The sequence below is a fragment of the Stenella coeruleoalba genome, assembly GCF_951394435.1.
Source record: "Stenella coeruleoalba genome assembly, chromosome: 13".
Lineage (NCBI taxonomy): Eukaryota > Metazoa > Chordata > Mammalia > Artiodactyla > Delphinidae > Stenella > Stenella coeruleoalba.
Window position 1 is genome coordinate 39,545,747 of NC_137159.1, and position 143,726 is coordinate 39,689,472.

General features: G+C 45.9%; 1 protein-coding gene and 1 long non-coding RNA gene across 10 annotated transcripts in view; both read left to right on the forward strand.

Moving 5' to 3' along the window:
* Positions 1–4,636: 4,636 nt before the first annotated feature.
* BCL11A (BCL11 transcription factor A) lies at positions 4,637–102,598 on the forward strand (the record flags this gene model as incomplete). 8 transcript variants are annotated; one of them, XM_079941570.1, is made up of 6 exons in its annotated part: positions 4,637–5,049; positions 11,973–12,302; positions 86,831–86,932; positions 92,170–92,312; positions 92,850–93,912; positions 101,935–102,598. In XM_079941570.1, exons 1-6 carry the CDS (start codon positions 4,995–4,997, stop codon positions 102,024–102,026), a joined length of 1,785 nt encoding a protein of 594 aa, XP_079797696.1. In that variant the 5' UTR covers positions 4,637–4,994. The 8 variants fall into 8 exon arrangements, with proteins under 8 accessions (XP_079797696.1, XP_079797691.1, XP_079797694.1 ...); XM_079941565.1 differs by having other exon boundaries at positions 92,170–94,064; XM_079941568.1 differs by having other exon boundaries at positions 92,170–93,912.
* Positions 102,599–119,975: 17,377 nt separating this feature from the next.
* The window catches only part of LOC307196579, a 596,584-nt gene continuing 572,833 nt past the window's right edge, over positions 119,976–143,726 (forward strand). For both annotated transcript variants that reach the window (XR_013831170.1, XR_013831171.1), the window contains exon 1: positions 119,976–120,237. This is a non-coding gene — a long non-coding RNA (uncharacterized lncRNA). The remainder of the gene's footprint in view (positions 120,238–143,726) is intronic.

The window sequence follows — 143,726 nt, forward strand, 5'->3', positions numbered from 1 at the left end:
CCCAGGCTCTGGATCACACTGTGAGCAGAGGAGGAAGAAATGTTATAGGGGGGTCAGGGCTGAGGAAGGCTGGGGAGAAGAGGGGACTGTGGCCCTCATGCTCACCTTTCAATTTGGGGCCCCCACACAAAGCCCACCCCCTTCCTCAAGCACAACCTCCCTTCCTTTTTAAAATTAATTTTCCTTTGTCTTAACAACACCCTAGCACTCCCACCCTTAAGAACCCCAAAACCTATGCCAAGTGATGAACCCAAACCTAAGTTTTATTTTTATCAAGATGACTGCCCATTCTTTATTTTCTGAAATTACATTAGGAAGAAAAAAAAGAATGAAGTAAAAGCAAGGTGGGAGCGATTGTATTAACCATTCATTCAGTCATTCATTTATTTATCTTTAAGGCTATAAAGGTGTTTCCTGCTAAAGGCAGACAGTGAATATTTTATTTGAATCTTGTAGTTTCCATCAGACCTTTTAACCCTTCATTCTCCAGCTCAGCCCGAGTCCCCCGTGCCAGGCGATCCTCCACACGAGGGCTGGGACTGTATTAAGTCTCCCTCTTGGAGCTGTTTGTTGACCACATTCACGTTCAGAGCCCTGGAGCTAAAAGCACTTTACACCATAAAATAAAAGCACTGTCTTTTTTTCTAAAAGGTTACGTCTGGAGGCCACGCGGCTCATACTTCATACCGAAAACTACTGAAAGGACTATGAAATCCTCTATGATTTACAGTCTCTCACTGCATTAGGGTATAGATCTACTCGACTCTAAAAATACGGTGGGTTTCTAACCGACGTGAATATATGTGCATTATTTCAGAAAGTCTGTTAGAAAACTTGTCAACACATTATAAAGCATAAAACAGGACTTGGCTATTAAGTACGAGATCAGAGGCAGAATATATACTGCAGGAAGTCCTGGGGAGTCTCCTCCGCGGGCAAGATAGAAAGGGGGAGGAGGGGAGGGGAGGGGTCGTCTGTTGGCCTGGAGTTTACACGCAGTGTCGTCACCAAAGGTTTGGGAAAGAGCCCACAGAGCGTATTAGCTCCTCAGTGGAATCAGCAAAGGTTCTACAGCTCCAAATGAAGTTAACCGAACGGCCATAAAATAATTTTAACGTTGTCATAATTTATTATTTTCTGAAAGCTACTTTTGGAAAGTAAATATACTTATTGTGTATCCAAGTGTGCGCGTTTAAAGTGACCTTTCACCCCTCTACAAACCCACCTGCATCATTAATCAATACTTACGTAATATTTTCAAAGCTCTTAAAACAACACATTTTTATTTCTTTAAACACACATACAAACGTTCCCCCTCCCCCAGTTTTGGGCGCTTTAGCGAGCATCCAGTAGCAATGAGGGAGGGGGCGTCACTCGTAGGGGCGAGCAGGAGGGACCTCGAGTGGGGGTCCGCGACGAGGAGGGAATCAAATGCCGATACACAGCCCTGGTTTTCTGGACTGGGTGAAATCAGGCTGGGGGAGGGGCGGGAGTGGAGGGCAGTTCCTATTTCACTCTGGGCATTTTATGATGGTGAAATTAAATATATGTTAATGGTGGAAACGTCGCTACTTACCTCTCCATGGGTACCCAGGGAAAGCAGCTGCAAAACTGGGTTTTAAATGTTATGTTTTAACATGTGGTTTCGGAAGGAACCCCCTGGAATCTGAAACAAGTGCAGGAACATAGCAGACCTACTTGTAACTAAGTGCCTAATTTGCTATGATTTTTTTAAAAAAGAAAATCAATAAAATGTTGCCAGTTATTTATTGGAAATAACCACAGATAGCGGCCCTGATAGGGTGCCGGTTTTAGAGAGCACACAATTGTGTAATGAATTGTAATTCAGAAGACTGTTAAATGTGAACCACAGAACCTTTCAGAGGTAATAAAGTCATTACTTTTTACACTACAGCCAACCCTGAAAAGCTTTATACACACCATTATATATAAATCATACATATATATTTCCAGAACACACATTCACCCATTTATATACCTTTTCTATATATGGACTTTTATGGAGGGATGGGAAAAATATTTAAATTTGAAAAGCTCGGTTCCGAAAGAATCTGACTGACTATTGTTACCTGAAGGGGCTTTTATTTTATTTATTTTTCAAAGGCCTCCAGTTGTACTTTTTTTCTCCCTCTCCTCACCTTCCCTCCAACCATTCTCCACGTCCCGCTCCCCCCACCCCTGCCCTGCAATAACATTCTTTTGGTCGCTCCAAGGCTAGTGGAACAAGACAAAAAAATAGACAGTAGTGGAAAAGAGATGCTGACCTGCTCTGAAGAACTCGTGAAAAAGGGGAAATGGTGTAACGCACACGCTACCGTGCTTTACTGCAAGTGACTCTTCCTGCTTCTTAAACAGGGTTTTAGTTTCTCCCCCCTTAAACTGGAGGAAAACAATAACAACAAACCATATTTACACAAACCCAGTCCAGCCCACATCTCTCCTAATGCTGAGCATCAAAACCTCCTTTTCTTCCTTAGAGGGGCCCGAAGCTTCGCCGAGCTAGGCAAATCAGTTATTTTCTAATGGGTTTGAAACTTTATGAAGGCAACATATGAATAAACAGCCGCTGGCCGGCGCGGCTCGGAGATGGGTGCGCGCATGCAAGCCCGGGGCCCTAGCTTAAAACAATAAAGCCCCGCGCCGGGTAGGTGAATTTACGAAAACGACGTCCCTTAGACTGAGGAGGGGGAAGAGAAGACACAAGGGGTTGTGGAGCCGCTTGGAGGAGAGCGAAGGAAGGCTCCTCGCTCTGCAGACACACACTCACACACGTCCACCTGCAGCTCGGAGTGTCGCGGGCCGCGGCTCTCCGCCTCCACCCTGCACCCTCCGCGCCTCCCTTGGACCTGAGTCCATTTTCCTCTCCCCCAGTGCCCTTCCGGATCTGGAATCGCAGCGCGGTCTCGGCGTCGGCGTCGGCTGAGGCTACAGGGTGGCGCAGGCAGGCGGGGAGGCTGGGAGGCGGGGGACGCCGGGGGACTTTGCGGGCACGTTTCTGAATAAACTTTCCAATCGCAGGGGGTGCTGTTGCTGTACATTTTACGTAAAACTGAAAGTATCCCACGCCAGAGTGAAGCCCGCTTTTTGACAGCAGTAGCGCGCGCGCGCGCGCATTAAAGAGACAGGGGTTTATTTCCAACAGGTCTTCCCTAATTTCCTGGGAACGTCTGCAGAAAGGCCAGAAGGGGGGCTGTGGGCTCCGGGGTGTGCGGCTCCGCCCGGGGCGTCCGGGGAGCGTGGCGCTGACCCGGGGCTGTCACCCCATCACTGTGGCTTCCCCGCTGCTCCCGCGAGCCAGTCGCTCTTTCTTCATTCCCCATTTTCTTTCCCCGGGTAACAGCACTGGACTAGTTGTGCTCTGCCTGTAAGAAACACTTTCTTGCCATTCCTCGGTGCTTTTGCAGTAGCTCTGGAGTGGGAGGGGGTGTGTCTTTCCTTGGGACCTGGCTTGGGGACCTCCCGCGGCCCCGGGAGCAAGTTCCCAGGGACTGGCACTCCCGGGACTGCCCGGGCTTTGTCCTCTGGCCGGCAGCAGCTCCGTTGAGGTGGACGCCTCGGCGCCTCCCTCGCCCTGGGTCCGGGCACTCCACTCCCGGGGCGGGAACCTGCCCCGAGTCCGGCTCCCTGTTTTTTATTCCTCGGCCTTTCTCTCCCTTTCCGCGACCGTTGAGAGCCTCGACTCCCTGCTCCCAGTTGCATTCAGACCCTATCGTTTGTCGGGACGTTCAGATCCCCGGCCCCCCTGCTTGGCCTGGGGGGCGCCCTCCCGGCCCTTCGGCCCTGGTCTGCACCGCTTCCCTCGCCCTTGCCCCCTCTCTCCAGGCCGCTCGGGCTCCCGGAGGCCCCGGCGCTGCCCTTCCGGACCCGCAACCCTCCAAACTTGAGCTGGACTCTGCTTCGCCGCGCGCTCCTTCCCGCCTCCCCTTGCCTGCCGCGTAGCTGTAAGTTGGAGGCTCAGCTCTCAACTTCGGGTGATTTTTCTTTGCCATTCTCTCCTCGGGCAAAGTTTCCCGAGCGCAGCCGCGGCCTCAAGGCTTTTGCTTCGGCCCCTGGCGTCCGCACGCGGGGTGCGAGCGCGGCGGCGGCGGAGAGGGGAAGTGGGTGTGCGCACGCAGGAGGGTGTCCGGGAGCAACTCTACCTGGCTTCCCTCCGCCCGCGCTTCCCCGGCCCCTGCAGCCTCCCCGTACACTCTGTTTTTGTTTGTTTGTTTGTTTTGTTTTTTAAATTTTAAATAATCTTTCATTTTAGGGTCCGCATGCGGGGGTGGGGAGCAGGGCGCACGTCTTGCTCCCCACCCCCTCCGCCCCCGCCACCCCTTTCTTCTCTCCCGGCCACGCCGCTGCCTCGGCGCTTGCTGCGGCCACTGGTGAGCCCGCGGCCCCAGCGCCCCCTCCCCTCGGCCCGCCCCTCCCACGGGGACCGCGTCTGGCGTCTGCGGAGCCCCCCGCCCCGCACCTCCCCCGCCCCGCACTGGCCATTGGCTTGTCCTGGTCTCTTTTTCATGTCCAGCCCCTGATGTGTGTCCATTGGTGTGAGCTTCCCCTTCCCTCCTCCCCTTCTCTCCTGCTCGCCCTGCCCATGTTTTGTGTGTCTCTGTCCATCCAGACTCCTGACGTTCAAGTTCGCAGGGACGTCACGTCCGCACTTGAACTTGCAGCTCAGGGGGGCTTTTGCCATTTTTTTCATCTCTCTCTCTTTCTCTCTCTCTCCCCCTCTATCTCTCCTCTCTCTCTCTCTCTCTCTTTTTTTTTTTTTTTGCTTAAAAAAAAAAAGCCATGACGGCTCTCCCACAATTCATCTTCCCTGCGCCATCTTTGTATTATTTCTAATTTATTTTGGATGTCAAAAGGCACTGATGAAGATATTTTCTCTGGAGTCTCCTTCTTTCTAACCCGGCTCTCCCGATGTGAACCGAGCCGTCGTCCGCCCGCCGCCGCCGCCGCCGCCGCCGCCGCCCGCCCCGCAGTCCACCATGTCTCGCCGCAAGCAAGGCAAACCCCAGCACTTAAGCAAACGGGAATTCTCGCGTAAGTAACCCAATAATAGTAATAATAATTATTAATAATCACAAGAGCGCGCAGGACGAGAAGCAAGAGAGGGGGGAGAGAGGGGTGTGTGCATGCATTTAAAATTTTTTTCACGAGAAAAAACCTCCGAGCGTCGGGATAAAAGAGATTAAAGGGAGAGGGGGAAAAAAAAACCCAGTCTCATCCCATCCCGAACCATAGCCGTATGTACACTTTTGGGATAGCACGAACCTTTTAATTTTATTTAATTTTACAACAATTTGACTGCTCCTCTTTCCTGCTTTCCTCTGCTTTATTTCGCTTTTCGAAAAGGAATGCAATGATTTCCCCTCCAGTTTTGCAAAATAATGGACAATGCTGTGGATGCTAACAACTCTCGTGCAAACCTAGGGGAGGGAACTGAAGGGGAAAGGGGGGTTGCTCCCACTCGCCGAAGGAAGAAAAACGGGGGGGTGGGGAGCCCAAGTCTAAAAAAAACAATTCCCAGGGAGAAAAGAGGTGAGACTGGCCCTCGGACATCAGCGCGCTCACGGTCAAGTGTGCACCGGGAGGAAAGTAGTCATCTCCACAATAGTGAGAAAGTGGGATTCTGGGAGGGGGCCCCCGGCGTTCTGGAGTCTCCCGAGTCTGGAGAGGGGCCGCGGCGGCAGGGAGAGCTTGGGCAACCGGGAAGGATGGGAGCAGCGGCCGGCGCTGCCGCCTTTTGTTCCGGCCCGAGGTGGGTGTTTGTCCCGCTGCCTTTTGTGCCGGCTCCTCGCGCTTGCCCTCCCGCGCCGCCGCCGCCGCCGCCGCCGCCGCCGAAGGGCAGGAGCAAGGGACGGGGGCGAGCGGGAGAGGGAGGGAGGGCGCTCTGGCCGCTGCCGCCCGGGTTGCCGCTGCCCGCCCCTCCCGGCCGAACCTCAGTGGCGGCGAGAAAACGTGAAAAATAAATAAAATAAAACAGGGCAAAATTTCTTGCCCCACAACAGAAGCCTAACGCTCCGCCGGCCGTTTTCTGCCACGCTCTCCTCTTTGGCTCCCCCATCGCCCCCCTCCCCGCAAAAATCTCACAGTCTCTAATAGAGGGGATAAAATACAATTATCCCCTTCACCAAAACCTCTTTAGTTGCAAACTTAGAGCGCCGGCGGCACAGAGAGGGAGCGAGGAACTCCCTCCTCTTACTATTTTTTGGAAGATTTTCAAAAAAAGTGGAAGTGGATTTTGATTGGGAAAAATCTCGTGTCTGAATGTTTACAAGCACCGCGTGTGCGGGAGCCTCCTGCCAACAAACAGACAGAGGACCGAGCGCGGCGCGGCAGCCCGGGAGCGGGCGGCGGCTGCGGCCGGGCCTCGCCGGGGCCTCGCCGGGCCTCGCCGCGCCCCCGCCCCGCCCGGGATCGCCCACCCGGCGCCCGCCGCCCGCCCGCTGGCACAGCGGCAGGCCGTGCAGCGACTCAGCGCCAGCCGGGTCGAGGGTCCTCTCTGACCCCCCAGCATAATGCCCAGACCTCCTCCCTGCCATCCCTACTGCGAAATCGGCTGGGGAGAAACTCGGCTTTGCAAAGCATTTTTATTTTGCAGAGCAGCCGTAAAAGCGAGTTCTGTCCGCCCCCTACCCCCGACGCCTCTAGCCCCCAGCTCGGGGAGGCGGAGAGGTCACCACGTGCTTTCCTTGCCCCCCTCCCACCGGGACAGGCCACCAGCCCCCAGCTCCTGAGCGCGGCCAAGCCAGGTGGGGGTGGGTGGTAGGTGGTACGGGAGTAGTATGTTCGAGTATGCTTTTGGGGAGTGTTCGACCCTGGGACTCCACGCACCCCTCCCTTGAGTTCTTGTCCTCTACCACGGGCCTGTGTCGGTCAGGGGACCCTTGTGAGTCTATATTGGGGGTGGGGGTGGGTGGGTAAGTGGGTTGCTGTCTCCTGGCTAACAGAATGCGCCTGGAAAGGCAGGCGGTGGGCACTTAGGAAAGTTTGGCTGCAAGGGAAAGAAAGGAATGAGAGGGCCCACCTCCTTCCCCCTCCTCATTCATGACCCTTATTTTAATTTTTGCTGCAATTTTAAAGGACCACCCTATACCTAGTTCTGTATTTTTTTAAAGGGGTGTGTGTGTTTGAGGGGGGTGCGCAGAGGGAATTGAATTTTTCACTGGGCCCTGGAACTTGTCACACACTTCGAAAGCTCCCCCGCCCGGGCACGTTGCGGGGCCCTCCCTCTCCCCACCCCCGCGCATCCCTCCCTCGCCGCTCTCCCCCGCCCCCAACTCCCCCGGCCGCGCCGGATGCGGAGCAGACGCGGCGCGCGGCGGTGTGAAGTTACAGCCCGGCAGGTACCGGCGGGAAGGAAGGGCAGTGTTCGCAGCACTCGGGAAAGCTGGGCCCTTCTTCGGAAGGATGCACTGGGGGCTCAAAGGACGGACTAAGGCGTGCAGTCCGGGCTGCTCCCCCGTCCCCCACCCACCCTGGGCCCATCCGGAGATATCCCAGGCTGGGTGGGTCATCCCCCTCTCGCCGTGTCTCAGGGCTGGCTTTGCGTTGAGGAACCAGTTTGAAGGGCGTGCGGTCGTCTGTCCTTTCTAATTTTCTGGGTGCGCAGGGGGGAGCGGGAGCCATTCCGGTCTTCAGGACCCCCTTCCCCTCCCCGCCCCCATCCTCCGCTTCTTGGGCTGGCTGAGCCATTCGGTCGCTAGGAGGCAGAACAAGATCAAGAAAGCTCAGCGAACTTGAACCTGTACCAGAGCCTCCCCCACCCCCGCTCTGCATTTCTCGGCCGGGAGGGAAGAGCTTTGCGAGGGTGGGGGTGGGGGAAACGGACGGTTAGGCAGAATTCCCTTTCTCCCCCCTCCCTCCCATCACCCCTTATGTCTTTGTTCTTCATTTTGACTTTAAAAATGCTTCTTGCCAGGGCTGCAGAGAAGCGCGCGGCCGATACCCCCGGGCTCCGGGAGTGGAGCGGGGTGCAGTTTTCGTTCTCTTTCGGGCGGGCATTTTTGGTAGGGAGGAAAGGGGAGTGCGCGCTCTCCAGCTTCGGGGCAAGGCCAAAGGGCGGGATCCGGCAAGTTTGCACTTAGTCTCCAGGTTCACTTCTTCCACCCCCTCACCCCCATGCAAAGCACGGACCGAGGCGGCCACTGCGGGCTTGCAGGGCTGCTCTGCAGCCCGACCCCCCCCCCCCCCCCACCGGCTCCTCCGCCTCCTGCAGCTCTCGCCTTGAAGCCCGAAATCACAACAATAGTAATAGTTATCATCATAATGATGCGGGCAAGCGGCGTCATTAATAATGAATAACCGCAGCAGCCGCCGCCGCGCTGCGCACACCGGTGCCGGGAATTGCGGGAGAAAGACATTTGCAGAGATCCCTCAAAGTAAAAAGTGTGAGCCTCTGGACACAGAATGAATTTCAGGACCCGCGCTTTTGGTGTGTGCGTTGATACCGAGACAGCACCCGGTTAACCTGCCGAGTTTTCCAAGCCTCACTTCCCAGTTCTCCAACTGGTGGTCCTGGGGAACCGTCGTCACCCCGCGGCCACGCAGGACCGCCGTGGAGGCAGCAATCGGGTCCCCAGGCTGCCCGCCGCCTCCCGCCCCGGGTTCCCGGCCCCACGGCCCCGCGGCAGCCGCTGCACGTGTTCCCAGCGAGCGCGGCCGGAGCCTGCGGCCAGCACGCTGCTCGCTTTGTGCCTCAGAGTCCCAGCGCCCAACTTCACTTTCCGCACTGCCCACCCCCGCCGGCCCCCCTGCCCCCGGCCTGTCGCCCCTGCCTTCGCTTTTGTTTCTTTGCTTTTTTCTCTCTGCATTTCAGCCTCGGTTTGCTTCCTTACCCTGTTAAGACAATCAAAGGGAAGGACTTGGAAAGCAAACTTGAAGGCAGAGCTCTCTTTCCCCCTCCCCCTCCCCCTCCCCAGCAGCCCTCGTTTCGCTAGCTCCTTCCTCCTTCCCTACATTTCTTCTAAGGCTTTTTTTTTTTTTTTTTTTAAATTTATTCCTTTGCAACTGCAGAGAGAGGAAGGAGATCTCAGTCAGCCGCTGGGGCATTGAGACGTTTCAGTCAGTCTTGCTGTTTGAACGCAGAAGCATTTTATTTTCAATTTCTTTTTCCCCTTGTAGAGAATTCGCGGCTAATTATTATGATTATTTGCCCACTCCTTTCCACTTCAATCCTGGACTCCCCGCTTTGTAGCCAGAGCTTAGGCCGGAGCTTAGAAACGGTGGTTGTGTGGGAGTGAAGGAGGATGGAATTGAATTGAGGGAGGGGGTAAAATGGCTGAGGTTAGGAATGTTTTTAGGGAAAGGGGAATTTGCATTAAAATACAGAGAAATTATCAGAGCCCAGAAAGGAAATGTTGATTGCCACTGAGAAAAGATGTCAATGCAAATCAGTAGACTACAGCAAGAGAATTGTATTTTCATATTTTCTTTGTGCCCCACTTCGTCTGATTTTTAATAATATAGTAGCAATGATAAAACATTTTGGTATTTCTCTGAACATCACTAGCCAAATGTTTAGCAGGGAGCCTGATGTTAACCGTATTTCATACATTAGGATATAATTCTTGTTAATTAGCAATAATTTATGTTAAGAGCATAGAAAATGTTGAGGTTATAGGTTTTATATCTGTACATTTGATCATCTTGTTATTTTCAAGAACTTTGCCTCCTATAAAATTAATTAGGTGAAATGTGGAGGTGTAATCAGCAACCTCTGAATTACCACTTCATTTCCTGGTTTTGATTGTAAATCAGTTCAGTCACTACATTTAGAAGACTTTAACCAAGTCTGTTTTGTACCACATTACCTTTAACTGTTTGATAACTAGGGGAATATCTCCTTTTGCTCCCAAATAATATTTCCATTTTCAGAAATGTGTCAGGGCTTGGGAATAAAAAACAAATCTTAACGGTGGAGTTTAAAAACATGTTTTTGTGCAAAGGTTCTATGTACTACTAACTTTAATAAAATGAAGTATTTTTCCGGAGTCTTTCTTCAATCTGTAAACCTCAGAACTTGTAGTTAATGCTGAACAACAACAACAAAAGCCACATTCGTTAATGTGTACTTAAAATTCTTAATTCACATAGGAGGGATCTTGGAGAATGACTTCCTTATTCAGTTCCTCACTTGGTCACAATGAAAGCAAATAGGAGAAAAATGATATAGAAGCACAATGCAAAAGCTTTCTGTTTGTCTCCTTTTATTTGAAAAGTATGCATGTGTATTTATCTTTTGGTCAGTATGTTGGGCACAGAAATGTAAGTGCTTACTTTGCTGTCTTTATTAGTAGGAATATAACCTTCATATTCCTGTGGTGACCTTATGTTAAATTAGGAGGAGTACCAGAGGCTAGAAATTATGACATGTCCTACTTGAGCACAGGTGCAGCTAGGCAGGGCTCTCTCAATATTATTTCACCCAGCACATCTGGGAGTTACTCCAGATCTTCCCCCTCAATATTCAGTCTGGATAGGGTTGAAATAAATTTAACCTGAGTTCACTGGATTTTTGCACTTTATCAAAATCTGTTCCAATATTCTACACTCAAATTAAAATCTATTTTTTGATTCTCTGTGGCTTTAAGTTCATTAAATGTGAAATTGGCAGCTTGCTAAAGAAGGTCAGACTGATTAACTGTTTAAGACTTGCACATTATCTGCTTCAGTTTTATTAACTGGCAGCATCCTGGATATGTTTCATATTTTGTAATTTTGTGTGTGTGTGATAGAGTAAGCATAAGGTTTCAGGAGCAGAGACTTACCAACTCTCTTTTCCCCTTTGGAAGTTTAAAAAAATGATAGAAGCTGTTCAAATAGATGCTGGAGTATTTTGGTGCACGGTTAAAAAAAAAAAAAAAAGGAAACAGGAATGAAAGACATATCTACCTTGTTATACCATCCGCTGGTGATTATGTGTGCAGAAATAGTCCCATAATGAAGCGTTCTGGAGCTCATTCAGAAAATTAGACAACTTTGACAACATTAGGCAAAGTATTTCAAGTCTAAAGAAAGGACTTCTCAGCCTTGATCTGAAATGTGGCGTTTGCTTGACCATTCTGATTTTTACGTGATGGGGGCCACCAACTGCAAACATGTTTAGAATATTTTAGACATTCCTTTCTTCAGAATGAAAAAATGACTAATTGGCTTATTTTCTTAAGTACTCAAAAGTATCCCATTTAGCTAATGTGTCTGAGAAGAATTGCCAGTGAATTTGGTATTTCTTTGATTTTGTGGCACTGCTGAGAGTGAGATCAGAAAGGTTTTTGGCACTGTGAATTACGCTGCGTTATGATTATTATTTAGATCTGTTTCACAGGTGAATGCAGTCTTTTTCTTATTACGGCAGTGTAAATGTGGCACATTTTCTGTGTGATGTAGTAGCTTTCTAATTTATGAAGCCATGTCTCTGTATATTTAGAGTATATATGTTCACACACAAAGGGTGTGTGTGTGTGTGTGTGTGTGTGTGTGTGTGTGTGTGTGTGTGTTTATTCACCTCTCCTTTTATTCTTGGGCACAATAGACAACTTACTCTATATGAAAAAGAAACAAATTTGGTTTCAATCCATGTTTTTACCAGGTTTTTTGGGGGGTAGTTATTATTTAAGCTTACTTTATGTTGCCGCATTAACTATTTATTTAACAGTCACATTCTTTCTAAACTTACAAACCAGAAACATTTGGGGTGTGTGTGTGTTTTCTCTGGAAGTATGCAAGTCAGGCAGTTTTCTTTAAATATATGATGATTTGCCTCATTGATAAATTTGCTTTCTTGTTGACAGTTTCCACATCCGTGTACATTTTATACGCTCACATTTTTCTGGGCATTAAATGGAGGAGGCTAGAAACCCTTTACATAATGTGCTGGGATGGAATGGGGTTGAGAATGTATTTCCCCGTATTCTTTCCTTTCTGGCACTCTAATAATTGTGCTTTTGTTTCTTCAACCACAGCCGAACCTCTTGAAGCCATTCTTACAGATGATGAACCAGACCACGGCCCTTTGGGAGCTCCAGAAGGGGACCATGACCTCCTCACGTGTGGGCAGTGCCAGATGAACTTCCCATTGGGGGACATTCTTATTTTTATCGAGCACAAACGGAAACAATGCAATGGCAGCCTCTGCTTAGAAAAAGCTGTGGATAAGCCACCTTCCCCTTCACCAATCGAGATGAAAAAAGCATCCAATCCCGTGGAGGTTGGCATCCAGGTCACGCCAGAGGATGACGATTGTTTATCAACGTCATCTAGAGGAATTTGCCCCAAACAGGAACACATAGCAGGTAAATGAGAAGCAAGGAGAAAAGCTGTTTGCATGTTTTCTTTTCATTTTCAGAGGCGCTGTAGCCAAGCACTAAGGAGTGGTGAAGTGCTTTCTGTATTTCTCCATGTGACTGTCCATGACAGCCCTGTAATGTTAAAATAAGCATTCTTATTGCTTATGTCCAGAACACATAAAAATAAATATTTTCCACTTCACCGAATCAAATGTAGGCAGAATAGGTTACACACACCTGATACCCTCTCTCTGGATCTGCTGATTCTGAATTTCTTTCCTTTTCTCTCCCCTTCTCATTTTTAAGTGTTGAACCTTACTACACCTAGCCCAGTTTCCAAGGTCCATTTCCAGCCTTGGTGACAAGTCAGAGGCAAAGTGGCTGTATAGGCATTTGTAGTTCAGCCAGTGACCTGTTTGAGTCAGAATACTTGATCAGACGTCCCTAGGGGTGCAGTTTGTTCTCGATGTTTCCATGAAGTTGGGTGGGCTGGAAGGGCATTTTGGAGGGGCTGGAAAGAGTTAACTGAGTTTCAGGGCTAGCCTTGGATCCATATTGGCTGTCAGCCCGTATGGGGCTGTAATTAAACACAGCCCCGTGGTGGGATGACACCGTGACCTTGACTTTAAGATGCCATTTTCGACTGGCCAGGCCAGAGTAGAGAGGGCAGTTGCTGAAGCGCACAGACATGCTTACTCGAAAAGTTTAAGGGCATGTTGGAAATTTCAAAAGGTTGGTTTGACAGGAACGGCTGCTCCCTGCAGCCTGCCTCCTCAGCTAAATGATAAATGCTTCTCTGTGCTCTCTCTTGTCTCTGATGTGGTTTTGACAGATGTATCTTGATTTTGTTTGTGGTTTACACAACCACATGTCACCCTTACAAATGTCCAGTGCAGACTTCCACTGTTTCTGCTATAACATAATGTAAAAATTCTCTTGGAAAAATATATACACACGTTGAACAGCTCTGCTTCCTTTGGTTAATTTTAGCAGAAAGGTAGCTAGGGGTGTGGGTTTCTCAACAGCTCAAGGGAAAAGGAATTAATGGCTAACAGAGGGACTTAAATCCCCACTCTAAGTGATAAACAGCAACATTATACAGCGACCCTTAAAACATTTTTAAAAATGAAACAACGGTGATTTAATGTCCAAGATGAAGTGAATGCAGATTCTGTGGTAACAAAACCGGCATGCCTGTCGGTTGGTCACTCCCCTCTATTTCCCCTGCTGCTGCCCCCAAAAGGCAGAGGGTTTGTTCAGTTTTAGGAAGGGTAGTGCATAGAATCAATTGATTCATTGGAACTTGTCCCTTCAACCTAGTTTGACCACAGAGTTGAACTGTAGTGGGTCAGTAGTCCAGAGGGGATTAAATGTCGTATTATTTCTCCTCCCCCCCTCTGGAATTTGATCATTAAAATCAAACGTGGCATTTTTTCTTTCTCTTTTTTTTTTTTTTTTTAATGCTGCCTGCAACAACACTCAGATACTTTTCCTTTAGTGAAATGAGAAATCTGCTGCCAGGGAAGGTGCATTCACAAAATATTTTTCTCGAATCCACCACATGTAGCTTATATGACATGCAGGTTAAGATTTTATCCACCCCTCCCTGCCCCCCAGCAGGATATGGCAATGACCATTTCCATGTGCTGTCTTGTGACTGGAAGGAAAATGAACAGAAGTGTAAGGCATGATTAATGAAGCAAGAGCAAGCGGAAGGGGATTTGTCGTCTTAGGAGATCCAAAGCCTTTCTAAATCACCAAATATGGAGTAACACTTGCGTGATGTAACATCGTATTTACATATCGAGCTGCTCGTTTAAAAGACAAAACACAGTGTCTGTCAAGCAAGAATTAAAACCACACTCCTTACTGAGGTCCCAAGTAGGTTACTCAGTCTCAGATTAACCAGCTTGAAAATTCTGTGCCTCTGTACTTAGAGGAGAAATCTAAAAGCTGGGGGGAAGGCTCTCTAGTGAAGGCTTTTTGCTGTCCCAGTTGTAAATCTACGTAGGGAAGAAGAAGAGATATTTTCCTTAACTCTCTGGTTGTCATAAAGGTTCTTTTTTTTTTAAGGACTAGTGCAGTAAGAGAGCTCAAAGAAGCCCCCCAAAAAGCACATTTAAAATATGTTTTATAGGGCTAATGCTAAGTAATTACACTGAGGTGAAGAGCTACTTAAGCTATCTGAGATATTCAGTGGGTGCACCAGTGCTGCGACCCAGGTGAGGTAAACCTTTCATTCACGAATAATTACAAAGTCTTGATTCCTTTCATTGTGTGTAATCACCTGTTCCCACCCTGGAATTGGCTGAACGTAAATAGCGTGGTCGCATCGCAAAGCGAGATGTCAGTAACTAGAGTCACGACTTTTCATAATTCACGGTAATGAATTAAGGAGTTTACTATGGTGAAATTAACGTTCTGCCATCGCACGTAAATTAAGATGCCCTGGCCCTTAGGTGCCTCTGAAGCGAAGTTCTGGAAGACGGCTGTGTATTCCCAGCCCATTTCTCTAGAGCACGTCTTCACAACTCCCAAGTCTGCTTTTCTTTTTACGGTGAGGAGGGAAACAATAAGAGTAATCATTCAGTAGATATTTGAATTGTGTCACAAGAAGAAAGGAGGAGCAATGCTCTGTATTAGGAAAGAGGTATATTGATGAATCTCTAGAAGAATATGTTTGGCAGCCATATAAGAGGTAGTTATTTAAATACGCTGTGTAGGAAAGGCCTTATTAAAGTGCTGTAAGTTGGATGTGAGCTTACTGTGTGCTCTGTGCTGTTTTATAGGCAGGAAGCTGGAATCAAACAGTGACAGATCTTCTTCCTGAGATAAATAAAGCTTAGAATTTGGGGCTTTCACACAGGAGATTGAGTGTCCTTTAAAACTTCAGTAAGATGGTGTGGGTTTTGGCTGTACATAGGCCTCTCAAAGCCGAGTATTTTTTAGAAAGGATGATTTTTACCTGATTGAATGCACACGTATATGTTGATCAGGTTTTTTTTTTTTTTCATTTCATTCAAAATATTGTGTGACTGTGATCCACTGAGACCACTGAAGTCGTACTAATTTCACTGGAAATGGGCAGGTTATATTGTGCAGGGCCCAGTTCATCAATGCTATGTGTCAGATATCCACCGTCAGATATCAGCAGCCTTTGACTGGCAGTCAGGGCTTTTAATTAGGGTTTTGTTTTGTTTTCTAGACTCCTGTTTTATGAGGGGGAAATATTCATTGAAATTAGTGACTGTGGAGCTGCTGTTCACTTATAGAAAAGGCCAAAAAATATTATCCCACAGTGTCAGCTTTGAGGTTTTGGCTGTTGCACATAGAAATCTTTAAATTAGGGTTGGGCTGTCATAAAGTTAGCTTTTTGAGAGAACGGGAGAAAATATTAGTCCTGTAAAGTGTAGTGAAGTCTCTTGCTATTGATATATAACATTTTTTCTCTTTAAAATCATGAACATAGACATTGATGTCAGGGCATTGAAAAATTATTTGCCTAGACAATACACCTCATACCCAGATAATAATATGTAAGCCAGAAGCTCTGTGAGAGGAGAAATACTAATTCAATCCAGAAATATATAAGCATGTTACTTAAAGGTAAATCAAGTATAACATACTCATGCTTTTTAGAATTTAGAAACTCAACTTGCCTTTTCTTTTTGTACCCATTTGAATTCTTTCTTATCTCAGACTGAACTGGAAGATGTACTTTATGGTATAATTGTAAATGAGACTATAAATTATAGTATCCTATTATAACCTCTTATTTTTCATTTCTCTTTATTTGTGTGATTCTGAATAAAAACCACTGACTTCTGAAGTGAATTTTTAGCATGGCAGCTAAAACAAACAAACAAACAAACAAAACCCTAGTTTACTGGTGAACATTTTATTTAACCTTCACATCCAGAGACTAAAGAATATTGTTTCCTAATAAATACCTAGGATTTTCATTGGGAGCCTGTGTTTGTGGGACCATTACCCAAAGGCTCATGTTCATGAGACTGGGAGTCCTATATACAAGATGTATTTGTAAATAAGACAGAGAAAGGTTGTGAACTGGCAGCTTGGATGTTTTGTCAAAGTACAATGTGAGAGAAACTCTTTCTAAGACAAATTGTAAATAGAACTGTCACAGCGATTGCATGATTGAGCCGCAGAAGTGTCTTACAATTGTTGGCATTGTCAGAGGACTTTTGAAAGCTTAATTAAACACAGTGGCCCGCATGGCTGCTAAATTTACTTCGGCAAGCCAAAAAGAAAAAAAAAATCTACAATGTGGAAGATCCCAAAGATCCCAAAGTTCTTCCGACGTTACCCTTTCCGTGACACAGAAAAGATGCATTGTGCATTTTCCTAGTTGTCTTTTATAAATAGTTTTGAGAATAGGGCCACGTGATATGAAGATCATCCTGTGTGTGATGTGGAGATTGTGTTAGTTTTTCTGTCTCCTGCTGTTACAGACAGTTAATGTAAAAATGGCCTTCTATTGGAAACACAAATATGTATTCACTTCAAGAACAGGAGCAGAGGGGGAAAGTTTCCCTCCCATTCTCTGTGTTTATTCTAGGAAAGCTTAAAAAACAGTGCTGTAATTTCTCAAATCACCCAGTTCCTCGTTGTATTGCAAGTTGTGCCTTTTACTTTTAAAGGATCTGAAATCTGTTTTGCACACCTTTCTCCTGGTGAATGTGGCATTTAATTGTGGAGCTGCCCATGGGCTGGAAAATGCAAGTGAGTATAGACACGTGCAGGCAGCGTCAGGACAGCAAACTTCAAGCTCAGGGAAGAGGTGAATTGGATGCATATTAATGGCACATTTTAGAATCCTGGAAAATCATTGTTGTCACACTGCAGCCTTAGTGCAGTTTGGCTAATGTGTGTGTGGGGGGGTACTAAATTGAAGTATGTAACAAACGTGCAAATCCTAGGGAAGCATTTTTCAGAATTTTGTGATTTCTTAGTGAAAGTATTTCAAAAAGGAGAATAGGTGAATGGTGGCCTTGTACACTAGTCAGTGAAAAAAAGAAGATAGTTCGGCTTTCGTTTGGGGGGAAAATATGAAATTTTAACTGAAGTAGCACAGCTAGGGAGATGCACCGAGATTGCGTCACTTGATGTTAATTTAATCTACTCCGGTTGCTCTGTTCACACCCTTATTGCACAAAGAAATCATTTGACAAAATTTACCCGAAGCCCAAATCTGTTTTTACATACAGTAGTACCAGCTTTGTGCAATAAAAGTCACTTAGCATCAAACTGGACCCAGCCTGGCACCTTGCCACTTTTTTAGCAAGAGATTTAATCACCAAGGATCTTTAGTACCTTTCTGCTTGTTCAGATTTCATTTGGGTCATGGTTATGTCAGCAGTGTTGTTATTACAAGGATTAAAAAAAAAAAGATTTAAACGTAGGGCCCATTTTTAACACTATCTCAAATCGAACAGGTTTTAATTTTATGTGTCAATTTGGAGGATATTAATAAAGTTCATAAAATATATTCAGGCTATATAATTTAATGGATAATGACTAGTATTTTTATTTGTAATACCAATAGAAAATTGGCATCGTATCCCTCCCTCCTCTGTTCTGTCCTCCTACCCAGGTAAATAAGCATCCTTAAACTGCTTCTCCCCTTTACTCCCAGGGGTTAGAGCTCTGGCCAATATCAGTAAATTTACCATTGTAATTTGCCATGTAGTTTTTACAACAATGACCTAATTAATTTGAGCACGGACCATATTATTGCTAGTAGAGTCATTTTCTGTCACAAACTTAATTTCTAGGAAATGTAACCTGATGAATAAGAATGCTTGAGCTCTCCACATGTGCTCCTAAAGACCAAAGGCAGATTTAAAATAATAATTAAAAAAATGCCAGCATTATTAAAGCTAGTATGCTTGATGCCAAACTCAATTTGAAGCCAGTAAACATCAGACTGTATTTCTAATCAGTTTTAGAATGTAACGTATTCCATATTGGGTTCACTGGAATTTGTCTCTCTGCTTTTTACTGGCCAGCTGCACTCCCTATGCATTTTTAAAACATTTCAGCAAAGGCTTTTGCTGTTCTTAGCAGGGTTAGTAACTTAGGGTCTATTTCTGAGCTCATTCGTCATTCTGCGATGGCATTGAGTTAGGTTGGCAAGGGAAGGATTGGAGGCATGGGGGGGTGGTGAGGTCACTTGTGACCCCAGCAGGGAATAGGTGAGCTTCATTTGCCTTTACAATAGGCGCACAGCTACTGCACCTTGGAAGATCTCTCAGGTGCCGCTCAGATGGGCGCATGTAAATGCCCTGTCAGATGCGGAGCTGGAATATTAATGCTTCTTCCACCAGCGCACCATAATAAAGCTGTACACAGCCAGCTTAGTATGCAGCTAGTCTGGGGAATTGTGTAAACTTAGATAGCCCAGTGTGAAAGACAGCAATGTAAAAATGCTGGGTATGCCACAGTTTCCATTCTTGTTCTCCTTTGATCTATAGCAAAATGAAAACATCATCCTTTCCTCCTCTTGGAGTTGTCTCCCCGACTCTGCCACCTCCCAATCCCCCACCCGAATTTTTTTGCATGTTCTGGTATGGAGAAATGCGACATAATTTGTTTCATATGGTTAATTACAGGCATTTGAATATTTAAAATTTTAAATAGCCACAGTTCCAGGTTTTCCTGTTAAAAGTATGTGATTTGAACAAAGGGAGTACAGTGTAAATATTTGTGGTGATTTGCAACACCCCTCTTTCCCCATTAAACACACACACGCACACGCGCACACACAGACATTCAGTTTAAATCTAGCGCTGACTTAAAGGACTTCTGTACCTTCATTTGTACTTTTTTTTTTTTTTAACCAACTCTCAACTGGAACTCCATTAAAATATTTTACCATTATTTTTGAGTCCACTGTTGCTTGAGGTTTTAAAGAGGATTTTTATAATGTGTTCATTTAAGAGTATCAACAGCTGTCAGAACCAGTTGTGGTAAATCCACAAAACATACAAAGAAAAATACACACGTTTCCTGAAACAAAACACTCTGGAAAAATAAGCCGCCAAGAACTGGCGAATGAGAAGTTTGCAGACAGGGCACCGGAGCGTTTCACCTCTCGGTTCACCCTGGAGACTGATGTGATCGGATCTGATGCAATGCCGCTGGAAGTCTTACCTGCACAGGTTGCTGCTCTGAGCTAGCACCCTGCACAGGGGCTAGGCCAGGCCACAGCTTGCTCCCACTCTGCCCTCCTTTTTTCTTTTTGATCTCTTTAGATAGATAAAATACCAAGTTCTTGGTGTGCTAAACAGCAAATTATACCCACTGAAGGTGAGATGATTAGGTTTAAACTTCCTCTAAAAGAGGCGAGAAGACGCCGTGCACACCCTTTTCCAGATAGGGTTGTCAGCCTGTTATTCAGAATTTAATCGGCCCCGCCAGGGAATTCCCAGTGGGGACCTGGAGCAGGCATGTTGGTGAAGGGGATACCTGGGGACCTGTGGTCACTCACAATGAGTTTCTGTGTGTATCTTTGCTGTTGTTAGCATTGGCAATGAACAATTACACCTATCATTTGATTTTAGTTTTAGATAGAGCTGAGTCCACTGATTAAAAACTACCATTAAAATGAAGAATGGAATTATTGTGAAACCTGCAAAGGTGCTTTCAAAAAGAACACAGGTGCTGTGGTGTCCCCCCTTTCTCCACTTTCTATTTTATTTTGGAACTTTCTAAAACACACAGGGAAGCCTTTTGCCGAGCATGGGGGCATTTACATTTATATTCATCAGTTCATCTTCTTGATATGTAATGATGCATAAAAAGCTGCAGAAAAAAAAATCACATCTGTCAATTTTTAGGGAAATAAGGTGTAGCTTGGATTCTTACCTTAACTGGAGCACAGGGTACTACATGCCACGTCTGCTTTTTAGGTTTTAAATATGGAGTTTCTCTTTGGGTCAAAAAAAAAAAAAAATATCTGAAGCATTTCCTTTCACCGACTCAGGGGATACCACGATTTCGTGATTTATTTACATTTCGGGGCCGCTTACAATGAGCCATTTACTGCTCATTTCAGCCCCCTCTCCCAAGTCTTTGAGTTCATAGTTAAAACAATGCATTCACCAATGTTAAATTTTAAATTTCATGAGTGTCTCTCTCCTACTCCATCCCATTCTAAGATTTAAAAAAATTATTCTTTTACATTTAAAAGTGAACACTGGCTACTGAAGAACGATTTAAAGGCTGAGAAAAATTTTAATAATAAATCGTAACCTTCTCACGTTATGTTTTTGTTATGTTAAGGGGGAAAAAATCAATAAGGAAAAATTTAATTCTGATAAAGATACTCTTGGATCTTTGAAAACAACTGCTGTCCTTTTAACTAAAACATTTGAGCAGCTTCAAAGACTATGTATTTCTTCTGATCTTAGAGCTGTGTGACTGGTAGCAAGAAAGAAAAAAAAAATCTTATTCTACATACAAGTGGATTGCTTAACAAGTCTGCACAGACACGTACTTGTTTGTACAATAGAGATAAAAATTCCTGTATAAAAATAATTCAGCTGCTGACAGCAGGCATTGTTGTTGGACCTGTCTTTTGTGCTTGTCCCAGCTCCGGGCCCCCTCCTCCACTATCTGCTTGGGGCAACTTGCTGCCTGCAGACTCCTGACCAGAAGTTAATTGCTATATATTAAATATATGGGTATTGTATCTAAAGAGGAACGTCTCAAGCCTTCCTATATGCATTCCACTCTACTTTCTGCTGTGACTGCGGCACTGCCAGTAGAGGGGTGGCAGGCAAACGCTCTAATAGGGAAAATGACTTGAAGGCAGTTAGGGGAAATTTGGCCTTCAAGTCCCATTTGCTCTGCAGTGTAGCATCGGTTTCTAAACTTTTGTTTTTAATCTAATTCTGATTTACTCTGTCACATCCCATATCAACCCTCATTGAACTCTACTCATGTAGAGTAACATTAGTGTCAGATGGAATTGGTCAGGACTGCAGACCTGTGGTTCATACAGATGGTCGTGAATGTGGGTTCTGTGCAGCTTTGCATCCTGTTCTTTCTAACAAACGTTAAAATGTGGCACATTTCTGAGCAGGTCCCATGGGTAAGACAGTCAAGGAATCGGGGATAGTACCTGAGGTTTTCTCCCTTCCCTCTCCTCCTCTTTCCCACTTCCTTGATATACGTACATTTTGGGTAAGATCAACTCCAGGAAAACATCTGAGGCTGGGGCGGTGGAGAAAGGGGGAGAAGGGTGGCAGAGAGAAGCTACTGGAATATTTTCAGTGGGGGTTCAAACACAGGCACCAAAGCAGAGAGCCCTTTGGGTCCAGCTTTGGAGCAATAAGCACGGGCACGTGGTCCTTTCAAAGCTGTTGTTCTCAGTCTGACTTGTCCACCATCTGAGAAAGGGTTTACATATAACCTCTGTGCTTTGACCTGGATTGAGTGTTTGGGATGGCAGTGGGGGAGACTTTCACTGGGAATGCTGTCACTAGAATTTCTTGAATGTCCTGAGGGTAGTAAGGTATGTGTTAGCATTCAAGGTGTGAGTTAGTTAGGTTCTTCTCCAGACTGGTAACTGGGAAGCGTGAAAATCCAAATTCCCACGATGCTCTCTAACGACTGGGGTTGGGGGGTGGGGTGGACACCCTAACTTTCTGAATGTCAGCTGATGTCTGTCTGACCTGTTCCTCTTGGGTTAAATGCTGCCAGTGCAGGAGGGGGGAACCCCCAGGAAGACACATACCCAACGACAAGATTTTCACTCCTCAGAAGTAAACCAGATCTCGTTCCTCTGCCTCATACCCTCTCCCTTGCTCTTTTCTCTTTGGAAGCAGAAACTTCTAAAATGAATGCCACTCCAAGCCGATGAAAAAGCTGTTTTTATACCATAGTGGATGTTTACACAGGAGACTCAACTTGAGGGGAAAAAGGCTTTTTGGGAGGGTGGTGGGACTTGCGTTAATCTGTTTTGTTGGAGGACTGTGCAGTATTGCCTAGGAGCAACTCTGGGCTGTTTTTGATAAATTACCATGTTTAGAGATAGGTTTGGCTCTTAAGGGCTTAGTTTTATGAACAAAGTCCGTAACGATGTTTGCAGCCTCTGTTTGTCTCTTAGCCCCTTGGCTTCACTAGAAGCTCAATGTTTAGTTTAAGCTCAGTCTGGAAGATATAACAATTTTGCATTTAAAAAATGAGGAAATCATAGGAAGAAAAACCCTTTGCTTTTTGGATGAATCTTACTGATAATTTGCTAAAGCTCATTTGAATTTTAAGCACTTCTTTAATCTTCAAAGGCTAAATTGCTTTATGAATATGCATGGTGTGGGCAGACTTCAGTTCATTACCTAGTTGTAAATTCTAATGACCATTAGGTCCTTCCAGTAATTGCGAATTGTTTTGCATTTTTGATTGGCCTATTAACATGTACATTCGGTGCACATCAGGCTGGCCTGTCAGCCTGCTGAAGGAGAAAAAAAAGGTGAAAATTGTTTATAGCACCAAGATTCTTAGATTTTCAATCTTGCAAAATTGATGATGTAAAAAAATTAAAGCCGTGTTTTTTCTTCTCAAGATTGAAAGTTCACCAAGAGATTTGACATATTTAATTTACATGATGACTTTGCACTCCTTCATTAATGCAATTTGCATATGAAGCTGTTGTTAATCACTTTTGATCATGTTTTGTGTATTAGCTGCCTCAGTGGCTCTCCTCCTCAGATGCCCCAGTAGAAAGGAGCAAAATGATGCATCTTCTTGCCAAGTTTCCTTTAGTGAATTGAGGAATTAGATGTCTAACCTTGAGTAATTACATATGTTTTATCCGTTTTCTTTTAACGTTAAGTACAGTTTGTGGAAGTGTTGGCTGGAAGTCGTTCTCATTTGGGGAGAAGACTATAAAATTTAGGTGTATGATTGAGGCACATCCAGATACGTACAGAAATATGTATGTCCCCGTTCCCTCATGCAAGTTGTCGGGCAGTTTCACTGTTAGCAGTTTGATGGCGGAGAGACTTGACTATTCCAGTGTGTATTAAGACATCAGGCTCTTTTGGAAGAGAGACGCCTACAAACTACAGACCTTTCTAACAATGCTTTGGGTCTCTGCTTTGAATAGATGGCTTTGCACCTCCACGTCTTGGGCCTGGGTTTGGCTGACTTCTTTATCTCTTAGCTCAAGTAAGTTTTCCTGGGGCCTTCTGCTCTCAGCTGCTCTCTCTGTGTCCTCCCCTCGTCACTAAAGTAAATCGTGGTCTCTGGGCTACCGGGTACCTCCCTCAAGGTACACAAGTGCCCTGGCTGTGAAAACAAGGTGCTAACGAACGGTTTCCGATTTTTGAGAGCCTGTGATTTTGGTGTTTGCCTTTGCTGTTGAATAGCCTGTGCTGTATTATTGATGTTCGTCTTTGGTTTAGCAGTTTATCACTGGTTAACAAGCAGAATCAGAACATTGAAACTGATATTCTGATTAAAAGGAATGTTTAATGAAAGAAAATAAATTGTGATGGAAAATGAACAGTGTGTAAGAAACATAACTACAGTTTTAACCTCCGAGGGACCCTAGCACTGCCCTACCGTGACTTCTAGCCATACCATGCTAAAAGCATGCTTCAGTTCAAAGTTGTTAATATTCAGCTGGGAAACAGTATCCAGAACACAAATAAATTATTAAGTGCATGAACTTTTTAGGCAGTAAGATGAACTGATGGGGTCCATCTGTGAGATCCAGGGGCTTTTTATTTGTGTGTGTCGAGCGATTCTGCCCTCTCCGACTTCACAGCCTTTGGTCTCCGGCCAACTGCATGCATAATTGATTCCACACGCACTATCATTTTCTTGATGTAATTGCTTTACTAAGATATGATGAAATCTAATGGATAATTTGCTATTTGAAAATGGGCAAAAAAATGTTCATATTTTTTATTGGAGGGAAGGTAGTAGACAAGGGGGTATTCAAATGACCCGGTATTCAAGAAAACAAAACAAATCGAAAAAGGCAAAGCTAACTTAGGCAGGCTGCTTCGTTCTCGTTGGTTGTGGGTAGGAAGGTCTTTGTGACATATGGAAGCCAGTGTGTAAATCTCTCTCTTTCTATCATATCACAACCCCACCCCCATTCCTCCTCTCTCTGTCTCTCCCCCAAACTTTACAAGAAAGGGATCCTAACAAGGTAAAAAGTAAACAATTTAGTCATCACAAGCCTTATTATTCAGTCTATCCAGGAGTTTTGCCATGTCGGTTTATTTAACTTCCAGGAATGTAAACACTGACACAGCCCTAGAAGCAGCAAGAAAGATTACAGTATTAGAGTTAAAAACCCTGAGCATGGAGTAGCTGTGCTTTATACTCAGCTATAATAACACTTTACATTGAAACATAATGGTAAGTCAAAACCGACTGGAAACTTCTGCTTATATGGAGTACAAATTTCATTCTAGTAGATTGGCATCATCTAGTGTACCCAGAGTAGATTGTTATATGATGGAGAGACTGTATAAATGTCAAGTACACAAATAACCCTAGAGGAAGTCAATGAAAAGTATTAGAATTTCTTAAATCACCATTAAATTTTGTTGGTGGGACAATCTCATTAGCGTCTTCAAAATCATGTGTGGCTTTGTGTAAGTCTTTTAAAAATGTATTTTGAGGGAATTTACAGACATTGAAACATTGTTTTAATCCAAACCAGTTCAGGCTTTAGAGGTACCTTAAAAAAAGTAGACTGGTTTTCAAAGTACTTAAAGGGAGTGGAGGGGTAGAGAGCATATAAAGGGAATCCATCTCACTGTGGTAAACTGTTTTTCAAGCAAAGTCATAATAATGAACAACACATGATCTGAAATTTGATCAGCAAACATACACTTATGCCAAGGAATTTTCTTTCTTTTTTTCCTTTTCTTTTCTTTCTTTCTTTTTTTTTTTTTTTTTTGCCGTTCACATACCAAGGTTCTGTAAATCAGTAAACCAGGCAAAGAGTAACTATTGTAAGGGGGTGACCAAATCGTAATATACAGAATGGCACAGCTAAGCTGTCTTTTTTGGAAGAAACATGAACATCATCACCACTAACAACAATGACAAAAAAAACAAAAAAAACAACCCTTTTTACCAAACTGGAAATGACAGAATTGTTTTAAAAGGAAAAAATTTAAAAAACCCACCCTACCTTCTGATGCTCAAAACTTCAAACTATTAATAGACCACCAGTGAGATAGACTGTCTTTGTGCCTTGAAATGCAAAATGAGGGAAATAATTAGCAGAGGAACAAAATTCTCAAAATTTGAAGAACTTCTGTGATTACTGGGGGTACAGTGAAAAGAAAATGCAAATTTTCTCCTGATCTTAATTAGATTCGATTGTGTGGTGGGTGTGTTGGATTTGGGGGGAAGGGAGGGGGCAGGGAGTGCTGGGGGTGAAGCGAGGGGCTTCGGGATGTGGAGATAGGTTAGCAGGGGCCTGGTGGTGTGGCAGCAAGGCAGCTAACAGCGCTGGTGCAGTAAATGGTGCTGATGGGGGCACGAATCCTAAGCCCTTAATTTAGCAGGGCTCATTTCTCTCTGGGTCTAGAGGATTTCGTTTGTCCTTCCAGGGGAGGAGTGGGCATTGAAGTAACAGCTTGGGCTGCCTTAGGAAGGGGAAGCAGCCTGTGGGTAACTTTTCCCAGCCACACGGGAAAGCTGTGTGAGATGTCATGGGCCGTGCTTTGTGCACCGTGGCCATCAGTCGGCCTCTCAAGGTGGCATCTGCACAAAACCCCCAGCACCAGGGCACTGCTGTAATCCCCCCCACCCCGCCCTGCAGCCAAACATGCTCTTTAGAGTTCAGTGGTGATGGTTGGCCAGAGTCCTGCCAAAGTATGTGTAGCAAGTTTCACTGGCTGGATTTCCCCTTGTGTGAAATAATAAAAGCCCTGGCTAAGGCTTCTGAATCTATTTTTGTTTCATTAATATTATTTATTATGTATTTTATTAATATTTTTAGGAGGGACTGTGCTCTCATTTGACCATTTGTAGTTGTAATTAATACATTCAGTACCGGTTGTAAAAAGTGTACTTGCATTTAATTGCGAGTCAGGATAAATTAATGGATATGATTTGAAACAAAATTCACTTAAAACGTTCTTGCAGGGAGCAAAAGAAGGGGCAGTCCCTGAATTTCATTTATTTTCTGGGTGTCTGTGCTGAGAGGGTCCAAAGGATTGTGTGGGTCTAATGGGATGCATGTATGTGTCCAAGGGAAGAGGGGGCCACAGGGGGAGCAGGAAAACCTGGGCAGGAGGAGGGGCAGCCAGGAGCTCCATTCTTTTCTTTAATTTCTGAGGTTACCGGGACGGCCTTAAGCAAAGTGGTCAAGTCCATATGCTCCCGAGAAGGTGGTAAAAAAAGAGGTTAGTAGCAAGAGGGAAGGAGCACAAAGGGAAAATTGTACATTGGGAGCATTGCTCTCCTGGCTGTGGTGTAGCCAGACTGGTTTAGCAGACAGAATGATAGATTGTTTTGTCAAGGGTCCCAGGGTGTGCCCTGAACTTGAAGCACTTTGTTTATCTTGAATAGAAAGGGAAAAGTGCAGACATAATCGATGTCTAGTTTTTAGGAGCTCGAAAGAGGTAGGAGAACAGAGAAGAGTCGGGGAGGTGGGGGAGGTGCAGGCCTTGGTTGTGGCTGTCCATTAACAGATGAACTTGGCCGAGGGCCAAGCTTTAGATGAGAGCGTGTCAGGGCCCCAGTGCAGCCAGGCCTTTTCAGCGGTGGGTTTGTTTTTTTTTTTTTCCCTTTTCTTTCTTTCTTTCTTTTTTTTAAATACCTGCCGACTGTACATCAAATGCTCCCAGGTCTTTGGCTAAAGGCAAGAAAAAAAAAACATACACAGCTCAATTTTTTTTCCCTCTGAACCAGTTGAGGCTAGTCTTTTGGCTACATACACAGTTTCTATCATCTTTCCTGGCTTGCCGTTGGGAAAAAAAGAGTTGTGATAACGCCAGTAACCCAAGGGCCGGGGATCGGAAGGGTTGGTGTGTTCAGGAGACCAGAGTGTGTGAGTGCATGTGCCGGAGTATCTGTGTGCCGAGCCAGAGAGGGGCATGGCAGGTGGGCCTGCGTGTGCAGGTAGGAAATCAGTGGGAACCCATTTTTTTAAATGGCTGCAGTTAAACTCCTCGTTGGAAAGGACCTGTGAACTGATCTGTTGGTGGCTGAGCGATATCATATACAAGCAAGGCCCAGGAAAGGCCAGGAGTGGGGGAAAAAAATGCCCTGTTGGAAGTACAGCATTTCCCAAGCAGGGCTGATGGCAAACCCATGTGTCTGGGCTTGTTTTGTTCTCGATCATCTTATCTTCTTTGGTGTGTTTCTGTGTTTTTTAGTTTATTGTGACACTATGTATTCACTTATGAGTGTTGGCAAGCAAGAGTCATCAGCCCAATAACTTCCTGACATTTTTGGCTCTTTTAATGTGCATCTTTGCCCTCCTGCCGCAAGTGGTGAGGTAATTGAATTTCCCTGTTACTCACTGGCAGGAGGCATGTTCTGGCTCCCAGCAGAGGGGCTGCTGGGGCTAACGCTGGGTCCAGAGAATTCCACGAAGGGGACACTGGGGTTTTCAAGTGGTCTGGAGGCCTGTCCAAAGTGCAGTTCACACAATAAAAAATATTTTTTCCCATCATGGACTTGAAAAGGCACCATCGTGAACATCCACGTAAAATATGATAAAATCATGTTTACTTCCCCAGGCTGAAGCCTCACAAGGGAGGTGAATTTTCTTCCCCGTCTTCATCTGGGAACCTATAGAAACCTATAGAAACTGGGAAAATTTGGAGGTCCCTGGGCTCATCCCACAGATAACCCCCAAAACTCAGCCCAGCCCTTAGATGCTGTCTTCTCTCTCACCGAGGTTGTCTTTGTAACCTGCGTGGTAAGAAAAGGAAGAGGGCCTGAGTGAGGGGAAATAAACTCTTAAAAATACGTGTATGTCCTTTTTTTTTTTTTTCCCTTTTTAGCCTCTGTGAGTACATAGAATAAAGTGGCAAAAAAGTGCTGCCGTTTCTGGTTGTGTGAGCTTGGGCACATTTCTTCATCTTTCCAAGCTCCGGTTTCCTCATCTGTAAATGGAGGCGGGGGTGGGGGTGCGTGTCACAGGACCCACCTCATGGGACGTTGTGAGCATTATATGAGGATGCTTGCCTGTTTCCCCAAGTGAACACTTGAGGAAAGCTAGTTACTATTATGATTATGACTCATGGCTTACAACTTTTTTCTCCTTTAAGGACTGGGATCTCGATGTAGTTTCTCCCTGTGTGGGGAGAGCAGGTTGGGATGAGAGAACAGGGCAGGGGAGTTTCTAAAGCGCTCACAGCCTCTTTCTGCCTCAAGGTGGGCTCCTGTGGGAAAGGGCCCTTGGGTGGAGAAAGCTCAGGAACCCTTGAAGATCTGGTGTGGTGGGGTGATTGGTGTGGGGGGGGCTTCTCTCCATCGGCAGGTCCCTCAATGCTTGGCCTCTCTCTCTGCAGACATGCGCTGCCTCACCAGCAGAATGTGCCTGGGTGTCTGACATAGTTGCTGTGGGTTCAGTGTCCTGCTTCACCACTGACTGGTCAGGAGGGTGTGGGTGAACCACTTAACCTCCGTGAAATGAAGACCACTCAGAGAACCTCCCTGCCAGGGTCTGTGCAAGGGGTAAAAGAGAGAAAGCATAAATACACAGGATGCACACCGAGAGTTGCCAGTGCCACACTGTGGATCCAACACATTGTTACTCTACGCCGTAGCAACCCCAGAAGGGAAGTCCTGTTAGCCCCATTTGATGGAGGAGGAAATCGAGGCTCACCAAGGGTTAAGTAACTTCCCTCCTTAAGGGCTCACGGTATTAAGGGTTCTGTCCTTTAGCCTCTAGTCATTACCGTCTGCCACCTCCTCACGAGGTCTGCCGCTTTCTGCAGTGGTGCTGGGGCACCAACTGGGCGGGAAGCTCTGGTGCTGGACGGTTCTCGCCCTCATGTGGGTTCTGTGGTTGAGTTTTTCAGTCTTTTGGGAAGGAGAAGAATGTTCCCATCCAGTCCCTGGGCGGCTGTCCTGGGCGTATTGGAGGAGTCTTCGAGCTAGCTGTTGGAAAGAGCAGTAATGTAAGGAATTCTGCTTTGCAAGTAGCCACTTCTCCATCTGTCCAGAGTGATGCGCAAGTGGGGCGAGGGTCCTGAGAAGATGAGGGAGGGGGTTTTACTATGTGTGTGTGACTTGGTTAGGAGACACTAGAAGGCTGACCAAGAAACCCAGCTAGCGCTCTTAAGGAAGGGCTGGCGGAGTCTGGCTTTCAGCAGTTCTGTTCTGTTGTCTCTTTGGCATTCTCTTCACTCACTGCACCTTTAAAGGGTCCGGAGAATCAGAATTACACTGTGAGGGAGAGAGTGCGTGTGCGTGTGCGTGTGCGTGTGCGTGTGCGTGTGCGTGTAGGAGGTCCTGAGCGGTAATAATCTGCTTCAAGGCGGTTTTCATTTCTGGCCAAACAAGCGCTGTGGTAAGGCGAGTCCGGAAAGCAGGCAAGGAGACTTGAGGGAATTTTTGAATGGAAACTGCAGTCAACAACTCCATATGATCCACATGTGGCTTTCCCCGAGGCAAGTTTTCAGCTGCATGGTGGCCTCCCCCAGTCACTCCGCAGGCTGCTCTGACACCATTAATATTTGCTGAAGCAAGACCTGAGGTTCGTTGCAGAGGGATTACATAATGTATTCCAAAGCCAAATGGCAGGGGTTTCCTTTTATTACCCATCCTTTCAGATTGGCTGGGCCACCAGAGACCACCATTTATATAATTTTAGAGTCGTGGGGTAGTCAGGAGGTGCCTACTGTGTGCGGAGGCCCCATGGGGGAGCTGACGTGTTGGCCTCGGCACCGAGCAGTGTCACCTGGGACCTCTGCTCACTCGGTAACCGTTCTCTTGGAGCCGAGGCAGGCTGTTTAGGTAGACCCACCACCAAGAGGTTGCCGTTGGCATGGATGCAGGCGGTCTTCTGAGTGGGCAGTGGGGACGGAGGTGGCTGCTGAGAATACACGTGGGTGGAGAGCTGCAAGCCTTACATTTCAGTTCTTACTCAGCCCTGGGACTAGATCCGTGCTTCCTTCCTTCCCCCTCACCTCTTCTTCGCCTGGCTCCCCACATCTCTACATGCCCCAGGTTGAGGACTGAGCACCCCAGAAGAGAAGCTCTGAGTTTTGTTGACTGGGACCCCTAGGCTGAAAAGCTGAAGTAATAAAGAAAATACCATTGCTTTAGAGCCCCTAATTCCCCCCCACCCCAGTTTTCTCTCCATTCTCTTGAAAATCAGGCCAGCTCTCTGATGGTGGCCTTTTGTTTCTTTTTCTGTTTTGGCTCTGCCTCCGTTAAGGTAAGCACGAATTTAATGTCCCAAGAGGCAGGCCGGTGACCTTTCAGGCCAAGTGCCTGGATGTGGCAACGCTATAATAAATATTGAATGGTGAGAGCAATGGAAATTTAACAAAGCCATAACTGAGGAGACCGCAGAGGGGCAGCGGACTGGTTAAGAGGCTGTTGGATGAGCTGGGTAGTATTTCTACTACAACCTGATTGAAATGTCGACTAAAAATCAATGCTGTTGACTAGTGATAATTTACTGCGTTCCCGGTGCTAAGTAGTTCCCCGCTTAAGAATGTGTTGTCTGGGCAGAGATTAGTGCAGGGAGTTGTGTGTGTCACAATGAATCAGACGCATTATAGGTCAGCCCTTTATTTGTTTCATCATGACTTTTACACAGTTGTCATGTAATTTATGGCTGCTTTCACATTGTCAAACATTCTCATTGCATCTTCTTCCTTAACACGCTCCTGACACAGACGCGCTGTCTTGGAAGGCTTGGTGTTATTTCCTAATCTGAGAGGAGGCCTATGAACCATCAAATTACACTATCTTTGGGCTAATCTAAATGCGCTGCAGATTAAAATCAGAGCTCATTTGTCCCTGATGCAAATTATTAAGTTCTAATTATAAATATCCATTTAATTACCCCATACATTTTTATTTTGCGGACCCTTTTGAGCACTGCTGTCTGCAACGGAGGGGGAGATGCATAGGAGACAGTCTGCGATAATTAATGTACACTCCCCAAATGGTAAAGGATAAACATATGCTGCTTTGTTTGTCTTATTTATTGATTGATTAGATGTATAGAGATTTTGGCATCGGCACAATTCGAAGTTGAAATCCTTTTAAAAATCTTTGGGGAAAGAAAAAACACAATATAGCCAACCCAGAGCTTTCAGTTAGAACACGTTGTCCTAAAATATGGGATTTTAACCAGATTCTAAATTTGATCCAGTCTAGATTTTGCAGGAGTTAAGAGTGAGAGAAACCATACCTGTTTTGCACCTAGAATGTGAAATCACTGTTATAGAAAAAACTGTAATCTTAAAAGGAAAAAACCCAAAAACAATATTCTGGTTTCCAGCCCTGCCACTATTTGCTCCTAGGAAACTCCAGTATCTGCCTGTAAGAGGAAGACAGTTCAGTTGAGAGCGTTGTGATGAACCGTTTTCGATTACCAAACAAGAAAGTAAAAACAAAAAGAGAGTGATAAAATAAAAGTTTGTACTAGACATTTACTCTTCCATGAAGGCAATGGAAAAATGACCAAGACTGGTTTGGGGGACGGTGAGGATTCAGGTCTTTTGGGATTTTTCTAGAACCAAACTTGGACTTTTAATGATAGTAGAAAGACACTGGTCTGGCAACCAGTATGCCTGGCTTCTGACCCTGAGCTGTGAGACCTTGGGTTCCCTTCATTTCTTGGTGTTTTAGTTTCCTCATCTGTAAAATGGGTAGTCTGGACCAGCTGGGTCTTTAAGCCCCCGTCATATACTAGCGTATACTCTGAACACCACAGGCAGATTCCCAACTGCCTCTCCTTCCTGCTCTTTTTGGAATCTGGCTGCTGAATGGGGCTCACCTGCAAAGAGGCCAGAATATTTTCTTGATTTGCCTCAAAGTTGGAAGCGACATTGGAGATGAAGGCTTGGGTTCATGATCCCTCGGCAGAAAGCTTAAGAGCAACTTTGCAATTGCTGGAAGCAAAATGGAAGCATGGTATAATGGAATGGTGATAATTCACAGAAGTTTCCAGCCTTACAAGATTTCTCCATCTTTTAATTATAGCAAGCTGTTTTTTTTGATAAACTCTAAAGAGTGTAATGTGTATTTTCTCCAAGTTTGCTTTTTTGGGCAACTGTAGCTGTGTCAAAATAGAAATACGTTTGACAAAGAAATCAGTTGAATTCAAACAACCAGGTATTTTAAATTCAATTAACTGACTGAATTCAGGGATCTTTTCCTCCTTCCTCCCCGCAGAGCTGATTTCTCTGTACGGACATAGCCTACATATGCTGAGTTCTTGGAGTTACAAATTCTTGCTTGTTAAAGGCATCCGATGCAACATGTTTAGAAGAACTCTCCCTCTGTTAGTGTTGAAGACAGCATAAATTGAAGGAAAAATGTTCTTTTTTTATTCATCATGTAGGTAAAAGCATATGGCTGCTTCTGGGACATGTGATCTTTGCAATCCATTTTCTAAACTTGGTGTTTACCATTGACTTTAGCATGGTTGTTTCCGTTTTCCAGGCTGTCCAGCAAATACCATTGATACGTGGCATTAAATTAGATGTAAAAGGATGTTTTCAGAGGCATGCTGAAAGCCAACATTCAAAGTTAACCCTTGGATAATGATTATCTGACACTTTCTTTTATTATCCCACGTGCTAAGAATAAGGGGGAAATGAACCAGTTATGAAATACGTGTTTTTGGTAGGACACAGGCACTCTTGAGATCTATAGCTTCAATAGAAAAGTGGTTTATTTAAATTACTGCCTCTTTAATTTATAATCTTTTAGGGATTTTTTTTATTAGGAGTGCTCTATTAGGGTGCTGATAATCAGCTATTTCAGATTTTGTATGCTCTTCTGTCTCTGGTAAAAAAAAAAAAAAAATGTTGGGGAAAAAATCCCCAACAGTGAAAAGGAAAAAAATTTAGCTCTAACTTAAGCCAAATGAATATAACGGACGGATCGAATGAATGGCAGCCACCTAGAGGCACTATTTTCCCCTTCGGTTATTACCTGAAGAGAAAGCACGATAACGTTCATGCCAAAGAGATAGGCGACAAAATATGTATTCAGATATGAAGTTTAGGATTTCATAGCCCGATAGTCTCTCTCTCTCTCTCCCCTCCAATTGTATTGTGCAAATGTATCAGCTGTTGTATTGTTAATGTCTGATAGGATGCTGCTGCTAGGACAGTCTTGGCTTACTAATGGGGTCAGCTGTGTCACAACGTGATATATGGATTATGTTTACCGTGGCATATTTTGTTTGCGAGCTGGGCTGTGAGATGGGAGCAGATGATAAATGAAGATACCCTCCAGTTTTCACACTAGTTCCTGTGGTCCCGAGTCTCCAAGACAATCACAAGCAGTGCTGACAATGGAGAAGTATTTATGGGGGCATAATTGACTTCAGAGTTTCACATCTCTGGCTGAAGTTTAAGATGTGATAGTCCATTATGTTAATGTCTTTATTTAAAGGTCCTATTTGACTTCAGGGTTTTGTTGCTAAAACCTTGGTAAATTCGTGAATCTTTGGGCTATAGTTAAATGACTTTCCAGTGGCTTTCTGTGCCTGGATGATTCATTTGCTTTGGCTCCTGTGTGTATGTATGATTTCTAAGTTTATTTCTCAAGTTTCACTGGCAATGAATGATTTTTCTTACTGGAGTCTTGGGTGGTACACCTATAAAAGACTTGTGATGCCTTTTGAAAAAAAATTCCCCAATACAGCAACACTATCGTCATGAGACATAGCATATATATACACATACACACATTTATACATACATACAAGCTACATGAATACACATATACATACATTACATGTATATACTGTGTGTATATATAGTGTGTGTATATACAGTGTGCGTGTATATATATATATATATATATATATACACATGCACACATACTCTATATATACATATAGAGAGAGAAACATTGAGAAAGTAGGAAGATCTTTAGATTTACCATGATTCCATTAAGTTAGTATAAAAGTTTTAAAAAATCGTTCATGTGAATACCTCTTTTCATCGAATTCTGATTTAGGCAAATGGCATCCTCATACTATTTGTCTTTGAGGGTCTGTTATTCACATAGCCCTGGATTGAAGGGCATAGTTGCAAATTTAGGGACAATAATCTCAAGCTGAACTCACGTATGGCCGCCTGTACCTTTTGCCTTCGCTGAGTTGAGAAGGCTGGTTTTTCTCTTGCTCGGTGTCTGTAACACTTGTTGCCTGAAAGTCCCTTCTTCAGAGTTCTGCCAGGAGTATATCTCCCCTGACCTGCCTCTGCATCTGGTTAAATGGACTTCAGTAATCTGTACAGTTACTTCTTACTTATTTTATATCCTGAAAGATATTAAGTCCAACAAGCTTTTACTCACCGAGTCTATAGAGAAAACGGCCAGGCAATTTTTGTTTCAATCTCCGTGTCTCTCTGGAGCAGTAGTTCCAGAGGCTGATCAATAGGTTTTATTGTAGACCTTACTGTCTTTAAAAGCACTGTGACCTTATCCTGTCTAAAAATAGTATTTGCTCTTGCCTGTGGAACCTTGACCTGTGAAAACCCATTTGGAACATAAGTGACATATCTAGTCAGCTGTATATCCAAGACATGCTCTGTGAATGAATTCTGTGCAGAGCTGTCCAAGAGAACACTTTCTTCAACGAAAAATAAATACCGGTTCTGAACACTGGGAGTGCACCTGCCTGCCCGATGCGGTGATGAGCCACCTGGTGGGGAGTAAGGGAGACTCGGGGGCTGGTGGGCAGTGAGAGGGGTGAGGACCCTCACAGAGGACTTTCGGAGCGTGCGTTTGACCCCCAGTAGGGCAAGGAACTGCAAGGGGCAGGAGTTTGGGCTAAAGTGCAAGATAGCTTTAAACAAAGTCTGTCACCCTTTTTAGAGAGTGTGATTCTCCCAATGCTTTCCTTGTCAGCTTCAGTCTCGAACCCTGGTGAAAGGGATTCTCCCAAGCATAACCTAGATGGAAAGAAGTATTTCAGAGTCTAAAGTAACTTCCCTATTTAATGATAAGAAATTACTTTCACTTTATTTATTTTTTGGTGTGATAATGGTTTTGTGGGTTTTTTTTTTAAAAAAAGAACCTTTATCTTTTAAGAATACATACTGACGTATTTACTGATGAATGATAGGATGTCTGGAATCAATGTAAATAATCAGTGGGCAGGGTTGGCGATAGTTAAAACAACACTGGCCGCGAGGTGCTAGTGGTTGAAGTTGGATGATGCGTACCCGCGAGCTGATTTATCGTTCTGTCTGCTTCGGTATATATGTGAGATGTTCCCGAAAATAAAGGCGCTGCCTGAGTGGTAAAGAGCAAAATGGCCTTGTTCGGTGGGTATTGTTTCTTCACCAAGGGTTTGGCTCAGAGGCAGTGAAGAGGCAGGGGTCCTGTGGTGAAGAAATCACCTGGGAGCCCAAATCTTGCATCTGGAAGGTTTGCTGTTAAGGGGGTCGTCTTAGCATCTGCACTGTGCTCCACGCTCCTGGAAGAAAAGAGAGCCCATGTTTTTTGGTGCACGAAGAAGAGTTGGAGGTGGAGTTTGACCAAGTTTCAGCACCGGTGCCTCTTCTCATCCTGGTGGGTGTTAGGAAGAAGGAGGTGGGCAGTGGCCACTCCCCTGATAGTGTTGAGGAAGACAAGGCTCTTGGGCCTTCCTGTGGCCGTTGGAGCCCTGGCTGTTAGAGAAGCGTGGTTTGCCTGACAGGAGGCTGACCACACTCTAAGGAAGAAGGGGACAAAAAGTGCTAGTCAAGGGAGGACTGGGGCACAGCCCCCGACAGATGAAAGGCAGGGGTGCAGTGATTGCACAGTCATAAAGGGGCCTCGCATTCTCCTGTGTAGCAACAGCCGGGACGGTCACCTGCCTCCTGGAAGCTGAGACCAGCCTCTCTGAGCCATCCCCAGGCCCGGGTTCCCCTGGTTTCACAAGATGTCTGCTCCTGCTTGCTTCATGTGGAGGCTATTATTAGCAAGTGTCACTCAGTTATCTTGAGAGTGGCGCTTTTAGCTGCCATCTAAGTGGCAGCTTGGGTTTATAGCAGATTAAATTAAATTTTAGGCTGGTTTGGCTTCACTGGCAGTAGACAATAGGAGCAGCTGTTGTAGAAATGTATCCTGGCACCCTCCAGGACCGGTGTGTGCGTGTGCACGTGCGCACGTGCTCAGAGGCGCACTTGTGGGAGTTCCGAGCATGCAGGTGACTCTTGGGTGATTCGGGACCTGATAGGCCATCGTTGAGGGAATGGGGAAGGTGCCATTGTCTGGGGCTGACTGCTGGGCTACACCTCCTTTTTCTCTTCTCCCCATTTCATTCCTTCTTCAAAAAAATGTTCAAACAGATAGTTTCTCCAACTTGGTTTGATTGTGCCTGGTTAGCAAAGGAAGTGCACAAAGCTGGAATAATCTTTCTACTGTTTGCACATCCATGTCAGTGTTTTTCTGCAAAGAAGGGGCTAAGCTTGCATAAAAACACCAGTGGAAACAAGCAGAGAAGGGTGTGGATGACTTCTGGCTTACTGCAGCGTGGGGACCAAGTTGATCTGATGGGTGATGTAGGCAGAATGTCTGGCTGCCCCCTGTCCTGCTTTATGTCTCGGATTCCTGTAGGTCCAGCAGGCAGACCCGCATGGGAGTGGGAGGAAGGTTTTGGCTCTTTTAGACGCAAAGATCTTCTCCTTGGTGCTTGTGCCTGGTGTGGCTGTGCCTGTGAATTGAGGACCTTTATGCCTTGTACTGTTGAGTCAGAGCGAAGCAGTGCACATCAACATCACTTTTAAAAAGTGCTTCCGAAAACTCTGTGGGGATAATTTCTCTTTCTTAGAAGCAGAATGCAAATGTGTACGTTATTCCACAGAAGGGCAATGCTCTTTACTTTTATCATCTCGATTTAAAAAATTCTGTGGCACTTGAGTTCAGTTCCTCAGACTCCAGAATTTATACTCACTGATTAGTAATACATTATGCAAATAACTCAGTTTACATATCCAAATACTGTTTGCATCATTCACACCTCATGTCTTGGGAAAAAAAAAGTGAAATGTTTCCTCAAAATAAACAAAACCTGCAGAAGAGTTTATTGTAAGGGTGAAAATTAAAGAGGCACCCATTTGCCTGGGAACTTTTGAGGAAAATTTTAATGATACTCCTGCATAAATCATTTTGCAAGGGTTTTTTATTTATTTATTTTTGGCTTTTGCCCATAGGCCATGCCTTTCAAGGTATAGTACGTTATCTTTGGCTTTCTGCAGTTTTCAATTTTTGGAAAAAAGAAGCCATAACACCATTACGCATTTGTGCATAAATACATCAGCTGTAAGTGAAAATTCAAGCTGAATTATTTGAAGGAGGTACAATAATTGCTTACCAGTGACATGAGTTTTCTGCCAGAGAGAGGGGAGAGTAAGTAGATGCAAACTTTTATGCTCTTTGTCAAGAGAGAGTTAAGTAAGCATGGCCATGAGTGCTTAAGTTATAGGTTGGCAAATGGCAGTGCCAAACGAAAGTGTCTTTTAGCAGCCAGTGGGTTTCTTGTCACTAGAGTAATTCAGGAGAACACTGGATGTGACCTGGAGCCCCTGTCTGAATAAGCACATTCCCGTGGCCACGTGAATGTCTAAACCAGTGGCTTTGACCTCACGTGTCAGAACAGAATTGGCCTCAGCCATCTGCCCAGGATTTCAGCGGTTCCAACCTCACCCTCTGGAGTAGTTCCCTTAATGCTGTTGCAAAGTATGTCAGATTTTGGGAGAAATTTCCTTGAGAAGGCAGGAAGGATGGCAGGAAGGGAAGAAAGCAAGGGGGGACCTTACTTTCTCTCTGTGGCGTGAATGCTGTCATCTTTCTCGGACGATGCTCCGCACCCATCCCTCCTAAAAGGGTATAGACACGTTTTGGGCACCACGTGAAGTCAGCGTTCCAACATGTTTTTAATCTTTAACTTGCACATCGCTAGAAGTCTGATGTACTGACTTTCAGCTGCCTGGAGATAGTTCAGGGCACAGCACCTGACAGGTGTAATGTTTTGTGTTTTATGTCTGAAAAATGCCTTAAAGATGTTGATACCCACATTCTGAACATGCATGATCCTCCTTGCTCCACTTTTACACCTACTTTTTTTGGCAGCCTGTGTCTGATAGGGCCCTTGGTGTATTTGGGAGACAAGAATCTTCTTGGCCTGGCATTACCTACCAGAGTGTCAGGATTGGGAAATCCCAGGACTCTTCATTTTCTCTCCCGGGTTAAGAGATGTCTGCCATAGCTCGCATTTTGCTGTCGATTGTGGGGAGACAGATTTGGTGGGTGCTGTGGCTTCAGGTCTCAACTTGAATGACGGAAGGTCAGCAACAAGCAGCCCCCTGAACTGTCGCCGTGAACAACTGTGTCGATTTTTGCCAGGAGGCATGTTAATGGGGTCCATCCAGCTTGACCTGAGCCTGAGGAGTCATTGCTGGGTCCTCAGGATGCCCTGCGGCACCCCGTCTCACGTCAGGCTCTGGATGGACTTTTAAGGGAACTCTGTGATGATGAGCAGCCTCTTAATATTTCCTCAGTGTTCTCTGGTGGGCTGTTCCCCACCCCAACCCCTGCCCCCGCCAGCGTGTGGCGATTCGCAGGTGGAACGCGATGCTCCTCACCTTGTCCGCCAGGTCCGTGTGTGTGAGAAACTGACATTTTCACGTGCGATGTCCTCCCAGGCTGGGCCCCACCTCTTGCTCTCCACTTGAGTAAGTGTATTGAAATTCAGGTGAGTTGGAATGCCATTTTACAGGCACAATCTTGAGTCTACTCTAACGCAGACACTTCCAAAGTAAATATATTTTATTAGTAATAAGTGGTAACATTTCTCTGGACTCACTTCCCTACCGGCTGCAGCACAGCCATGCGGAACCGAGAGTCTGATCCACGCCGCCTTCCCCTCCAGTGCCTTAGGCGAAGGGGGAGCGGATGCTGGTGGAGGGAAGAACCAGGCAAGGTGATGTCAGTCAGGCCCAGCGTTGTCGGAGGGAGTTTGGGCCTGATTTTGTCTTTTTAAATTAAGTAGCGGAATCTCAGTAATTAAAGTGTTTTTTTAAAATTTTTTCTCTCCCTAAAATTGACTTTCAGGGCAAGGCTTCTTGTTTCTCATTGACCAGAGTAGCTGCAGAATCACAGATGACAGTACAAGTCTTTGGGCATGGACATCTTCCTTCGTGCAAGGGGGAAGTAAATACTTACTGAGCATCTTCTGTGTAGATGTAGAATTGTGAAGTCCTGTTGTTGCCTGTGTCTTTTACAGATGAGGCATGTTGAGGCTGAGCGGGGAGTCAGGTGCCCAAGTCTACTCACCAGGCAGTGACAGAACTGACAGAGCCCGGGGCTTCACACTTTCATCCCTGGCTTCATCCCTGGCCCTCTGTCCCAACTCTCCTGGCCCAGCGGGACCCAGGGTGGCCCTCCTGCACTTCTTCTCAGAGACCCGTGCTACTCCCAACGCTTTTAGGTATGACAGCTGCAGTGGTTTTCAGAACTGGAGCTTTTGCTGGGGGAAGATCCCGGAGCTCTCTGGGCAATGCTAACCTAGGGATTCCGTGGTTAAAACCCAAACAACAAACACCCAACCACCCGGGCCACTGCAGAGGGTGGTCGTGTTGCTTTGCCTTGTTCCTTTCCACGTCCTCTGCCCGGTTTTGAGTGGGCCTTCCCGCCCCGTTTCCTGATAGGGCTCCCGTGCTGTGGCAGTTCTGAAGTTTGCACCGGGTGCGTGTGGAACAGCTTGGCGTTGTATCCAGATCACAGGACAGATGGGGTAGATGGAGTTGGGGTGGTGGCGCCCCTCTCCGTGCAGATGGGTCCTGAGAAGTGGTCGGTCCAGCCTCTTCCTCCACCAGGGCTCTATTTTTAAAGACACCTCTCCTTATCTGGAAATCCTTCCTTTCATCTGCCTTAAATCCCTTATGCTTCAGTTTAAACCCGTTTCCTCTTCATTCCAGAGAAGACAGAGGATCTCATCACCAGCTCTGGGCTGAAACCCCTCATAGTTTAGAATTCTTTGCTCTACTCCCTGCCACAGACTCCTTCCTGAGTAATCTCTAGTCCCTAAACTTGAACTCATAGAGCTATTATTTTTAAACCCATTTATTATTTTTGTCCCTCTCTTTAGAACTTCCTGGTCTCCCAGCTCTTTTACTCACACGTTAGTCTAATTACTGCTGAGTGCAATGACAAGATGCCTTAGTTTTCCACATTCCTTTCCTACAGCTGCACTCAGGTATCTTTGCTTGTTTTTAAAAGACCAGCGCTTCATTGATGACTCATGCGCAGCTTGATGTCCACTAGGAACCCTAGATCTTTGGCAGCCATCTTTTTTTTTTTTTTTTTGCGGTACGCGGGCCTCTCACTGTTGTGGCCTCTCCCGTTGCGGAGCACAGGCTCCGGACGCGCAGGCTTAGCGGCCATGGCTCACGGGCCCAGCCGCTCCGAGGCATGTGGGATCTTCCCGGACCGGGGCACGAACCCGTGTCCCCTGCATCGGCAGGCGGACACTCAACCACTGCGCCGCCAGGGAAGCCCGGCAGCCATCTTTAAGTGCAGTTAAACTTTCACTCAACCGTGTGGATGCCACACCTCTCCCTTGCCAGACACCCTTCTCTGTCCTTGTCTACACTGAACTTGGTCCTCCCCTTCTGTCCCAAGTTCCCTGGCCACCTTTCTACTTCACCGGGTGATGGAGAGTTATGATCCTGTCTCTGGAGGGGCCTCCTCCCTCTTGGTTCCTCTCCCACTGACAACTTCACGGAGGCTGAGAAATACAGTGAGTGGCTTTTCTTGCCTCACTCGCTGCTGGAGAGAGCTGTTCATAACTTTCCTCTGACATCTGGAGAGCATAGGTTTTGGAGGAGCAGAGCCCAGATTCCCCACGAGCCGGCAGAGCCAAGTCTTTTTTGAGTTTCCAGCACAACCTGTGTTAAAATAATAGGAGTTGGTCCTTGTGTTTAATAGTAGAACAGAGTCTAAGTGCACATCGTAAGCACATCTTTTCTGTGTGCTGGGGTGAGTGGAGGTGACCGTGAGTGTGTAGGATGATATGAAGAGCATTACAGACATGGGAAAGCATTTCAGAGCACACAAACATGGCATGAGTAATCGCAGGCTTATAGCCACAAGGCTGCATTTTCAGTCCCTGCCTCCCTTTTTTGTACCCCAGTTCAATCAGTTAAGATGGAAAAAACGTGATGAGAAGAGGGGCCACCCGCCCTTCGGACTCCAGTGTGTTTGTAGCCCAGGACACCTGCATGAGTGGGGACCCGGCAGAGCCCGGAGAACATGCCCTGCTTGGCACTTTCTCGGACTGACTGGCTCACTTCCCGTTCTGCCTAGCCCAGAGGTGACTCGGTAATCCCCGCCGTGTATGACTGCACGGTGAGCTACGTGGGCTGGGAACTTCTGCCTCCAGTCTCAAGTCAGGAGCAGAAATGGGGCATCTGGGAAGCTGGGTGATCAGACGTCGGTTGGAAACGCCTGTGTCCGTGTCAGACCCCTCCGTGCACTGCCATGTGCTCCTTTCCTGAAAGCACTGGGCTGTGTTTCAGGGAAGAGGGAGGTAGCCAAACCCCACATACATGCACTGAAGGCTTGTTTCTGTGTTGTCTGCCCCCTGGGCTGGAGCTCCAAGGCCCTTTCTGCAGGTAACTAAGAACGTCTGAGCCTGGACCTGGCACAGCCCTGACGGTCGCTTTCCTTGGAGAAAGGGCAGCTCTGGGATTAGTGAGAAGGCATCCGTAGTATCCACATTGCCTCGTGGGTTTGGTGTTTTCTCCTCCCCAGACTATAAGCTTTTTGAGAGCAGGGATCGTGTTTTATTTTTTGTGTTTTCATGCCCCACATAATGCTGGTTCATCATGGGATTTAATTCATACTTCGTTCTGGCTGACTGATTGGAAATGGAAAGGCCAGGCTTTGGATCGGATGCTTCGGCTCCCCGAAGTGGAAAGGTGCCGAGGCTGGACAAGTTTGTTTTCCTCCTTGTTCCCTGGGGAGGAGATGAGAGAGCTTGGGGTTGGGGTGAGGGATGGCATCTTTGCCGCTTTCACTCTGTGCTCGCCTTTTCTCTTGGCCAAGCAGTAAGGTCTCTGCTTGTAGTTCCTGCCCCTTCTCACCTGAAAGTGGGTGCGGGGAGGCTCCTCAGGGCTGGGCAAACACGGGGAGGGCAGCTAGGGGTTCCCCTGGGGGTGTGGGAAGCTAGGAGCCGCGTCCTGCAGACAGCCTGGGGCTTACCAGAAGGGAGTACGGCTGTGCTCAGAGGGACTGAGTACTGCTGTCCTCCTGGCAGCTCTGGCTAACGCTGGGTTGTCTTTGGGTGATTCTCTCTTTTTTTGGTGTATGTGTATGCAAGACCTTTGATATTTGAGTAGGGAAATTCTCGCTTCGTGTTACCCTCTTCAGTGTGTTGGGAAGAGAGTCATCCAGACCAGCTAGATTTCTTTCGTAATAAGAAAGAACCTCAACTGAATGCTATGTTTAGGTGGCTTGTTCTCCAAGTCCCAGGACTGTCCAGAAATGGGTTCCTCAGAAGGACCAGTCTCAGGACTCCTGTCCCATCAGTGGCCAGGGAAGCCCACAGCCTTCTAGTTGAGCTGTGATCTTTCTCGTGGTACTTCTTTACCTGTTCCTACCTGCAGGAGGTGGCCAAGCATGAAAGCTTTCCCCTTGGAGAGCGGTTAGAGCACTGCTGGCTGGCAGTGCTCCAAAGTATTGGTAGCCCGGGACCCCTTTGTAGGTGTTGACCCAGTTGTGCTCCATTCTAGAGCTGGGTCTCGCTTCTAATTTCCTGATAATGGTGCTATGGGGGTATTATTTGCTGTGGGAGCCCTTTTCCCATCCTGGCCAGGGTGGCTTCTGCTGTGGGTGAGAGTGGGCAGCCAGTCCTTTGAGGTTGGGGGAAAGGAGAGGGCCGGACAGGGAAGATCCCGGCAGGACTTGAAGATGCGCTCCAACAAAAGAGAAGCAGGAGTTCTTGCCGGAAGCTGGCCCAGTCCCCACGCCTGCCGAAGGCGCTGGCAGGGGTGGTGTGGCTTCCGGGCATTGGGCGGTGGCTTCTGCTGCAGAGTTGGGGGGGCACGGAAGCGGCATCTCCCTCACCATCTGGCAGTGAACACCGCTGAGAAGTGGGCCCCCGGAGGCAGGAACTCCACCTAGAGCCCCTCCGAGGACCAAATTCCTGGTCCCCTCCTTCTCCCACATTCCCCCATCGTGGAGCGGGGTTGACTGCATGGATTGGATACCGGGACAGTATTGGGATGTGCCTCAAACCTACTTAGCATGTGAGCCCCTTGCTCTGAGCATCCTCCTCCCAGGCGAGGCCCTTTCAAAGAGTAGTGCTGGATGAGAAAGTCATTCACCACCCTTCAGAGACTCTCCATGCATTTTGGTGGGGGGTGGGGCGAGTCCTCAAAACTCTCCCCCGAATGGGACTGTTCTGTGGGCCGCCCTTTCTCTGCCTGTCTCGGGGGTAACCAGGGGTGGTGGTGTGGTCAAATGTGACGTGTCGGCTTTTGCCCGGGGTGTTCTTTTTTGGGTGAGATTCGTCTCTGAGACAGCTCACAGGTGAAAGTCCTTTCTCCTTGTGTCACTGAGTGGCTTCCATGTGGGTTGGCAGTGTGGTCAGGTGTTCTCCTTCACCGTGGGTGTGCACTTCAGTAAAACCTGCCTGTTCTACCCCTGGTTAAAGGTGACTCATAGTTGAGAAACTGAAAGAAAATAAACCGACTTCACCAGACTGTGAACCTCTCCAGGCTCTGAACCAACTTTCAGCAACCTAGGGACGTCCTGGTACCCACATCATGGAAGCCTCTTAAATGAGATGAGCGATGTGAAGTTACTGGAGGCTTTCATTTCCACAGGAGCAAAGAATTAGAGCTGAGAGGTGAAGCTGCCATCTAATCTCATTGTTAAAATTCAACATGTGTTCATTGAGCGCTTACTTTAATGCCTGGCACTGTGTTGGGTGCTGGAGATGGCAGAGGTAAACGAGACCAGGCAAGCTCCTGCTCGTGAAGCATTCTCATTTAGGAGAAAGGGTGTGTGTGTGGGGGGCGCAAATCCCTTATACCCGAGAGCCAGACACGCAGCCCGAAAATCTAAAGGACCCAGGCCAAGAGAGGTGAAGTGACTTGCCCAGGCCACCCAGCTACCTAGCAGAGCTCAGCCACAGCCCAAAGAGGTTTCTCTGAGTCCCCAGTCCATGGTTTCTCTAGCACGTCATGCAGCCCGCTTTAGCGACTCCACAGAGTTAGATGTGGGGTCTAGGTGCCTTCTGGATCACCCCCTTAAAGCATCCCAGGTGAGCAGGCTTCCTCTTCTAACAGCCCTCCAGGGAAGCTGCATACAAAGCTTCCTTTGCAACTCCCAAAGCCAGTGTTTCTTACCCTTCCAAGTTGTTTGGATAAAGTTGCAGGCCCAGATGGCTGCATACTTCTTTTGGAGTCACTGAGATACTCGTATTTCTTGGGAAGAGTTACTGTGTCTTTGGCCCAGTAGTAAGTACTGAACCCATTCTTTTGCCTTTGAACACGCCTCCCATTACTGGAAGGACAACTTGGTGAGTTGGGTGTAGCAGATGAAGCACCTCACATTCTTATTTATTTGTGTGTTTGTTTGGAAAGAGAAAATAAATTCCCATTTACTTTACTATCCCTCTTCCTCCTGGAGACAGAGTGCACAAAGCTTAGAGGAGAATCAAAGGCACCCTCCCTGGAACCATGTCTAACATTACAAGCTTCTTCTATGCCTACTGTATTTTCAACTTATTACAGCTTTTCTGTGGCTCGGAAAAACCCTTGACTGAGTGATGATTGTTTTCATGAAGTGGTGCAACATGTAAAGCTACGGTTGTCATTAATAGTGCAGTTATGTAGAGTGTAGCTCTTTAAGCCTTCAGTTTCAAATCAGATTAGCGCTCTGTTAACTTAAAATAGCCCCCAAAAAGAAGAAAGAAAGAAAGAAAAAAAGGAGCTGTCGGAAATCAGAGGGAAATATTAACATTATGAAACATGTTAACAAGTGGCCATTAGCACTTTATGTCTGCATGAATAGCATCTTTAAGTGTTTTATCGGTAACAGAGTAGAGTGGAGTCACAGAGAATGGCATTACTTTTCAAATTGGCAAGTTCTTTAAATTCAGACTTCTCGTTATTGCCTGCCGGGGAGCATTTATTCACCTGTCAAAATGTGCGCCAGGGTGGGAAAAGGTACTTTAGCTTTCCTGGCTGGTCCCGGGCTCTCAGGTGTGAGGGATTTGTCCCTTCACTGTGGCCCCCTCCACACCCTCCCCAGCAGGAGGAGGGAGAGCCTGAAAGCACAGATGGAGGAAGAGTAACACCGTGCAGGAAGCTGGCTTCTCCGGGCTCTGCGCCTGGCCCAGGGCCCCTGCACTGCGCTGATGTGCGTGCCCACGTCTCTGTATGCCTCGATGGGTGGCTGGCTGCCAGGAGTGTATGGGGACCACTGAGTGGAGGTGGTGGAGAGCTCTGAAGGTTGGCACCTCCCCAGGCTCGAAGCCTCTTCTCCTTCTAGTGAGTCCTCAGGAGCCTTAGGGAAAAGACTCTAATTTGGTCTTGACTGGCCCCTCTCGAGTCCCCCCCCCCCGCATTCTTCTTTTCCCCAAGCCAGCTGAACCCCTCCATTTATATTCTAATGCAAGATGCTCTTCGCCCTGGGCTTCAGGGCCTGTGTGGGCTCTGGGGGGAGAATAGAGTTTGCCTCACACTCAGACTGCAAAGCCCAAGTGCACCGAGATCGGGCTGCCTGGGTTGAGTTAGAATTCTGGAGGTTCACTCATTCATTTTTCAAGACTTCTTTTGAACACTTGCCACGTGCCGGGAACCGTTCTTGGTGTTGGACATATAGTGATGGTCAAAGCATTCAAATGTCGCTGCTCTTGTGGGACATTCTCGCTGGGGAGACGGACAATAAATGAATAAACAGGTGAGTTATAGAACATGTCAGAAGATGGCCAGACTGCTTCCCTATTCCAAAATAGGGAATGTGTGGTGAACATGCTTTTAACAGGGTGGTTAGCAAAGGCTCCCAGGAAGTGAGGCAGTCGCCATGTGGGTTTCTGGGGGAAGAGGGTTCCAGGCTGAGCGAACAGCAGATGTGAAGGCCTGTGCATAGCCTGCCTGGCTGTAGAGCAGGAGGGGTCCGGCGGTCAGAGTTGAAGGAGTCAGGGAGGCGGGTGGAGGAGACCAGCCAGCGCCCGCCTGTAGGCCGTTGTGAGGACTCTGGTTTTGACCCCACGGGAGATGGAAGCCACTGGAGGAGTGGCATCGTGTGGCTTAGTTTCCAGAAGGTCCTTTGGCTGCTGTTGAGGCAGAATCAGTCAGGAGACTGTCGCCACAATCCAGGCAAGACGGTGGCAGCTGGGATCAGGGGCCCAGGGATGTGAGAAAGGGTTGGATTCTGGACATATTTTGAAGGTGAAACCAACAGGATTTGCTGACAAGTTGAACGTGGAAGAGAGGCGTTAAGGTGGACCCTAAGATGTTTGGTCTGGTGCCTGGAAGGGTAGAGTTGCTGTTTTCCGAGATGGGGAAGGCATTGGGGGTGCTCGGGAGGATGGGATGCCCAGTTCGAGCTGTGGGCGGCTCCTCTCCCTCCGCTCCCCAACTTCTCCCCTTCATCCTCCTCTTCTTCCACTTCCTCCTCTCCTTAGGGCCCTGGGTGAGGGTTAGACTTACCCTGTTCAGGAAGGCTTGCCCCTTTTGGGGCAGTTAGGAGAGCTCTAGCAGACGGCCTGTAGCCAAGATGACCCATGTCAAACTCTAACTGTAGCTTTTTAGGGAAGGTGTTTCTCTGAACATTTATTTATTTATTTATTTATTTATTTTGCTGTACGCGGGCCTCTCACTGTTGTGGCCTCTCCCGTTGCGGAGCACAGGCTCCGGACGCGCAGGCTCAGCGGCCATGGCTCACGGGCCCAGCCGCCCCGCGGCATGTGGGACCTTCCCGGACCGGGGCACGAACCCGTGTCCCCTGCATCGGCAGGCAGACTCTCAATCACTGCGCCACCAGGGAAGCCCTTCTGAACTTTTTACTCAGTTTCCTTCTCTATTTTTCTTTAGCTACCAGACACCACTTTTAGACTTCGTTTCTTGCATTTCTTTCCCTGAGCTTGTTTTCTCAGAGTTCAGGTAAACCATCAGGGGCTGCTGGAGAACCATGGGATTTGGAAATGGGTGTATAAGCTCTTGCCCTGGACAGCACCCTCTTCAGATGCCTGAGGCTTTTTAGGAATCCACTGCTGTGTCTTGTACCTCCAGAGAGTTCTTTCGCGAAGAAGCCTTTGTGGCTCTGCTGTGCTTAGATCTGCTGGTCAGCCCCGGGTATGGAATTTCTTATGGAAACCCGTTGTTCTCCTTTCCCCTGGTCCGCCTCCTCCCTTTCCCCATTCCTGGAAAGAAGTTGGCTGGCCGATAGAGTGTTTTTCCTTGAAAGGAGAGTGGAGAGCCCTCTAATGGAAAAGTAAAATCATTCTTGGAATCCTCGTAACAGCCAAACTGGCCAAAGCTAAGACCAAGGAAATTATTTGGGGGTAATTTGCAAGGACCTGAATCAAAATGAATTGCTTTCTTGCCCTGGCCTCAGCTAGAATCTTTGGTCCAGAAGCCGGTGATTTTAGCAGTCTGATAAGAAATGAGAGCCAGCATTTCTGTCTGAGCCACCTTTGTTTTGAGGGTGTCTTTGAGGTTTTAGGGCTCACAGGTGAGCATCTTTTGTCAGCAACAGGTTCCTTATCATAGGAGGAGTGCCTTTGCCCTCAAATCTCAATAAAGATCTTAAATGACAGCATTTAGAGCATGAGTTTAACTCCCTCAAGTCAGACCTTAGTTTTCCATCTCCTTTATGGTGCTAGCTTTGCTACACGTAGAACAAATTATCTGGAATCATAGGTGACTCAAGGGAGAGCTCATGGAAGAGTCTAGGCTGCCAGCCTGGAGGTCGAGCCCTGCCTTCGAAGAGATTCTCAGGGACATCCAAAAGCCTCTAGCCACTCCCACGGTCCCAGATATGTGAGCGTCAGCCTCCTCCTGAAGCTTCTCATAGCCACACCCCTCTTGGACCAGTTTGCCCAAGTGGGAGTTCCCGAGACCCATTTCTGTCCTTGCCCATCAATCATATCCTTCCCATCCTGGAGGAAAGGAAAGTCCTCTTCAGAAAGGGAAGAATCCAGCACAGTTCCACACTGGCTGTTCCATACCTTACCTCCACATTCCTTTAGAAATGTGTCTTGAGGTGTTTGTCTCCCAGCAACTGACAACCTCCTCGTTTTTGTAAATGTCATACTCAGTAACTGGGCTGCGTGTGGCCCCTTTCACCACTGCAGGGAGAGTGGCCTGGGCGGAATTCTGTGTCTCCAACAAGCTTTTCCTGGGCTCCTCTTTCACATCAAGCCTTCTCCGCCACGTTCTAGGGCAAGTGTGGCCGAGTTTGTGTTTCCTCCTATTCTCTCTCTCTTTCTTTCTTTTCTCCTATTCTTTATTTATATAATTTTTGCACTTGTTTGGAGGAGGGGGTAGACAACCCTGGGGCAGTCAGCATGTTAGTTTGGCCCTTTGAGATGAATAACTACTTAGCTGTTGCTCAACTACTTTTGTTTGTGACATAAAGGCCAGTAAGCACCATGACATGAGAGAATTTCAGGTTTATTGTGATTGCTTTTTTGTGTCTGCATCTGTCCTGCTCCATTAGGGCATTACCTCGTAACTCCATAGGAACCAACACCGAAGACCATATGATTTTCAAGCTTTAAAAATCTGCGTGTGGAATAGGTCTTTTGTGAATTTTGTTTGTTCTTTTGCTTTAGAAACTGTAATAATAATCCATAGTAATTATCCCATAGTATGCTGTCCTTTGTTACAGGAGCACTGGATTAGAGTGAAAACGTGTCCTGTATACAGTTTCAACAGCTTGATTTTGCTTTTTCCTCCCCCTCCACCCCCCTTTTCTGTCTTGTGCTATTTGGAAGACAATTTCCACATTTCTGCCATATGTCTTAGAAAAGCCCGGGACTTAGAGGCAGTAGCAGACTTCGGACAGCAAGCTTAGTTCAGGTGGGGAGGTGGCCCTGTGTAACAGACTATTATGCAGACAGTGAGCTGTTCAAACAGCTGCATTTGGGTGCTTCCCCCTTGCCCGCCCTCTCTTCTTGAGAGACTCCAAAACATCTGAAAATGCAAAAGCACTTCACCAGGTTTTAACTTTTCTGGCTTGCACAGAAGCAAATCAGCATGAGCACAGCAGTCTTTGTATGTTTTGTACACATTTTTTCAGCTTTTCAAGAAGGACAAGCCTTTTTTTTCTTTCTCTCTCTCTTCCTCCTTCTCTTTCTTTCTTCCTTTTTTTCTTCCTTCCTTTCCTTCCTTCCCTTCCCTCCCTCCCTTCCTTCCATCCTTCCTTCCTCCCTTTCCTCCTTCCCTTCCTTCTTTCCTTTCTTCCTTTCTTCTCTTTTCCCTTGTTTTGCATTCTGTTGAACTGGAAGAGCATTTAATCCTTGGCCTCCTGTCTGTTGAGATATTACGTTTTTTTAATAGTGCTTGTTTATGACTAAGGTCAAAGACAGTATTTCAGAACAAAAATTAGAGTTAGTTCATAATTGAGTACATATGTATGTAACTGTTTATTTTTATAGTTTGCTAATTTATTTTTAAACAGCTCAGTTATGCCAACATGTTTATAGCTCTGTTCATCACATGCCTTACCAGTCAGGGTGTTAAAAGGCACGTGCTTTTCAATAGTTTGGATCCCAAGTTAAATTAGATAATGCCATCAGGTAGCAATTTAATTACATTAATTGAATGTTTAGGCGGAAAGGTAGTTTTGCAGAAGCTATAATGAAATAACATTTGTAAGTACACATGTATAAATCTCAGCATTATAGGCATTATTTGAAGTGGCTGACAGGAAAATGGATACATACATTTAGAAGGAAACGTGAGGGGGCTCCCTCATCAGTGGTAGACACTGCCTTCGCAGTTCAGGAGGCTGCTGGGCACGGCCATTTCCTCCGTGCGCCGCGTTTATCGTTAGTCCTCTGAGCAGAGACGCACAAAGGCACTTGGGTCATTTTGTATGTAAGCAAGCCAGGGCTTTCCTGGGAGGCAGCTGGCCAGCCTGGGCCAGCTCTCTGAGCCTGAAAAGACGAGACACACTCTTGTGAGGTCTTTGTCACCTTGGACGGCCGAGGCTTGGCACTCTTGGATCTCTTTCCCTGGCACTACAAGCCAGCTCTGTCCAGAATCCGAGGAGGGCTGTCTCAGGGTTCCAAGGGACTTTACAGCCCAGGATGGAAGCCGCTGCCAGAGCCTTGGGGCATAAGATGTGGCATGTTCACCCACAGCTCTTGCCAGTGAAGGTGACTTTCTGTGCTGCAGAGGGACTTAAATGAGGGCCCAGAGCCCCAGCCCCTGGTCAGCTGCCCTCCTTCCATGGCCTTGGACAAAATGGGAGCGCCGGCATGTGGCTAATAAGTCAGGCTCTTTGGGCCCGTGATGTAGTGTGGTGGGTATCAAATGAGGGCTAGCAAAAGGGGGTTTTTAGGTGTGCCAAGAACGGATCCTTTGCCTGTGAGTAACTCACTGTCTTCTGACACCATCTGGTTTCACCCAGGCTGTGAAGCCCGGTGTGGTGTCCCATGCCCTGGAACACCCTACGTGGGTTATTCACCAAATGTCCCACGCCTCCCGGGCAGCGACTGGGAGGTCTGCTGCGACTCCTGGGTGTTTGTTTCCTGGGTGCAAATTCTTCTGCCCGTGTTTGATTTGGGGATACTGACCCCCTCCCTCAGGTAAGATTGTTCCTGGCCGTATCTGTAATTGGCTCGTTCCCCTTAGGAGTCAGTCATGAATGACTTGGTCTGAAATTAAAGGCCCAGAGGGAGGATTACCATCCTCATCACAGAGCGAGCCGCCTTGTGTCCTGCGTCCTGGGAGGTGGGACGGGCGGCTGGGGTTCCGATTTTACCGCAGTCTTGCCTTGGTGGCCTGAAGGTCTCTGTTCCTTGAGGGAGCGTTGAGGGACCTGGAAGGAAGGGTGGGAGGTGTGCCTTTGAGGGGAAGGAGGCCTGCTGGTTGGGACAAGAAGGGAAAGGAGGGTGGGTTTGGCCCCCAAGGGAAGGACAGGAAGGCTCTCATTCCCTCTGTGGTTGCAGTGTTTGTTCAGCTGAAAGCAGCCCCACTCGGTTGACTACCTGATGAGTGATTTTCCCCAAGCTGACAGCTGCTCCAACACATTTCACCTACAAGTCCTGACAAAGCGGGGTGTTCTTTTGGGGCTGTTGTTGCTGCAGCAGGCGTTTGGAAGAATCTGGAAGAAAGGGGCTGCAAAGGACGACCTTGAAGCAATCTCCCCATCTCTGTGCCTTCCCTTTTGCCAACCCTCTAGCTCTTTGGGTTTATGAGAAATTGGGCCCCTCCCTTTCAAACATCCATTGTGCTCTCAATAAGGGGACTGGAAATAAAATCATGGTGTGTGTTTATGGTTCTGGAAGAATCCTTGGAATGAGCATCGTCATGTTTGAGCCTCCCCTCGCGAATAACCTTGTGAAGAGCCAGGGGAGGGGGTATCTGAAACCCAGAGTGCTAAAGGGCCCGTCTGGTCTCACACAGCTTCAGGGGTAAACTTCGGATTTGCACCCAGGCCTCCTTAGTCCTGGCCCTCCTCCCATCCACAGCCCGCCCACAGGGCAAACAGCGGGGCTTGGGAGGCGCTGGGGCAGGGAAGCTGTGTGCCATTGCTCACTGGTAGGGGAAGCAGGTGATAGGGATTAGTTTGATCTTTGAGAGTTTGCAGGGACCACAATGTGCCAGACATTCAGCTTTTGTATATAATTTCAGGAATTTATTGCCATAGTCCCAAAGCACCAGGGGCAGTGTTAACTTGGAGGAGCTTCTCAGTAAATACCTCAGGTACGTTTCCCAGGGAGCAGCAGTACCTGTTTCTTGCGTTTATCCCTCAAAGCTGAGTGAAGGCTTTGAGGAGGAGGGCTTGGGGCAGACAGGCATGGAGAACTCTTTTTCTTTTTTTTTGCGGTACGCGGGCCTCTCACTGTTGTGGCCTCTCCCGTTGCGGAGCACAGGCTCCGGACACGCAGGCTCAGCGGCCATGGCTCACGGGCCCAGCCGCTCTGCGGCATGGGGGATCCTCCCGTACCGGGGCATGAACCCGCGTCCCCTGCATCGGCAGGCGGGCTCTCAACCACTGCGCCACCAGGGAAGCCAAGCACTCTTGACTTTCTGTTTGCCTTTTGCTTTAGACTCTATTCTTTTCCTAGGTTCCAGGATGCTGAGCTCCCATTTCAAGAAGAAAATCAGTGTAAAACTCAGGTAGTCAGAGGGTGACTTCTTTGTTTTATTCTACCTTCCCCTCTGGGAGAGTGGGCTGGCAGGGTGAAGGGTTCAGGCGTGTATAACGTGCTGGCATTCAGGTTGGTGGCCTCCTTTGCCTTTGCAGTAGGTGGCTGGGCTGGGTGAGCCCCGAGGAGGCTTAGAAAGGGAAGGGTAGACCCCGCAGGGCTCGGGAAGACTGTGCAGCTTCGTCATTGCTCCTGCATGCGTGCCAGCCGGCGACTGTGCCTGGATGGCTGGGGAGACCACCATGCGGTGTGAGCCCCAGGCGCTGGGTCTCTTTGTGCGAAGACCCCCTTCTGTTTTGTTGGGGGGGAGTCCTGCCAGGCAAGTGCGAGTCAAAAATGAGACCAGGGCCCTGTGGCAGAGAGGTGGTGAAGGCTCGGTGATGCTTTCAGAGTTGTCAGACTGTGGCACCCAAAGCTGCGAATGCTTCCAGCAGGCAGTGAGGAATGCGAGGTTTTGGTCTGGTTGGGCCTTGAGGCTCAGTGTCTTTCACTTCCTTCCTCCCTCCCTCCTCTCCTTCCCCTCCCTCCCTCCCTCCCTCCCTCCCTTCCTTCCTTCCTTCCTTTTTTAGTTTGGTTGAGCCTTGACACTCAGTGTCTTTCATTCCCTCTCTCCTTTCCTTCGTTTTTTCTTTCCTTTTAAAAAAAAATCAATAAAACAGTCGATCAGTTTTCAGAAGGTTTACAGGAATGCAAATACTTGTTTAATTTTTAAAAGTTTACAAAAAGAATTAAACTCTGATAAATCAAAGAGCCAGAACACCATCCCCCTCTATGGGCATTGGATTTATATCTTGTCTCCCAAATCTTTGGGTTGGGTTCATTTAGCCCTCCCAAAATGTCACATTTTCCTGGCAGGGCCATCTGGGTATTTGATGAAGGCTTTCCAGTGCTGGGTAGGAACTGCTGGGTGTGGAAACCACCAACTGTGAACCGTGAGACAGTCACTGGTGTTGGAGTTTGGACAGCGCTCAGGCCTGAGCACCACAGATTCCTTCCTGGCCTTGGGTAGCGCATGGCGAGTCTGGCTGGTAGGTGGGAGGCTCGCACCCCATCCTGGGGATAGTGGAGGAGCCGGTAGAGAGGAAATCGTGTTGTCGTGCAAAGGAAGCCAGAGCCAGCTGTCTCACAGGGAGAAGTCTGTGTCCTGGAACGCCTGGCCGGTTGGCGGTGGGTGGCGTGGGTGAGGGTTTTAATAAGAAGTCGAAGTCCCTGGAGAAGTGAGGTTCCTTTGCAGCCTCCCCCCTTTTCTGTCTTGGGTCTCCTGGTTGGACCTCAGTCTGCCCTTCCACCCGCTTGGAGACTGCTGGGGCTTCAGAATGGGGCCGACATGATCAGGGGTTGTGGGCCCCCCTCCTGCGACGGGGGGGTGACCTGGTTTGTAGGAGGTGGCCTCCTCCCCTACTCCCACCCCTAAGGCAGATGCAGTGAGTGGAGCTCGGTCTGCTCCCTTCCCCACAGATACCTTCCTGACTGGCTTTGATCCTTATTTAAACACATTCCCTGCGTATTAAGATGACAGACACACTGGTTTTGCTCCAGGTGAGTAGCCATGCACCCTGGATGGGCCCCGGGCCCCAGCGCAGGTAGGTGTTTGGAAGGGAGTGAGCGACAAGCCTCACTGTTTCTTCTGGGAGTCCTGGATGGGCCAGTGTCCTCTCAGTCTCGCTCACCCCTTCCCCTGTCTCATTTTACCCTTGAGACACTTGGATCTCTTAGAGATGAAGTGCCCCGTCCTGGTCGCATAGCCTCTCAGTGACAGGACTTAGGTCTTTCGGGTACCAGCTAAGTGCTTTTTTCTGCTCTGCTGTATATTACCATCATCAGAGCCAAACTGGTTTTCTTTGATTGGTGTCATTTAAAGGCATATTTTATTATTAGAAAGCATGGGATTGGGTGTGAATGATACTTTCTGATGTAAGAGGGAGATGAAGGGAGGAAGCCGACTGGGGACAATTCCAGAGCAATACCTGAGAGCCAGGAGTTGTGATCACGGCAGAGCATAAACATGTGCTAGCAAGGACCCACTGTGCTACCCTTCTGAATTCCACGAAGAAGTCATTCTGTCTATGTAATTTTATTAGGCCGAGACTTTTTCCGATGGTTTATTTTTCCGTTTGCTCACAGCCCATAGAAGTGAGCCAGGGAGGGAAGCCAACATGCTTGCACTATTTACCTACTCTCTGACTTTGGAACTTAGCAAATCTGCTGTGTGTGGCTTTGTTTCGCCGACTTTTGCAAATCAAGACCATAAACTGTAAGCACATCAGCTCACTTCGAGGGACCTGATAGCTGATTGTTGCTTTGATAAGTGTCTGTACAAATATTTATATGTTTCTGATAGTCTTAAGTTGCGTGGTTGCAACATGCAAAGCTGTCAGGTTTCCAGGACTTCTGGTGGTTAAAGCTTCTCCATGGAGCGACGCTTATTTTCAATCTGGCTTTTCCTCCCTGAAACCTTGCTAGCCTGCGATTTCACCTAACGCAGCACAAGTTGTGGAAAAAGAAACAGAATATTACCCCATTCCATCATTCACTAGTAAAATAACTAGAAGAAGAGGCCATTCTGGAATGCAGAGAGGCTGGTATAACTTCTCAGAATGTGTTTTCCTGATCCCCCTTCTTAAATTCTCATGTGAGACGAGCACATTGCTGTAATTAAGGAAGCAGTGTGGTCTTTTGGAAAGGCCTTTATCTCTTGCCACTCAGGTGGGCACCTAAAGAGAACCTGTAAACCATTTGGAAGTGACTAATCCTGTTACAAAGGTGTCCTTCATTTCCCTGAAGGACCCACGGCTTCCTGGGACTCTTACATGTCTATTTACAGATCATTAAGGATTAGAGCTGCTAGACTGTGAGCTCCTTGAAGCCAAGGAATGAGGTTCATTTCATTTAATTCTCCCCACCATTAACAATACATGTTTAGAACAAATGAATGAAATTGGGTGCCATTACATATCAAGTGGAATGAAGGTAGTATTTCTGGAATGAGAATGTAAATAAGTGCAAAATTGGATATTCACTGACTCCTCTCCGGAAACAGCTCTCGTTTGGGAGAGGCTCCTGAGGTGGCCGGAGACCTCCGTTGTTGACTGGGACAAGCAGTTAAGGCTTTTCCTATATTACAGATGAGGACTTGAAGACCCAGGAGTGCTTGTGAGCCCTCAGGGCAAGGTTACTGAGTCCTAGCAGGTCTTGAGTTCCTGCTCTGGGCTGTGTGTTTCACAGACACTATTCTAATCAGTTTCCACAGCAACCCCAGGAGGCTGGCAATACAATACTATCATGCGCATTTTCCTGGTGAAAAAAAAAAATGAGGCTCAGAGAGGTTAAAGAGCTGCACTGGATCACACAGCCAGGAAGTGGTGGTAGATGAAGATGCCAGTATCTAATTTGGGAGCTTGAGTGCCCGCTCTGCTGACCCACCAGGCCTTGAGCTCACATACCCCACTCTGAGCTCTGGGTTTGCAGTTCCAGACCTGCCAGCCTTGTACCTGGCCTGCTGACAGGTGCTATCTCTAGAAGGTAGCAGCCTCCAGTCTGGCTCTGGACTTGGTCCCTAGGGGTTGGGAGGAGTGGAGTGCCCTTAGTACACTTAGTCCTTTCCACTCTTTCCCCGTCTTTCACAGGGCCTCACTTTCCTTCCCTACTAGAGACGCTGTCTGCCCGCTCCGGTGTGCATTCGTGCCAGGGGTTATCGCTCTGGCCAGGCCGCGGCTGCTCTCCGTCCCGTGCTCTGTCAGCCTGCAGGGTGTCCTTTGGGGGTGGAGAAGTCAGAGGTGGCTCAGCCTGACAGGACTAGTCCCAGGGAAGCCCACCTGTCCCCTCTCTCCTTCCCACCTCTCTGGACTGGGGGAGTTACACTCTTAGGATCACCTCTCTAAACGCAGCCCCTCTGCTGCCCCAGGTGCTACCCTCAGACCTTTTCAGGCCTCTGGGTTTCCTATCCCGGTCAGAGAAGCAGGACTGTGGGAGTCCCAACCCTCAGTGCCCTGGGCAGAGCCCTGACATGCAATCGCTCTGGCAAGCAGCCTTTGGCAGGCCTGGGCAGAGGACGCAAAGGAGGAGAAGGAGAAAGGAGAGCTGCAGCAGACCCGGCGAGAGCCAGAAGCCAGCTCTCGAGCCAGCCGCCAGCCGGGCAGTGCAGTGGGCGCCCCAGAGGGAGGGGCTGGCCCGCTGGGGAGGAGTCAGGTTGGCGCCTGCTCCCTCAAGAGTCTGAGTCCTGCTGGGGGCCGGTCAGCTGCTGGACTGGGTGTGGGGCAGTGGGTCTTGAAGGTTGTGGGCTGGGAGGGGAAGAAGGAGAACTGAGCTGGCAGAGCACCAGACAGCGTTGGCCTCTGCCCCCTTCCCCACTGTACACTGTGGCCCACGTGTTGTCCCCTAGAGCTGTTTCACAGTAGCCTCTCCCCTCGAGGCCGAGCGGTTTTCTTCACTATAGTCCACACTTTGGTCCTGGGGGTGTCGTGGTCCCTGGGCTGGTGGGTAGGTGCAGGGCAGTTGGCAAACATTGTCTTGAGAAGGCAGCCCTTTGAAAGGCGGTAAAGCCAGCTACATCTGAGTTCCTTCAGCCGTTGGCTGGGTGGCCTGAAACGAGTTGACCCACCCCACTGAGCCTCAGGCTTCTCATCTGTAAAATGGAGCTAATTACCTTTCCTGTCCACTGGGAAGAAATGTTCCGCTCAACTCTCATTCACTCAGAGGTGTTACGGAAGGTACATCTTCTCCCAGAGGTATTGCTCCGGAAGCATAAGGCATGGTGGTCTTTTGGCTTGAGCCTCAGCACTGTGGGCTGAAAGTGTGGCAGGGGAAGAGGTGTGCCTGGGCCCCGGTGGCCTACTGAAGGGCGCTGTCTGCTGACCTTGCCCAGCACGTGTGGCTGGCCCGAGCTCCCCCTGGCCTCCCCAGCCTCTGTGGCCAGACATTGTCCTCCAGCTTGGCTTGGGCCCAAAGATGGGAAAAGGTGACGGTAGCCCTAGGAACCTGAGATCCAGGGGATGTGTCCTGGGGTCATCTCCCAGATGGGTTGCCACTGTGGCGTCCTTCCCTTTCAATGCCCGTGTGCAGAGAGAGTCAGAGGAAGGGAAAATGGGGAGGAGCCGCTGCCCCTGCGTTACACCCCTCACCCTACTTGCTTCCTGTTCTGTTAGAGAAATGTGGTTTCTCCATGAGTTGGACAATCATCTAAGGCTGATCAAGGTGTATGGGTGATTCAAATATGAGTATAAGGTCCCTATGTCTTAGTACACAAATCCAAGAGGTTTCCCTTAGCAACAAAGTCTCCAGGCTCCTCGGAGAACCAGCAGCCTGGCAAACGATGGGGGTGAGTCCAGGCTGACCTTGGACCTACAGGTGACCTCGGTAACTCTGCTGGCTTCTGGTCTCCTTTTCCCTCTTCCCCCATCCCTCATCAGCCTGCTTCCCTCTTTCCTGATTGTACGTGTTGGTGAGTAGATGGGTGGATCAGATCACCCCTGCTCACATCTCTCCAGCCCACTAAACCTGTTAGCCATTAACATTTTTAAGACAAACCCAAGTGCCAGAGGTGGCCGTGTTAGGAATGTCCCAGACCACTTCTAGGAAGGAAAGTGGGCATGGGGCAGCCCAGTGCTTCGTGGTGCCTCCCTGGTACCAGCACAATGCAATGCTTGCAGGCTGTCACCTCCCCACCTCCTAAGTGCACGCCCTGCAACCTTGCAAGGACCCCTGCGTCCAGCCCAGCCTGGGTGTACATCTTGCGTGCTTGGTCGGTACTGATAGGGGTCACCAGTGGGGAGGGGTTCTCCTTGGAGCACACTGCTGCATGTCCCGTGAGCTGTCTCGGAGGCTGTGCCCAGCCAGCAGTGTCCAGGGCCTCTTCTTCCAGGGCCCTGCTGGTTATCACCATGGGCATTATCTCCACTCACCACCTCTGTGCCCAGGGCTGCGGTGTCCCCTTGAAGAACCACACACCCATCTACGCAGAGTCCCTTCTGGCTTAGAGTCTGACCCGATCCCCACCCCTCACCCCCACTTCCAGGGACTTTTGACTCACCCCGGCCTTGCTCAAAGCAGTGTCCTTCCTCCCCAGAGGACCCAACCTGGCTCTCTAGGGGCTGCCCTAGGGGTCCGGGCCATCTCAGCAACGCCCAGAAGTCTTGTGGTGGCCCTCGGCTGATGAAGTGGTTTCATTTAGGACCAAGCACAGGACCCTTTTGAACATTTCTGTACTAGACCATTGTCCTGTCATTGGCAAAGAAATAAATGGGACAAAAGAGGTCACGGAGTCCTCTAGGGGAAATGTGTGCTGAAGATAAGGTGGTAGCACAGAGAAAGAGGGAGTAGAAGACTGGTCTAGAAGGCCTTCCAAGGAAGAACAGTTTGTTCAATTGCTCTGTAAGCTGCAAAGTGCTAGTCAGTGGCATCTATGGTTATCATCATCATCATCATGGCCATTATCATCACCATTAGAGGATATGGCAATGAGGTAGGGGGTAACTGTAAGCACTGATTGAGTTTCCAGTTGATTTCCTGATTTTAGAGGCCATGAATTTGTCTACCTGGAACATGCCAATGCAATTCAGGAGTTGAGTTTTGAGTCTAGACTTCAAAGCTCTCTGATAGTTCCCTGGCTAGTTTCTAGGGTTTGACTTGAATACGTGTCCATATTGTGAAGAATCTGAATTTATCAAACAGAGCAGTAAAAAGGTGAGGCTTCATTTTACAAAAGATTTTTTTTCACTTTACAAAAGGATCCTCAGTGGTATTCCTTTTCAATGGAATGTTTGTCTAGCTCAGTAAGTGTTTACAGGTCATTAACTACTCCATGGAAGGATTTTGGTAGAGAAAAGGAAACCTGCAAGGAAATAGACTCACAGCTCTAGCTTAGAGGATGCTAAGGAGAATTAGACTCTAGGCTGACAGGTGTCTGCTAAGCGATCTGTGTGTCCAACGCTGGGAGAGAAGTAGGCGGCATGCTTCGTTCCTCGGAGAACTGGTAGTCTCTTTGGAAGCAAGACTTCTCATGAAATAATTGGGAAGACAGTGTCGTGAAGACAGAAATTAAAGTGCTAAGTTGTGTTTACCCATCTCTTATGATTTATTAATGGGAGAATGGGCTTTGCTTTACAAAGATGCAGCTTACATACTGCTTTTTAGGAATACTGTTGTGGCGCACAGGGAGGGAGACTGGAGGAAGGAGTTGGCCTAAGACTCCTCTTGGGAGCACGGAGAGAGCTTGTGATGGAATGGGGAGGGTTGGCTGTCCTGGAATTTAATTCTGTGTGATCAGAGTTTGCCTCCCAGAAATGACCCAGGCCCCCGCTGGATGACGGGGGAGAGACATCTGTAAGGCAAGAGGTTTGTACAAGGGGGAGAAATGTACTCATCAGACTTCCCGGAGGGGTAACTGGCTCGAATCCGAGTCGCGGACCAGAGGCAAAGTGGAAGATGGACGTCATCCTTCTTTCCTCCCGAGCTCCTGCTGGCTGCTGCTCTGAGCGCACTTCTGCCGCGTGTCAGAGGTGACCAGAGGACTAGGCAGACCTATCATCAGACGGTCAGCACCAGCTCTGTCTCTGCTGGGAAATAGAGAACCACAAAAAGCTCCTGGTTCTGGCCTGGACTCCTGCCTCAGAAGGCTAGGCACTTGCCCCTTTAGTAACACCTTTGGGATGGTCAGCTCTCACCCTTCCCCGTCTGTGGCAGCCTGCCCCACCTCTTTGGGCCAGGCATTCTGTAAAAGGGTTTATTGGGCTTCCAGTGTATAGATCCTAATTTGTTTTTCCAGCTTCGGGGGACCCTCCTTGGTCCTAGCATTCTGGGATTTCAAGAGCAAATCCATGTTCCCCTAATCCATTTCCTCCGTATATGCAGAGCTTTCCATCATCCCCCTTCTTTTTTTTTTTTTTTTTTTTTTGCAGTACGTGGGCCTCTCACTGTTGTGGCCTCTCCCGTTGCGGAGCACAGGCTCTGGACGCGCAGGCTCAGCGGCCATGGCTCACGGGCCCAGGCGCTCCGCGGCATGTGGGATCCTCCCAGACCGGGGCACGAACCCGTGTTCCCTGCATCGGCAGGCGGACTCTCAACCACTGCGCCGCCAGGGAAGCCCCATCCCCCTTCTTGTTATCCTAAAAAGCTTTATCATGAATTGAGTTTTCACAGGAGAGTGGCCCTGGTCTCCTATTTAGTTTGTGCCCCCCTTTTCTGGCAATCTTTCCAAGATTTGTAGATTGTTTCCTAGGTGTTTTTAAAAATATTCTAATAAGAATGAAAATATCCTTGCAATTTTAGAGACTCTCAGAGAAACGGGAGCGCCGTTTAGAACCCAGAGTTGCAGTCTGCCCTAAGTGTGCCGTCTCCCTCTGCCCCAGGCTCCCACGGTGGCAGTGGGTTTGGGCTGGTAGGAGTCTTGGAGTGCCTGTGTCTGAGCAGGAAGGGAGTCTGCCAAACGTCCTTTATGTATCTGTACCTTTTGGGAAGTCCCAAGCTCTCAAACCATGGGCACCATAAAAATTTCTGCACCCCAACCTGGAATACAACCTAACTACCTCCACTTGCCAAGCTGGGCTCATTTCTAGGGGGTTCCGCCCTGATTTGCCGATGGACCCCGAAGCTAGGCAGGACTTGGAAGTTATCCAGAGTGATACGGCGGAAAAGAGATACAGGGCTGGTCTGTGCCCAGGTGTGCACAAATGTGAGCAGGTTGCTGACTCCAGTGCAGAGCCCCAAACTGGCGGAAAGGAGCTACAGCACCTCCTCTTAGCCATGACCCACCAGGGTCAACACAACTTGAAAAGTTGGTCTGGAGCAAACCAGCAGTTGCTTTTATCGAAGTCCCCGTGGAAGGGTTTGGCCTTTGATTGGGGTGGGGGTGAGGGTGGGCTGGAAGAGGAGTGAGAGCTCCAGGTCCGTGGCCTTTCGCTTAGGTGGCCTCTTTCAAAAGCGTCTCTTGTCGGTGGAGAATTTGATTTGATTACTCAATGGGAAGAAAATGATTTGTATGCCATGGCAGGTGGACTAGATCACCCCTCCCCCAATTGTGAAGGAGGTGAGGGCTCCCCTGTCCGCACTCCCCCCACCTCATCGCTATCCATCCATTTTTCATCTGTCCATCTGTCCATCCATTGGTCACATACAGGCACCTATCAGCACAGTAGCTTAGAATCTGCATTCCCAATTGACCCCCCTCCCCCCGGCCTCACGTTCCTTGATCTGTTCTCTCCCTCTTTCCTTTTCTACTGATCCCAACTTCCTCTTGGGAAAGGGGCTGATGACCTCATTCCTGCTGAGGTGTAACTAATAAATACCAGGAGGCATGTGTTTCATTTCACAACAAAATGTACGTACTTACTCTGTTCTAAGTACGTTACAAATATTAAGTCATTTTACTTTCATAACAACCCTATTAAGCAGATACTATTATTCTTCCCATTTTACAGATGAGTCAATTATTTAATTCCAGCTAAAGAAATAAAGTTTGGTGGTGAAACATTAGGAGTGAGCCAGGAGTATTTGTCATCACAGAAGCAGTCTGTATCTCCCCCAGGCTGGCTTTGCCAACTGGAGATTAGGTAGTTAGAATGAATACTCTTCCTCCCCTTTGCTATTTCATCTCAGCCAGCTCTGGGCCATTTCCACTTTCCTCTCCCCGTACTCCCATCTCTGCAAAAATGGCGCAAGATTTATAAGACATTAGGGAATTAGAGATAATTTATTCTAACTTCCTTGTTTACCGTGGGGCAACTGAGGTCCACAGAGGTGACGAGACCCAACATGGTCACCGGGCCAGGTGGTGGCAATGCACAGGCGAGAAGCCAGGGCCCTCAGCTCCCAGCCTCACATCTTCCCACGCTCCTGTGCCGCTGTCAGCACCACCCTCCCCCTGCCTCATGCTTCCTTAGTCTATATAGCTAAGGGATCTGTTGCCCCAGGAGTACGGGTCTGCTTAGGCGTCTTAAGTGATGTAGGCATGCCTCACTCACGGGGCTTCACTTTCTCAGTTTATTGCCAGTAGTAGTCTCTGTTCTGTTTCTTTCAGCTTCTTCCCCTTGAGTTGTTGTCTTTCTATTTAAGGTGGCTGCCCCCTCTTTTTTTCACTCTCCCTCCACTCACTGTGTCTTCCCTCAATCTGCCTCTGCCACTTCCTGGGGCCACTGCAGCTCCAGTCTCAAGGCTCCAGCTCCTTCACAGATCCTTCTGCTTCCTGGTCACCTGTTGACCCCCAGCCCTGCCCTGTCACAGCCAGTGAGGGTCAGGGAGGGGAGGCAAGGGGAATCTTCACGTCTTCCCCTGATTCTCTGCTGTCCACAGCACTGGCCAGCAGCTGGGGGCCCTTCTGAGGGAGGCCTTGGTGTTGTCTAACTTCCCAAGGCCTTTTGGCAAGTTAGAAGTTATCTCCAGGACCCTTGGCTGCTGTACAACTAGTAGGTCAACCACCCTGCCTTCTGACCTAGGAGGGCTCTTAGGGCTCTCAACACCACATTTAATAGTTAGCCCTGACTCAGTAGGGGTCTCAGTCCAAATGAATGTCCGTTATAAAAATCTTTTGGGGTCACTTCCCATCACTCCCTCAGAATAGTGGCGAGGTTTCTGCTTGGAATAAGATGACATTTGGTAATTGAACCAAACAGGTGGCTGCGATACGGGCTTTGGAGCTGTACTCCTCGGGGAATGGGGTGGAGGTGGAATGGGGCAGGCTGTAGGGTGACAAAATGGGGACTCCCTGGACTCTCAAACTCAAAACCTTTTCTGCGTTCTCAAAACTTGAGTTGCTCTAGATATTTATCTAAGGGAAATGAAGACATGCATTCATACAAACACATATACACAAATGTTCATTGTGGCATTGTTCCCAATAGTCAAAAAGTGGTAACAACTCAAAGTCAATCAATAGGTGCATGGATGAACAAAACGTCGTACAGCCATACAATGGAATATGCAATATAAGAATGAAATAGTAAGACACCCAACAACATGGGTGAATCTCAAAATCATTCTGCTCAGTGAAAGAAATTAAGACAAGATTTAATGCTGTGTGATTCCATTTATGTAAGATTCTGGAAAAATCAAAACTAGAGTGATGGGTAGTAGATATATGATTAAATGGGGTCAGAGGATTAGGGGAGGGGACTGACTGCAAAGGGGCATGGGAAAACTCTAGAGTGACGGAAATGTTCTCTACCTGATTTTGGTGGAGGTTATACCACTGTATACAATTAGCAGAATTCATAAAACTGTACCCTTAAGTTGGTGACTTTTATTGTATGTGAATATGCCTCAATAAAGCTAAAAAATGAAAACCAACCACTTGAGTTGGACTGTCATGGAAGGCTGTCTGTCTGTCTCTAGCCTTTAACTGTCTGCGTCATCTCAAGACTCCAGCCGTCTCTGAAGGGGGTGGGGGGGACACTAAAGTACATTTCAGGGAACTCAGAATGCTCTTTGAATTCGGAGATTTCATGGAAGTTGGTTAATGTCTGGGAGAGAGACAGAAGCAGACTGAGGTGATGTTTTCCACCACCAGCAGAGCACGTGTACTTATGTGAAAAATGCGTGAGCACTTGTGAGTGTTTGAGGCGAGAGACAGTAAGAGGAGGGGTTTATTTCATAGAATTCTAGAGGGCTTTAAAAGATGAAAGGGGAGAACATGCCTGAGTCAGTCTTAGTCATTGATATATCTCCTCCTTGGGCGGAGATCCCAACTGTGTGACTGTCCGGTGAATTCCTGTAAAGTGAAAGTTTTTGTTTGTTTTTAACATCCATCTTCCTCTCCAAATTGTCTCTCATGCAGTTTCCAAGGTAGTCAGCATTCATGTGATATCTGAACTTTCCTCATTCATCTGGCAGATGTGGGGAGAATGCCTTTTCTGAACCCAGATCTGTGCTAAGGCTGCATAGATTTAAGTCCTTACGTGGAAGACTTCTGTGCATGTGTCGTGTTGGGTTGCATCTGGCCACACGGCCTTATTCTGGGACTTGACTGTTAGGGGGCTTTGATATGAACAGTCAGCCTGGGCTGGAGAATCGAAGGCAACATTTCAAATAATAGTTACATTAGCTGCTGCCTTCGTTTTTGCGGGGCCTTCCCTTTACCACACCCAATAGATAAGGCGGCCAAGAACATTCATGTTTCCTGCTCGCTGGCATCAAAGCGAAGTCCTTTTTTAGTGGTGCTGGATTCAAAAGAGTATTAAAAATATGTGTTTAGAGCTTAGTGTTTTGCATTCAGGGTGTGCTTCTGCTGAGCTTAACTTCTTTGCAGCTGACCAAGGTTGAAATAGAGCTAGAGGGTTGTACAAGCTTAAAGATGGGTTTCCCATAAAGATGTTATTTTTTGGTAACTGACAGCCAGACTCAATCAACCTGGCACACATTCTGGCTGGTGCATGTGCTTCACTTCTGCTCTTCCCTAGGGTGTGGGGTGGCTGTTTAAGGAGGGTGGATATTAATGCTAATCTTTGTGTAGCATAACAGGTTACTGCCACTTGCCTTTTTTTTATCTGGAAATTCAAGCAGATATCAGAAGGGAACTGTTTGTGGCTACAGAGATGGTTAAAATTGTCATTATGGACAGAAAAGATACTTGGAAAAATAATTTTCCTCTTAGGAAGGCAAATCAGTCATTTAACCACTATTTGTTGAGTTCCTAGGATATAGGTATATCATATATCACGTGCTATGCTGGATCCTTTGAAGTAAAACAAAAATAAGTAGAAGACGGAGTCCCCACACTTAAGAAGCACACTGGAAAGGTGTAGAATTAAGTAGAAGCACAGAGAGGTAACCAGGGATGTAAGGACTGGTTATGAGTCCAGGTGGTGCAGGGAATGAGTGCTCCTTAAGGTTGGGAAAGGAAGAGATTGATTCTTTATGCTAAGGTGACTAGTAGACCTTTAGCTGGGACTTGAAGTATGAACAGGATTCCAGGAAGTTGAAGAAGAAGAAGAAAAGCCTGAAAGGGAATGAGAAAGGAAGGGATTTTTACTTGAGCAGAGTATTTTCCTTGGTGCATAGAGGGAGCTAAGCCTGGAATAAAAATTTAGGGAGGGACTATGGAGCTCTGGAATGGACGCTTAAGGCGTTGGACCATATCCTGTAGACCATGGGAGGCTGTCAATGTTCTGAGCAAAGAACGAAGGCAGCGTTCTAGGGTGACATAAATTAAGGACTCTGTCCAGAGGAAGGATGGGGCCAGTTGTTGGGATTCTCTCTTTAATGTCCTTCATGCTGAGTTCTCCCCTTTGACAGATATGTTCTAGAGGATGGAATGGTTGACTGTAGGGTTTTCACATGCAGAATGGAACCAAACGTTGCAGGAGACTAGCAAATCAGTCTGTTATTAGTGTAGAGTCTCGGAAAGTTTTCATTTCACCCCTATTGTGAGTGGGGAGTGGACAGGAATGAAGTTTGGAATCAAGAACCAGTTGGGTTCCCGGTGGACCCTTGTCCCTGTCCTCCAGACCATCCATGTGGGGAATTGCTCAGGGCATGGTTAGTTTTTCATGATGGCATTTATCATTCAGGTGGTGTGTGATGAAATAAGGCAGGCACCAAATTCACATCCTTATGAACTCTCTTTAATAGCACCCTCTTACTTTGGGGATTTTTAAAGCTAGCCTGAATTTGAATGAACCTTTGTGGATGATGTAAGAGGAGAGTTGATAAAAGGAGTATTAGATAGGCATTTGGGAGGGGAAAGGAGGTCTAGGGGCTCATGAGATTAGCCAGGGACACACAGAAAGTCAAAAGGAAAGCAGAGATCCTAGTGGACCCAGAATGTTCTAGAGGAGGACTAGCCTCTGTTAGGATTTGAAGTGGTCAGAACATCTTTTCAGCTTCCTTCATGGGACTTCCTCCTCTAGCCAGAATTTTCTTTTGTGACAGGTGTTGGTCAGACAAGTGTTTTTTGTTTTGTTTTGTTTTGGGTTTTTTTTGCAGTACGTGGGCCTCTCACTGTTGTGGCCTCTCCCGTTGCGGAGCACAGGCTCCGGATGCACAGGCTCAGCGGCCATGGCTCATGGGCCCAGCCGCTCCGCGGCATGTGGGATCTTCCCGAACTGGAGCACGAACCCGCGTCCCCTGCATCGGCAGGCGGACTCTTAACCACTGAGCCACCAGGGAAGCCCCAGACAAGTGTTTTTGTTTGTGGTTGGTGTCTTGGCATACAGCATGGCTCCTTGTCCTGGACAACGAGGAGGTCATTTTAGCAGCAGGCAGGGTAGCTCTGTGCACTGCAAAGGAATATCAGCTTCTAGGAGACTTGGTGGCTTTGGAGAAAAGCTCACAGTGGCAGAAATTAATTAGAAAGTAGAGTAGAACCGACTTCCAAAAGCTGGTATTATGTGGATCTGGATGTGCTGTGGGCCAAATGACAAAAAGGAAATGGAATGAGAGATGGTGTAAATGACTAAGAAGGACCCTGTTGGCAGGGGCACTGCTGTTGACCAGCTCCCCGAAGTGAATGTAGTTAGGTGTTTCCACTTTATCTTCCCCAAACTCTCTGAGGCAACAGTTTCATTAGGGTCTAAGACTTCTTCAGGAACCTCTTGGTCACCTATTGTTTATGATCAACAGCAATTTTTTCTTTCTTTCTTTCAAGATAAATTAATTTGGGGTGGTAGTGACTTCAGGCTGATTTTGACTCTTTGGCTATTGGTTTGAATTTTTTTTTGTTATTATTTTCACATCGACCAAAGCTAGAAAAGTTTCACTGAATCCCCCTGCAATATAAATGTTTCCTTTCATCGGGGAAGCCAACTATTTACAGCCATAACAAGGTTTACCCTGAATTGTATAATTGATACTGACTTCTGTGTCAGCAAAAAAATGAAACAAAAGCTGATCATAGATGACGTTACCTAAATGACGGTACCTACGTGTGTCCTTCCTTTCACATTTGCTGTAATCTTGTTACGGCATTGTCCTATTACCTCAAATACTGTCATCTTTAAATGCTGTCAGATCATAACTGGATTGCCAAGGACAGAGGACAGGAATCAGCGAGAAGTCAATGGTGTTTCCCAGCACACCCCAGAGACGGGCTTCTTTCCCCTCGCATAGGTTGAATTCTTGGAGAAATTGTTTAGTTAAAATGATGACTCAGGTGTCTTTTACAGGCTTTGATGAAATAGCCAAGTTCACTCCTTGTGTTCCTAGACAGAAAGAAAGAAACAATCTCTTCCAACAGCCAATGAGACAGACTCTTCCAGGACAATGTTAATGTTTCTGCACAATGAGAATGCATTATAAATATTATTATTGTGTTTTTTTAAAACCAGCTCAAAAGTAATAGCAAAGAGAGGTCTCTATGTGAGAGTTGAACATCCAATTATTCTTTATAATGTTTCCCCAGATTTGGTTAGGGGACTCCATTTTAGAGATGGGAAAACTGAGTCATAAGACACTTAGAGGTAGACATCATTGGACAGCTGGAGTCGGGAACATTCCTGTCTTATGTTTATGCCATATGTCCATGTTCCTCTCATATATTTAGACCCAATTCTTATCCAGATTTCTCATAAAGTGTTCATAAATTTCCAGTCTTCACTTTTCTGCAGCTTCCTTAGTTAGAATAGCTGATAGAGAAATGGCTGCATTGAAATTAATCCCCTTGCTTTTTGCATTCCGTTGCTCATAAATAAGGGAGTGAGAAACGGTTACTTTGAACGCCCTTATTAAGGCAGGTTTGGCTGCCAGAGAGTAGGGCAAACTGAAGGGGATGGGCTAAGACATCTTTTTCATGCCTCTTTTTTTTTTTTTTTAACTTTGGCTTTTATAATGGTATAATTTAGTTTTTCCTTAATCTGATTCTGTATTCATTTTTTAATATATAATGTTGATTAGTATGTTCTATTATTTATAGCCCTCCAGAAGGATCCCAAGGGAAGGTAATCTCCATTTGAGAAGATGATTTCCCAATTTCCATACAGATGACGAAAAAGTCACTGCCCACTGCATGCCACCCACCCCTTGCCCCCTGCTGAGTTTTCTTCTTACCCTCTCAGTGTGGGGCATTGTGGGCCGCAGATACCCGAAAGTCTGACTGGAGATGCAACATGGGATGTGCTGACATTAACGCAAAAGGACTGCCTAATTGACTTGCAAAATATAGGTTAGGGAGTTTTATGGGATATCAAATTATCTTATTCTTTCTCTGATTAAAGACAAAACATTATATTAAGTAGATCATTGACATGGGTAAAAGGTTAGAACTTCACACACTTAGAAGTGTAGCCTGGCTTTCCCCGTCCTGCCTGTGGCAGAGGCTCGTGGTGAGTAACTGATCGAAGGCGGGCAGATGCCCTGTTCGTAGAACTCTGAACTGTCTGAATAGTCAAGTTAGATTTATAGGAGGGACGTTTGCCTTAGCTTTGAATTTCCTGAGTCCTTTTAATTCTGATAGAATAGTAATCTTAAAATTAAATTTTAATTTGTTCTGATTCCATTTCTTTTAGCAGGGAAAGGGATGAATACCTGAAAGGGGGAATACAGGGTGAGAGCAGTGGCCAATTTTGAGAGATGAGTGGCTTCACAGCGTTTTGGGCAGAAATGCCACTCCGTGTAGGGGTGTGGTCATGTTGAGACTATGGGCTGCTTCTCTGTCATACCATGATGCCTTGGTCCACCACCTAATGCTTTTAATGATGCCTTGGTCAACAGTCTAATGCTATAAAGGTCTTCCTGAAAGACATTCCAGACCCAGTCGTGTTGTCGAGTTGGAGCTTCCACGTATCTGATAATAACCTACCAGCTAATCCATCATGCTGCCCACTTCCGTGCAAAATGTGTGTGTGTGAGTGTGCACATGAGCATGTGTGTGTAGTCTAAGCATAGCTTTCTTGAATTTCTCACTCACTTCAGTACCTAACGATACATATGTCCATAAAGTGGACTTTGAGCATTTGGCCACTGCGTTCTCTCTCATTGTGTGGGAAGAAGGCACGGGTGCCCAACTGCAGGTGGGCTGGCAGAGCTGTGATTGATGTCTCCATTTGATGTGTAGGGGAGAGAGCGAGTCACAAGGCATTCTCTGCAAATGAGCCATGGTCCACCTGCAGAGCTGTAACCCTGAAAGCCCCAGGACTGACCTCCCCAGGAGGTCTTGACTTCCAGCAGCCTTTCAGTTTAATCCACTTCAGAATGGAGAACAGCTTGCCACTATCCTTTACTCTTGATCTGCTGACAAAGCAATGGTATTAGAAACTTGGGTAGGTATGGAAATAGATCCCTATATATACTAAACATCTTGTGTGTGTGTATGTGTGTGTGTGTGTGTGCGCGCGCACGTGCACGTGCGTGTGTGAGCACATGTGGGTGTGTGGAAGGAGAGAACCAGAGCAGAGGGTCGGAGAAAGAAAGTAGGGAAAGTAACACTAAAATGTGCAGTTTCATTCCTCAACCTCCCGAAAATGGGGATCTGTTGTAGCAATATGTATTTCTAAGAGAAGACAAGGCCATCTATTGGGTGAAGGGGTTTGTCTGGGGGGACCTGGAATTGCTGTGTGACCTCAGGGAAATACTTGCCTTCTCTGGGTTGAGCTCAGCCCATTGTTCACAAGGGGCAGTGCTGGTATTTATAGACCATGTTTGACTGTCCCGAGTGAAAGACAGCTTCACTTCTCACCTCAGAATAGCAAGCGTTGTTTCTCATATCTAGGTTGCTGGGACAGTTTCCTAGGAACCTAATGTTCGGCAGCTTTGTGACGTTGGAGGGAGGGTTTTTCTTTTTAAATGACTTGATTGGTTTTTGCCACTTTTCACATTACTTCCCAGGTCTGGGGTTTGTCTTATTTTCCCTCACAGGCAGAATCTAAATGATCCTGGTTTTGTTCTGTTTTGTATTGGTTTTTTTCAGTTAGCTTAAAGGTACCAAGGGCTTTCCCGGGACTGGTGTCTGGAGGCCAACGGCCAAGCTGACAGCAGCATGATGTCGGTGGAAGCCTGGGGTTAGCTGCCCACTGTACCTGTTGAGGAGGCTGGCTTTGGGATTCTTGCTGGGGTTACCTTGCTCCACCCTGCCTGGTTGCTGTGACTTTAGCTCATTCTGGGTTTGTGTGAATTCATCAGTCTGACCTATGGCATCCCACCCCATTCCATCCCATTGCATTCCATAAGCCAGCAACTGCACGACCAGGCTCCCAATACCCTCAGCTTCCTGCATTTGTGTGCAGGTCTGCTTAGGGAATTGGGCTTTGACCTTGAGATCAGTCCATTTGGGAACTATGGTGGCAAGGGATAGTTGTTCTTCCGGGCTGTCCCTTGTTGTTTGGGGGTGGGGGGGTGTGCACATAATTTTTATATTTCCTATTTTGATTCAAATACTGGTCTCTGTTTTTGGCCGAGTCTTAGGCAAATGCCACAGAGGGTTTCTTTTTGGCTTGAACCTGACGAGATTGAGATGAACTTGCTGAACGCAAATTTATGCACATGTGGTCATGGACAGATCACCACCTCTCCCTCCCCCCACCAGCACATAATGAGCTATTCCTAAGTAAGACTTCCTAAATTTTGAGGTGTCACTTTGCATGGTGATAAATGCAGAAGACCTCAACCCCATATGCATTTTGGCTTGAGTTGTTAACCTTTCCTTCCTTCCTCCTCCTTTTCTCTCCCCCTACAAGGTCTTCCTTCCCTTAAGAAAAAACGTGTGAGCCATGCTGGGAGTATAGACTTGACCTCCACCTCACCAGGTGCAGCTGCTGACCAGCGCAAAAAAAAAATAGGAAATACGTATTTTTTTGGGGGGGTGGTTTCTGTTCCACAATCACTGCTGTTTCAATAAAAAGCAACCTGGTTTATCTGTAAAACCTACTTCCCTTTCTGGTGAGTGGTACCAGTTTGAATGGCAGAGGACTCCTTTGGAAGAGGAAAGGGAGGGGAGATAAGAGAAGGGAGATGTAGAAACAGAGGTGGAAAGGAGAAGAAAAATGGGAAGAGAGAAGGAAAGAGGGAGCGGGGGAAAGAGGAGTGACATTTGGGCTATTTTTAGCTGGACTCCAATGCAGATTTCATCAGGCGCATTGGCTGTGGGGAAACCGACTGTACGGTCAGTCACCGTGCCTGTAACTTGCTGTGAAGCGGCTGTGGTGACTGAGTTTTCTGACACTCCTGGAAGGAGAGCCTTACAACTGTCACAGGCGAAGCATCAGAGGCACGCGCTGTCGATAGTGACCTGCATTTGCAGAAACTCTGAGGGCTTTCTAATTAACGGAGGAGATCCAAATTAGAGGAAAGCTGTTCGACAAGCCCCCTCACATGCACTAAGTGTCATGGCGCAGATAATCATTACATCTAACAAGCTCCTGATTTTTAACAGAAGCTGTGAGATGAACTGTCCTATAACGGTTCAGTTTCAAGGGAAAAAAAAAAAAAGCACACCCTAGACCCCCGTCTGAAAAAGAAGAAGGAAAGAAGGAAGGGAATAAAGAAAGAACAAGAAGAAGAAAAGAAAATAGGGGAAAAGATAGGAAAAATGGGGGGGAAAATGAACAAGAGGTTCTCATGCTAGTGCTTTGGGCAAATGTTCAGACCCCATCCCTGAATTCTTGCCTTTGTCACTGGCTGGAACAATCAGATACATCTTCTGTTTTAGATTTTCCTTACTGTAATCTATGTCTGCTAATATGCCAGCTCGTTCATTTGATGTTTCCCGGAGACGAGCCTCCTCCGTGAGTTATTTCTGACCATCGCAGCATTCCACAGGGTCTGAATTGTTGAAAGCAGTGACCCAAACCATAACAACTTGAATATTACAATTGAAACGTGATGTAGACAACAGTTGATTTGGGGCTCAACCTTGGATGGAGAAACAGACTGGGGGCTGAAGGGGACCTCATCTGTCCCTGGAGACTTGCCTGAGATCCCTTGGGGATCTGTCTGAGCTCAGGCCTCCTGACCCCATCCAGGGCTCTGTGCGCAGGGCAGGGGAATTTAAGTCTTGGTTTGAGTCATTGATTTAAACCAGCTTTCAAAGGCCTGTGTGGAGCCCATCATTTGCGTGCCTTCCTTTCTGGGTGTTCCCCTTGTCAAGACCATTTCTCTACATGGGACACACATCAGAGGGGGACAGGGCTGTAAACCTTGAGGGTTGGCTGACATCGTTCAGGAAGTGCAGTATTAAGAGCAGCACTTCTCTTGTCCCCGTTGATTCTCCCCAACTACCCATACTATCCTTGTAGTTATTCATGGGAAATAAAATAATATAAATCACGCTGCCTGATGCTTCTCAAACAGCTCACAAAGTAATCACAGGCTGAAATGCAGGTTTTCTTACCGTATCTTTGTCAGTAAATCAGATTTTGAGCATTTATCAGCAAAAGTTAGATTTAAGCATCATTCTTGTAATGTTTGAAAGAAAGAAGATTTGTTTTGGTAGGGACTCTGCCAATCAGTGAGCTTCCAGCTTGACTCTGCTATCAATTATTGCTGCAATTATTTGTCTAGTTGGATATTTAAAATGTCATCAGAAAGAGATGATTACATATTACAGAAAGCAAGGCACTGTATAATCAGATGAACTGAATCCAGTTAAATGTAGTGTGGTACCAACCTGTCCTTCAAAGTAGAATTCTTGAGCTACCACCTAAGCAGCAGCCTTCTGCCCGGTTTTTAGGAAGCTGATCTTAACCTTGGGCTGCAGCGTGTTGCTGAGGTCGGGTGATACTCAATTATGGGAAACTTTCCAAGTCTGAAAATGGAATTGCTCCTTCAGATACATGAGAAGTGCATTTTGGTTATCTCATTCAATTCATCTGCAAATCTATAAATAAGATGTCCCTCTATTCTTCTTGCTTCCTGTGGATTTAAATGCCAAATCCTGATTTGTGGCAAAGTTGTCACATGTCCCTTTTCCCACTCTCTCTGCCTGGTGCCCAGGATCTAAGCAGTGGCAGTAGAAATTACAACTGTTTGGAGGCCAAGAAAAATCTCCATTTCTCGCTTTTCTCCAATTCCGGGTATTCTCGGCCCTGCTCCATCCACCAGCCTTTCCCCCCCCACACACCTCCTCCAGCACACACCCTCCTTCTGTCCGCACCACCAACAGGAAACAAATACAGCTCCAATTTTTTTTTTTTTTTATGGAGGAAAAGAAACCACAACCTGAACAAAAACTCCAGCCAAACCTAACTCTCTACAAAGAGCGATCCCAAATGTTCTAAACGTATAGAAATCCCCCCTTTAACAGGTCTGCCTCCCTCTCTGGGCATCAGGAGTGCCCCAGAAGAACAGGATGTTAGATCTGAAAGTGATAGCCAAGCCCTCAGCCGGGAAACAGTCCATCGCCATTCTTTTATTTATTTATTTATTTATTTATTTTGCGGTACGCGGGCTTCTCTCTGCTGTGGCCTCTCCCGTTGCGGAGCATAGGCTCCGGGCGCGCAGGCTCAGCGGCCGTGGCTCACGAGTCCAGCCGCTCCGCGGCATGTGGGATCTTCCCGGACCGGGGCACGAACCCGTATCCCCTGCATCGGCAGGTGGACTCTCAACCACTGCGCCACCAGGGAAGCCCCATCCCCATTCTTTTGACACCAAGATTAGAACTGACGGGAGGTTCTGGAGATGTTTTCTGTATCTAAGGTGGGTTTCATGAATTTGAGAATTTTCTGTGGGGCTTTTCCCAATTCACTTTCCAGAGATCATGCTTAGCTCTTATGCTTCCAGAACACCACGATGATCAAAAGACTTTCCCACCATAACATAAAATTTGGGGGTGGGGAATCTGTTAGAAAATTAATCTCATCTGTGGGGCAGGGATGGGGGAGAGGGGGTGGGAGAAGACCTTTTAAAACACAGGAGCCCTGGGTTGTGTGTGCGCTGGAGCATGTGGGAGAGAGAAAGGTGTAGAGGGTGGAGCACCCAAAAAATGACTTAAAAAAAGAGAAACTCATTGAAATGGAGGAAAAAATATTGTCTCTGCTGCAGTTACCTCCTGTCACCTTTGTCCCTCTGCTCCTTCACCAGCTGTGCTCAAGGACATTCACGTCTTGCCTGGGTTTCCCTGCCAGGCCCTACAGCTTGGGGTGATCCGGGTCAGCTGACCACACTGCCCTACTGGGGGGCAGAAATTGCTTTGAGCCTTGAAAGCAGGTTATATGCTTGTGATGGGTGGGGTGTGTGTGTGAAGACCACAAAACAAGAGGAGTGAAGGACCAAGTTTAGCTCTTAGGAAGCAGACAGGAGGCCCAGGGTTCTGAATGTTTTTGCTTTTCCTGGGATCCCTGCCTCATTTTAGTTTTCCGGGTGTACGTGTTTCTCTCATGTTCTCCGGCGCATCCCAAACAGAGGCAGGGGCTGGGCTTATGCCTGGAGCTCTGGCTGGGCAGGGACATGCCAGTCGTTTGGCTGGGAAGCCCCAGCCAGCACTCCAGGGTTTTGCACTCTCTTCTCTGGGCCTCCACGGGGCTGTGCCAGGATCTGGTGCAACTTGGGCCATGAGCTGTGGGCTGCTGCAGGCGTTCTCCTGCATTGGAGGCAGGGAGGCAGATGAGGTCATCCAGACAGCCTTCCAAGGCTAGCCTTATTTAGTGGAGCAAAACTATGTGTTCTAAATAGGATTGCTTGAACTGCAGGACTTCACACTGTTCTTTCTCTCGGGGCAGAAATATAGGGGTGTAGGTGGGGAATGAGAATAGAGAAAAGTGTGGGAGATTACTAAAAAAAAAAAAAAAAAAAAATTGAGAGAGGGAGAGGAAAGGGACCCAAACTAGGTAATTGGGACCAATACATCAGAAGTCTTAAGGAAATTTGACATCTATGTAACTCTTCTAACTGTATAATTACACAGCATTTGGAATGAATTATTAACTTGATTGTCCATAACGACCATTGAGTAAATATACAATCACAGGTTGTCAAAATTATACAGTGAACCGATGGGCCTGCAGCCACTTTCAAGGGACTGTAATCATCTCCCGGGTCAAGGCTGACCTGGAGGCTCCTTGCTTAGTGAATCATTTACGGGAGAGACCTCAGCGACTCCGGGAAGGCAAGGTTCCCCTGGTCCCTGCCGGGTCCTTGGCAGCTCCTTCCAGCCAGGTCATTTAGAATCGCCCTCCGGGAAGACGAGTTCACTGAACAGCACTTGATTTACGAGTATCGATTAAGGGGCTCTTCTTTGCCCCGAATGGTGCCAGGCGATGAGAGGTGGACAGCACGCTGTTGCTTCTCAGAAGGCTTGGACTTTAGTTGGGACCAGTGGTGGTGGATACATAATGATCGCGTGGAGTCCTGGACCCAAACATAGTGTAAGGCTGGGGACCAGGCGTGGGATAGCCTTCACTGGCCTCGCCTTTGTCTAACCAGGGGCCTTGGTGCCCCTCGCCCCCTGAGCCAAGATGCTCCCGCCCTGGGTGCAGGCGGGCACGTAATCTCAGTGGGGCCTCCTCCCGGGGAAGTCCGCAGCCTGCTCCACACTGGAGGAGCGGCCGTGTCAGCCAAGAGCCGCAGGCCATAAATGCAAAGTATGGTTTAACAAAAGCAGCTTTTGAGTGAGAAAGCTGAGTGGAGTTGTCCCAACCTGTCAACTTCAGATTTCTTTCCTCCTCCCCATAAATCAAAAAACGGTTGGTGGAAGGGAGGGACAGAAGCGTTTCATTTTCAGATTTTGTAAGAAAATAAAATCAAATCAAAAGAACCTGTCCCACGCTGATACCTTACATGCCAGGTTTGAGCCCGAGGCAAATTCTTGTGGCCATGTAATAAGCCTCTTTAAAATGGTGACAGACCCTTGACTCTGCCTTGAATTACACTGATAGAAGACATTTTATTGCGTTAGAGCCAGGGCAGGAGTACAGGATGGTTCTTGCCTGGTCGGCCTCTTTGAACACACCCGCCCTGCTGTCCACACTCCCACCACCTGACAGGGCTGGGCCGTGATGGTGGCGGAGATCTGTGGGCCGATGACAGAGGGGGCTTTCTACCCAGCAGTGGAAAGTTGAGGCTCTGGAAGCAAAAGGATTTCAGCCTGAGGGGCCTGTTAGGGAGAGGGGAGTGTCTCTGTTCCTAGTGGACCTGGGAGACCGTGACACGGGCGGCTCCGGGTCAGTCTCACGGCTGGTGCTGCATGGAAATAGAGTATAGCTGAGGCCTCATTGCCCAGGCAGTCTTAGATTCAAAACAGGAAATGATACTGGGGACTCTCCTGTAGGTGGGGGGGGGGGGTGCGGAGGAGGACCCTTGATGTCCATGGAGACGGGTAAGGGGACGGTGGCCTCAGGGTCCAAAGAGGCCAGGTCTCCACAAGCTGAGTTCCCAAGTGGACCTGGCCAGTGGGCGGAAGGGATGGTGTGTTCTTGGTTTGAGGAGCTTGGAGGAGGCTGATAACTCTGGGTGTTGCCCCCGTTGTATCAACGGAACTAGTAAGCCCGAGCACGGCCAGCAGCACCCACCCTGCGGCTGGACTGGGGCCCCTCGGAAGGCTGCCGATGATACACGTGCGCATGTCCATTTTTATTCAGGAAATTCTTTCCAATTTGGTCAGTGGGATAAATGAAGGATTCGGAATTGGGTAAAAAGCCAGGAAAATATCTCTGAAGCCAAGAAAATAGGCCACCAGTCAGTAGGCTGTGTCTGCCTCGCCTTTGTTCTGTAGGGCTGTCAGAGAGGTTGGGTCTGAGGCCAGGGCTCGGAGGAGGAAGGTGCTGAGGGACTGAGCAGATGGTAGCAGAAGCTGGAGGAGCGTGTGGGCGGGCAGAGGCCTGTTTCTGAAAGAAGGACTCTCTGCCATGGGACGAGGCCTGGCCTCGAAGCCCCAGAACCCTCCTTGATTCAATCTCACCTCAGGCAAGAGGGCAGCCTAGTTTTGTTCCTGAAGAAATGTCAGAGCCTGACCTGCTAGACCATTTTTTTTTTTTTAAGTTTGTAGAGCTTTGAAGCCTTAAATTAGTTCTCATAATTTCTGAGCAGTTCTGTATTAACCACAGGACATAATAGGTTTTAATTCTGGAGAATGGCCAGTTCTGGTTCTAAGAATCTCTTGGCCAAGATTGTCACAGAACATTAGGCCCATAGAGTGTGCCTTCCCCATTTCCCTGGACACGCACACCCTATTTTATCATCCCAGGAAGGCAAGTGATTGCCTGCAAGTGGCTGTAAGACTAGTGCCCGGACACTCTGCCTCACCCCACCCGGAGGTGGGGTGAGTGAGGTGAGTGAGTGGTGATGAGGGGCAAAGGTTGGTCCCCAAGTCAGTGGACAGGACTCTGAGTTCCAGCTCTGCTCTCACTGCCTGCAGCAGGGTGCCTCTGAGATCTTCTGTCACCTGGGGAGGTGAGGATAACACCTTCCCTCATCCCACAGGATTACTGTGGGGTCAGAATGTGAGGAGAAGGCTTTGGGAAGAAGATAAAACCCTCCACAGCGGCCACAACATACTTTCTCAAAAAGGGCCAGGCTTGGAGGCTACCCGTGCTTCTGGGCCCGTTTCCTTTAAAGGTTGCACACATCAGTCCTGGAAGATAAAACCAGAAAACTCTCCAGCTCTCTGGGCCTGCTCACATCTACCAACCATGCCTCTCCCCTCCAGCAGCATCACTGCCCACATCCCACAAACGTCCTCCTCTGCAAGGCCCAGGGACACCTGAAAATAACAGGGGTCTTCTTATAAGTGCCAAGCTTGGTTTTCTTAAACTTATTCTGGTATTTTCTTAGACTGATGAAAATGGAGATAGGGAGGCAATAAATTTCGTTTGGTAGTTGACACAGATAAAAAGGCTCGGGGTGGCCTCTTCAGAGGAATTTGGGAGTTGCATGTTCTGCTTGCTTTGATAGAGAAGTCCTTCTCTGCCCTGGCTGGTGTTATCAGAATTAAACGTTTGCTGAGCAAATGGTCAGTCTCACTGGATCCACCTTTACAGCCCAAAGGCCTTCCTCCCCTCAGTTGAAAATGCTCGTTCCCTCAGACATCGAATCCTTAAATCATGGGGAACACACGTGTAGTTTTCAAGGCTTTCCAGGTGCTGGGGCTATGATTTTCCATCCTTTTCTTCCTTTCGCTGTGCGGTGAGTGGGGTCTGCGAATACATTTGCGTGAGACTGGATGATTTGGGCGAAAGAAACACGTTCAGGACTTCACCTTCTTTCATTCCTCACCCCTTCTTCTAACCACTGCAGTTGAGCCCCACTTTAAGAAAGCCCAATACACACCAAATCTCATCAATGGAAACTGATAAATTAGAGGGTGATTTTTCACATTACAGAAAGATTGTTAACTTTTCAAAAGGTTTCCCCGCAGGGTTCCTTTAAATAGTGAGCTCCCCCACTGAATTTAAAGTGTTTGTTTACAGATCATTAACTACTTGAGGGAGAGGTTGGGGAGGGGGTGGAGGAAGAAGCACTTAAAAGGTAAAAGTGTCAGAAGCCCTGCCAATCTGGAAGGGTGATGAAACATCCCTGAAATTACCTCCGTTAGCAAATGTGATTCAGTTTACAGAAATTCAGTTGACACATGGCTTTCCAGGAACCCTTCAGGTTGGCGGAGGCAGGGACCACAGGACGCTGGGGCCTTGCCTCTCTGGTTTCGGGCGGCTGGGAGAGGATTCTGGCTTTTCTTAGAGTCCTGTGCGTGCCCTCATGTGCAGTGGGTACCAGGCTCTGACATGAGGCCGAGCTTTGCCACTGGCCTTCGGGCACGGGCAACAGAGACCTTTCCCCTTGACGTTTAGCCTGAGCTTGTGGGAAGTTTCTTCCTGGTTCTCTCTGACCTTCAGTCTCTGTGGCTCAGGACTCACCTAGGTTTCCTGCTTGAAACTTAGACAGGTAAGCTTTGCGCGACTGTGCCCCAGGAGGTTGAAAACCACCACCAGGCCTACTCTCTGAGTCTAAGAATTAGCCTGGGGACCAGACCCAGCCCACAGAGGCCTGTAGGTTTTTTTCTCATCCCTGCAAGTTCATAAGGGGCATAGGCCCATCCTGGCCAGCTTCTAGGATGGCCCATAGTAGGTCTCTTAACTGCTTCCAAGACTCCTGCCCTTGATCTGGTCTCAAGGAGACTCAAGACTGGCCTGGGAGAAAGAACTCATCCATCTTAATCCAGTCTTCTCTTTTTAAAGATGGGAAAACTTAGGGCCAGAAAGGGGAAGGGATTTACTCAAAGTCATGCTTAGCCGGGAATGGCAGAGTTGGGATTGAAGAACTTAAATTCCTGATTTTGTTCTAGCAGCTCTCTCCAGAGGAATGAGTCCCTAACATCCTGAAGGAAGAAAGGAATCCGGAGAGAGTTTCAGTGGGACCCATGAAGGAATAGATTGGGCAAGCCCTCTTTAAAAGTAGTTCCCCAGTTCCCCCAAATAACCTGAAAAATAACCTCAGGTAGAAGCAAGCCTGCGCCCACACATGTGCACTCCCTCACACCCCACCACACACAAACAAAGTCCTCCAATGAGGACTCAGAGCGGGAGTAAGGTTACCCCGGCTCTTCCCGTGGCTCTGAAGAGAAGAAAGGGGGGAAATTTGGAGGGAAGGTCAAGGTGATGATTGAAGAGACACAGAGAAGTATAGGAAAATCTCCACCTTTCTTGCACAGTCATTTGTTGAAGATGTGTCAGCAAGTACAAGCCCATGTGAAACTGGCAGTGCTACATCTGAAATAGATTATTTAAACCGGGGAGGCAGGGTTGCAGGAAGAACATGGCTATCAACACTTGTTTGTCTGACTCAGAGGACTAGAACACAGTGAATTCTGCCTTGGTAGACCACTCACCACTCATCAGGGGGCAAAACAATCAGGGTGGGGGGAAACAAAACAGGACAGATGACCTTTCATAGTTTCAACAGCGTCCACGTGGCTGCATCCATTATTGTAAGAAAATGTGGTGTTTGAAAATAAGAAGTTGTGGAAGGTGAATCCTTCACAAAAGCCCTCAGAGGGTTTATTTAGATGACCATATCCTCTGTTATCAACAGGATGGATTGGTGAGTAATATTTTGATTTAAATGTACTACCTGTTGGGCCCCATTTGCTCTGGGTACACCTCGAGCTTTGCTTCTCTTGGGGCATCAATACCTGCTTTTTTCTTTTGTCTAGAAAGTCCTTCCTCTTGGCTCTCCAGGTCCAGTTCCTAAGTTCCCTTTTGCCTAAAGCCACTCTCCTCCCTTACAAATGGAAGTTATTTGTGTCTTTTGAATTTCCGTTCAGTTTATCTGTGCCTCTCTTATGACACACTTTTTACTTTGGAGCAGAGCGATTCCTTTCCAGGCTTATCTTCTCTACTAGATGGAGGTTCCTGTAGGGGAGTCTGTGTCTGACTTTTCTTTGCGTTGCCCACAGAGGTAGTCCATTGCTTGGGGCAGTATAATCGTTCACTGAGTTCGGGCACTCAGTAAATAGTCGTTGAATGAATGCGTGAAAGAATGAATGAATGGAATTTATCCTGGGTACACACGTCTTGCAGAGTGAGGTACACAGTTAAACAAAGGAAAAAAAAAGACTGTCCTAAAACAATTTGTCTTCTTATGAGCTGCCCTTCCAGTCTCCTCGAGAAGTTCCACCATTCTAAGGCAAGAGCTTAAAATGTAATAAAAATTTATCTAATTCATGATCAAGTGAAAATACTTAGGGCCCAGAGCCAAAAAATATTATTGGAATGAACTTTTTTCAACACCCTAAATTTAACCAGTTGGAATTCTTTTTTTTTTGAGTACCATCCTATTCAACCTTTTGAAATGAAGGATTTGCCTTTTAGTGGGAAATCTGCATTTCAACACAAAGATGGAACACAATGTCTTTGACTTACTTATTCTTCAGAAAAGCAAGTTCCTTTTTTTTTGAATTATATGCTTTGCTTATGTTAAAGACACAGATTGCAGAAAATTTTGTTTAGGCCTGACAGATTGGTGGCTTGCATTTTTTGCGTTTTTATAGATAAAGGGGCATGAAAGATGTCATCTCTCCTCCTCACTCATAGAGTGGATGCCTAGGGTGAGAACTCTTAAAAGGTGAAATTAGTAATGTGTTGTTAGGTAATCAAGGCTCTGAGGTGATAGGCTTGGTCAAAAAAGAAAAAAAAAGTTTTTCAATGAGTGATTGATGAGATGAAAGTCATTGGTGAAGTCTCTACGAATATAAGGACCATAAACAAGTTTCAGCAAAGAAATTCTATAGTGTGATGTCTGAAGAATTCTTGCTTGCTTTGTATATACAGAGCATCACGATTCCGTAAAATCTTAGCTAGTGAAAAAGCATAGTGATGGGGAAAACACTCATGTAAATGCTCATTTCTAGAACAAAAGGGAATGCGATTTTGACAATATCAGAAGGTTAATTAAGAAGTCTGTGAGCAGCGATAAAGCTGGCACATTTTCAGTTCAGATTGACACAACTCAAGACACAGGCATTGTTAACGTTGGCTCTATAATACTCTAAAAAGTCACAGGATCTGAGAGATGGGGGCTGGTATCTGCCTTAAATGGAGGGTCAGGAGCTAGAAGGAGATTTAGTGGATTTGCTTTCCAGTTAGATATAGAAGCCTCTCTCCTAGACTAGCTGCACTGTAGTTATTTTTGTGATTTAGATCCAGTAATATTGATAGAACGGGAATTGGTTCATTCAGGGAACTTTACAAACTTTCGGGATTCATTTTAAGTGTAGTCTGTAAGTTGACTACTGGCTGAGGGCAGAGAGGGGACTTGAGAATGTTGGAGCTAGAAGGGGCGGTAAGTGTCCTTTATTTTGGCCTGTCACCAATATAGAGATCCCTCCCCATCATAGTGGGTTGTCATCTTCTCTTTTTTTGAAGACGCAAGGTGAGTGGGAGGTCACGCTTCACAGGGTAACCCTTCCTCTTGGGGATGGCTCTACTTCTTTGGTGCCCCATCTTGCTGGGAAAATAGGGAAGTTATCTAGAAACATATGGTTAAGAAAAGAAATACATAAATGCACATATACGTTTTCGTGAACGGCAAACATCTATACGTGTATCTACTCCTCTAGAGAGGCCTGGGTTTTTAATTCCTATAAAAGTCAGCACCCGGAGCAGTCATTCAGTGTTTTGGAAATAATGCCTTGCGCTCAGCTGTTTCAGCACATTTGTAGATCAGCGGTATTACTTGTTGATTGGTAGACAGTGATGTGGCTATATGACACACCCAGTGATTAGTTTCAGAAACAAATAACAGGTCAGTAGTAAAGGAAGCTTTGAGATGTTCTTGGGGTAACCTAAAACTTGATTTAATGATCTTCAATTCCAGGGACATCCCACCTGGTTTATAGAGCTCTGTGTCAAAAGTCGGTCCCGACGCATACAGAAATCTAAAGTGACCGATGCATAACATTCAATCAAAACCATTCCCAATTTGTGGCAGATTTTTTAATGAGACCTGAAAGATAAGATTCATTATTTGTTACTCAGCCATAAGGAAACATGGCAACCTAATAATACATGAGGCATTTCTGAGGCCCTAAAGTGGAAATGCTGGGTCTGGAGAGACTTTTATGAAACAGAACAGGTTAAAATGCTTTTCACCAGAGGAGTACAAGGCATTTGAAAAGATTAATTCAGAGGAGGGCAACACACTGGAGAGTCCAGAAAGGGAAACAGGAGTCCAGTGCTTACTGCATCCGTGCGGCGTGCCATAGCTGCATTTGCAAACATTTCTGCATTTATGGAAGCGGTGAGGACACCATCTGCCTGACATAAGCTGGTTTGGATGTTATGCAAAGAGCGTTCCCTATTTGAGTCTGGGCCTGTTCCGTGTCCTGGTCAGTGAGGGAGGGTGGAACCTTGGATTCCACATGGAGGGATCCTTAGGAATTTCCCAGGCTTGCTCTGGTCCTAAAGGAGGTGAGTCCCAGACAGAAGGGATGAGAGCCTCATAGCCAGGGGATCTCTGGCTGCCAGGAGAACATCAAAGCTTCCAGCTTCCATTCCTCCCCTCATGCTAAGACAGCCCTTATGAAACTGGATTGTGCGTACGAATCACCTGGAGTGCTTGCTAAACATAGATTCTTATACTCTACATCCACTTCCCCAATCCCAGTGTTTGATTCAGTAATTCTGAGGAAGGACCTGAGACATTGCATTTCCAACAAGCTCCCAGGTGATGCTGATGCTGGGCCTGGGTCTACACTTTGAGAACCACTGCCCTGAGAGAACCACCAAGGAAATAAAGAGAGCATAGCTGGACCGCCCACTTCCCTGCCAGCCACCGGAGCCCACCTCTCCCTCAGTCAAGGAGAACGAAATGCAGGTGGGAGGAGAAGAGGCCCTCAGTCAAGGGCAGCCTGGGAAGGCAGAGCTGCTGGTTGAGGGTGATGCTTAGAAGCATTAATTGTGAGACTCTATTCTGCCTAAACTGTGATGGAATAATTGAAAGCATCATAGCAAGAAGTTAAACCCTAGGGAAGCTATTAACAATTCAGCATTTCCAGTTCCTGTGGGAATGTTGATTCTACTTACCAATGAGAACGTGTTCAGAGATGTGTTTGGCGGGAGAGGCTGCAGAATCAGCTGGGGTCCCCATTGTCTTTGGTTTGACACTCTTCATGGAGGAAGAGAAATGCAAGTATGAGTCTCTCTCACGAAGACAGTGTCAGTAGCTTGTTAGGCTGATAGGAATGGTTTGTTTCTCTTCAGCTGGCTGATTCTGCAGGGGAAGCAGAAGTAGAGGATGAACACAGTGGGGGGTGAGGCAAGGTGCAGGAAGTAGATCGGGTGTTTTCCAATTTTGAAACCAAGTCAGTTCATTTGGACCTTTTGAAAGGTCCACTCAGCACCTCTGGGCTGGACTCTTCCCCAAGAGAGGTTGTTCCTCCGAATGGGTCAAGAGAAAGAGATCCCTTCTCACCGGTACTTCTTGAGCAGTACAGACCAGGGTGGGAACGACAGAGGGGAGGAGAGAGATGGATATCCCAGTAAAGAGCACTGGATTGGGGAGTCAGTGCTGTTCTTCACTTTTGTGGTTAACCATCATTATAGCTGTGAGCCAGTCACTTAATTTCTCCAAGCCTCAGTTTCCCCACCTGTAAAATGAAGGCATTAGACTTGATGATCTCTAAGGTTTTTTACAACTCAAAACCAAACCCCAAACCAAATAATGGGGGCAGATACTCAGACACTCTCCTTGATGAGCCCTCACGTCGCCTTGTGGCCTAGTGCTGTGGGGAACTGGGCCAGGCTGCTACCCCCAGAAACTCAGCTTGCTCTAGGCCAATGGCTTAGTGGATGAGTTTGCCAACAGGAGGTGCATGCAAGTGGTCAGGCCTGGACCAGGTTAACGGTTCTCCCATTGCTTGCTGGGGGTCTATCTGAGGCACCTCAGGGTCTTCCCAGAGTAAGTGGCAGGGAATATGAAATGAGTCTTTCCCAGTGTGAGGGTCCAAGTACCTTGTTGCTTTTCTGCTGGGGTCACAGTACTCTGTTGTATGGGTCTCCTAAGAAACAGACTTCAGTCTTGGCGACAAACAAACTTATTAAATAGCTGAGGCAAGAACAAGTGCAAAAATGGATTCTCAGATTTCTCGTTGAAAAACACTATGACTAAATCTGTAGTTAATTTTACCCTTGCCTCTCAATTCATAGAACGTAAGCAGCTAGATGAAGACATGCTTGCTTTTTAAGTCTAGTCTTCCTGCTTTTGCGGGTTCATTTTGTGGCATTTGTTTTGTTTGGGGTCAGGGAGGAGGACAGGCCTCTGTAGATGGTCTCGGGCTAGGCGGAGCCTTCGTGGCAGCCTCCCTGGACAGGCCCAGTAACGACAGATTTATGCCTCCATGTAAGAGCTTCCACGAGCAACACGCCATTGTTACCCACCAGGCTCCTCATGAAAGGAAACCTTGTGCTGACTGCCCTGGCTGTTCTTGGCAGCATGATCTATAGAAGGAGAACAGGATGTATTTTACACTTGAGACCTGCTATCCTAGAGTATAACAACAACTCTTCTAAGTGCTCTTAATATTAAGCTAATGGAAAACATACTCTGTTTACTCACCATCAAAGTCTGTTTTTCTTCTCTCCCGCCTCCCCCAATCATCACAAACTCCAAGCCTCTAGGACACACGGAGTGTCCCTGCTCCATCTCTCCTCCACTCTGTCTCAAGGTTGACCTCTCCATGCTTGGTTAGCTCAAGGTGGACTTGGAAAAGCTAGGAACTCACCACATAAACCATACAATCCCCAGGTTGCCCAAACCAAATATTTCCTTTCTCGCAAAAATCTCACAAGAATGGCTTGATTTACAGCTAGATTTATGTTTATCGGTGTGAGAAGTCATTTTTCCTCACCAGAGTGCAACCCAGTGCAGTAGAATAGAGAAGGTGGGCCACGTTTTTCAGGGTGGTGTTGCTATTTTTGGAAAGCTGCTTCGCTCCTTGTCATTGAACGGTAGGATTCCTTACCCTTAACGTGAGGACTTGGCCAAAGTTATCTTAACCCCAGAAGTCTAATCTTTATTGCCCACTGCTTCGTGCTGTAAGAAGCCATGTCTACGTGGGGTACTCCGTGGATAGAATTCCAGGTCCTGAGATGCCCAAGGTTTCCCTATCACTGAAGGTGCTGTCATAAAGACAGAATCGGAAGAGTGGGACAGGAAAGGCCGAGTGGGACTCTGTTCTAGAAGAAAAGATTCACAAATCTACTCATTTCCTGTTACCGTATTGTTTTTTGCTTGAGCTTGTCTATAAGTAAAGTAAATGTATGCATGTAAACCAGCCTTGCAGATAAATCCCCCCATTCTACCAGGCTGCCAGTCATATTACCAATTTCCCCCTTGCTATTTACACATCTCTTATTGAAAGACAATAATCAGACAATAACAAACAAACAAATGAACCAAAGAACCCCCGCCCCCCCTGCTGCCCCATACCTAAAACAAACTCCCTTCCCTTTTGTCAAAAAAGACCAAAATTAGAAACAAAGCGGAACTGTGGGAAAGAACTCACCACTGTTCTTTTGATATAGGCCTTGGGCCTGTTAACTATCTGCAAGGCTGTTGTAATGATGTTAATCTATTTTAATGGAATTGAAATGTGATATCCTGTGGTTTAAGATGCACGTTGTTTATAGTTTTAGTGCTTGATTTTGGGTTTCTTTCACAGATAAACTTCTGCACTGGAGGGGCCTCTCCTCCCCTCGTTCTACACACGGAGCTCTAATCCCCACGCCTGGGATGAGTGCAGAATATGCCCCGCAGGGTATTTGTAAGTTGAGCATTATTTCTTCTACAAACGTCCATGTGTGTAGAGATGAGAGTTTCTGGAAATTACCCTTACTTTTTAAGTACTGAAAGGAGTTATTTCCAAAATACATTGGCATCTGCATATGTATATTCCATTACTCACTTGGCACCCAGCTCCCCCAATCCATTCAGCCCTAAGTGGCTTTTTTCCCTCCCCTTTTTCTCTCTCTCCTTACTGAAGGCATGGGGCTGGAAGCAGCTCATCCCTGCGGGTCTCCTCCCCAGGGTCTTGTGTGGCTCCATGGCTGGTGACTGCGTATATCTGTGTTCAGGGCCCATTGTATTGCTGGACATTTACTCCCATGGCCTCATTTAGGACTTTGGATTTACTCCATGGCATATGTCTTTAGCAGAGGCCAGAACTGAAAGGAGTCAGTTCACAGTTACTCTAGAGTTATCCTCATGCATGTTATATATGCATTTACGTGTGTATTTAAACATGGTATATTTTTATATATGCATCGTACATTATATATGTGCAGACATATATGATTTCTATTTGTTTTTCTCCTAGATTTAGAGAAAAATGCATAGCATTGTTGCTAAAATTCAAAGATACCACACACACCCCTCCCGCCATCACTGCGACTACCACCATCCAGTTACTTGCTTAAGCCAACTTTCATAGTGGGGAACTTCTTATGAAATTTAGATTTGTATGTTTATAAAAATGTTTTTGGGAAAAAAATGTTTTTGAAAGATGTTGTTTTAGAAGGTAATACAGTTTGCTTCTCTCTGTAGGAATAACATGCATGGCTACAAAGTCAGATGCGGGGGTAGGGGTAGGGGGCCGGGGGATTGATTCCACCCCAAACACAAAAAAGCAGGTTCAAGAAGAAAAGAAGTGTGGCATCTAATTTGTATTTAAGGAAAATATTTTTAAAGTAAATGAAAAAATAACCTTTTGTGGAAAGAAAAGAAGAAAGGGAATGATGTGTCGTGGAAAGGGAATAACAGACAGCAAAATGCAGGAGTTGGGGCCTTAAAGGTGACTGGTTTTCAGATGGGAGGTCAACTAGACCCAACCTTCTTGTGAATGGTGTCTGCAGGGCAGGGCCTGCGCCCTGAGATCAGACTGGAAGCTAGTTGTTTATTTTTATTAACTCCTAGGTCTAGGTAACAAAGAGTTATTGTATGAATTTCACAAGCCCTCAGGTCCTGAGGGCTGGGTGGTGCAGGGGTTAAAAGCACCTCCCCGCCACGCACCCCCCCCCGCCCCCGGCACCCACAAGCCTAGCTGGGCAGAAGCCTGGGTTAGGTCACCGATTGTACAGTTTAGGGGTTTGGACTCATGGTTTCAAGTCCCTACATGCTGACTGGGTGGGGAGAACTCGCCTCGTTTTGCTGGGGGTGCCTGGGGCCCTTACTTGGCTGTGGGAACAGAGCCACCCTTGGAGGGAAGGGGTAGGAAGGGAGTGAGTTCTCTCTCTTGCTCTGGATCCTCCTGAGGGCAGGGAGTTTGATCTAGGGGGTGGGAAACCAGTAGCCTGATAAGGAGCCCCTGCCTTCTCCCTGCTTCCGGCAATGGGAGGGAGCCTAGTTTGCTGGCGCCCATGCCGGCAGGACCAGTTTAGGAGTGACCAGAACAAGGTATGTGGAAATGGGTTGTAGGGATCCAGAAAGTTCTGAAGCAAAACTGACCCGCACCCCACTCAGCTGCCTTAACCAGTGCCCTTGGCTTTCAGAGCATTTAGCACTGACCTTGTGGCCTCCCTGCTGGGTGGACCATGGGCAAGGGCCTTAAAAATCACCCCCTCTTGCTTTCTTCTAACCAGGGCCTCCCCTTGGCCTGGGAAAGCCCGGATTCTGGATTCCAGTCTTTCCTCCAGAAGCCCTTGTGGGTGTGTAACGTGTGGTTAGTCATCGTTCGTGGTAACTAATCAAGCCTGGTAATAATGAAAACTCACGTTCATGTTGGACCTGGTAGATCACAGAGAGCTTTTATATATGTTTGTCATTTGAGCCTCACAATTCTTTAAGGTACTGTTTTTTACGCTCATTTTCCAGATAGGAAACCTAAGACTCGGAGAAATTAAATGACTGTCCCAGAGCTACCAGCTAGTAAATAGTAGAGCCAGGGGTCCCTCATAAGACATCACTCTTCTAAATCATGACTCTTGAGCCTTGGTGACAAACCAGGAATGGGGTTCTTCCTTTCCATACAATAAAATGAAATAAAGTAAAAGCTGTAGGTGAGCTAATAGCTGAGTTTAACCGTTTTGATGCCTCAAGTTCCCATGCTCGGGGCCAGGTCTCCGTTTATTGCTCTAAATCAAAACAATCCCAGTGAATGCCCAATGAGGCTCTCAAATTGAGAAGTTGATTTTCATCAGAGTAAATGAAGAATATTATTATATTTTACACGTCAATAAATCAATGTAGCCCTAATTTTGCCACACAGGAAATCAATTCTGGTCTTTCTAAACCATCAAAGATGTTATGAACAAAGTAATTTCACAAATTACAGCAAGTAACACATTTATTGATGACTGCAGTTTAGGAATTTAGAATCTGTGAGCACTGTAATATAATATGGTGCACTGGCATGAGCTGAGTGAAATACAGATTATATGGTGAAACTGTAATGCATCATTTGCTATTAGTGGACTGGTAATAATTACCAGTTTCAAAGCAGCTCTTTCCATGTAATCTTTAGTCTCAATCGTAACAGCCCTTCTCATTGACATTATGATTACACTAGCTGCCCTCATGATCTAGAATATCTAGTTGATGGGAATACTAAAATGCAGTAGTGAAAACTGTATGTTGTATGCTCATTATAAGATAAAATGCCATTTTCTCTAACCTGATGTATGAGAGAGAGGGGAGGGTAACAGCACAGTGTTAACATATTGTAGCATGATCACATAGCTTTGAAAACAAAATTTTAGGAAGCTCAGTGCAGCAAAATAAAATGGGCTTTTCTCATTTAAGCCTTTTTAAAAGGATCCAGATGAGACCCTTGATGTAGTGCTATATAGATTTCGGCATCTATCAATGACTGCATTCATGGTGCATGCAAAACCAGCATCGCTCATTGTGGGTCCAGTCCTGGGTTTCAATAGAATATTATAAGGTAAAATATGATTTAAAGGCATTTGTAGTGATGAAAGTGTTAACGACTTGCTTCAGCTGACAAATCTCCTTTTTACTTACCCAATTCAGATTGTCAGGCTAAATGTATGATAATAACACAGAGTCCTAGAGAGGCAAAGGAGAAAGCCACAGAGGGTCACGGTAGTTGGAACTAGATAGTTTTTTTCCTGCCTATTTAGGACCCAAGTCATTGTTCAACAACAACAAAAAATTTATGAAAATACTCTCAATGATGCTTTTTATTTCCCTTTGAAGAGAGAAGGCAAACAAAAATAGGCAGATAATGTGATACTAATGTCAGCGGTTTTCTTTCAAAATCTTTCTGCCTTTTTTTTTCTCCCTCCACATTAGCAAATGTTTGAAACCTAATTTTGGTATCTTATCATCTAATCTTGTTAAAGAGATTTACCCAGGAGTGGGATATATTGAGTGAGATTATAAATGCATTGTAAAGTAAATTACAAGGTCAGGGCAGGGAGTCCATTATTCAGACAAGTGCTTGAGTGAGGCTGGCTTGTTTTGGAATATGAGCGTTTGGGGCTCCTGAGAAGATGCTGCCAGCTTTTCTGACTTGCTAAATGGAAGAATCATAATTGATTAATTCCTCATTCCCACTCTTTAACTCCATGGTGAATTTTTTCCTTTTTCAAGAGTTACTGACAAATACTATCTGTGGCCTTAAGGAACTCCTCTTAAAAAGGGGGACTAAAGTGTATTTCTCATTTGTGCTTTATACAGTGTCTTTTTTGGAATTCCTGGGAAGTTACTGATTTTTCTCATCCTAGTCCTTTGGCCACCAGCTTCTGAGCCCCTTTTAATGCTGAGTTGACTGGTAAACTGTTAGTTACTCCCTTGTTATATGTGTTTTTTAGTTTAGCTATCACCGAAAAGGAATGATTGGGAAGTCAAGCTGGCCCCTCTTTGCCACAGCGGCATTTCCCACTCTCGGGTTCTTTTCAGCGAGAGAGAAATAATGTGACTTAAGCAGGGCCCCTCTCCAGACGGCTTGGCTACTGGCCAAAGAGTTGACTAGCTGAACTGTATCTTTCTGTTTCTTTCTCAACTGGAGCTGAGGCTCAGCTGAGGGCGCAGGATGTTGTATAATTTGGTTCACGTTGTTAGCCTCTCAAAATAATGAGGAGGAGGCTAGCGTAGCATTTCTCAGCCTGCTGCCCTTCATGGTGCTGGCTGCTTTAACTGTTCTTAAACTAGGATGCTGTGTCTGCTTAAGTTGGCACTAGACACTCCACCTGACTTCTCTAGACTCCCATTTGTTTGACTGGGGTGGACAACTCCTAAAGATTTGATATGGCCTGTTGGTTAAATCTGAATTAAATTTCTCTATTGAGATTTTTTGTAACAGCCCTTGAGATAAAAATGGGAATCCCCGTGGGGTGTTGTGGAACCAGAACTGGGACTAACTGACCCTCACACAGGCTGGGGTTGTGAGGATGTCGCTAGTCTCTCTTCCACGTAATTATTTCATGAGTACCTTCTCATTTTTAACAATATCAACAATTAGTGTGTTTCAGGCTAAGATTAAAAGCATCTCTAGGGCCACAGAGAATTGTAATGAGTTGACCTTCTCTTTTTTCATATCTCCATGAAATGATTGCCTGTTTAGACAGTTCACCTGCCACCCAGGGGGATTTAGGAAAGCAGGAAAGTTTCCCTTAGGCCAGCCTGTCCAAATCCCTCACTTAACGGACAAGGAAAACAGAGGCACAGAGATGAAATGGCTTGCCCCAAAACACAGCTGGTGAAAGACTGGAAAGTTCAGAAGATGTTTGCTGAATTTCTCTAGAATGTAGGGATCCTCATCCTCAAGCTTGAATCGATCTAGATCTTTCTACTTTGAAGACTGGATTTAAAATTCTTAGAACTGAGTCAAATGGCAGGAAGACTGATTTGACACATTTTTATTGGGCACCAACCTCCAGATGTGCCAGCACCATCTAGGCACAGGGGATAAGGTCAGTGAGGGCTTAGGCCGTGGGGTTGAAGGCTGGGGGCAGGGAAGGCTGGAGGTGGAACATAAATAAGCAATTGCTGATGCCCTCCTTGGTGATTAAACATTGATGTTGGTGTTGTATTATTTTGCAGGTAAAGATGAGCCCAGCAGCTACACATGTACAACTTGCAAACAGCCATTCACCAGTGCATGGTTTCTCTTGCAACACGCACAGAACACTCATGGATTAAGAATCTACTTAGAAAGCGAACACGGAAGTCCCCTGACCCCGCGGGTTGGTATCCCTTCAGGACTAGGTGCAGAATGTCCTTCCCAGCCACCTCTCCATGGGATTCATATTGCAGACAATAACCCCTTTAACCTGCTAAGAATACCAGGATCAGTATCCAGAGAGGCTTCCGGCCTGGCAGAAGGGCGCTTTCCACCCACTCCCCCCCTGTTTAGTCCACCACCAAGACATCACTTGGACCCCCACCGCATAGAGCGCCTGGGGGCGGAAGAGATGGCCCTGGCCACCCATCACCCGAGTGCCTTTGACAGGGTGCTGCGGTTGAATCCAATGGCTATGGAGCCTCCCGCCATGGATTTCTCTAGGAGACTTAGAGAGCTGGCAGGGAACACGTCTAGCCCACCGCTGTCCCCAGGCCGGCCCAGCCCTATGCAAAGGTTACTGCAACCATTCCAGCCAGGTAGCAAGCCGCCCTTCCTGGCGACGCCCCCACTCCCTCCTCTGCAATCCGCCCCTCCTCCCTCCCAGCCCCCGGTCAAGTCCAAGTCATGCGAGTTCTGCGGCAAGACGTTCAAATTTCAGAGCAACCTGGTGGTGCATCGGCGCAGCCACACGGGCGAGAAGCCCTACAAGTGCAACCTGTGCGACCACGCGTGCACACAGGCCAGCAAGCTGAAGCGCCACATGAAGACGCACATGCACAAGTCGTCCCCCATGACGGTCAAGTCCGACGACGGCCTCTCCACCGCCAGCTCCCCGGAACCCGGCACCAGCGACCTGGTGGGCAGCGCCAGCAGCGCGCTCAAGTCCGTGGTGGCCAAGTTCAAGAGCGAGAACGACCCCAACTTGATCCCGGAGAATGGGGACGAGGAGGAAGAGGAGGACGACGAGGAAGAGGAAGAAGAGGAGGAAGAGGAGGAGGAGGAGCTGACGGAGAGCGAGAGGGTGGACTACGGCTTCGGGCTGAGCCTGGAGGCGGCGCGCCACCACGAGAACAGCTCGCGGGGCGCGGTGGTGGGCGTGGGCGACGAGGGCCGTGCCCTGCCCGACGTCATGCAGGGCATGGTGCTCAGCTCCATGCAGCACTTCAGCGAGGCCTTCCACCAGGTCCTGGGCGAGAAGCATAAGCGCGGCCACCTGGCCGAGGCCGAGGGCCACAGGGACACATGCGACGAAGACTCGGTGGCCGGCGAGTCGGACCGCATAGACGATGGCACTGTTAACGGCCGCGGCTGCTCCCCGGGCGAGTCGGCCTCGGGGGGCCTGTCCAAAAAGCTGCTGCTGGGCAGCCCCAGCTCGCTGAGCCCCTTCTCCAAGCGCATCAAGCTCGAGAAGGAGTTCGACCTGCCCCCGGCCGCGATGCCCAACACGGAGAATGTGTACTCGCAGTGGCTCGCCGGCTACGCGGCCTCCAGGCAGCTCAAAGATCCCTTCCTTAGCTTCGGAGACTCCAGACAATCGCCTTTCGCCTCCTCGTCGGAGCACTCCTCGGAGAACGGAAGCTTGCGCTTCTCCACGCCGCCCGGGGAGCTGGACGGAGGGATCTCGGGGCGCAGCGGCACGGGAAGTGGAGGGAGCACGCCCCATATTAGTGGTCCGGGCCCGGGCAGGCCCAGCTCAAAAGAGGGCAGACGCAGCGACACTTGTGAGTACTGTGGGAAAGTCTTCAAGAACTGTAGCAATCTCACTGTCCACAGGAGAAGCCACACGGGCGAAAGGCCTTATAAATGCGAGCTGTGCAACTATGCCTGTGCCCAGAGTAGCAAGCTCACCAGGCACATGAAAACGCATGGCCAGGTGGGGAAGGACGTTTACAAATGTGAAATTTGTAAGATGCCTTTTAGCGTGTACAGTACCCTGGAGAAACACATGAAAAAATGGCACAGTGATCGAGTGTTGAATAATGATATAAAAACTGAATAGAGGTATATTAATACCCCTCCCTCACTCCCACCTGCCACCTCCTTTTTTCATCACCCTCCCCTTTCCCCATCGCCCTCCAGCCCCACACCCTGTAGGATTTTTTTCTAGTCCCATGTGATTTAAACATACAAACAAACAAACAGAAGTAACGGAAGCTAAGAATATGAGAGTGCTTGTCACCAGCACACCTGTTTTGTTTTGTTTTTTTTTCTTTTTCTTTTTCTTTTTTTCCTTTATGTTCTCACCGTTTGAATGCATGATCTGTATGGGGCAATACTATTGCATTTTACGCAAACTTTGAGCCTTTCTCTTGTGCAATAATTTACATGTTGTGTATGTTTTTTTTTTTTTTTTAAACTTAGACAGCATGTATGGTATGTTATGGCTATTTTAAATTGTCCCCGATTCGTTGCTGAGAAAACATGTTGCTGTTTCCAGTTCCGTTCTGAGAGAAAAAGAGAGAGAGAGAGAAAAAGACCATGCTGCATACATTCTGTAATACATATCATGTACAGTTTTCTTTTATAACATGAGGAGGGAAAACAGTCTTTGGATTAACCCTCTATAGACAGAATAGATGGCACTGAAAGCAGATCTCTACAAGCTAAATGTCTGTCTCTAAAGGGTTAAATATATCAATTGGAGATGAAGGAAAGGCCTTGAATTGACAAATTAACAGAAAAATAAAACAAGTTTATTCTATCATTTGGTTTTAAAATATGAGTGCCTTGGATCTATTAAAACCACATTGATGGTTCTTTCTACTTGTTATAAACTTGTAGCTTAATTCAGCATTGGGTGAGGTGATAAACCTTAGGACCTAGAGTATAATTCTATATTGTATTTCTCACAACAATGGCTACCTAAAAATATGACCCATTATGTCCTAGTTAATCATCATTTTTCCGTTTCGTTTAATCTTGTAAGCAAAACTGATTATACCAGTATAAAAGCTATTTTGCTCCTGATGAGAGCTTAAAAGAAATGGGCTCGTTTGCCCAAAGTTTTATTTTTTTTAAATGATGATTAAATTGAACGTGCAACGTGCAAAAGCTCTGGAACACGATGAAATACATTAGTAAGGGATTCATTTTATGAAGATAACTTGTTTTAAATAATGTCTTTTGAAAAAAATACTGGCACCAGAAGAAATAGATCCAGATCTACTTGGTTGTCAAATGGACAATCAAACGATAAACTTTAAGACCTCGAATAGCATGTTAAAAAGAAGAGACTGACAATAAGGTTCGACAGAGGGTAACAGAGGAAAAAAAAATGTGATTTATTAGCACAATGTGGTACTATTTGCCATTTTAAACTAGAACAGGTGTATAAGCTAATATTGATACAATGATGATTAACTATGAATTCTTAAGACTTGCGTTTAAATGTGACATTCTTAAAAAAGAAGAGAAAGAATTTTAAGAGTAGCAGTATATATGTCTGTGCTCCCTAAAATTTGTACTTCATTTCTTTTCCATACACTGTGTGCTATTTGTGTTAACATGAAAGAGGATTCATTGTTTTTATTTTATTTTTTTAATTTTTTCTTTTTTATTAAGCTAGCATCTGCCCCAGTTGGTGTTCAAATAGCACTTGACTCTGCCTGTAATATCTGTATCTTTTCTCTAATCAGAGATACAGAGGTTGAGTATAAAATAAACCTGCTCAGATAGGACAATTAAGTGCACTGTACAATTTTCCCAGTTTACAGGTCTATACTTAAGGGAAAAGTTGCAAGAATGCTGAAAAAAATAATTTGAACACAATCTCATTGATGAGCATTTAAAAAAAAAAAACTAAAAAAAAAACTTTGCCCGCCATTTACTTGACTAATGAGCTTACTTACTCGGACTCAACATTGCAAGCGCTGTGAATGGAAAACAGAATACACTTAACATAGAAATGAATGATTGCTTTCGCTTCTACAGTGCAAGGATTTTTTTGTACAAAACTTTTTTAAATATAAATGTTAAGAAAAAAGAATTTTTTAAAAAAACACTTCATTATGTTTAGGGGGGAACTGCATTTTAGGGTTCCATTGTCTTGGTGGTGTTACAAGACTTGTTATCCATTTAAAAATGGTAGTGGAAATTCTATGCCTTGGATACACACCGCTCTTCAGGTTGTAAAAAAAAAAAACATACATTGGGGAAAGGTTTAAGATTATATAGTACTTAAATATAGGAAAATGCACACTCATGTTGATTCCTATGCTAAAACACATTTATGGTCTTTTTTCTGTATTTCTAGAATGGTATTTGAATTAAATGTTCATCTAGTGTTAGGCACTATAGTATTTATATTGAAGCTTGTATTTTTAACTGTTGCTTGTTCTCTTAAAAGGTATCAATGTACCTTTTTTGGTAGTGGAAAAAAAAAAGACAGGCTGCCACAGTATATTTTTTTAATTTGGCAGGATAATATAGTGCAAATTATTTGTATGCTTCAAAAAAAAAAAAGAGAAAAAAGTGTGACATTGTACAGATGAGAAGCCATATAATGGCGGTTTGGGGGAGCCTGCTAGAATGTCACACGGATGGCTGTCATAGGGGTTGTACATATCCTTTTTTGTTCCTTTTTCCTGCTGCCATGCTGTATGCAGTACTGCAAGCTAATAACGTTGGTTTGTTATGTAGTGTGCTTTTTGTCCCTTTCCTTCTATCACCCTACATTCCAGCATCTTACCTTCATATGCAGTAAAAGAAAGAAAGAAAAAAAAAAGGAAAAAAAAAAAAAAACCAATGTTTTGCAGTTTTTTTCATTGCCAAAAACTAAATGGTGCTTTATATTTAGATTGGAAAGAATTTCATATGCAAAGCATATTAAAGAGAAAGCCCGCTTTAGTCAATACTTTTTTGTAAATGGCAATGCAGAATATTTTGTTATTGGCCTTTTCTATTCCTGTAATGAAAGCTGTTTGTCGTAACTTGAAATTTTATCTTTTACTATGGGAGTCACTATTTATTATTGCTTATGTGCCCTGTTCAAAACAGAGGCACTTAATTTGATCTTTTATTTTTCTTTGTTTTTATTTTTTTTTTATTTGGATGACCAAAGGTCATTACAACCTGGCTTTTTATTGTATTTGTTTCTGGTCTTTGTTAAGTTCTATTGGAAAAACCACTGTCTGTGTTTTTTTGGCAGTTGTCTGCATTAACCTGTTCATACACCCATTTTGTCCCTTTATTGAAAAAAATAAAAAAATTAAAGTACACAATGTAAGCTTCTTGTGTCCTCATTTGACACACTCTGTAAATTACTTTCAAGAAAATAACAGGTTTTAAGAGAAGGCCAGTCAGTCTTTTTCAAGATTATTTCTATGGGCATTTTGATGCGTGTATTATACCCTAAAGGAACATAAAATACTTACTATATTAAAATAGACATATCTCAAGCCATGGAAATAGTTTAGACTTTATAATTCTAGAATAATTTTCGAGAAATGGAAAGTGTTTTCAGTATGATGTTAAAAACTTCCCCTCCATCTCTTAGCAGTAATCCACTCAGATATAAATGAAAAACTTCCTGATAATAGCATCTTAAACCTTTATTCCCTTTGGATTTTTTTTGTGTTCTTGTTGTCTAAAAGTTCTTTTCTATTCTCCCATCATGCCCTATCTTAGAACATAATGTAAAAAAGTTGTTTTTTTTTTTTAATCAGCTCTTTTGTTTCCACATAAGAGTCTTTCCTCATACCAAAAATAATCCCACCCCTCAAATCTAAAAATCCAGAAACAAAAGCATCAGGTAAAAGAGAGAGGGGGGAAAAAAAAGAAAGCAAGTAAGCAAGCAAGCAGTAACTAGGAGTTTAGCCAACTTTGGCCAAACCTGTGGAATCAGCCACTAATTTCCTGAGATATATGGTGGTTTGCTTTGTGATTCTGAGATCCTAGGGACCCTAGTTGGGACAGATGTTGTAGCTGTTTTTATAGGGTCTTCCTGGTTGATAGCAAATGAGGGTGGGAATACCCTTCAATTATCTTTTGGCCAACCAACAGATTTATAAAATGAAGCAACGTCTTTGAAAAGCAAGTTAGGTCTGTTTTAAAAACCCCTACTTAGAAATCTGTGTTGTCAGTTTTACAAATACTGCATGTTGCAGCATCTATTTGCTTTATTAAACACATACCTCTGTGACACTGTCTCCCTGTTCCCAGTGTAGATGAATGGATACGACATTGTTCTTCTTTTTGTAAAAAACAAAACAAAAACCGTTCTGTTGTCTTGTGGTAGCATTTCTGTTGCTCAGTTCTTATGCCCTGGTGCCTTGTGAGGTGGCCTTTTCACAGAATGCCTTTTATCTGAGGCAAGAATTGTTTTATCTTTCTAAAATATAGAGAAAGTAAGTGTATTTTTTAAAAGTCTGTTTGGGTGGGAAGCAGAGAGTGGAGGCAGAGAGGAATCTGGTTAAGAGATGATTTGGGAGAGCATAAATGGTACAGGAGCTGGGATGGAATGAGGGGGTACTTGCAGAACTTGATAATTGGCAGTGAAGTGAGGGGTGATATATGTGTTTTAGATGAGTTTAACTTCACAAGTGAATCCAGAATGCTGTTCAAGACAGATAGAAATATTCTTCAAGTGCCATGCAAGTTTCAGACATGGTGACTTTGCTCCACCATATTAAATGTCCATAAAACCGCTGTGTATTCCTATTACTCTTTTATTAGGCGCTCTGAGTACGGCTGTGCAAGTTTTATATACAGTATTCATTTAAATTTCTCAGTATATGATGCTCTTAGTGTAATTAGGTTTTGCATCCTGACAGACAGAATTAATGGTGGATACTGTATGCTTGTATGCTCAAATTTCTTAAATGGGGAATGGGGAGGGTGCAAACATCTGGTGATAAATCACAGATTATGTTTGATTTACATGGTCCCAAAGTTAAATAAATTTATTGGGAGACAGGTTCTTCAGGGTTCTCAGTCTCCTGACTTATTGAAGCCCTCTTATAAAATATTATTTCTGAAGCTGCGTGAACAATAGAAGCCTGAAAACCTAGGCAACAAGAATATAACTTATAAATGACATCTTGTATCTGGAACCCTAAAATTAAAAATCTTAATATAAAATAACAAAAAACATTTCCAACAGTAGGGTGAAGTCATGATAAAGCTTTAAAACGAGGAACTGCTAAGGACATGAACACATTTCAAAATTCTCAACTTAAGTTTATGTGACACCCCTGATGTGTTGAATGCAATGTTCTCTACATACTTGAACTCCTAAAGCTTAACATGTTCCTTTTTATCTTCATTTTGAGAACAATTTAATAAACAGGAATACAGTAAATACTATTTCTCACAGATTTTAACCCAGACACTCTCCAGCACATGTACTACCTTCATCCTGAAACCAGTAACTCTCCTCTCTCTGCTTAGGACCTACAAAAAGAGTGAGACGAACATATTTTAAAGGTTGCTAAGAAGTGAGGTGAACGCTTGGGTCTTCGTTTGTACCAGCAATGGCAGGAAGTGTGAAGTAGCTGAGCTTTTCCCAGGGCATTCTGTGATAGAACTGTTTATTTAAATACCATTTTTGTATATGCAATAAGTTCATACTGTATATATTCACAATGCTTGAAGTGAGGACTTGAAAGGAAGTGGCGGCGGGAGCTAGATATCATTTCATTTGGAGAAATAAGGAAATGAGCTGGTTTATTCACAGACACTAAAAGTTTGTTAAAAGGTACTGGGATATTTCAGGCCTTCCTGGAAAGGAGTTGAGAAGCCTCAGGCCCCATTCTGTCCTGCTTCAAACACTTTACTCTCAGAGAGTGAGGGAGGAAATAACAGTGTTTTCGTTTTTTAAACCCCTCCCCGGCTCCATACACACAAACATGATTTCTTATGACTGTGTTGTAGTCGTGTGTTCTTCATTATGATTCTGTTACTCCATTGTCCCTGGGCCTGGTGTGTTCAAGAATGTACACATCCTATGCTCTTTTTTTCAGACTACTTCCCATTTAAAAAAAAAAAAAAATTGTGAGACTTTTGCTGGTATGAGGATGGGATTAGCAGTGTTCTTTAAACCTGCTTGGAAAAGTGTTTTATAAAAGACTGTTAACTTTTAAAAGGCATTAGCCACTTAGCAAATTTTCCTAAGTGTCTCCTAAGGCCCTGCAGCTTTCCCAATTAACAATAAATGAACCCATTTTTAGAGCCATGGACATCAGAACACATAGATGGAGCTGGGATTATGTACATTTATTCCAGGGTTGCTTTGCTACAAATTGTAGACATGGGTTGGTGGGTCTGTTCTTTTGCTTGCTGTCATCTTGTTATCCCATTAGCCCGCTGTTTCATTTAGTAAAACACATGGCCAGTGAATCAGCCTTTAAGGGGATGGGCCTATTTCTCTCTCTCTCTCTATTTCCCAGTGTCATTCATGATCATGGGATGCGATCAATTCCTCCCTTTCACATGGGAAAGGAGACCGATACAGTTCACGTGGGTCCATTGTACTCAAGAACCTAAACTTGGCTGAAGGCAACTCAATGGTTGATCCAAATACTGTTTTCCCTTTCTGTAAAGTGATAAAGGGAGCATTTATCAGGTCTTTATGAGATGGCAGAAAAGGCAAATTAAGCCATTTCCCCAAAGTCTATCCTTTAAAGTAGGACCCCCAAACCCATAGGGGGGGCTGTGCTTTTAAATAACAATGGATGTGGTACATGCCCATGCTAGCTATACTTTGTCTGTTAGGATTTTAAATATTGGTAGCAGGTCTGACAAAGGGGTTTGATGGGGGGGGCGGGTATCAGCGAAAGGGGCCTCGACGACAGTGACTTAGGGCTGGGCTGGGAATGGAATTCCCAAGAGCCCACCTGGACACAGCAGGCCCCTCAGCCCAGGTCTCCACTGCTCAGGGTGGGGGGATTCGAGAAAGCAGCTGAGCTCCAGACCCTGGGCCTCCTGCGGCGCCAAGTCAGGGGAGAGGAGGCCCCAGGCCCCTGCTTCGGGTCGCCATGGCAACGAGGCCTGGAATGCCACAGTCGTAGCCCTCTTCCTCGGCACATCCGGACTCCCAGTTCTGCTGCTTCGAGTCAATGTACAAAGCAAGGGAGGAACCCTGGAGGAAAATAACCACTCCCTTCTTCCCTTCACCACTGCCTTGTCCCCTTACAAAAAAGAAAAAAAAGAAAAGAAAACTGCATGTTTGAAAGAAACTACAGGCAGTTTTTGGTGCCATTTGGGAGCAACTATTTTGAGTTCTGGTTTCCTCTTCAGAGATTTGTTCGCCTCTTGTAAATCGTTGGCTGCTTTGACGTTGAACTTGATGACATTTCATGTTTTCGTTGTGCTGCTTTTACATCAATTTTGAGTTTTTTGTTTCTTTATAATTTTATTATTATTTTAAGGAAATGTCCCCCTCCCTCCTCCTTCCCCTGTTCTCCTCAACCAAAGGACTGTTTCCTACTCAGTTTTCTCAGTCATAAGGGAAAGTGTTTCCTTCCAGGTGTGTCCCCAGCTTATTAGGACTGTCCTATGATCGGGGAGGGTGTCCGGGTCCTTTGGGGGAAGGCGGGGAGGGAGGCATGGGGAAGGCACTCAGAGGTCAGAGATTTGGGGGAGGTGGGGGAGATTGAGTTTGAAATCATGTTTAAGATGCCGGTGGCTCAACCTGTGCTTGATTTAAGTTATAATTTTAAAAAGCTAGTTAGAGAACAGAAAATGACTGGGCCAAGTCACACCTGTACTTTTTTTTTCCCCCTCCTCTCTCTCCAACCTCTTTCTAGGTTCTTCACACACCCCCGTTCGGCGTAGTACCCAGAGAGCTCAAGATGTGTGGCAGTTTTCGGATGGAAGCTCGAGAGCCCTTAAGTTCTGAGAAAATTTGAACCCCCAGGGGCGGGGTGGACGCGTGCCGCCCAGCCGACATCTGCGTGGTCTGTCATCCTGCTAGTTTGTGATGTTTTCTGACAGTAGCCTCCAAGAAGCCGTTGTGCGAAGACAGAGTCCTGCAGTGTCCTTCCTGCCCGGGCCTGCAGTGCCATTTTATTTATATTTTTTAATAAAAAGTAAAAACAAAAAAACAAACCCACATTGGAACAGTGAATCAGTCCCATATTGAGGGCCCATGGACCATCGCTGTCCTGAGTGCCGTCCTGGCCCTTCTGAGACCAGCCAACCTAATTCCCCGTATTGTGGAAATGAGCATGAGTCCCCCAGACCCCTTGTTTCTATACATTCTATGTTGTCTTTTAAAAAGTGTGCTTAACATTGACACAATAAATGTTGGAGCTTTAGGTGGTGTTTGCTTGTTCTTTAATTATTAATGCTTATAAGACAATGCAGCCGCTTAAGACTGTATTTCTGTACCCGTTTTTGCAGACACCCATCGGGTGGGAAGGAGGAACAGATTTGAGGAATGGGTAGGACGCGTAGGAGGGGAAATAGGTTACTGCTTATCAGATGGCATAAATTTTCAAGGAGAATCAAAATGCAAAACTTGGGAATAAATCATAGCAATATCATAATTAATGTAGTAGTAGTGTTGCTGTTTATTAACGCTAAAGTGTGGTTTTCCTAACTGTCTGACATAATTTGCATACCATTAAATAATGCATAATATGGCATGCTGAATTCTGTTTTTCAAATATATGCTTTTGGTGGCTACCATGCAGGATTTGAATTTGTCTTTTAATTTAGCTCAAGAAAGCTAATGTCCCTGGATTAGTGGTAAATCCCAAAGAAGGTGATGAAAATCAGTAGTTGTTTATTAAATATTCTAACTTTAGGCTCCCCAAACTTCAGCAAATATATCTTAATGCAGACAAACAAACAAACATAAAACTTCTGTAATACCCACATCAGGAAATTTGGGGCAGGTTTATAAGGGGAAAAAAATGATAGGAGGAAAGAGGTCCATATCAGAACACGCTATTGTAATCGTAATAGTGCCCCGTTGCCTAGAAATTAGTGACACAAATGTTAGGTCTACAAACGAGTGATAAAAATTCCTTCTGGCCCAGTTAATTTGCAAATAACTTTTCTAAGTTTGGTGTTTTCTATTGCCTGGAGATCCAGAAGAGAGCTAGAAACAATATAGCATATTAAAATAGGTTTATAAATAATAGAACTCAGACACCTGTGTATTATAGATTTACATATTGGCTGTGAACGTAAGTGGGGAAAATCTTACCCACTCACCCTCTGGCTAGATTACCTGGCCTAGTGAGAAGACAGAAAAATAATTGGCATCTGGATTCTTTCCTGCTTATTCATCATAAATAATGACTCCTCACAGATGTGTGCTGCCTTATACGTTATACAGTGCTTTCATGTGCCTCATTTCATCTGATCCTCGTTGGGACAGATCTCACGACTTCCACTCTGTGGATGGGGAGACTGAGCCTCACCAAAGTTAACGGCTTGCCCAGGGCCACGTCAATGAGAAGGAGAGCAGAGAAGCCAGATGTTCTGCTGTCTCATCCAGTGAATTCCACTGAACTCTGTGACTGGTCAAGGGCATTGTCTCTCCCCGTGTTAGCACACAAGCCATACACGTTCACAAACACACACATGTATGGCTCACACACAGAGATCAAGGATGTCCACTGGTAAGGCACACAAAAGTGTCTCTTCCTACCAACAGCTGTGCACACTGCCAGAGGGAGTTTGGAGCAAGCAGCCCCTCTTGCCATCATCTTTCCCCAGTGGCTTTTCCATGACAAATAAATAACCCTGATTAACTAGGTGGCCTGGATGAGTTTTTGAGAGTTCCTCTCATCTAGGTGAGATGGGACCTCCAGACAAGTGTTATTTCTTAAAGGAACATTTCCTGTCCCATGCTCTGCCTCTGTGTTACCGAAACCTAAGGCTATTAGGGATTCTGTGACAGCATCCTCACTGAACATGCTAAGCTCCTTGCCATTACCTAGAAAGAGTGACTCTGCTTCAAAAGGGAGACCCGACTGAAACAGAACAAACAATCCTGGATTTTGGGACACCTTCAGCCCTGGTGTTCACTACAGTTTCATTTCTAGTCTGTGTTTCCACCTCTACCTCTTATTTCTTCTTGAAGTCAGTTTGTAAATAAATGGATATCTCTAGAAGTGGGCTTGGCAGGGGGAGGGTTGGGGGGAGGATGGGGGAGTGGGTAAAGGATATCTTTTTCTTCTTCCCCCCTTTGGAGAAGAAAGACCCCTCGTTAAAACAAGCAAATGAAAAAAACCCCAAACCCCACATAACTTCCCCTATATCCTTTTTAGCTGAAAGAAAATAAAAATTCATTATGAAATGATGGTGTTATGCGAGGGCTAGAACTTTTGAAAACCCACGAAAGATTGATGATTTGGGAAGACATCTCCCCGTGTGATATGTCAAGGTCATGTTTCTCCGTGAATGGTGGAAGCAGCAGAAGGGACTGACAAATCTGATTGGGGTCCTCACTGTGCCCTCTGCCGAGAGTGAAACTTCAAATTGCAGAGAGATTAATTGGCTGCCCAGCATGCACCGAGCACGGATTAGAGGACAGAGTTCCGGGTTCTCGGGAGGGTAGGGACCAAATAGGGGACATTGTTCTTACCCTCCCACGCCTGGTCTATGAACATTAATTTTGTGGTCTGTCCAGATTGTCACACTAAACAAAAAGATCTGTTAGCTGTCTGGGTCCATGATGGCAGAGACTCAGTAGCTCCTACAGCACCCAGCACCTGGCCTTTTGAATACTGGTGGTGCTGGAGAAATAAATGATTGTATCAGAACTGGTGGTAAAGAAAAATCTTAGGGAAGGAGAGAAAACTTGGATCCTACTGAGGTCTAACTGAGCACCCCAAACCTCGGTAGAATGTCTCCTAGGCATTTTTGTTTGGAGTTTTCCAGAGTATTTGTATTAGAGCCAAACCTATCAAGTGGTAAGAAATATCTTTCAAGTTTTATGTGTGCTGACATAATTTTCTTTTTCTGAGGGCTAGACAGTGAAGTTAATGTTGAAGATGATCATTCCTATTAACATTTTTTCTCAGTGTTAATGTTTATTCCTATGAAGCATTCTTATTTTATAAAGTAGGGTCCCCAGAAAGGAGTGGTAGAGAGGATCAGAATGGAAGTATTTTGCAGGTGCTGTTTCTCTTCTTACATGCCACATAGCTTTGGCTCCTTTTTGGTTGTAGTGTGAGGGAAGAGATTTGAGGAATATGCATATTGGTTGTAAAGTCAATATGGAATTCAGTTGAAAGTTCAGAAAAAAGGTGTTCTGCAAGCACACGCTCCTTCTTCCAGGATCCATCCTGAGTTCTTAATCAACAGGGAAACAATAATGTTATGTTGCTTTTCTCTGACTTCCTAGCAGAGACAGCGCTTTTCAGTTTGCACTGTTCCAGGGTTACATTAAGCTAAAGAACGTTTCAATTCCAGCAAAATCCAGAAGCAGTCATTCTTTTCCTTCCTATCTTAGTGTAAATTAATACCTATTGTTAAATCCCATTACTTTTCCCCTTGCTTTATATTTTAAAAAATGCTCCCAGGAAACACTTAAGGTTTATAGAGTACTTTTACAGACATGATCGAATCAATTCTCCTAGTGATTCTAGAAATTAGGTAGGACAAGAATAGACTAAAACTTGAAAGGAACCACAGCAATCATTCGTTTTACAGATCAGGGCAACAGAGGCCCAAAGATTAAGTGAAGGACCTGAGATCACACAGCTTGAAAAAAGTGAGAGCCAAGCTTGAAACCACACAGTTAGCGGCTGAGCCAGAATTGGAACCCAAGCCTCCAGCTCCTGTGCAAAGGAACTCAAACGGCGAATCTCTCCCTTGTGACCTACTAAATTCAGAAGCAGGAATGGCAGAAAAAGTGTGCATTACAGAAGAACTTAAGAATGAAATCAAAAGCTTGTTTTGGTGCCAGTCCTAGTGGGGAATATGTAAGCGTGTCCCATATTTCAAGGGTTTCTAAGCGGCATCCTGATGACAGGGCACATTTAGGTCACTACCTAGAAAGGTTCCTCTTTTAATCCACCCCTCTGATGGTAGAAATGAATTTTAGGAATCAAGAATCGCTGGGAGACAGCATTTAAAGTTAAAAGGGCATAAAAAAGAGCTACTCACCAAACCAAATTCATCTCAAATGTCTTAAATAGATCTCACAATCTGTTCCATTCTCTAGGCAGGATTTAAGGGAAACACCCACTTAATTTGCATTTCGAGCCCTCATCACATCCTGTTAGAGAATTCAAATAGCCAATAGCATGACCTGAATCCTGTTACTAGGGGTATTTAATTTTGAGTTCAAAGATGGTGAAATAACAATGAACTAAAGGGAAGATTGGCTGAAGTGGTATACAACTCTGGGTTGTGAGAATTATTCCACTTACTATGCTATTTAGGCTGTACAGTCTTTTTCTGCACGAGGTGAAATCTTAGTCATTTTCCCCTTTGGTCAGGGGTTCCTGGCTCTGTTTAGAGATGTACAAATTCTGCTCTGTTCAGCTCTTCTGCCGCCATTTCTTTTCTGGCCAACCATCCTTTGATTCACATTTACTTCTTCGAATGGACATGGGTTGACTTTGAATGTTTCGGGGCCCGATAGCGCTGCAGTTGCTGTGTGCAGCAGCTGTTTCGAGCCTGCACAGGCAAAGTTATCCCTGAAATAGGAGCAGGGCAGCAGGAAGCCTAAGAGAGCCACAGCAAATCAAATATCCCTGTTGAGGATGGTCTGAGAGGAAGTAATTTGCCTGATTTTTTTCCCTGCTGATTTTTCCCTCTTCTCCGACACACAGAAAGCAAACCTACGGAGAGGTGCATGGAGATTTTCTCCCTTTGGTGCTAAGATTTGTGAAGTGTTGCTCATGCCCTATTTCAGAGTGCCTGACTTTTTACCTGTTGCTGGCTTCCCCACACTAAGTGGAAAAACGAAAATGCAAATACTCCTCTTCGGAAACTCGCCCAAAGTTCGGAACTCAGGAACACGAGAGATTTTCTTTTAAAGGGGTCCCCTTTGTGTGGATTTGCTGGTGGCTGCTTTGCCTTATTTGTGGAGTCCTTTTTATTTTTCGGCTTCTTTGAGAGTACACGTTCTTTTCCCTCTGACAGGCTGATGGGCCAGGGATGGGCTCCTGACGTTTTTGGTCCAGGCTGGTGAACGCGCCTGGTCTCTGAGCTGACGGCTCTGGGTTGTAATCCTGGCTTTTTCTTCGTCTTGCTCACCCACCTGTTGTCCTCTCTCTGTGCTTAACCCCATTCAAGCCGCATTTCTCCCTCTGAAAAAGGAAAAGACACACATTGCTTCCTACCTCTTATCGAAGAGCAGCACAGAACAGTCACACAGTACAAGCCATCCGAAGGCTCTGGACTCTACGTAGGATGGGGGTACTGACAACCAGTCTTGATGACTGGGGGGAAGTGGGGTTGGGGTCCATCTTAACAGTGGCTTTTCCTTTGCTTTAGGTTAGTAGACCCATTTCCTTTACAAGTTTATGTCACAGAAAAAAAAGCTGCAGTGATTTTTGTTTGAAATCTAAAGCTGTCATCATGTTTTTAAAATGCCCCAATTTTGGAAATGGTTGCATTTGCAATGGTCAGGGTGAATTTTATCACTTTGATGCACCTTAGGGTTGGAGGTCCCTCTCTACCCCTCTCCCTGCTGGAGGGTAACACTGGAGGACAGCCCTCTCCCACAGGCCTTGTGCATCTCACCAAGGGTCGCTAAGTACCACACATCTTCTGCTGCCTGGGGATTGAGGGCCAGGCCATGTCCAAACTGTGACCTCTGACTGAAAACCTAACTCTTCTCATCCTCAGCTGGCAGACTGTCTGGAGCTTGGTAAAGAGCAAAATATAGGTTAAAGTAGAAATAATAATATCAGCTAATGTTTATTGAGAATTTATTATGTGCTAGGTACAACAATAAGACTTTTCCATTCAAGTTCTTATTTCTTCTTCATTATCATCGTGTGGGGTAGGTACGATCATTATTTCCATTTTACTGAAGCTTAGAGAGACTAAAGTGACCTGTCCAAGGGTGTACAATTGGTCCTGCCACTGTGATATGACTTAGGAATCTTCACTCTTATCCTCCACCTACTGACCTCCAGGATCTCATTTTACAGTGTTGTCACCATATGTATGCCAAAGTTGGGGGGTGTCATATGAAAAAAATGACAACAGTGCTAATTAAACTGATTAGAAAGCATACTCAAAGTGGCTTTGCTTAATGGGTTCTGGTTCTGTTAACTACTGAGCAAGGCCAGTGTCAGTATTTCCCACGGTGCTTGCATTTCTGTCTGTCTTTGGAGCTGGGAGGACCAGTTTGATTTTGTGAGGCGTATCTGAGGAATTCACTTGTGAATCTGCAGTAAGCCTCATTCATTTGTTCAATCAACAAATATTTATTAAGTCCCTGCTATAAGCAACCTACAGAGCTAAGTGCTGGGGAAGGGATGCAAAGAGGTCAAAGACACAGTCACTGCCCGTCAGAAATGGCCACAAGTGGAGAATTAAATTAATTAGAATCTTCCTAAATAACTAGTCTTAGTTAAGCTGATGTGGTGAGAACAGTGGGCCTTTTAAAATGCTAATATATAATTCACTTTGCCAGCCTAGACAGCAGTCCCAGGCAAGGGGCTTCAGAGCTCCCAAATGAATGGGAATGTTATTCTTTATACCTTATCAGTAGGATGCACACTTAAAAGTTGTTTTCAGACGGTGGAGATAAGTATACGTTGTTTCTTCATCTGGCCCAGTCTTATTGAGAAAAAAATAACAGCAAATAATTTAGAAGGATATTAGTAATAGAAACAAAATTCTTGCACCTTGATCAAATGTACGTGACCTATACAGGGGATAAGTCCATGTATTCAACCCTCTGAGCTGATCTGTAACTGATTACCTGCCTCTAATTCAATATAAAAGGAACATGACAAAGAAATCTTTACTTCTCTATGTGCAGTCCTGTGATCTTTCTCAGAACGTCAACATAAGCTAAGTTTGTTTTCTTCACCTACAATGTGCAATGTGGTGTTTTATGTACTTTGGGCAACTATAAAAACTATAAGACCCCACTCCTGTTTTCAAAAGGATTATGATTGGTCCTAATGCAGGGGATAAAGACTATAAACATACAAGCAGATAATTAACAATTAAAAGGTTCAGGGACTTTCCTGGTGGCGCAGTGGTTAAATATCTGCCTGCCAATGCAGGGGACACAGGGTTGAACCCTGGTCCGGGAACACATGCCGTGGAACAACAAAGCCCGTGTGCCAGAAATAATGAGCCTGCGCCCTAGAGCCCACGAGCCACAACTGCTGAGCCCACGTGCCACAACTACTGAAGCCCGTGCGCCTAGAGCCCATACTCCACAACAAGAGAAGCCACTGTAATGAGAAGCCCGTGCACCGCAATGAAGAGTAGCCCCTGCTCACCGCAACTAGAGAAAGACCGCGTGCAGCAACGAAGACCCAACACAGCCAAAAATAAATAAATAAATAAATAAAATAAATAAATAAGTTTATTTAAAAAAAAACCCAAAACAAAAAACAATTAAAAGGTGCAATATGATTAATTCAGAAGTGAGAGACATGAACTGTAGGCATATGAAGGAAGATAATGTCTCTGGGACCCACAAAGATGTTGGGCTTTTAGTTGGTCATCAAAAGCAGGCTGGGATTTAGATGGTAAAGGGAAAGGACGAGGCAAACCAATTCAAGGCAGCGCTGTGGTGCTTGGAGGGCAATGGCTAGACCAGTAAGGCAGGAAGAGAAGGGTTGTCTATGAAAATCATGGAAAGTAAGGTTGGAAACTAATTTGGAGCCATTTTATGGAGCACCCTTAATGATAGGCTTAAGGGGGTTGTATTATAGTCAGTAAAAAGGTTTTCAAAATCATGTCCATAGAAAAGTTTTAAGAAGAGTGTGGCAGGATATGGAATGGATTGACAGTGAACGCGAAGGAGACCAAGAGACCGGTAGGAAGTGATCCTTGAAAGTGCTGGTAATTTCCTAGAGGAAGGGCTCTGCTATGAGTATAGTATTTGGGTCAAATTATGTAGTCATCTTCATCACATTCAAGCAGACAATGACCCCATTGTTCAATGGTATATCTAAATCCCCCCCTTGCCTTAGTCTAGAACCGTTCCAGACTGTCTGTGGAAGCCCACAAAAGGTCTTCCTTATATGTTGACTGCTGCTAGAAGCCCACCCAACGAAGAGCCTAAAGATGAAGACCTTGAGGCTCAAGCAGGTCAGTTAGTTCCTAGAGATGGACCATGTTTATAATACAAAGGGAAAACATCATGTCTCACGAAGCATTTAGTACTTTACCATCGTCTCAAGCACAATGATAAACTCAACTCGAAAAAGAACAGAAAGGTACAAGAGTAGGCTCCAGGGATTTTCCTTTTCAGGGGGGAAGAGTTACACATTTTTTAATTCTCTTGACTACTTGTAAAAGTTATATTATGTTGCTTTTTTCTTTGCAGCATGCTTGTTGATACATGCTATATCCTGTAATAATATGATTTTATTGTCATTTGGCCACAAAATTACATGAATTTCATAATGAAGGCATGAATTAGAAGAGAGCAAGCATGTTTATCCAGAATCAGAGTAATGTTCTCTGTATAAAATAAGGCTGAGCAGGCTGGGGCTTCACTCTCTTGGAGTTTACATTTCAAAAACAGAGACCTTTGTATTTTTGTTTTGAAGTTGTATAATCTGGTATCCTTCCATGCCTCATGTCCCCTGCCTATCTGTTCCTCCTGGAAGCAAGACTGGTCTATGGCTGTCTGGTGTCATAAATCAGGACATTTCAGGCACATAAAGAATAATTTTTGGCACTGGGTTTCAAATTCTCCCTTTCACTCTTGAGTTTCTTCCGGAACCCCCTTCCCACTCCTGTGACCTGTTCATAGCCACAAGCCCCAGCCCTGGACCCACCCTTCAGGAGGATCGTCAGGGTGTAAATACATGCTAAGTGAATGGCCAGGAGATTCCCAAAGGGTTCAACACACATGGAAACATTCCCCTGAGGTGTGAAAACATTTTGATATTACCAGTATGGCCTATATCTCCCCTCCCACTGAAATAAAGTATAACTGAAAAAGTTGTGTTCCCTACAGACCTTGATGGGGGACAGGGAGGAAAGTAAGGCCTCTGTGAGATGCAGCCTTTGGAGCAGAGGACAAAACTTCCTTCTCTAGCTAGGTATCCCCTCTTCCATGTTGGCACCCCAGCAAAATGATAATCACTGAAAATCATGTATTCTTGGTTAGGAAACCCAAGGGTCCAAACAACTGTTTAATGTAATAGTTTGCATATAATCACTCTTTCCATTTTCCCTGGGAGTCAGAATTACAGTGTCTGTACAGGAAGCATGTACATATGTACAGTTTCGCCTCTAATTCCTTATGTATACACCTGTTTACAGCATATGCATATTCATATCTTGTGTGTGCCGCCTGTCCACACACAGCCAGACAGGAAAGCACCCCTTGTCTGTAACGACTATGATGATCTCAAGGACATTATTGGGCTTTGATCTTTGATATTCATCATGCCCAGGTTTCTAGAGTCTTATCTTCAGAAATTGTATTCGCTCTGGGCTCCCACCCGTCTTCTTCTGGAGTTAAACGTCAAGGCGACAAAGCTGGGCTAGAGAGGCTTGGTTTATCCTTTCCAGGCCTAAGGAGTCATTGTGTCTACAGAACAGATGTGGGATGGGCAGGAGCGGAGTAAACCTATCCTGTCTCCTACTGGAAATCACATTTAATTCTGACCCAAGGGGCCTCTGTGCTGCAAATGGAGAGGTAATTAAGCCTCCAGACTCTGAGCTTTTTGGGGTGAGAGGGCTTAGTTTTTCATATATGCATCCAGTATATTTTTGAAGAGCAGAGGGTGGGGGTCAGAAAGGCTTAGGAAGCCTTGAAGAGAACGGAAACAAGATGACAGGTGTTGGGTGTATTGCCGTTAGGTGGCACGGATAAATAGAACACATATTTAAAAATTCATTCCTGCTTTAAAAAGCTCAAAGAATTCTACCAGCATTCTGGGTGGTGTGACAGAGGAATGGGGACACTGACGTGCTTGGTGAGGGCTCACGTGAGGGAGTGGAGGCTGGAATGTTCCTCCTGCTATCATTATTATTTAAAAAAAATATGATGAAGTGGAAAAGTTTCACCTGCAGAGACCAGAAGTGAGACCTCGAAGGACAGGAGTCCTCCGCTGGTAACCATAGTTGGTTGTTAACCAACACAGCCAAGGACGTGGAGCCCAGTGACCTAGAGGGAGATGGCTGAGGTATCCAGTCCCCAGGAGCAGTCCCCCTGAGGAGTGTCGGTCCCATTTCAGCCACTGCCGGCAAGGAATATTCCACTTGCTGTGGCTCTATGTTGGTTCAGACCTTGCCTTCTGGGTGTGTGGCTGCAGTAGAGCTTGTAAGATCTGAAGCAAGCGAGAGGACTTAAGATTTCCAGTTAGGAACGTTGACACCTTCCAGGGACACGGAGAGCGTGTGTGTGTGTGTGTGTGTGTGTGTGTGTGTGTGTGTGTGTGTGTGTGTGTGGTGTCGGGCTCATAGAGAGGGTGGGGGTCACTCCCTCACTCCCTCCAACTATGTTAGCACCGGTGAAGCGAAAGTTGCCCCTGTACACTGCAAACCCTCCCCTTTCACCACACACTTTAGGAACCAAGCGGAGAGAACTCTCTAGCATGGGCACCCTTGGTTTTTTTTTTTTTTTTTTTTTTGATGGGCCAAGCTTACAGTTTTCAAAGTGCTATGACAGGATGGTTGCAAAAATAAAAAGCTAGTGAAAGCTTAGTCACAATATTTCTATAGCTGGCAATCAAAAGATCATATTGCACGCAACTTGCAAAATCATCATAGAGAAATTATGCATTTTCCAGAATACCTTATTCCCTTCTGTGTATTAAACATTACTTTAATATTCTGGTGACAATGTTTTATAATTAATCTAAATGTAAGGGAATGAACACACCAGAGATTATGTCTCAGTGCAAAGAGGTGAAAAAGGCTTTTTTTCAGGGGCAGGTCGGATTACTGACTCAACTCCTTCCACTTAAGAGTAGCCATGGATGTCACTAAGGCTAATATCCCGTCCCATCCTCCAGTGAATGCAAACATTCTGTACACTTTGGGGAGTAAAACCCTTTCACTCATAAGGGTGTTAATGTTAACACAGAAGAAAAGCATTTTAAAACTTGCATTAGTTCATAGACTTATATTGAACTCATGAGGGGGAATCTAGCCCCAGAGAGATAAAAACTAAAGAGCTGAGACATAAACCAGTATGATAACATGCTTATTATAAGATGCAAATTGAGGGACCCAATTCACTAAAACACATGTTACTGGTATTTAATTTTGCTTGTGGGAATATATCAGAAGTTGGCCTATGCCTTTTGCACAATCTACTTAAAAGGAAGGCGAGTAACTTTAACTATTAAAAAAAAAAAGTGCTAAAGAAGAACACGGCAAGCCAAGACCGAGAGAGAATTGTGAGGATGCAATTTAAGTGTCACTCTACAGAGCTTTCTTTCCTGGCTTGGGCTTAGAGGTACAACACTGGCATGGGAAGGCAAGTGGGGCTGCGCTCCTGGGTGGGGAGCCCGGGTTCTCAGCAGGGCGGTGGAATGGGCTAGCCAAGCCAGTAGGGAGGGAGCTCCTGTGGGTGGGCGCCAGAAGAGGCAGGCCCACACCCAGTGGTCATCGCAGGAACTTCACTCACGATAGTATGGTTGTGAGCCTGTGGTTTGGAGCAGAGAAGATGCACTTCCCCGTGAGAAAAAGGTCAGTTCCTCTTTCCTCCGGTGGCACAAACAGCCTGCAGCGTGTACTTGGACTTCCTGCCACTGCTTCCAGCCCGCCCCCGCCCCCCTCCCCCCACAAATCGGTGAATTATGCTTCCCTCTCAAGCTGACGTTGTGAGATTGTACCCCGCATCTCCCAGGTGGCCATTCCTGTGGGGCTCAATAGACGGGAAAACTGGTCCTCAGCTCTCCCCTCCTCTTACCACCTTCCTCACCTGGGGGCTCTTCAGGAAGGGATCTCTCCCCTCAAGACTCAAAGTGCTATCAGTGGATCAAAGTGCTGTCACAGAGAGTGGGCATCACCTGGGAGTCCATTAGAAATACACAACCTACAGACCCTCCCCAGAGATACTGAGTCGTGTTCTGCATTAACTTTTGAGAAGTATGGTCAACCCCATGCTCCGACCTATTGCATGAGCCCCTCATTTTGCCGTTTAGGGTTTGTATAATGAAGAAGGGTTCCTCCAAACATTTAGGCTTTGTATAATGAAGAAGTGGTCCTCCAAACATTTATTTTTTATGTGTGTGTGGGGGGCCGGAAGAGTCAAATCTTTTTGATTAGAGGGAAAAAATATCATAGGAAGCATAGGGATAAATTGGAGGTTGTCAGGGCACAAGCATGACACACTGTTAAATACTACCTTGGATACCATTGAGGTCACCTTGATGTTGGCTGGAGATGGAACGGGCGTCCAGCCCATGGGGGAACGGAGGGTCTGTTGAGGGGATACATTTGCTCTGACGGTGTTGGCTGAAGCCCTAGAAGAAGCTTTGAACATAAGGGTGGTTTGCCCCTGCCTAGCCCTCTCCAGAAATATGCTGTCAGCAGCCTCCTTGAGAGCAGAAGTTAGGGAGACAAGGAGGCGAGGAAAGGGGTGAAGGACAGGGAACCCCCAGGCCACCTTAGATGATTAAACTTGCTGACCCCAAGGCCGGCCAGGTAACCTTTCAATGATTTTAGGGGCTTCTTGGGCTAACTCTGCTCCCACTAACTTGCCGATGCCTGAAATTCCTTTAATAAGATGAAAATCCTTTCATAACACAATTAGGAGAGAAAATGCTTACACTGCAAAGTCTGGGTTGACGTAACACTTAAGTGTGAATGAGTTGAAGAATAACCAGCCAGGACTTCCCTGGTGGCACAGTGGTTAAGGATCCACCTGCCAATGCAGGGGCATGGGTTCGAGCCCTGGTCCGGGAAGAACCCTCATCCCACATGCCACGGAGCAACTCAGCCCACGAGCCACAACTACTGAAGCTCGCATGCCTAGGGCCTGTGCTTCACAGCAAGAGAAGCCACTGCAATGAGAAGCCCGCACACCACAATGAAGCGTAGCCCCGGCTCGCCACAACTAGAGGAAGACCGCGTGCAGCAACGAAGACCCAACACAGCCAATAAATAAATAAATAAATTTATTAAAAAAAAAAAGAATAACCAGCCAATCAGTCCTCAAGTCTGGACAGGTAAAGAGATGGGCCTGTCTTGGTTTGGCTGGGCCGACAGACTCAACTAAACTCAACTAAAACAGAGAAGAGGGCTGGGTGCAGAACATGAATTTTGAAGACTCCACTCTTAGCTATGAGTGGGGCCCAGTTTACTTCACCCTGAGCAACAGGAGTGGAAGCATCTAAGGAAGTATTTTAGTCTTGCAGCTGCAAAGGCACAGCACAACTTTGCATTATTCAATGATGGTTTTGTTTTTTGTTTTTAAACCCAGGTTATTTCATATACCAGGAGTTTGTCTCCTAGGGCTTTATTAATTGGAGCATTACATTTAAATGTCTTATCTCTCCACTTGTCCCTGTCCCACAGTTGCACCTTTCCCTGGAGTGAGCACAGTGCCTGCACACAATTCTCTGTAGAGATGCCCAGATGTAAGTGGCCCTTCGGAAGGGCCAGCAAGACCTTCAGTGGGATAATTTACTCTCCCAGGATGGATTTTACTCAGTGTGTTATCACCAGGACAGCACACGTGCATCCAGGTCTCTGGAGTAAGTACCTTCTATTTTTCTTCTATTTTTTAAAATCAAAGAGGATACTTTTCATGAGGCTCTCAAAGTTCAGATTACACCATCAGATTGATCTAAGTGCTTTCAGATGGGCAGGGGATTGACGAAGGCGTGGGAATGGGATCGTTAATGAATGCTTTCAAATGTGCAGATTAAAATGCTCGTGATTTTCCGATAGTTCAGATCCAGGTTCTAGCCTCAGTTTCCTGTTTGGCCTTTGAGGATCCATCTCTCCAGGTGCTTCCTTTGGAAAGGAGAGCCCTAGGTGCTTGACTCTGCCTTGTGGGATCAGAAGGAATGATTGCTGGGCACCTGAGAGAAATGCTTAAATGATAGCAGTGAATTGCTGGGGAAGCAGCCCCAGGTTTTTGGAGGAGGCACAAGTAGTTCATGAAGGTCTGTAATTCTGTTTAGATTCCCAGTCATTTTCTTATTACTGTTACCGCTGCATTTGTGTAATTATTGGTCTACAAAACAGTTCACAAGTATTCTCTCATTTGATGCTCACAGTAGCCCTGTAATATGTTACAAGCAGAACATGTGCTGTTACCTCCCTTTCATGGACTGGAAAACTGAGGCTCAGAGCTGTTTGATCACACAGCTAGTTACAAGTCAAGTCAGATCCCAGGGTAGATGTTCCAGCACTATGTGAGGATGGCATAAAGTGAGATCTGTAGACGACTGTTTCTCTGATGAGTTCAAGTTCTCTGCTTTGCTTCTTCCTCCCTCCAAGGCAATAAGTTGGTTCAGTGTCCTCTCCTGGAACAAACTTTGGAAGCATCTCATCAGTGCTAGGTAGCTATGATTTGGTCCAGCAATTCTACTCCTATGTATATATCCAAAAGAATTGAAAGCAGGGACTCAAACAGATATCTGTACATCCATGTTCGTAGCAGTATTACTCACCATGGCTAAAAAGTGGAAACAACCCAAGTGTCCATCAGGAGATGAACTGATAAACAAAATGTGTTATGTACACACAATAGACTACTGTTCAGCCATAGAAAGAAATGAAATTTTGAAACAGGCTACAGTGTGGATGGACCTTGAAAACATTATGCTTAGTGAAACAAGGCAGTTACAGAAGGACAAGCATTGTATGATTCCGCGTATATGAGGTACCTACCACAGGCAACATTATAGAGATAGAAAGCAGAATACAAGTTACCAAGGGCTGTGGGGAGGGGAGAGGGGAGTTGTTTAATGGGCACAGAGTTTAGATTGGAGATGATGAACAAATTCTGGAGATGGATGGTTGTGAAGGGTCCACAGAATTGTAAATGTAGTTAATGCCGCTGCATTGTACACTTACATGTGGTTAAAATGATAAAGATTAAATATTATGTTATATATATTGTACCACAATAAAGAAAAACTTTAAAAAAAGTAGGCAAACAAAACCCAAATATAAAACAACAACAAGAACAAACAACAACAACAAAATAAGAAGAAGTAAAAGAGGAGGCGAGGCAAGCAGAGAAAGCACAGGGTAAAGCAGGGGTCCCCAATCCCCGGTCCGTGGTCTGTTAGGAACTGGGCTACACAGCAGGAAGTGAGCGGCAGGCCAGCGAAGCTTCATCTGTATTAACAGCCGCTCCCCGTCGCTCGCATTACCGCCTGAGCTCTGCCTCCTCTCAGCATTATGGTGAGTTGTATAAGTATTGCATTATATACTACTATGTAATAGTAATCGAAATAAAGTGCACAATAAACGCAATGCACTTGAATCATCCCGAAACCATCCCCCCCACCCCCGAGTCCGTGGAAAAATTGTCTTCCACAGAAACGGTCCCTGGTGCCCAAAAGGTTGGGGACCGCTGCGGTAAAGGGCAGGGCTGGTGTGGGAGACACAGTGGCATGGAAATGGAAGAGGGCAGAAAGAAAGGAAAGTGCCCAGAAGCAAGTGCTCTACCCAGGGGTCTGCAGCCCGTGGAGGCAGAAGGGTGATCTCTGGGGCCCAAGTCTACAGCACGAAACCATCCCAGACAGGTTCCGCCAGAGGAGGGCTGGTTTTCTTTTACTAAGAGAGAGTGTGCGTGGAGCCCTGGGGCGGGATCACCTCCCTGGGGTGGGAGAAGTGTCCGTTTCCAGTTTATTTATGTGTTTTATCCCAGGAGTGGGATAAATGGCTGTGAAACCGACCTGATATTTATGTCCATTTTAAGGCTGGCGATTGATATGAGTGCTTTCTAGAGGAACTGCGCCCTCAGAGCCATTTGCTTTGTTAGAAGATTTCTGTTGGAGAGGAGACTGGGAAAAATCATCAGATTCCCTGCTTGCTGCTCCCTCTAATTGTATTCTCGCCTTTGAATAATTTCTGAGAATTAAGGAAGCGTAAGAAGTGGGGCCTCTTCAAGTTATGGGGGCATTCCAAAGACAGGTAAAATGTACTCTACTGGGGCCGGGCTCTTTACTGTTAGTTTGTGAAATCTACTTTTACCATTCTAAAAGTTTCATGTTGCCCATACTGCCCATTAGGAAAAGTAGCAGATCAGGCTTTCAAAGATGTGCTCAGGCTGGATCAGGGAAGAGAGATTCTAAATCACACCTGGTCTGTTAATTTGTGTGGTCATTTCTTTTTTATTTAGAATTCCCTCTTCTTTTGCCTTTAAGCCACAGGTGGTATAATCACAGCTTTTGCCTGAAGAACTCCCCACCTGTCAGACCCTGAAGGTTCAAGTCTGTGGACAGAAGAGGTGTGAGTACTGAGCTAAAACGGAACATGGGCAAGAGTTTTTGTCTGGTCACCACTGGGCTTTAAGAACTTGAAGGCCGAGAACTGGCCTCAAAAACAAAGGAGTGGTGATAATTTTGTAATGTATAAAAATATAGAATCACTATGTTTTGCACCTGGAAAAAAGAAAAAAGATGAGGCAAAGTCAATATATGCTTTAAAAAGGTATAAAACACACACATACACACACACGTATATAATAATTCTTTCTCATATTCTTAGAGCCACAAAAAAAAAAAAGCAAAGAACTGAAGGGACTTGAAGTTACATTCTGAGACCAAGGCCAAGGACCCCACACCTTGGGATCTTGCTGTAACCTGCTTTCAGGTGGTGTTCAGCATGCATTTGCTTGATGATGGAGGCAGGTGATTGGAATTCGTTTTTCACCAAATGATTTCATTGTCTGAGTCCTGAGCCCTGGTCAAATCTTCTTCCCTTTTTATCTTATTTATAAAAACATCAATTGGTACAGGCTGGGCTTAACTGCAAGAGAATTTAAGCAGGAGGAGAGCCTAATTCATACAAACTACCTGGTAAATCTGGGACTTCTCTGAAAGGATTCCAAATAAATGTATTTGTCTGGGAGGAGGGCAAGGAAGTAATTATATTACTACTAATAATGTAATGAGAAAATCGTACCTTTGAAAACTATTTTTACCTTTGTTGAAGAGTTTTCTCATTTTGTCCCCATGCTACCCAGGTATTGCCATTAGCCTCATTTTTCCTGTGAGTAAACTGAGGCACAGAGAAGTCGAGTGGTTTGTTAGGGGCCACAGAACTGGTTAGGAGAATAGGCAGGGATTAGGACTCCTCCTGCAGACTTTCCCTGGGGCTTTTAATCTTGTCCTTTCTGGACATGCCCACTCCTGGGTTTCGACTCATGCTAGGTGCTTGGTGGGATAAGTGTTGGATCCAGTGTGATGTGTCGGGTAGGGGGTGGCTCCTGAAAGTGCTAACGTGCTCAGGCTGCCATGGTGAGGTGATGGGAATTGAGGACAGACCGGTTCCTGGAGGGAGAATTGTGAGCCCTGGGGTTATGATACTGATCTGCGGTTCTCAGTGATTCCCTTTGTTATCGACTCTTTTGAGTTGGGCCCCAAGAAGGGTCCTCCTACCTTCTATTGGTCTAGCCAATAGAAGAAGACCGAGTTTAGTTCAGAAGTTTTGTTCTTTGATTCGAGAACGGAGAGGTGCGAGCTCAGGCTCTAGAGCCCATACTCCGCCCAGAAGGCCATGCGCGGGGCTGCTCTGTAGGGATCTCGTCAGCGGGGGGGCGGGGCCGGAGTTCTCCCAGGGCTGGCGCACCTGCGCTGCTCCCGGCTCCAGACCTCAGGGCGGGGTGCAGCGTCTCGCACGCGCTCTGCTGCCGCCATCTTGAATTGAGTGTCGTGTGGAGCGCTTCGTCGGCCGAGCTGCGGTGTCGCAGTCGTTTCCTACCGGGAGCTCTGGTTTGAAGGGCCCGGAGCAAGGCCTCTACACGCAGCCCACTTTGAGCAAGTGAAACTGGACGAGGCACAAAGGAAAACAAGGTTAGACGTTATTTTATTACCCAGATTCTGTTTTTATTTCCCAGGAATTGTTCACGGGGGCTTTGCCGGTGACACATGCAGGCTGAGAGAGCAGGTGGATTTACGTACCACCTGCATCCACTGGGCCGCCTCTGGGCCTGGCCAGCTCCTACCTCTTACCTCTAAGAGGGCAGGCAGCTTGCTCCATCACCCCTGAAGTTTCAAATGCCTTCTTTTAAAGTTACTGTGCTGCTCGGGACAGCAAAGCCGTTTCCTTCAGAAGGCCTTGTTTCGTTTGTTTTTTAGAAGGCCTGTGTTTTAACATTCTCAGATTATCTAGGAGGAGTCATTAGTCTCCTTTCCCCAGATGGATTAGTTTGTCAGATTTTGTACGTCTCACTTTATCCAAGAAGGAAGGAGTCTGCCCTCGAGAATACACGGTGCTGGGAAGTCCTATGAGACAAGCCTGGAGGCTGCAGGGCGATGGGCGATGGAGGGTGGCGGCCACACGAAGCCTATATGGGCAGACAGCTTGGAGGCCAGGCCGGCAGCACTGAAGGCAACATCCCTGGACCTCACAAGCGATCCCACTGGACTGTGTGCCGCGGGAGGGGCTGCTGGGGACGCCTTCAGGCCGGGTGTTTGGTGGCGCAGTGCTGGATTCAGAGCCAAGACACCTGGGCTCTAGTCCCTGCTCTTTCAGTTCATTTTCTTCTCTGGGCCTTAGTTTCCTCATCTGTAAAATGGCTACATGAATTCCAAAGTCATTTCTGACTCTAAGATTCTATGTGACTCTCCCTGCAGGGGAGAACCTGGGAGGGTAACCTGAGAGAACACAGCTCAGGGGCGTCCAGGTAGGAAGTCACCTGGCGTAGCCATAGGAAGAATCAGTGAATGGCTGTCTCAGCTGTGAACAATCCGTGGTGAGAGGAGTAGGCTTAGGCCAGTCAGGGAAGGAAGGCGATTCTTAAAAACGCCAGGGAAGTTATAGAAGGAGGTTTTGCTTAAATGACGGGCAAGTAGGCGCAAATAAACCAGCTCAAGGTCTCAATTTGGTCAGGAAAGGAGTGCCTTTTTTTTTTTTTAAAGGAAATAAATCCAATCGGGTCTTTTGTCTTGTTTAGAAATAATAAATTTAACATGTATTGGGGTTAGTAGACCAGTTCAGGGGCTCTTTGGGGGCGTGGGTTCATTATCCTGGGAGTATTTATGAGGCAGGGTTTATAGGACACCATTCAACAATCCTTGGGCCAGGGCTGTTGTGGCGGCAGCTTTGGGTGATCTTTTGGAGTTCTGTTTTACTGAAATATAGTTTAGAGCACAAAGAATTAAATGGCTTTTGAAAACATTTCCCTCCCACCCCAACTAGTTAAATTCCCAACACTTTGCAACCATGGCTATAATTCAGTTTACAAACACAAATGGAGTGCCCACATGTCTTCCTACATGCAGTACAGTATGAGGTATTTCGAGGAAAATAACAATGAATTACAGCAGGGCCATGGCAGGTGACGCAAACATTTTCCTGTAATAGGTTTTGGGAATTTTCCTTCTCATATGAGAAGGCACACCAGCACGTACCTACACCATGACCTCCACGTGCCTTTTTGCTACAGGACTTAGTTTTGGTTTCTGGAAACTTTTTAACAATTGATAGGCCACACTTAGTCCTAATCAAAATATGGTAGACCACTGGTTAAAATATGGCATGAACATTGTTTTAAAAAAGAAGATTCTGGAATGCAAACTGGTTAAGACAATAAATGAATGCCGTCTCACTGGGCACTTGGTGAAGGTAAAGGGCATGCTCTGTTTTTGAGCTCCTCTTATGTGTATGTCATTTGCTCCTCTGATCCATGTAGTATTATTGCCGTTCTCCAGATAAAGAAACTGAGGCTTGAACTAGTTAAGTGACTTGTTAAAGGTCATTTAGCTTGGATCTTAAGCTGGGTCTCAGAGCGTGGAAGAGATTTTCAGGGGCAGAGAATAGAGAGGATAGTTAGAACAAGGTATGTCTTGGGAAAGAGTGAGGTGCAGAGGTAAACAGGAATGGATGGTTTAACTTCTCAATGTCACAGCCTTTTGGGTTGAAACATATCTACCTGAAGTAGCTTTTCAGTCCCCCAGTATTGGAGGGGGTAGAAGTAACCTGCATTGTGTTACTCCCATCTGTCTCAATAGTGCCCATGTCTAAGTCCAGAAAGAGAACTGGGAGGAGTGAGAATATAAAATAATTACTCTTTGATGGCAATTTCCATATGCTTCCTAAAATGATACCCAACCCAAATTACCTTTCTACAGGTACATCTAGACAGCTGAGGCTTAATAAATCTGAAATAATAATGGGAAAAGCCATAAGAATAATGATTTTAAAAGCCCTGTGTTCCCAAGGGGCATGTATTACCAGCTGCACACTCCTTTCTGTGTGTGATCAAAACCGTTTTTGTTCCGTTTAAAAAGAAGACACTTGAAAGAAGGTGCTTCATTGGTTGAAGAAGTAGTTGCTTGGCCGCTGGCTTGATTTCTGAAAACAAAAATGACGTTTCTGTGGAGTCAACCTGAAAAAGGTATTTTGTTCGGCTTCTCAAAAGTTGCAAATAAACTTTAAAGAGATGCTCAGGGAGGCGGTTGTGGTGATGGACTTACTACTCCCCAAGCCCACCCCTCCCCCTCTTTTCGCCTGTTTACCATCCCTGGATAACCCCAAGGAGTTAGGATGGGATGAGAGCGCAGGGTGTTGTGGGCCTCTGTCGTTGGTCAGGAGAGGTTGGAGGCTGGAGGTGGAGCCCCAGAAGGATAAGGAGGCTCAAGGTGGTATCGCCTCTTATCCACCACACTTCTCCCCAAGAGAAGTGCTGCTGCCACCATCCTCTCCTTTGCCACTGGTGGTGACTATGGGAATACATCTCATAGGATTTGAGAGGGATGTCCAGGTTCATCTCTTAGGACCCATTAATTCAGTTGCTTGGGTGTTCTAGTGACGGACTTGTGTGGTATGGTGGAAAGAGTGCCAGATTGCAAAAGAAGCCTTGGCCCTGGACAGTTCTGCTGTGTAGGTTTAAGAGAGTCCCTTAAGATTTCTCCATCTCCATTTCCTTATGTGCCATCCAGGATGGTTGTATTAGATTATCTTCACGCTCCCTCCCAAGTCTGTGAGTAGAGGCTAAAGTTGTAAATCGAGTCTCCCATCCTCAGGGTATAGATAATGCTGCTTTGTGCCACAGGCAGACAGTGGCCCTCACCTGCCCTTATCTGGACTCCTCTAGACGAGGATGTCAGTGGTTCAGTACAAATCCTTTGTCATTTTAGGTAAAACAGCTCCTGGTCGATGCAGTCAGCAAAATTGTGTAGAAGAACTAGGGCGAACAACTATGCTGGTTTGCCTGAGTCTGAGACAGTTTTAAAACTGGCAAAGTCCTGGGCAAACTGGGGCGAGGTGGTCACCCCGAGAAGGACAGTGTCCACCAACTTAGCGTGAAGGTGCTGCTCAGCCAGGGCCAGTGAAGATATCACTGAGAGATACAGGAACCTTCTAGAAATCTCCAGTTTCTCTTGGCAATTATGTATTCCCTGGAAATCTCTTCAGGGCTCTGTTAGACAAATATTGAAATTTAAGTGATGAAATGTCTTCTCCCCCCAGGCCCCAGGCCTATGTTACTAAGACATGTCCTATCCCAGAGGCTATTTTGGCCCTGGTCTAATTGATCTTGCACCAAATGTCCCTGAAACCACCTCTTGCTCACCACAACCTCCTAGTCCAACATTCACCTGCCCAGTGCAGGAGGCATGATCCGTACGAGTCTGATGGGACTATGGTGAGCCTCTGCCCAAGTTCTCACATACCCTCCCATCCCTCACCCTAGGCCTAGGAATAAGTAACCTCCCTTCCAAAACTGATGCTCTGACTGGGCTGCTAAGTAAGAAACATGTGACCGTAAGAAAGCAGGAGACTTAAGAGCTGAGTATGCATGTTTCATGCCCAGGATCCAAGATGTCCTGATTTAGGTGATTATTCTTAGAGGGAGGGTTCTGAGAGTGGCCGTAAGAGTCTAAAAGAGCCTGTATTGGCACAACTATTCCCTGTTGCCAGTAGCTGCTCTTTGTAGGGATGCGACAACTTCTTTCTGGGGCTTGGACTCATTTTCTTCTGAACTTCTTCTGAGTTGGGGAGCAATGTAGGTGGTTCCCTCAAGTCTCTTCCCTTTTATTTAATTCTACTTCTCTCCTAGCTTTTCTTACTTGGGCCTTCCTTCTCTCTATGCTTTGGTGGCACAGAACTCTGAGCAGCGATTTTATAATTTCTAAAATCTGTTTGGATCATACAATGTATATACAGTTATTTTTTTGTTGTAAAAATTCAAATTTTGTCAGTTGGATGGATGAGAATGATGTGGTCTTGGTTTAGTTCACGTTTCCTTGGGCCCCTGAATGACAGTGTGAGGTAGGCCCTCCTTCATCTGCCACCCTCTGGATAACCTGCATTAGACTGCGATATAAGTGAAAAATACTGTTTTATTGTGTTAGGCCACTGATATTGGGGTTGTTTGCTACAGCAGTTGGCCTGCCCTGACCAGTGCAAGGCGTTTCAAATAATAGCAAAATACCGAAACCTTCTTGGCCTCTTAATACCACACCAGCCAGGCCCTGTCCTACCTGGCCTGTGTGTGAAGCTGACTTCCATTTCTTTTTTTTTTTTTTTTTGCGGTACACGGGCCTCTCACTGTTGTGGCCTCTCCCGTTGCGGAGTGCAGGCTCCAGATACGCAGGCCCAGCGGCCATGCTCACGGGCCCAGCCGCTCCTCGGCGGACTGGGGCACGAACCCGTGTCCCCTGCATCGGCAGGTGGACTCTCAACCACTGCGCCACCAGGGAAGCCCCTGACTTCCATTTCTTAAGACCTAGCCTATGGTGTGAAAACCCAAGTAACTACAGAGAACTGAAATAGCCTTTTCCCCCTCCTCTGTTTCTGTGTCTCTCCCATAGCCATCCTTCCACCATTGTCTTTGTGAATAGTCTTTTCCTTTCTCTCTCCCTATTTACAAAAGCAAAATGGAAATGTTCAAAGGTTAAAATAGGCCAGTGATTCTTTGACTATGTCAGTGCATAACAAATTGGGGTGGAGAATTTTAACAATTAAAATTTTTTTCCCTGAATCTTCGTTTGGCCTTTAGTACTATCTAGATAATTAATGCCACTGTGATATCTTTTCTCCTCTCTTTGGGTGACTAAATATTTGCATCTCAGCTCCCTCCTTTTTGTGTATGTGTATAGAAATAATTTCAATGCCCTAGCTTAAGATCTGGCAAGGAAAAATATCCTTATCCCCTTGGAGAAGGTCATCCAATTCTGGAAAAGCTGCCTCAAGAAAGAACCATATACACGTTCTGTAAAAGCATGATTATTAAGTTTCAGGTTTATTATCATGCAAATGCTTCCATCTCCCCTCTTACCCCACCCAATCCCCTCCTACAGTTGTAAGTGAAATGACATCTGGGACATTGGGAATTTAACCAGCCAGTCAGGAAGGTGGAACAATGTATCCTCAGCCATTGGTTCACAGGGGTTTTCAGAGGGCCTTTGCAGGGAACTTAAGGAGTTGTTCCTTTAAACAAGGTGCTAGCTTATCTCACATTTTAAAACTCCCTTTGCTTTTGGATTTAAGTGTTTATCTCCTTGGGAGTATGAATTGGTACAAGCAATTTGGCAACATGCATAAGGAGCATTAAAAACGTTTGCTTATTTGACCCTGTAGTCCCACTTCTAGGGCCTTATCCTAAGGAAATAGTCAGAGATGTGATGACAGATGTATGTACATGGATGCTTATCACAGTGTAATTTATGATAGCAAAACCCCTGGAAACAGCCTAAATGCTGAATAATAAGGGTAGGATAAGTCTGCTTGATAATGGAATACTATGCCACCTTTAAAAATAGTATTTTCTCCCTGAAAACTTAAGGACATGGGAAAATGTTCATGATACAGTGTTAAGTGGGACAAAAAGTATACAAAACAAATTCTCACCTTTTATTAAAAAATAGTTTATCGAGGCACACATACATAAAAGAAAATGAATAAATACACATAAGAAGAGTTTGATTCTAACCTCAACTCTGACGTCTAACTGCTTAGCATTTAGATGCTAAGTGATTTAAAACCTGTGAATTTTTTTTTCAGGGTTGTGGTGAGGATCTGAAAGAATGTTTGCAAAGTTCCTTGCCCATAGTGGTTGCTCAGTAAATGGTAGTAACTATTATCATTATGATTCTTACCACTATTATTTATTAGTGGTAGGAGTTTGTCAGTGACAAAGCTCAGGTAAGAGTAGTTTTGTGGGGACAGCCTTCCTATTACTCTCAGCTCACTTTCCATTGTTGTCTACTCACTATCTTCTGTGAGGTGGTACTGCCCACAGTCCAGACAAAACAAACCCCAAGCCCCAAAGTGGACATTGTCATAGGGGTAAAACCTCCTGGAAAACATGTGGATGGGGACGTTTGGAGGAGAGCAGAACTTCCTCTGGTTGGTCAAACAGAGCAAGTTAAGCATTTAGGAAAATGACTGACTTATTGGATTGAAAGCAAATGATAGTATACCGTCTGCGTGGTGCTTCATTATTTAAAGTCCTATTATCTCATAGGAGGAAGCATTTCTGTGAAGTAGCTTATATGGTTTGATCTCCTGTATTAGTTATCCATTGCTAGGTAACAGATCACCTCAACACTTAGCACTTACATCAACACACATTTATTATCTCGTAGTTACTATGGGTCAGGAATCCGGGTGCAGCTTAGCTGGGCTGAGGGTCTGTCATGGACCGCAGTCAAGGTAAGGACAGATCTACAGTCTTCTGGAGGTTCAACTGGGCAGGCTCACTCAGTGGCTCTTGGCAGGATTCAGTTTTTCATGAGCTGTTGGACTGAGGGCCTTGGTTCCTCACTGGCTATCGGCTGGAGGCTGCCTTAGGTTCCTTGCTGTGTGGTCCTCTACAGGGCAGCTACAACATGGCAGTCAGCTCCATTGGAATAAACAAGTTGAGAGAGAGAAAGAGAAAAGTCACAGTCCTTTGTAATCTAATCTTGGAGTTGATATCCTACTATTTTTGCCATTTTCTTTTTATTAGAAGCAAGATCCAGGTCTAGCAAGGTCCAGCCCACACTCCAGTGGTGGGGATTACACAAGGGCGTGGATGCCAGAAGGCTGGGGCGTTGGGGTCATTTTAGAAGGTAGCCTAGCACATCCCCTTTTTACAGCAGAGGAAACCAAGGCTTAGCAAGGATGTGTGGCTGTTCCCTAAATCATCCATGAAGGAAGACTCAAACCAGGGTATTTTGGTTTCCAAAGCCTGTGCTGTGTCCACTCATGCAAACCTCTACCCATTCCACTGTAATCCTCATGCATAAAGGCATGCATGGTGTAATTTATTGAATGCTTAAGTATTTTCATATAATAAAAATAGTCTAAGGCACCTACAACATTTTATGATATTCTAGGTTGGGGCCACATTTTGGAGACAGATAGAAAAATATGATAATTAGACAAATATACAGAGGCTCCATTACCTACAAATGCCATCCAGAGTTTTCACATAGGAGGGCCTGGAAAATAGTTCTTTAGGCCATCCAGGGTAGCAGCGAAGATTAATTCCAAGCTGTTAAGGCATTTTACTATGCAAATACTCCAGCAGCTCAAGCTAGGAGAAAGTCTGGGTACTGCCCCCTCCCCGTTCACTCTGGACACTCAGTTTGCATGGAAATGTGGGCACCCTCACTAGGAGGAGACAGTTTGGTTCTCCTTGGTGGGGAGGGGGGTGTTAGGATGTGGGGGCAAGGAGGTGGTGGAGGGAGATCCAGCTATCCATTAGTGACATTGATCATTTTAACACCATTTGTGGTTAGAAAAACAATGATATTACCTTAATTTAGTAATTAAATTGCTCCAAGCAGGAGAGATCAGCAAAGCCTAGGGTCAGTTTCAGGCGCACTGAATTTGGGGCCTTCCAGGAATGGGAGTCGAATCCTGCATCACGGGGAAGAAGGCTATTCCACAAGACCAGTGTTCAGTCTCAGTGGGGTTGGGGAATCTTGTTTCTGGGGAGAGAAAGGCAAGCAAAGGGAGCATGTGTCTGGGGGCTAGATGGAGTTTTATCTGGGATTTTTTAGAATGGTCAATACTTGGTATCAAGGTGGTGATTACTGATGATTTTATGGCTCTTTCCCATTAAATAATACTTGGGAGGTTGGGGGGGGCACTCAAAACTTTGTTCAGGGAATGAACAACCTCAGTTTAGGCATGGCAGGCTTGTGGGCCGTTAAGCCCTGTGTTGCCTGAGGCAGCTGTTGAGGAGGCAAATCGGAGGTACAGTTGGAGGCCTCTGGAGAGATCGGCCAGGACATTGGACTGACTTGCGAGGTGGAGTAGAGGTGCTGCAAGTTGAGGACTTGAGCTGTGCAGTTACTTGGAAGTGGGAGGGGGCCCCCAAGACCAGAGCAAAGGTGAGCTCAAATATCTCTGGGAAAGGCCTCTTTCCAGAAGGAGAGAGGGAGATGGAGAGATTGGCAGAGAGTTGGGATGTACATCCCCCCCGCCCCCAAACCTCTACACACATTGAGAATGAAAGGACTCAGTCAGGTTTTCCTACTGTGGCGAGGGAGTTCTACTGAAGGGAGATAGTGTACATGCAGGACAAGCCCCTAAACCTCCTTTGTCATTCCTGCTTCTGGCAATGAGTTTTCAGAAGAAGCATGTTTTCGGAGTGTGTTATCTCCATTCCTAAACCTTCCACTGTATGCCACCTTCTAGACATTTGAGGGTACTTCTGCTCTATTTTCACTGTATCCTCACAATGCCTTCAAGCAGATGGGGTGGGTGTTATCATCCTCATTTGACAGAGGAGAAAAACCGTGGCTTGGAAAAGTTCAGTGATCGGTGAGTTTGGAGTAGGTGGTCCAGAGACCAGGTTTCCTGACTTCTGGTTCAGAGCCCTTCCTATTTCACCAAAGTACCTGGGAAAGACAAAGCTGGTTTGAAGTGAATGACAAAGAAAGGGAGCTTGGTCCCAGTGAGGATTTTGAGGAGAAGCCACTAAGGTTCCTTGAAAATGGCTTCTGCTGATGGGTGGACAGAAAGGGAGGAAGCATCAGGGGAGACCTGTAGACCAGCCTCTGAATTTCTGGAACAGCTTAGAGCTGATTAACTGATTAACTTCTTAAAGAGGCTGGGATATAGTGGAAAGGTCATTGACCTGGGGACAGAAGACCTATATTGTTTTCTAGTCCTAGTTGTGCTACTAATTCACTGTTTAACTCTGTGACTTCAGTCTCTCCAGTTCTTGTTTTGCCCACTTGTAAAACACAAACTAGATGATCTCTAAGACCTTTCTAACTCTTTCTAGGGGAAATCAGATAGAAATGCAGTCAACTTCCATTCCATATCACCGTGATTGATTACTAGATTCCAGCCTCCGGGAACCCCAGTTTCTCCTTCTAGAATAACCAAGTTCTGAGCATCTTGGAACTTTTTCTGACCGTGAAACACAGTGACCTAGGTTATGAGAGAAACCTTCCTTTCTTTCTATTCACCACTTGCCTGTGCCACTCCTAGGGTGACACACTAGGAGTGACAATAGTCACTTTGCCCCCACCCAAGAGTTTCCATTCATTGTCCCCATGTCTGCATTTGACGCCGCACCATTCCTTACCTGTGTTCCTTCAGATCTACCTTCTCCCATTCTGCCCTCAGCCTCCCCTGCCTGCAATCATAGCCTCATTTCCCCAGCGAGGCAGTTAAATGACCATTACTCAGGAACCATGAGGAAAATGTAAGATAGATTCCTTGTCCTCCAGGAGCTTAAAACATAATGGGGGAGAAATTGATCAAAAGATCAGCAGTTTTTTTTGGTTGAAATTGACAAATTGATTCTAAAGTTTATATAAAAATGCAAAATGTTTTGACTACCTAGAATAGTCAAAACAATTTTGAAAGAGAAAAACCAAGTTGGAGGACTTATACTATCTGATTTTAAGACTCAGTGTAAAGTTAGAATAATCAAGACATTGTAGTGTTGGTATACAGATAGATATGTGGGTCAATGGAACAGAATAGAGTCCAGAAATAGATCCACACATACATGATCAGCTGAATTTTTACAAAGATGCAAAGGCAGTCATGAGAAAAACATAATCTTTTCATCAAATGAACTGGAGTAATTAGAATCCATGTGCAAAAAAAAAAAGAACTTCAATCTCCATCTCACACCATAGACAAAAATTAACTCAAAATGGATCATAGACCTAAATGTAGGAGGTAAAACTATAAAACATGGGAGAAAATCTGTGTGACCTTGGGTTAGACAAATACTTTTTAAATAGGACACACACACAGAGATCAAACTATAAAATAAAATATTGGTAAATTGAACATTATGAAAATTGAAAACTTGCTTTTCAAAAGATACTGTTAACAAAATGTAAAGACAAGACAGAGATGGGGAGAAAATATTTGCGAAAAATATTTTATACTTTATATCTGATTAAGAACTTGTATCTGGAGTAAAGAATTCTTACAACTTAATGAGAAAACAAACAATAAAATGCGCAAAAGATTTGAACAACAGACAGTTCACCAAAGAAGATATGCAAATGGCAAATAAACACATGGAAATATGCTTAACATCATTAGTCATTAGGGAAATGCAAATTAAAACCATAAGGGGATACCACTACATACATGCTCAAATGACTAAAATTAAAAAGATAAAAAATATCAAGATTTGACAAAGATGTAGCGCAGCTGGAACTCTAATTCATAGGAATGCAAGATGATACAGTCACTCTGGAAAAGAGTTCAGCAATTTTTTGTAAAGTTAAGATTCACTGACGCTATGACCCAGCAGTTTTTCTGCTAATGAGAAATGAGAGCATACATCCACACAAAGACCTGTATTCCAGTATTCATGGCAGCGTTATTTGTAATAGTGGAAAACTGGAATAGCCATCAACTAATGACTAGGCAAAGGAATTGTGATGTAGCTGCACAGTAGAATACTACTCAGTAATAAAAAGAGCGGAAGTACTGATGCTTGCAACAATATGGATGAATCTCAAAGGCATTATGCTAAGTGAAAGAAGCCAGATAAAAGAGTACTTTCAGAATGATTCCATTTAAATGAAATTCTAGAAAAGACAAAACACTTGGGATAGAAAACAGATCACAGAATGCCAAGAGTCGGGGGCCTGGATAGGAGGTAGACTGCAAAAGGGTGAGAGATAACGTTAAGTGTTCTACATGATGGAGGTGTGGTTACGTGACTGTACACATTTGTCAGAACTCATTGAATTGTACACTGAAAATTGGCGAAAGTTTTATTTATGTAAAATCACACCTCAATAAAGTTGATTAAAGAAAATACAGTGAGGAGAGAGGAAACATGCTGGCTTGAAATGAACAGTGTCAGGTAGAGTAGGAGACACTGCCCAAAGAAGAGGGACAGAAATTAAAGATGAGACCTAGCTCCCAGCTGTATGTGGGATGATCCTGGGAAGGTGGGGAGAAAGGAGATTTTCCGGGTGGTCCCTGAGGGCTTGGCCGGGCTGGCACAGGAGGAGAGGAAGGACAGAACCCCGGGGAATGCCAGCTTCTAAAGGGCAGGTGGGGAAGTGGTTCCAGCCACCGTGGTTTTGGTCAGCCCCTTTACAGTAAGCTGTGGGGAAGTGTGGAGGTGCTCGAGTGTGGCGGCACTTTTGGCCTTGAGCCCTGCACACGGGTCACTTTCATCAGAACAGGAAAACGAAACAGGCTCCCCTGAATGATTTATGGGAGGGCTTGTATTTTGGGGATGTGATACTGCAATTTGTGCTATGGGATCAGGACATCTGTTTCCAGGGAGGTGTGTTCTCTTACCATGAGTCTTTCCCACCAGGGATCTCTCACCCCCTCAGATAGTTGACACGCTTTGTCTGGGTTGCTTGTTAGCATAAAGGGGCCTTCTGGTAAAAAGTGGCCTCAGCAGTGTGTGAGCATGAGTGGTCTGGGGCCAACTGGGAGGTGGGCAGGAACTGCTTGGGTCCCACCCCGTCCCTCAGATGGCATCCAGCAGTGCAGTAAGCTGTAGGATCGGTCAGATGGCATAGGCAGCCTCCCACTTAACAATTAAGTTTTAGCCATTTATTTGATTAAATTCCAGTTATGCTAACTGTCCCCATGTGGATTAGTGTCCCTTGCTGGGGAACTCTACTGCCAGCAGATCTTGGCCTACAACCCCTTCTCCCCAGGAGGCACATTCCCCGGGGGAGGTCTGAAGCAAGAAGGCATGGAATCACCTAATATTCTGACTAGAGGGACTTGGGCAAGCTTCCTGTTCAACTCTGCACGTCACAGGTAACGAAATTGAGGCTAGCTGGTTACAGGGAGCCTGTAGGATAGGGACTTGCTCAATGTCACACAGCCTGTTAAGTGTCGAGCAGGACTTGATGCCTCTAGCCTCAGGGTTTTTTTCTAGGTCATGCGGACTCATTCCTCTTGGTTTACAAGGAGTCTGGGCTGGCTGGGCATGTGTTTCAACAGAGACACGGTGTATACTTACGGCGGGCAGGTACCCTGTCTCTTACGTGGGAACCTTTGCTGGTGCCCACCTTTCCCTGCCAGGCTAGTTCAGGAAAAGAGCCCCCAGGAATAATTCAATTTGGAAGGCACAGTACAAGCCACATTTTTTTTTTTTTTTTTTTCTTAGCCCCATCCCTTTCTGCTTTTAAAAGGAAATACAAATCCCCAACTCTTAGTGAGAAAGGTCTCCTTTAAATCTCAGGGACTTTATTTTGTCCAAGGGGTGTTTGAGTTTCCAGAAGTATCACCCCTCCCAGTTTTAATACTCTGCAGTAATCCCTTCAGCCCGAGGCCTTGGCCACATGGTGTTCATGGTCTCTTACCATGGCTGGGTGAATCCCAGTGCCCAGCCTGAAAACCTCCTGTAACCCATGAGTGCCAGGAGCATATTAAGCAAGAATGTGTGTGTACAAGCTCCTCCCCCACACTGTATGTGGGATCGAATATTCATTGTATAAGTCAAATTAAAATGTATTAACTTTCCTTCCAGATGCCCCCTGATAACAAGTTTAATTACTCTGGACATAATTAAATGGGTTTAGGAGATTAGAAATATAAGGGAGTAGTAAAGAGCATACATTTGTGGGGAAAAAAGGCAAATTTAATTCCAGAGTCTTTTGTCACTTGATGGGTAGAGTGCTGGGGACCAGGAAGCATGAAGGAAATGCTGGGGTAGAGGCAGAATGAGGAGGGTTTTAGGAGGTCGAACCAGTTCACATGTAGTGGGTTGGCCAAAAAGTTCCTTCGGTTTTAAAGTAAAAATAAAAGACACATTTTTAATTTTCACCAAGAACTTTATTGAACAGCATATTCACCCTTTGTCCCACTACCTTCTGCCATTTTTCAGACAACTTCATAATTCCATCTTCCCAAAACCTTTTATCTTTTTGAACAAAGAGCTGTTCCAGGTGCCTTTTACAGTCTTCCAGGGAATTGAAATTTTTTCCATTAAGAGAATTTTGTAAAGACCGAAATAAGTGGAAATCCAAAGGTGCAATGTCCTGTGAATACGACAGATGAATCAGAACTTCCCAGCCAAGCTGTAACAGTTTTTGCCTGGTCATCAAAGAAACATGCGGTCTTGCGCTATCCTGATGGAAGATTATGCGTTTTCTGTTGACTAATTCCGGACGCTTTTCGTTGAGTGCTGTTTTCAGTTGGTCTAATTGGGAGCAGTACTTGTTGGAATTAATCGTTTGGTTTTCCAGAAGGAGCTCATAATAGAGGACTCCCTTCCAATCCCACCATAAACACAACATCACCTTCTCTGGATGAAGATCAGCCTTTGGTGTGGTTGATGGTGGTTCATTTCACATGCCCCATGATCTCTTCCATTCCACATTATTGTACAGTATCCATTTTTCATCGCCTGTCACAATTTGTTTTAAAAACGGAATGTTTTTGTTAACGTTTGTAGAGAATCGCATGTGGAAATACAGTCAATAAGGTTTTTTTTGCTTAACTTATGTGGAACCCAAACATCAAAGCGATTAACATAAGCAGGCTGGTGCAAATGACTTTCAGCGCTTGATTTGGATGTTTTGAGTATGTCGGCTATCTCCCATGTGGTATAATGTTGATTGTTCTCAGTTAATATCTCGATTTGGTTGCTATCAACTTCAACTGGTCTACCCGACCATGGAGCATGGTCCAGCGAGAAATCTCCAGCACGAAACTTCGCAGACCACTTTTGACACATTCGATCAGTCACAGCACCTTCTCCGTACACTGCACAAATCTTTTTTTTGCACTTCAGTTGTGTTTTTACCTTTCTTGAAGTAATAAAGCATGATATGCCGAAAATGTTGCCTTTTCTCTTCCATCTTCAGTATTAAAATGGCTACACAAAAATTCACCAAGTTTGATAATTTTCTCTTTAAGTGCACGCTGATATGACAGCTGTCACAATACAGTCTAGCAAAATTGTTTTGAATGAAGTTAAAGACAACTAAGTGCTACTAGAGCCATCTTAGGGAAAAAACCGAATGAACATTTTGGCCAGCCCAGTATCAGGATGTATCAGTCTCTTGCCCTACAAATGTAGACTGCAGGAGGCTCTATGCCTGCATCTTTCCCCTGACTCAGGGTGGTCTCTTCCTGCAGGAGGTCCCATATACTTGGGGCAGATAGATCAACAAAGGAGCTGGCAAGCAGACAGTTGCGCTGAGTTCTGCCCTTTCTCCTGCTTCATTCTAGGGTGTGACCCCATCCTGTGATAGGCTTTCCCTCCTGAGGTAGGCTTTTCTGGGGACTCAAGGTCAAGTCCACAAATGTCAGTGTGTCTTCAACAACAGAACTGTTTCCCTAGAATGCTCGCTGCTTTGTGTTTCTCTGGCTTTTGGCCCATCACACACCTCCAGGTACTTAACCCCAGCCATGTCCAAGGAGCAAGAGGAGGGAGGCAGATTCCACATGGAGTCTATAGACCCCTAGTCCTGCTGACTAATCAGATGTTGGGTTTCTCCATTACCCTCCCCCCCCCACACTAATAGACACACTCACACTGATACACATACTCTCACAGTCACATACACTCACCTGCATGAACACAAACTCCCATACATTCATACACTCACTCCTAATCTCACATACGTGAACACACAGCAACACATATACTTACATACACTCCCACACATACACATTCACACACTCGTATACACGTGTATGCACACTTGCACATACTTAATTCACTCTACATATACCTATTCACTTATATAGACGCACACAAATAATGTACTCATGCATACACATGTCTGCTTACTCACACACACACACGCAACTAGACACTCAGAACTCAAAGGTGAGTGCTTTGGAGAAAATATCCTCTTTGTGATGAATCTTCCTATAAGTCCTTCTCTTCAGAATCCAGTTTTTCAGCTGGAGGGGGTATTGGCCTCTGACTGGGAAAGGCGGTTGTGGTTTGTTAAATTTTTTAGCTGCACAGGGCGGAAGGATGTTCTTCCCTGTGGTTTAGAATTACGTTCTAGAAAGTTGCTAACAGATTTCCACACCCATTCTGAAGGTGCCTTCCCCTGCACCATGGCTGTTTTCAAAAGGCTGGTCAAAGCTCTAGATCAGGTCCCAATATTTTTTTATGAATGCAAAGAGAAAGCACCAAGGCACTGAATGAATAAGGAATGTGAAGGCACAGCAAACCTGCGATAAAGTGAAAATCCTCTTACGTTGGAGCCTGAGGTTGAGGGTGGGGGCTGGGGACTGCCAACTGCTGCAGTAGTGTGTTTAGAAAGAGAGTCTGTGTTATGTCTAGTGGTCCTAGTATTTTGTGTTACTCTGACCCCGGCATTGTATCATTTCAATGCAGTCGGGTGCGCAAACATTCAGTTCTGGCCCATGGAAGGCATTTTGTATTCAAGACAAATCTACATTTCAGATTTGAAATGGGGGGAAGCTGGGGGGAGAAGGGGGTGGGGCTGAATAGGGGCGAAGGTCAGTGTTCACAGGTCTGAGACCATGTTTAATATCACATGACACCTTTGTCAAACAGTGTGTCACCCCCGCCCCTCCGTACACTCAGGCTGTCTGGGTTTCAGTACCTAAGGGACCTTCCTCTGTATTGTCTTCCTGCCCAAACGCTCAGACTTGCTTTCTGTAAACCAGATGAAATGAATGAAATTTGACCTATCACATGATTTTTTTTTAATGTGGTGGCGTGAGAAGCCCTGGAGGGTCATGTGCTCCCTTCTCTCGCTGTTCAGGCCTGTCTGCAGCCCCCTCCTGGGCTCCTGTGGGCTGTCTGAGGCCTTGGGGACTGACTGGAGGCTGGCCGGGAGGGAGTGGTGTTGTGTTTCGTACCCATGACCTTGCAGGTGAGCCTAGGGTCTGCAACCCCGGGGTCGGGTCATCTTCTGAAAACTCAAAGGAGATGAATGAAACCTGGACGGTCAGATACATTCCAAATGGCCTCAGAGAGCAGTGATTAGGGCTCTGGGTTCTGGGACTGTCTGCTGTCCTGCTCTAGTAATGCCCTGCTCTAGCCCACAGGGGAGTGTGGGCTAATGGTCTACCATTCACCTTATGGACCAGAGTTCATCTCTGGCTTTGATCTTCACCTAAGACCCCGTGGTCTTCCGTCCCTATCACTATGGTCCCTGCATAAGCACTGCTGCTCTAGATAAGACCCTGGCTGGGATGGTGCAGTGACATACCTCTCTGTGTCTAGAGTCTCTGGGTCACTCATCCGTGCTCTATAAGAGGGGGTAACATGGATGGATATTGTAGTTCCTTTCTTCCTTCATCTTTCAGACCAGAGAGAGGTTTGAAGACCAGGGAGACAGAGAATGAGCCACCAGAAATAGCAGTTTCCCAGTGAAACTTTATCTGAGCTTTATGAAAGAGATAGCTCCATTAATGAGCACAGATCAGTAAAGGCAGGACTTTGGAGGCACAGAGACCTAGGTTCAAATCCCAAGTGTCAGCTGAAGCTGTACCTTCTCTGAGCTCCTTCCTTCCTCATCTTGAAAATGGGGATAATAATAACTCAGCTGTGAGGTTACTGTGAGCACGGATGAGTTATTGCGTGCAAAGTGTCTGGTGTGGCTATGGCTTTCGATCTATGTTAGTCATGATTCATTTCTTAAGATTTATATCTAGCTCTTATTTCAAAGAGTTAGAGGCAGTTTGTACATATATCCATGGGGCAAAGGCAGAGTTTTGAGATGGGCATATGGAGAGGGAAAGGGATCTTGCTCAAGAATGAGGTTTGAATTCTTTGATCAAGCAGTACTCCTGACAGAATCACGACTTCCCTCATTTTGGGAGCTGAAGAATTCTCCTCTCCTTGGTGTGTTGTGTTGGGAGGAATCCATGCAGAAGCCAAGTGGTACCCCCAGGATGGGCATGAAGGCTCAGTGCCCTCCTTTAGACCAGCTTCTATTTTGAGGGCTGTTCTTAAATGGATTAAGATCAGTTTTACCTGCTTAATGATCTGCCTGGATGAGGAAACAAGATGTCAGGAACCATTTGGGGGAGACTGGACAGTGATATTGTGCAGAAGAGTCCTAGCAGTGTACCGGCCCCCCCTCCATCCTCTTCCCTGTCCCTGTCTCCCAAGCCCTGCTTCCAGACTGCTAAGGTTGCTCTTCAAAATAAGACATAATCTTTGCGGTTATGCCTGAGACATCACAAATCACACACAACAAGTCATTAGTTCCTTCTATATGAGCTTCTTAATTCGTTAAAAAATCCAGTCCCTTTCAGTGTGGGAAATAACTGCTCACTGCCGATTTTGAAATTCCTAAAGTCAAGGAAAAAGTTGGAAACACTGGGCAGAGGGAGATTCTGTGATATGGTAGAGAGGCCAAGAACTGAATTTCATCTCTGGCTCTGACACTAATTAGCCACAATTAGCCATAAGATCTTGGGCAGGTAAATCTTCTAACCTGTGCCCTCTCAGTTTTTCATTCTGTAAAATGGAATGATGGTTCCTGCTCCATCTCCTGGCTTTGTTTTGATGTACACTGAGATAATGGATGGGAGGGGAATAAAGTGCTCTGTGTATTATCATTTGCCCCCCTAACCTGTGATTCTTCCTTGAAGAAACTAAACCCAGCTTCACATGGCCAGTTAGCCTGCAGTTCCGACTCACGGTATTTCCCTGAGTATTAGCATAGTCACCAAAAACCCTAACAACGTCCAACTTGCCTAACCCTGTGGCTGTCTGGAGGGCTTGACAGACTGGTGACCATGCCCAAGACTTCAGTCCTCCTTGACACTGTAGCATGGAAGATGGCAAGATCTTCAGAGGCGGCCCTGTCTGTGATGCTCAAAAGAAGTCACAAAATGAGGGACTTCTTGGTATAGAACAGGGGTTGGCAGACTACAGCCCGGGGTCCAAACCTGGAGCACCGCCTACTTTTGTAAATACTGTTTTATTGAAACACAGTTGTTCTTTTATGGATCTATGTCTTTCTAAGTCAATGGCAGCTTTCAACGGCAGAGTTGAGTAGTTGTTTCAGAGACTGGCCCTGAAAAACAGAAATATTCATTACTACCTGGCTCTTCACAGGACAAATCTGCTGACCCCTGGTATAGAATGTAGATCAAAGTAGGCTGTCACACAAGCCTCCTATGAATGTGTGATTTCACCAGTTATTTAGCTTATTTACTAATGAATTCCTATTTATATCTCAGGGGAGTTAATACTGGTTCTGGGCTCAGTGGGGAAACAAAGTATCATTTTCTTTGTTTTTTCCCTTTTTTGCAAGTTTCCTCCACAAGAGACAGAAGAAAATTAACCATCTCTGTGCCAGACACTTTAATTATGCCATTACCTTTACTTTTTAGGATAAACCAGTGAGTTAAATATTTTACACGTGAAGGAACCGACCTTCAGAGAGGTTAACTCAGTCAAGATCACACAGCTAGTATGGGGTGAAGCCAGGATTTCAATCCAGGCCTGTTAAATACCAGACTCTTCCCATCAGAGGTTGCTGCCTCCATGCCCTCTGGCCCTCCCTCTGAAAGCTCCTCAGAGACCAGATCTAGACATTATCTATGCCTTGGAGGCATGAACTAAAGCCAGGGGGTTACCTCTTGGGGCATGCTATAGCCTCAGTTCCAATCATGGAGTAAAAGGCTTTCTGACTTACAGAAGGGATTTGAGGCATCAAATTGAAAGATGAGAAATGTTTTTGGGGAGAGGGGATTAGGAAAGTGTGGCAACCTTCCCTGAGCCCTAAAATCACCTTGAGGGGTGATGCCTCATCACCCATGTGAGGGGCAGTTTAGAACTGTTGCTAATTTATATGGATTTGTCTATGTAACTACCCCAATCTTAAACAAATTACTCAGTTTCACTGCATTAGCAATCCTTTACATTACCCACATTTCTCTCAAGTAAGGGGTAGAGATCTGGTAAGTACTGACCTGGAGGACCCAGGATCCGATAGCTCCCAACCTCATCCATAAACTTTCGTCCATCCACCCCACAGCCTCTCCACCTATAGCAGAGCAAGTGCTCTTGCTGGCTTTGCTGTCTGGGTTGTTGGTGATGGCCCTGTTTTTGAAGGCAACAGGAGAGTTCCTGGATTCTGGAACCAGCCTGGACATGGGGACTGTCTGTGTTGGCTGAGCTGTGCTTCGGCACTGGAGCCAGCCTGGGAGAAGAGGCATCTGATCTGTGATAAGGATGAGAAGCCAAAGGTATCTGCAGCTGCCTTCGACCTGGCCCTTTTGCTTAATATATGGTCAATCTTCTGATGAAAGGGCTGGAGGTTAAAGGTTGGCTCTGAGTTGACTGTTAATATACCTGCCCTCCTCTTGCTCTCTGGGGGAGGGATTTTTTTCCGTAAGGTTAATTCAGGGTAAATGCATTTTAGGGAGAAGGAGGAATGACAAAGACGTTAAAAAAATTTTTTTTAAAGGAAAAAGGCCAATGATTAATCTGCTATGTTCTGAGTTGCAGATCTTAGTGTTACACATGTCTAATTCTTTAAAGGCTCAAAGCTCCTAGGCTTACGAAGGGATGATAGATAAGAAATAGTAATTAAATTAAGGATGCGCACACTGGCCCCTCTAAATTCCGGGAAGTTTGAAAATGGACTCACCCTTTGTCATAATTCAGGCCCTCACTAAGTATGTTCTGGTGGTACTGAGCTGAAGGAGGTAACACGGGATCTCCCCCAGGGACTCCTCAAGCTGTCACAGGTTAGAATCTCCTTTGGGAGAAGGAGAGGTGGAGAAAGAGAAGGCCCTGGGCAGGGGCTGAGCTGACTGTGGCTGCATGGCAGTGAGAGGGAGAGGCTGGGGGTCAGACAGACGTTTATGGCATGGGGTTGGAGCTGTCGGAGTCTGGGTCCTCTGGGGCCATGTTTATCAGATCTCTACGCTAACTTGAGAGAAATGGGAGCATATAAAGGATTACTAATGCAGTGATTTATTTGGGACTGGGGTGGTCTTATGGAAAAGTCCGTGTAAAAGCCACACTGTCTCCTCTGGAGCTGCAGCTCTGCAAAAGGAGTCTGCAGCAGGAACTGAGGGGGCCACTTTTTTAGCCTCACATGGAAACCTTGAGCCCCTCACTTTCCCAGGGCTGTCCCACCCAGAGTAATGTTGAAGAGACAGACCACGGCTCCAGGAACAATCAAGGATGGCCATTGCAGCTCGTAACTCAGGCTATGCGATTTTGAACAAATCCGAAACATTGAGATAATAATTCCTGGAGGGAGGAGGTCCTGGCAGCCAGACATGTGAGGGTCAGTCTTCATGGAAGAGAAGGATCAGAGGCATTGATAACATCTGGATGGGTGCGAGTGAGGAGGGACAGAGTCATGGGAAAGTCTGTCTCCTGCAGTCACTCGTGGGGCTGAGGGAATTGGTGTGTGTGTGGGCTGAGGTGGGAAGGGCTGAGCCTCTGACCTCTGGGTTAAGGAAATGCCATTTTCTTTCTTTCCTTAAAGAAAAAACCACACACACACACACACACACACACACACACACACACACCCACACACCCACACACACACACCCCCCCCCCAAAAAAGAAAAAAATTCCAACAGTTCGTGGTCCTGTTTATTCTCAGACAGGGAGTGGATGGCCTTTTGGAGGTGTCCGACTGTGCCGTCCAGCCAGACTGACATCTGTGGGAGTTCAGGGTTTTAAATGTTTAGTCTGCATGAGACCCCCAGGCCCCAGCGGGCTCAACTCCTGATAGGCCTGACTTAGCCATCTACCCCCACCTCTCCTGTGAAATGGAATCTTGGGGGTTTGTATGAAGGAAGCTGGCTCCTCCTGAAGTCCAAGGGTGAGGACCGTGTGCAGGGCTGTCATCAAAGTTGTCGGGAACCTAAGCCTGGGGACTTAGTTAAGGCTGTAGGTCAGTATCTGCCCTCCCCTCCCCTTCTCCCCTACAGCTAGCCGACATCTTCTCCTCTGATGGGCATGGCCAGGGCTATGCTCTCTTCACTTAGACCTTCACACTTACTGCTCTCACTGCACTTACACACAGCCCTGCAATTGTTTGTCAGCATGTCTGTGTCCCCCCAGTAATTCTGTTCTTTATTTTAAGTCTCCAGCTCCCAGAACAGTGACTGGCACAGAGCTTTTGTTCAATAAAAACTCTTGGAATTGGCCTGAACTGAACTCAGGTGAACAGGCTTGTCAAAAGCCCAAAGATTTCACTGGGCCTGGTGGCATTTGGGGCACACACAGGGAGAGAGCTTTGCAGATCTCTGAGTCTGTGTCTGTAGAGTTCCTGGGCCACAGTCCTGGAGTAACCAGTGGGCAGGGGCTGCCCTCTGAAACCTGTGCTCAGCTGTGGAAGTTGGCCCATTTGGCCACAGAAGATGGACAGCTGGGGTCCGTGGGACAAGGAGGGGAGAGAGAGGGGATTACCCCTGTGCTGCAGGTGTGCACTGCAGTCGTTGCTTTTCTAACTGGAGGTTCTGCAGGGCCTGGGAGAGGGGATACCCTGGGAGTGACATCAGGCTGGGTCTCATAATCACCTACTTAGTTCCTGCTTGAGTAAGCAGCAGGCAAACCACAGTTAAATATGTCTTGTTTAAAAAATATGTTGTTGCTAAACCTACACTTTTTAACCAGTTTATGTAACACTTTGTCCTTCAGGGTTCCCAGAGACTAAAGGGCGTGAAGATGCATAAGGCAAAACAAACAAGTTCAGCCAGCAAATTATTTACATTGATAAACATAATTTATATAGATCAATTAGCAGAATATGAATTGTAAAAAAAAACAACACCCCCCAAACACCAGTTTGAGCTGTATGTTGAAACAGTGGCTTATGTGTGGTGCTAAATGCCTGCTTTAGAGGTCATCTCCAGGAGGAGCGCTTGCCCTCCTGGGGTCTCTTTCTGGCAGCGCCTGCAGTTTGGCCAGTTGTTCTCGGACCACAGGAGCTTCGGATTTGGAGATTCTTTACGTGCCAAGGACGATTCAGGGGTTAAGCTTAGCTTCGCTGTTCTTCAGCCTACACTGTCTGCTCTGATGTTGATCCATGTATCTGTTTCTACTTCCATTTAACATTTATTATAGTGAGCCTACTGTGTGCATTATGTAGCCTTGTGACATTGTGAAGGTGATTCCAAAGATATGGAATGCCTTCACCCTGAGGAACTCACCATCTAATTCAGGATTTCTCAACCTCCGTACTATTGACATTTTGGCCTGGAAAATTCTTTGTTGTCAGTGGCTGTCCTGGGAATTGTAGGATGTTTAGCAGCATTCCTGGCCTCTACCGACTAGATGCCAGTAGCGCCCCCTCCCCCCACTTCACCCTCAGTTGTGACAATAAAAAATGTCTCCAGACACTGTCCCCTGGGGGGCAAAATCACCTCCGGTTGAGAACTGCTAGTCTAATTGAAGACAGACACACCTGACATAGAGCAATGTGCTTTAATGGATGTTTGCTCCACTGGTTATGGGATGAGAAAGGAGGGAACAGGGGACATTTGAGCTGCACCTTGAATAGGGTGTGGAAGTTTGCCAGGCACAGCAGAGAGGAAAGGGCATCGTATGCAGAAGGAAGAGTGTGCAAGGTGCAAAGGCATTACAGAGCATGGCGGGCTCGGGGAGCAGAAGGAGTTGGACATGGCTGGTGCCTGGGCTGAATTATGGTGGGGGAGGAGGAGGCAGGAGAGGGGGCTGATAAAATAACCAGGACCAGGTGGAACAGCACCCAGCAGGCAGTGATACACTTGGATGACACCCTTTTCTGACAGTGGAACCAATGAAGATCTTCATACTTAGTCAAGCCTAGGGTGGGGTGGGCAGCTGGGATACCACTTACGTACTAACCAGCCAATCAAATCAAATCAGAGGAACGTAAGTGACTTATACTTAGTCTTCCTCTTCCTTGATCACCTACTCAACCTTAAACAGAAACTAGAAGTAAAATGAGCTGAACTCATCATATGTAAGCCAAGATTTTTCCTG